Below are 101,353 nucleotides of genomic sequence, written 5' to 3' on the forward strand. Positions count from 1 at the left end.
AAAACTAAATTCTCTGCCTCATAAAGGAGTGCTTGGGGTTCACTTGTAGCTCAAGGATTTCTGAGAGCAGGAGGCTGTGTGGGACGGGTGGAAGGCTGGTCACAGGAGAAGGCCATGCTCCAATAGTGATGGTGCCCTGGGGCCCACCGTGTATGCGTGAAGCCCTTGCTACTTTCCTCTGCACTCAGGAACTGGACTGCAGGCCCTGTTGGTCACCTCATCTGTGCAGCCCAGCAAGGGGAGGGCTAGAGGACAGTATAGTGGGTCTCATGCACCCAAGGGAGCAAACTCTCATGATACACGTTACACCCTCTTATTTTGAAAACTGCACCCGCAGAATTTCCTGAGGGCCAGACTTGAACTTAGACGTTTCAGAATCCTGGGTTCCACCTGACCTGGGGTGCAGAGATAGGCCCCCAACCCCTCCCTGGCACAGATGTCATACAGCAGCACTTGGAAATGGGTTACATGCAGGAAAATGATGGCGGGGTTTATGCTCAGATCACTGGGAGCGTGGTGGAGTGAAGAGTGGAGGTTAGGGTCTACAGGGAGAGGGGTTTCTGAGGAGTATGGCAGGGCTGGAGTTTGAGGGAGGAGCACAGGGACAGAGGGGAGCTGCCAGCTGGGAACATGAGGTCCACACCAGGAGGTACACAGAGATGCTGGTGAGAACAGGCAGGGTCCATGCGAGCATGGCACACAGGAACCCTGGGCAGAGTGTGGGCCCAGTCAAGGTGGCACAGTGCAAAGCATACCCTTGCTACTGAGGCAGAATCGTTTTCGTTAAGTCTAATCAGTTCATTTCCATGCTTCAGAATCTGCCCACAGAAGGTGAGATCCACATTCCCAGGTCTGACCACAAGACACTCTTGCAGCAGGCTCCCTGGAGGCCCAGCTCCCTCCCAGGGCCCTCCCTTTCCTGTGAGATCCTGGGACCCCTCACTACATCCACTGTTAGGTTTGTTATTCCTAAACTGCATACATTCTGCACTGAATACACGCAGTCGGCTTTTAAAGATGTTTTCTGCAACACCTCTAGGATTTTTTTTAAAGAGAGAGAGAGAGAGAGAGAGAGAGAGAGAGAGAATTTTTTTAGTTTTCGGTGGACACAGCATCTTTGTTTGTATGTGGTGCTGAGGATCGAACCCGGGCCGCACGCATGCCAGGAGAGCGCGCTACCACTTGAGCCACATCCCTAGCCCCCTTCCCGAGGTCTTGGCTTTGCAAGTACCATCAACTAGAAAACAACAAAACCTAAAGAAAAAACACTAAAATGCGTCCTCCAAAGTACTAAAAAGACTACTAACTCTTTTTAGGAAATTGTAGTGCATTTATTTGTATATACCAACATTAGAAATGATTTCTGATTCAGAATATAAATTAGGAGATTTTTTTACATTCCTGACTCAGTTAACTTTTTTTTTCCCCCTAGTGCTGGGGCTCAAACCCAGGACCTCTTGTTTGCTAGGCAAGCACTCTACCCCTGAGCCACATTCCCAGACCCTTGTTACTTAAATTTTTAAAATAACCATCTAAAAATAATAACTATCAAAAATTTGGAAAATAGAGTAAACACAATATACAACTATGTGAACATTCTATTTTTTACACTCTGGTCTTTCTCCACATATATCAGTAAGTGTGTGTCCTGTGCTGCTCCTTGCCCATGCGTTGGAAAGACCCTGAGAGATGGAGGAAGTCTGTTGTACCTAAGCACTCTTTGTGCAGAATGCTGTCTCTTCTCTGCTTTGTAATGTGCTTCACAGGTTCCAGGTCACAAGGCGGAGCAGGATGCGTACTCTGCCTCCCACATTGGACATGAAGGACAGAGTATTTGTCAGCAGGAGCCAAAGAACAAAAAGGAATCGGCAGATTTCCCTGAGACCACATCTCAGTTTTGCATTTCTGCTTCCAGGAGGGAGACAAAGCCAGGCAAAACCAGAACTGTGAAGTTGTGTTAGCCAATGTCCAACTCAGCATGTTTAGAGGAGGGCAGGGGCACTGTGTGGCTCCACTGGCTGCTCCTGCTCCTGCCACGGGGAAGCTGAAAGGCTTCCCTCAGTGCTAGCACCTTCGTGGTCACAATGAATGCATGGGTTTTGATTTTTCCGAATCTCATCAATTAGCTTATTAGAGAATGTTGAGAGTCTCTAACTGCCTCACTGTACAACAAATCAAAATGTGAACATTGGTGAAAATACTGCCTTTACCTTGTTTTGCTTGACAGTGGACATGGGGTAGGCCTGGCGTTCCTCTGAACCCTGCAGCACATCCTGTCCCCTTCCTTGCCTGACTATGGAACCTGTAGGCCCTCTGCCCAGGAACAAAAGTTGAGCTGGTGGTCTAGCGTTGCAAGAGTGCTCCCACCCTATCCTCTGGCCCTAGCACCAGGGCTGATGGCGGCCAGGGTGGGGGTTTCACCCCCACTGCTGGGAAGGCATCCCAATGTGATCCTCCCCCCGTCAGTGATGGACATCTCAACTTTAGATCGCATTGTAAATAATACACAGGGTACCTGCTCACAAGCCAAGGCTAGCAGCTGGAGGATCACACCCCTGGTCCAACGTGCATCCACTGAGGTCTTTCCCAGTTTCTTCCCCTTCCGTCCCACCTAGATTTCTTTAGTTTGTTTTTTATTAGTGAATTGTGGTTATACATAATTATGAGGTTCATTTAAACATTTATACATCTATATAACATAATTTGCTCACCCAGTTCTCCTGGGCTAACTTAGGCCTCATTTGTGGGGTGCCCATTAGCCCCATGAGCTCTTCCGGGGTGGGTTTCTGCCCTGCTCAACTCTGTCTCCAATGCCTAGCACATAACTTGGCTTCTAGTGGGTGCTGGGCGGGAGGAGGTGCCGTGGGGGCTGATGGAGTCCCTGGACTTTCACACACACTAGATCCAAGGCCACTCAGGGGCACAACGGTGAGTTCATCAGGTGGGTAAACGGAAACAAGGAGAAAGCCAGTTGCTCACCAAGTTACCGCAGGTCACTTTTTCCGCAAGGTTAAAGCAATGGGACCCCTTGTCAGGCAGACTCGGGTGGACTGGAGCCTCCTGTTCTAGGGGGAAGCCACTGTTTGGGGTCAATCGCTTCCTTACAGTCTGGGTTTGATGAGGTGGCACTTGAAGCAGCAGCTCTCCTGGCCTGATCTGGCTGTGGGGCCAGGGCAGGAGCTTGGCCAAACAGGGCCTCCCATTGTGTCTGAATGGAGATTAGGGTGGGAGTCCCTGTAAGCAATGCCTCACGGAGACATTCTTTTTTTTTTTTTTTTTTATGTGTGTGGGGGTGGTGGTGCCAGGGATTGAACTCAGGGACACTGGACCACGGAGCCGCATCCCCAGCCCTATTCTGTATTTAAAACGGGGTCTGAGTTGCTCACTTTTTTCTGAGGTGGCTTTGAATTCAGGATCGCCTGCTTCACCCTCCAAGCTACCTGGATTACAGGCAGGCACCACTGGGCCCAGCAGGACATCCCTTGACACAGCAGTGTGGTGGGAACTGTCTTCAGCGCAAAGCGCCATTCAGTGCCTGCTGGACGTGTGGCTGCTGAGCCCTTTGCTACTGATAAGACTCAGGAACCCCACTGCACATCGTCTGATCTGGGTCAGTTTAAATGGCTTTGACAGAGCTGGACCTCTTCCCCTGACAGCGAGCTATGAGGTGAGGATGAGGAAGGGCTGGTGCAGAGGGTGTCACTATGATCCAGGGAAGGGAAGGGGAGTCACAGCGGCTCCCTGACAGACCCTTCAGCATGCTCATGAATCTGTCATGCCTTACTGTCCTGGGACATATGGGGATTCTGAGGGTGATCCTGCTCTCTTCTGGCCCATGTAAACCATGTTCCTGTCCTTCCCTATTACCAAAGATAATTATTAGGGTTGGAGGTTCATTTCCTGTCCCTCATATTCTTTTCTCCTGCTACTAGGAGTGAAACCAAGGGTGCTCTACCACTGAGCAGCATCCCCAGCCCTTTTTATTTTTAAGACATGGTCTTGCTAAGTTGTTTAGGGCTTCATTAAATTGCTGAGGCTAGCCTCAAACTTGTGATCCTCCTGCCTCAGCCTCTGGAGCCTGAGATTACAGGTGTGTAACAGCATGCCTGGTCCCTTATATACTTTCTACACCAAAATAATGCACTAAATTCCTAGTTTACTAATAAGTTTTGGTTCAGATTTTTTTTTTTTTAAGTTTGAACATTCTGGTTCACAGAAGCAACTTCACAAAAAGAACTGTAATGTAAGTAACATATACATTTGGTCTCTGCCCCCAGCTTCTGTACATAGCTCCTAAGCCCTTGGAATTTCTTGAGTGGTGGGGTGAGAGGGCCACCTTCTGCTGCCCACCTTCTGCTGCCCACACCCTGTTGAAGTCAAGGGGTGTGGCTCATGAGGGGCCTTGGGACACAGGGCTGAGTGCCTGAGGGTGGGCATGTGATCAGAGGTGGAACTTTCAGGCACTCCTGGACCTCCACAAAGGGAGAGTGGGGAGTCCCCCTCCCTCACCAAGACACAGTCCACACCTACCTGAACCTCCAGGGGCCCCAAGGCTGGTGAACACATGGGGTGCTAGGAGGGTGCCCTGCAGGGAGGATGGGAGCTCCATGCAGCTCCACCACACCAGGTCCCTTCTGCTGGGGGGTCACTTGTATCCTGTCTAATATGCTGGAACTAGTGAGATCTCTAGGAGCCATCCCGGCACAGGGAAGCGAACCCGACGTACAGCAGCTCAGGCACAGAGGCCCGACTGAGACTGGGGTCAGAAGCCGGGCAGTCTGGGCCGTGCCTTAACCCTGGGGTCTGACTCTGGAAGTTCATGCCAGAAGTCCCCGTCACACACAGTCGGCATCGGCACAGTGGAGGAGGGCCGACTGTGTGAAGACCTGGTTCAGCAAGCCAGTGCCTTGGTGACCTTCAGTTCTGGGACTCTGGGCTGGCCTGCCAACCTCCCTGCAGCCCACCTAGTGGGCTGTGGCTCAGGCTCCTGCATGGAGGCCTTGTTCCAACCTGGGGGGCTGCAGGTGGTGAGTTGAAGCCACAGTTTCACGGCAGCTCACCCTGAAATCAGGACTCCGCAAGGAACTTGGGTCCTAGGCACAGCACATCTCCGGGGCCCAGGCACAGGGCCCCCTCCCTCTGGTGGAACTTCACACTGTGGGGAGGCATAGAGCAGGGGCTAGGGGGAGTGGCAAGGGTGGCTGGGCACGGGAGATCCAGGCACTTCAGGGTGACTGGAGCTGTGGGGTCTGAACAGGGAGCAGCCGGAGGGAGCCAGGGCCTTCTTCGTGGCCTGGAGGAGATGGGTGGTGTGGACCCTGGGGCCGACCTTTCCAAGCCCTTTAACACTCCTCTCAAACCCCTCAGGGGGAAAAGGTCCTCCAGGGACATCCCAGGAGCCACCTGGGGGTTTCCTGTGATGAGACCACAACACAGGGCCAAAGCACAGGCTGCAGTCAACCCACCAGGGGTTAGAAATACTCAGGATTGTGCGGAATGCGTTCTTGTCATCAATCCCAGAGCAAGGCAGTGTGATGGCTACCTAGGTGGCGTGCATGCTATATCAGGTAGCAGAGGTCACAGGAGGGGCCCAGAGCTGGCCTGACATGCCCGAGGCCCAGGGCTCCATCCTCAGCACTGCAAAACATAAGGAAAAAAGGCACTTCCAGGATACAGGAGGCTCTGTGTAGGACTTCCACAGCCCCATGAGGGCCTCAAGTGCATTCTGGTCATGGAACCTGCGTCCCCATCATCAGGGAGCATGGGACCTGCGTCCCCACCATCAGGGAGCATGGCCGCTGCCCTCTCAGTCTTCACCACAGCTGGAGCGCTGAGGGGCTATGGAGCCACAGACACCTCCAAGTTCTGCCTCCCACTCCACAGACTCAGGAGGCAGAAAAAAGCATCAAGACACACTACAGGCACTTCCTAGAAGGAGAACCTGGACGCTGTTGCCACGCCTGGGCCTGTAATCCCAGGACTCCTGGGGCAGAAGGACTGCAAATTCAAGGTCAGCATCAGCAACTTAGTGAGGCCCTAAGCAAGTTAGCAAGACTCTGTCTCAAAAATAAAAAAATTAAAGGGCTGGAAGTGTAGTTCAGTGGCAGAGAACCCCTGGATTCCATCGCCATTGTTAAAAAAGAAAAAAAAAAAAGAGAGAGAGAGGAAAAAAAAGATCTCTATAAAAAGTACAACTAGGGTTGCAGCTGGGCTCAGTGGTAGAGTGCTTGCCCTGGCTTGCATGAGGCCCTGGGTTCGATCCCCAGTACCACACAAAAAAACAAATAAACAAATAAACAAAATAAAGGTATATTGTGTCCATCTACAACTAAAAATATTTAAAAAAAAAAAAAAAAAAAAAGGACCACTAGCCAGGAGAGGTGGTGCACGCCTATTATCCTAGTGGCTGGGGAGGCTGAGGCAGGAGGATGGTGAGTTCAAAGCCAGCCTCAGCAACAGTGAGGCACTAAGCAGCTCAGAGAGGCCCTGTCTCTAAATAAAATACAGAATAGAGCTGGGGTTGGGGCTCAGGGGTTCAGTGCCCCTGGGTTCAATCCCTGGTACCAAAAATAAAGAAATAAAAAGTATAACCAATGTGAACTTTTCAGAGAGCAATTCATGTAGCAGCCACTTGCAGCTGCAACTGTGGTTGACCTTCTCATTGTTGCAGGTGTGACAAAAGAACCTACAGTGTCACCACACACACGTACCCCCTTAGCCTCCCTGAGAAGAGGCGCTCAGAGAACCAGCACCACCTCGGCCGGCAACAGAGCTCCTTCACCTGGCCATGACGCAGGTCCCCAGAGCCTCAGCAGCCCCTGAGCCACATGTCCCCAGGATGCCACAAGCCAGAGCCACTTCTTGCCTGAGCAGAAATGGGTCATCAAAGTGGAAATGCAGGAATCTGGAGTTAGCTAAGTCATAAAAAGGATAAATTCTAATTCTGGGGTACTATAGACTGAATACTTGTGTCCCCCCCCCAAATATTCACTGGCCTGGACTGGGCGTGCTGACCGGGCTAGTGTGGCTCAGTGGTGTCTCCTGTGCCTGGCGCCATACCAGCAGGCCAAAGGCTTCAGGGCCTCCTAGTGAGGACTCCGTCCCGTGCAGCACCAGCGAGCCAGTTAGCTAAGGCCCTGGTTCCTAAAGCATGAAACAGCAGGGCACACCTGGGGCCTCAGTGAGTTGCTGACCTCCCCGACCTGCACAACTCAAGCAAGACTACCTCTCTGAGCATAGTTGCAGCCCCAGGAAGAAGATGATATGTGAGTGTGAAATCTGTTTACAAACTGAGGCACTTGAGAACCGACATGACTGCCGTCTCCAGGTTTGCCAGAGGAGGGCACAAGCCACCTGTGTGTGGCGGCCATCTGGGAGCCAGTTCCTGGGTAGCGTCTTTCCCAGGGGTAGGGGCAGAGGCAGGGACAGGGGCAGGCAAGGACCGTCCCGGAGGTGGTCTCACGCACATTCCAGGACATATACTGGGCAGCCCAGAGCAGGAAGGAGCTTGTTTGAACCCTAACAAAAGCAGAACACAGAGTCAAGGAGCTAGCGCCAGGGTGACTGGCAGTGCCAACAGTTTAATGACCTTCACTCCCTGCTACTTGCCCTGTCTGCACATGGACAAGCAGCTTTTTGAGTGTCCTTAGGCACAAAAGCCAACCTAGCTCACAAAACAGAACATTCGAAATCCAGGGCCAAATGGAGACCGACAGAGTCACTTCAGTCGTTTTTCTAATGGTTCCGTGATCCGGGGTCAGGACACTGGCACCGTTGGTGACGCGCTCCAGCTGCGGTGGTGGTGCACTCCTGGGCCCAGCTCCTCTGCCCACGCTGGGAGAGCACAGGCCCAGACCACACCTGGCACGAGGTTAGCAGGTCTGCACGCACCTGGCCCCGCAGCTATGAACACAGGCCGGTAGTTCTTGGCTTTGTTCTTGGGTCATTGATTTTTGGCTTCTGAAGTGAACTTTTTTTGCTTAAGGAAGGAGTCCCATGACTGTCAGTGGAGACCTACAGACACCAACCAACACTCTCCCCCTTCCTAGTCAAGCAGCTTTTCTCCAAAAACCTGTTTTCATGATTTCTTTTATGGTTTGGAAAAGTAAAGAAAATGATTTCAAGTATTCAATTCCTATCAAAAATTGGTATCAAAAGTAATAAAGGACCTAATTTCTTAATAATTCCATGTTTTAAAAAATAACTTAAGAAGCAAGAGGCCCGGCCGTCTGTGTGCAGAAAGCCCACGGTGCAGCTAGAGCTGCTTGAGACAGCGTGGAGAGGAGTCTGTGTTCAGCACCTCGATCATCGACCGCAACGTGGGGAACGTCTCTGACACGGACGGAAGAGCCTTGTAGGAAGGAGAGATGCTGGAAGAGAGACGAGGTCTGAGAGCCTGCACTGCCTCACACACAGGCCAGAGTTCAACTGGCCCTCGTCCCTCCCCTGAGAAAAGCAGGCAGGAGGTGCAGTGGTCACCCCTCCCTGCAGGGGCCCCAGGCACCCTGGCAGCTCAGAAGTCAAAGGGATCACATGGGCCTGCGCCTCTCCCATTGTGCTGAAGCTGGACCTGGAAGCTGAGGACACCGCACACCCCACCCCCACTCCCGCCAGGTCACACCCCCCCAACTTCCCCCTCAGCAAGGGCCAGCTTGCAAACACTGACCAACAGGGCTAGGTCCTGCTGTCACTGTCCCCTCAGGGGCTGCCAGAAGGCTTGCAAGGTGAACTCTCCCATCGGCCAGCCTTGTGACCATGTGTGAGTTGGCAAACCCCAAACAAGGACTCGGGGCAGGCAGAAGGATGATGGGCCACAATCTCAACCCCACACCTCTCCCTTTTAAAGAGCACGAATCACCCAGCAGCAGTCAGAGGGCTGCTGTGGGCATGAAGGCAAATCTGCAGCTGGTTAAGATGTGAAAGCAGGCCTCTCCTTGTGCTCGCCGTGGAAGCAGCAGAGTCTGACCCCAGGCTCCTCCCCAGGGCCCTGGAGGTGGGCAAGAGCCGGGCAGTGGGTCTGCGGACTCCTGGCACGCAGCACCACTGGCTTATTCCTGCCCATGTCACCACGATGTGTCACACAGCAACCAGGCTCTGTGCCAGTACCAGTAGTGAGACAGGCTCTGACCATGAGCAGGCCCCCGTCCAGGGCAAGTGGCCCCAGCAGTGGAGGCCTGGGAGTGGGACTCTGACCCGCCTGCTTTCCTCACCTACCACCTCCCTCACCTTCGTCTCTAGCCCACCTGAAGGGCCCACGCGGCAGGAGATCCCTCAACCCACACAAGCACCAGGGACCCACAGTATCCACGCAGGCTAGGCCTCCACGCCCCTCCACAGGGAGTTACCTTTTCAAGTTCATCCAGCTTTTGGCTATTCTACTAAAGGCCTCTGAACCGGGGGCTGTCATAGCTTCAAAGTCGACCAACTGAAAAAGGGAGAGACGTGGGGCGGCAGTGAGACGGGGTGGCATCCAGGCCCCACCCAGCAGGCCCCCAGTGGCACTCACGCACCTTCCCCTTGGGGATCTTCCCGGCCACCTCCTTCCCGCTCGCCATGAGTGCACCCACAATGACTGAGTAGGCGATGACGCTGTAAGGAGAACAGCCGTCAGGTGGCAGGACCTTCACCAGGCCTCGCACGCTTGCCACCACACAAGGCGGGACATACATCACTTAGTCACACAGCAAGGCTTTTACTTGTTTAAAAAAAATTGACTACTAAAAATTTACTACTAAAAATCGACTGATTTGCTATTTTAGGGTAAAGTCACTGAGTACGTTCTTTCTAAGAAAAATATTTTTATGGGTTTTCTTCCCATTTTCTACTGCTGTGAAATAGTAAGTTTAAAATGGCACTAAGATACACATACACAAGGTTTATAAAAACAAATGCAGTAATCATATTTTTTAAGCATTAAAAATGTTGGCCCCCAAAGAAGCAGAACAGACAACTAGCAAGCAGTGGTCTGGAACTTGGGGGTACGTGAGCTGCCGGGAACAAAGAGGCCACAGGAGACCTAGCGTGGCCCTGGGGCCCTTGCCTGCTTGCTCGGGTCCCATGAGCAGAGTCTGCTGCCTGGTCTCCCTGGACAGGTCCAGGGCAGCAGTGTTTGGAAGTGGCCCTGCTCCCACTCTTGGCAGGAGGAACGGGGTGGCTGCAGTGCTGGATGGAGGAGACTTGGCATTGAGACCATGGTCCTGTTTCAAAGCCTTGTAAATACCATCATAAAACTTACTATCATGTTTCCAAAACTTGAAAGAAATTCAAGCATATTTCAGCCAAAACACCTTAAGTTCAAATAGGGGTAACGTGCCACCTGATCATGCGGCACTGTGTCCTGGGAAAGGAGAAGGGAAGCAAGCGCTCCAGACACACCCCTTGTCTAACACCTGACAAGAATCTACCCCATGGAGGGCCAGTAAAGGAGGACTGGCAACCCAAAGTAGAGCGCTTCAAGGTTAAAGGGCCACTAATGGCCAAAGAGAGGAGGGAGGGCAGGGACAGGGGACAGACTGTGAACTCTGGAGCTAAAGCACAGGGCACAGCCCGGTCCTGGGCCTTCAGCAAGAGTGGCAGACCATACATGCCACACTAGACCCCTAATGTGCAGATCAAGGAAGCCATTTTTGTGGGTGTGAGTTCGGGGAAAACAAACAGGTGGCTGACTGTTCAGCATTTCTCAGATGCTTTTGCACCTGTGTCCAGGACAGGAGCCAGCCAGAATGCACTTTTAAATGTGAAAGCTGTAATCATCAGACATCACTTACCTAGATCCCCGGGAGAGAGGCATTAGATTGTAGAAGTAATAAACCAAGGATAAGATCAAGTTGCAGACAGCATCAGCCTCCTGGAAAAGGACACAGGCTCGTGAACTGAAGGCCACCAGACAAACACTCCACAGGCAGGCGTGAGGGCCACCATATCAAGAAAGATGGTCCACGGCCCTCCTCTAAGATCTGCCCTCGGTCCTCCAGCAAGAAGGTGCGTACACCCTCTGCCTGGAGCACCAAGTCCCCAGCTGTTCCTCCCACACAGCCTTATTTTTTTAAAAAATATTTTTTAGTTGTAGATGAACACAATACCTTTATTTATTTATTTTTAAGTGGTGCTAAGGATGGAACCCAGGGCCTCACACATGCTAGACAAGCGCTATACCGCTGAGCCACAACCCCAGCTCCCACAGCAGCCTGTGACAAACAGAAACCTCAGCTCCTTTAATGCTATTTGGAACATCAAGACACATACCACAGTTAGGATTTTAAAAGCACTTAGCAACACCTCATATGTTTTCTTGCTTACTCTGACCTGGGCCTTGTGCATGTGAGGCAAGCACTGAGCAATGCTCAGCCCTTAACATGCTTTCTCAAATAACATGTCTTTCTGCTCCAAAGTGTGCTGGCGAGCTGCCTCTTTCCTTTGCATTGAGACCCAAGTGATAAAAACCTTCATCCTGTGCTTGGACTTTGATGAAGAACTGGTTAAATGTCAGAGAAATGAGCAACCGCTCAAGCTTAGAGGTGCCCACTGCATGTGGGGAGCCCACCAAGCAGACAAGCGAGGCCCCACCTACACAGGGCCCCCTCTAGTCTGGGCAGGCAACCAAGGGAAGAGGCCCTGCCAGACAGGGCCACTAGGCTCGAAGTAAGCAAGTTCAGTGTGATTTCACTGCCTAATCCAGTGAGAACACAACGTGTGTTCAAATCCACAAGTTCACTGCGAGTAATGGGAGGGGAGGGAAAAGGAGGCCCAGATTCACATTGTGACCTGCCAATTCACCACCCAGTTACTGCAACTGCTAAATGTGGGACAGGTTCTGCCTTGAGGAATCTCTAAAAAGAGGTATACATGTCTGTAGATGTTTAAGCACAAGACGTACCACCTCAACAAAAGGTTTTTAAACATTTGTGAAAGAGCCGGAGAAAAGGTGGAAATGGCACAGAGACCTACCCCAAATTCTGAGGAGAGGATCAGCACTTTTCCTCTTGCTGTCAGGTCTTTATACAGGGCGTCTATCTCGGCATGATATAGCTGGGTCCTTTCTTCTGTGGTTTGAGTTTCCACAGAAAATAGGATATTTCCAACTCTGAAAACACAACCAGGAGTGTCAAAGGCATGTATCTACTACCCAGTCCACATAGCCAAACAAAGAAAGGAAGAAAGAAGGAAGGAAGGAAAGAAGGAAGGAAAGAGGAAGGAGGCCAGCCCACACGCTGAGCTGCTCCCACTCAGCCCAGTGGCTCCTCACAATGTTGGCCGTGGCCTGACACTGGCTTACACTGAAAGGAGCTGCGGCTCCTGGCTCCTATTAGTCCAACCACACGTCCCTGATCCAGTAGCTAAGCTGCTGAGGTCCCACCAGGACAGTGCTGAGGAACAGCAGCACAGTGCATGGGCTGATGGCAGTGACTTCCTCAGGAGCTCCACCAGGCGCTGGGCCCTGAATGCCAGAGACTAGTGGAGAACCTGCACCTGAGGGGCTGCCACACGAGGCCGGTACCAGACAGGCTCCTTCTCAAGCCCACACAGAGAAGCACAGATGCTGCTGCTATTGAAGGGACAGAGAGGAGGTCCCAGGAGACCAGGCTCATGGCCCAAACACAGCTGTCAGAGGGTAAAAAGCCAGGAAGGTCTCTTGAAGATGTGGCCTCAACATGGGCCCTGGACAGGAGGAAGGTGAGGACACAGGAGGTGGGGGCAAGTGTATGTGGTGGGGGCAGGGCAGGACGGCCAGGTTCTGGCAGGACGGGGTCCAAGCAGGGCCGAAAGTACTGAGACCACCAATGACCTGCTGGGAGCTGGAGCTGGTGCTGGTAGCGAAAGGCAAGGGCAGGGTGTTGTGGGGAAGGACTCTTAGCAGGGGACACCCAGGGAAAGGACTTCAGAAAGGCCGTGAAGCCCTGGTGAAACAGCAGCTGGATCTGGAGACCAGCCTCAAGTCAGCCCGAGGGCAAGGGAGGAAGTGGGTTGAAGGCAGCTGGGGAAGGGATGTCATGTGTCTTTGTCCAGTCATCCCACTTCCGCCTGGACTGGACCCCAGGACATAGACCCTGAGTGTGTACAAGGAAAAGGGAACAGTCTTTACATCAAACAGCACTCCCTGGAATTCCACTGGCGGAATCATCTTTCCTGGGAAAGTACTTGGCATAGAGATGAAGACCTCAACGACAAGGAGAGGCACGGAGTTTTAAGTTGCTAACCAGTGCTCACTCATGAAGGCCTTTTAGTTCCCACATGGAACGCCAGGAGGTGGCTTCGCCCATGTGAGAACAAATGCTCATGAGAAAGCCAAGCACAAGAGGCAGAGGGGCACTCAGGGCCATGTCACCAGTGGGCAGAAACCCCAGGAGGGCTTGGATCTCCCACAGGCCTCCCTGGAGGACCCTCAGAGGGAGGCTTGAGACCTGTCCCCCCGCCCAGTGCCAGGGGTTTGGAAGCTCCGAGATGAGGTTTGGATTTCAGATACAAGTAAGATCCAGCTCATGAAAATACTTATCAGGGCGATTATTCAACCATAAAGGGAAACACTTTAAACACTTATCTGTAGGGGAAACGCTACATCTAAATTCTAACACTATGGTTGCTACAGAAGCTTCTAAGAAAATGACTGGAAGGCCATGACAGCGGGATGGTGAGAGTGCAGAGGCATCGGCCCACCCAGCGAGGTGACTCCATCCCAAGGACATTGACCTCATTTTTATCTTGTTGTCTCTGCTTATCTGCATCTTCTGAATGTTCTACAATAAGACACTACCCCTGTAATGCACTAAAGCCTATGTATTTAAAGAAAGTCCCACGGCGACTTCAGCCTGCCATCCGCTCACCTGCATTCTCTCTCTGGTCAAAGCCTCCCCTTGCCACATGCTCGGCCTCACACTGGGTGGCCAGAGGCTGCTGGTCTCAGGTGACAGCCTCTGAAGCCTGCCACTGCAAGCCGGGCCCTACTGCTGTTCCTTTCTGAACTAGTCCCTCGTCACGCCCCGCACGTGTGCACCTGCCCCAGCCGACATACTTGTCTCCAGTGACTGTGATGGTGAACCCGTCGTGCTCCTTCCCTTGGTCCCGGAGGCTGGGAACTTTTGTGTTTACAGTGAACCCATCCTTTGTTTTGGTATTAAACTGCTTTCAGGGGGGAAAAGAAAATCACCGTTACTAGTGTCTACCCCACGGAGAACCCCAGCTGAAGTTCTGCAGTGCTGACCCAGACTGTCTGAGTATGTCCACGGGGTCTGGGAAGTCACTGGATGTAAGAGGCAGAGTGCTCTGTCCTGTCACACAGGGATGAGCATACCTCTCCAGTCCTCAGACCCAACACAAGCCCCGTGAGCCTAAGTCCACTCCCTGAGACCAGCCAGGGTGGGCCTCCTCCAGGAGCTGCCCCTGACTCCCCCATCCTATGTGGCAGGTAGCAACCGGATCCTACAGACAGCTGCTCCCACACTGGCACTCCCTGCTCAGAGCCGAGGGCCTCGCTGGCACGCTGGGGTCCCACCACAGGCATGCTCGCGCCACCTCTGCAGGGGCTAAGGGAACTCCTAGTGCTCAGTGGGATCCACTGTGTGCTGCTGCTCCAGATGCCAGCTGTTTAAAAAGCTGTGACAAACCCCAAATCTCGTAGAAATCACTATTCCAGAAAAATGCCTCCCAAATCTGGCTCCTTTATAGGATCCATGTTTTCTTTATATATATATATTTAGTTGTACTTTCATTTAAATAATTTGTTTATTTTATGTGGTGCTGAGGGTCGAACCCAGAGCCTCACACGTGCCAGGGAGTGCTCCGTCTCTGAACCCCAGCCCAGCCCATGGTCCTTGTTTTCTCAAGGCTGATGGAAGCAGGAGGAGTGAAGTATAACAGAGGTGGTCCTGATGACCCCGGTGGTGTCAATAGAAGCCGCTTTGTCCAGGAAGGCAGTTCTCAGAAGGCCACTCCAGCCTGGGGTGCCACGCTTCTCATTCAGGTGCATACCCATGGAGGGCCAGGTGGGAATCCACTGAGCGACTGAGCAGGAAGCAGTAAGTGGCATAAACCCAGGCCCCTGCACTCCTGCTAACCAGTCACCTGCGGCTTCCAGGCTGCTCTACGTGCCTTCTCATCATCGTGCCCTTTGGAGGCAGCAGGCTTGCTCCCATTTTGCCACCTAGGTAAAACGCAGACATCTTGCTGCAGATGTCCGCCAGTGCTTGTGAAACGCGACATGTTTTGTTCCTTGGCGTCATCATTCCCACCCATAGGACTGGGTGACTTCACACTGAGGCGGGTGTGCCGGCCTCTCTTGGGCTCCTGCTGAGGGATGGTCTCACGGTCCAGTCTGCTCTTTTGTCTAAGCCAACCTGCAAGCAGCTTTTGTGCTCTGATACCACAGTAAGCCTCAGTGCCTGACGCCCATGGGGCAGAGGCAAAGGCTGAGACCCTCCAGTTCATTCCTCTGGCTCGTCCCAGCACTGAAGCTGACCTGCCCCCTGGGGACACTGGGGGACTGATGGGACACTTAGGCTATTGCAGTGATTGCACCAGGACCATCCCATTGTTCAGGTCACACACAACTGTGCTGCTGGGCTTCCACATAGAGGGAAAACCTGTTCATGAGTCACTGAAAACTGCGCCTGGAACCAGACTCTGTTCCACACCCATGCAGTATTTCACATACACTGAATGTGCCAGCAGCACAAACACCACATAAATTGAGGAAAGAACATATTACATGCAGTTTAGAGCTTCACTAAGCATGGCTGACCATTCCAGAAAACCACGCTACCAATGACAGTGAGTCACCAAGTACCAGACACAGGGCTGCACCTGGGCCTGCCACATTCCTGCGAGTCCACGGAAGCATGTGAGCAGCTGGCTGCTTCCTGACTACATCTCACGCTCCGTAGATGAGACCCAGGAGCAAACACAGCACGGACCCCTGCAGTCCTGGCTGTGGATACGGGCCTGGGGCAGAGGCCGAGCTCTGGCTTCACCGCCAGCTCCAGGTCCTCCCCAGAGGTGGGTACTTGCTGCTCTTCACACGTGTCTCCTAAACATCACTGGACGTGGGTCCTCCCAGCCACAGTGGCTGTTGGGAGAAGCAGATGTACCTGTAGTTGGCAGGTTGGGGCAGTTTCACTTCCAGGTGAAAAGCTCACGTTTTGACGACCGAGCCAATGATATAGTCCATCAGTCCCTTGGGCTCCCGTGGGTTTGATTCTGACGGCCAGCCTGCTGCTCTCTCGAGTACGTGCACAGCACACCTCTGCCCTCACTGTTCCATGCTGTGCTGCTGCCCGCACTTCCTCTAAACACCCACCTGAGACCTGCCTGCCAACGTGTGGCCATGATGGCCACATTTTGTGTCCCTCCTCTTCTTGTGAGCTTGAGGTTGAGAAGTCAGACACCCCACTCTGCTCTTCTGGGGTCCGAGTCTATGCTGGGGGCAGCTGAGGCTTCAGCCCACGGCCCATGCATGCTGGGCAAGTGCTCTTCCCCGAGCGGCATGCCCAACCCTGAACCTGTGTATGTCACTCAGTGGTCATCTGCTTTTCCAGAGAAAACAAGGACTGCCGTAAATTTCCACTCCCACCCTCTACTTTTTAAACCTTTAACGCTGAGGTGACCAAGCATTTCGACTTCAGACAACTTTCTATTTTGCAACATGCATTCAACAGCCGACTTCAGGCTGTTCACCACCACATTTCTATCTTGTTTTCCTTGCATTTGTTTTTTGAGAATTCTTTGTTCTCGAGTTATTCTGACAGAGGATCATCTATGCTTACTGGGATTCCTGAATTCCTACATGCTTGAAACTGCCTCTGCCATACCATCACAGTCAGATACGGGACTGGGTATTCAGAGGGATCCCCTCCACTGTCTGTGAGAATCTGCCACTCTGGCAGGAAGTCAAGTACCGACTTAATATGGAGACAGGATTGAACCCCATACACACTGTTTGCCCTACAAAACATATCTAAGGTGGAATTAAATTTGTAAACTCTGTGCAACTATAAAAACAGAGTAGTTGCAACATACTGCAATAAAAGGGGGAACTCTGGTCATCTTCATGGTGCTGTGCAGTGTCACCCCGGCTTCTAGGACCCTTTCACTAACCCAGTCTACAACTCACCTCTGTAACCAGAGCCCTGCCCCACATGCTCCACCCTGTCCTGGTCCTGGTGAATCCACCATGGTGCCTCTGGCTGTCGGAGAGTGGAGCTGGCAGCTGCCCTCTGGGGGTTGGCCTGCTGTGCTTGGCGAGTCTTCTAGGCACGTCCCTGTTGTGTGTGCAGAGCACGCTGTGTCCATTCACTGCAAGCCATGGGTCACTCCGGCACAAGTGGCTGACTCGGGGGGCACCTATCTGCTCCAGGGCCCACCGCAGTTCCCAGAGTATAGCGCAGGGCTGTGCGACCCTGTCTCATTCCTGAGGAACTTCGCTTTGGGCCCCAGGGTGCTCTTGTGCATGGGGTGCCACTCTTGGACACAGTGAGCTCCGAGCACCCAGGCCCCAACTCACCTTGCCCTCATCGACCCATCCATCATCTGGCTGGCTATGCCCCGACCCCCATCTTTCTTCTCTCCTGGGCTTCTGCTAGCTAGGGCTGCTCTTCACCTGTTTCCTCCCACCTTGGGAGGACTCGGGGCAGGCGCCTCTTCCTTGGACACAGTCCTGCGAGGCCAGCTGAAGCGCTTGTGTCTGACGTTCAGCCATCTTCCATCTGGCGGCCGCTCAGACTTCCTCAGCTCGTAAAAACTCCGTTTCTTTCCCATCACACATCCATTCACCCCATGACACTGATTCATTCTCACGAAATGACCCACGTGTTCTCACTGAGGTCAGATCACACAGGCAGTGCCCTGGTACAGCTGACGTACTTGGCACACATGCGCCCATGCAAGTAGCCTTGCATTCTGGGCCTTTCCTGCTCTTCTAGGCAGGTCTCTCCTGCTCTGGCTCTCCCCCGGAGGCCAGCTAACCGGGGCTCCTTCTTGACACCGTTATCTCCTGCATCGAGCTTCCCTGGCCAAAGCAGTGTTTCTGAGATCCAGTCACAAATTTTCCCTTTGGTCTTGAATCTCTTCCACGTACTCACTGAGGAGCACTCACAGGTCCCTGGAAGCCCTCCTCTGGACCAGCAGAGATGTGGATGGGCAGCACACGCTGTGACCACATCTCACCATGCACATCTGAGGTGGGGTGTTTTAAGCAGCCATTTCTAGTCTTGCGGGGCTATGAGACCTAGATGCTATGTGACCTGCTGCCGTCCAGCTCCCCCCACAGAGCTGCCCCAAAGCTGCTGAGCTCCTGAGCTGATCACCAGTCTAGACTGGGGACTACTGACTTTTCAGTCCCTGGATTTTCTTTTGATTCCTCTGGTAGCTCCCATTTTCCTGCTGAGGTTCTCCATTAGTAAGTTCCTGTTTTGCTCTGGGCTCCTGAAGTGTTTACGAAGCAAACAAGACCTTCTGTTTACTTTTCTTGGTTATGGGTCCCCTTTCTTCACATTTCATGCTACTCTGAAAGAACACCTGACTCTGGGAAATTTATAAGAATAGAAATTCACTGTCACGACATGGAGGCTGGAAGCCCAAGAACGAGGCACCATCTTCACGATGGAGAGGAGGCGGGCAAGAGGCAGAGCTTGCTCCCCAGAGCCCTGCCCAACCATATCATCACTGGCTACCACAACAGAGGTGCCATCCCCACACTGTGCACCAGGGACTGTTCCTGCAGGAGAGCTCTGGGGGACATGCAGACCGCAGCACTGACTCCCCGTAATTACTGTTAGCAAGCATGCACTTAGAGATTATGAGGCTGTAAGTGCTGTTGCTTTTCCCCTGAAGCCACCTCTGCAATTCTGATGATCAAGTTACCTTCATAATTGGAAGAAGGTCTTCTACTTTGTGTACCTTTTCCAAAGCTTCTCTGACTTCCAACAACCCTTTAGGATTATTAGCCCTTTAAGAGAGAGGGGGAAGGAAGGAGAGGGCAACTGAGGTTATGCAGAAATATGATTAACCAATCATGCAATTAGCATTAACTTAAATAAGTTGCTCCTAATTACAAGCAGTCAGTACAGTTGGCCTCTGTATCCTCAGGTTCCACATATGCAAATTCAACCAAGGGATCAAAAATACACAGAAAAAGCTGGGAGAAGTGTGCACACCTGTAATCTCGGTACCTTGGAAAATTCAGGCAGGAGGATCAAAGGTTCAAGACAGCAGGGGCAACCTGGCAAGGCCCTGTCTCAAACTAAAATTAAAAAAAAAAAAAAAAAAGAGTGGCGATGTAGCTCCATGTTAGAGCACCTGGGGTTCAACTAGGGCGGAGGAAGTACAAAAGTACAGCCTCGGTACTGGACATGTGCGGGCGTCCTTCCTGTCATTACTCCTAAACAACACAGTAAGCCAACCATTAATAGCACTGTGCTTTGCTTGGCAACAGCGGTAACCTAGAGGTAGCCTGGGTGTGGGGCTGATGTGCTGGGGTCCTATACTTGTCATTTTTAGAAGCACTTCTTCATTGCTATAGCACCTGCAGGTGTTGGCATCTACTGTAGGTCCTGGGACTGTCCCCAGGGGAGACCAGGGGATGTCTGCACTTGTGTGGTAGGCCAAAACCTCAGTTCTAAATAGTACGGGGGCAGGGGCGTGCACAATTCTAAGGAGTTCAGGCTGCAGATGAGAATCACTGAAGTGGCGGAGCAGGGAAGGCAGCAGGGACAGCCAGCTAGCATCATGTCCCATGTGTGGTGTGGATTCTGGCAAGACCCTGTCAATTCCCCAATTTTGCAGCTGGCCATACAAGTGTTTTTCATCCTGAGGCTGCTCAGTGAGCGCAACCTGCCAGGGTTCACACCAATGCAGGCTGAGTTAGTGCTCTGTGGCCACTCAGTGCTGAGTTCCCTGGAGAAAGGAGGAGACCCCAAGGGCCCAAGTGCCAGGCTAGCACTCAGCCCTCCGAACTCTGGCTGTGGAGGAGGAGGAGTGCCGACTATAGGCCTCACAAGCTGAGGCCCCACACAACATCTGGTCCACCCATTCCCCCTCGTCAGTGGGTATGGTGTTACATCTCTACATTCAGTGAACATAACAAATGTAAAAGCTATCCAGTCGGTCCATCACCATGAAGGAAAAACTGGAGGCTTACCCATGATAAACAAGAATTCTATCTTTGATAAAATGAAGTATTTTCTCAAAGTATTCCAGATATCTCATGTTGATCACCTGACCCCTGAAAGGCAGAAGAAATAATGAAATTAACAATCTTCTCACAAAGGAACATGCTTGGAGTGATACCTGTGTCAATTCAGGGACATCAAGAGTCATAAGAACAATACAGCCAAGACAAGGTTGGGGATCCCTTTCTCGGTCTTGAAGGCAGAAGCAAGGCCTCAGCAGGCTTGGGGGCCCTTCCTGTCTGGAGAGCTGGCTCTGCCCGGGTGCAGCGCAGCCCTGAGGAGTGCAATGCAGGTGCAGACTTGGATGCAGCCGCACGGCCCGAGCAGCCACCAGCTCTCCTGATGTGCCACTGATGGGTCTCCTGCTCTCCAACTTTCTTTCCTACTTTCTACTCCAAATATTCTCCTTGCTTCGTGTCCCTTTTTCCTATTCCAGAAATTCACATCCAGCCGTACTGGAGTCCCAGGGCCCGCCTTACTGCCTCCCTGGCCCCCACCTCAAGGTCACCACTGTACAACATGAATGGCGCCCTGTGTAGCACTTCTTGGGCTCCACCAACTCCGTCCTGTGTTAGCTGGCTACCTAGATGATCACGCACCTGAGCCGGCAGCCTCGGGGCCGTCCCTGTGGCCAGGCTCCCCACCACTTCTGATACACCACCAGAGCTTCTGGTTGCCCCTCCTGAACATTTTCTCCTCTGTCAACTCACTTCCTGACAGCTCCAAGACCGCTGATGTGTTCACAGCTCTCCAAACTGGTCCCCGACAGCTGCCCTGCTGCCACTCCTGAATGGCTCACCACCACCTTCAGGGAAAATTCCTCAGGGGGAACTAAGAGCTATTTGTATCCTGGCTTCTGTCTTTCCAGCCTCTGTACCCCCTGCCCCTCAGCTGCACTGGGTCACCACCTCCAGGACCTTGCCCAGCACATTCCTGGACTTATGCCCCCTCATCCCCTGCCCTCTTCCTGGCAGCCTACCTTCCTTACAGCCTGGACCAAGCCCCTTCTCTGTTCCCTAGGCATCCTGCACCAGTGGCCACCCTGTCTCAGTACCGCACTGTATCCCTCAAACCAGGGCCTGCTGCACCTCCCACAGTCCACCACACTGCCCAGCACATGCCCAGCAGCAGTGGCCTTCAGTCACAGCCAGTTGACTGAGGCCAGCTACACATCTCAAACTGGTTCCATGTGAAATAGGAAGATACGAGTCAGAAGGGAAAAAGAAATTTATTTTCTAGAACTTAAAAAAATTGGCATTTCTACTAACACCCAACCTAAATGTCAATCATGTGGAATGATATCTTGTTGACTCAGGTTTCTGTAATCAAAAGCATTTTTGATGTGACATGGTATATTTGTAAGTTTTATCTAAACTTAATTTCATTAAAGAGGCTAATTGCATAGATCTCCTTGAAGCTGACTCTAACGTGTTCATCATTTACTTAGAGGGCGGATAAGATGGGGAGGGAGAGAGGGAGGTGGTACGCGCTGCCCAGAGCCCAACTTGCAGAGCTCTTGGACAAAGCACAGTACTCAGCCATCCACTGGCTCTCCCATGTCGGGGAGAGGCAAGCTTCCCCCTGCTACTGCAGACTGGTCAGCAGGTTCTCAGCATTCTTCATCTCGTGGGTATCTCAGGACCCCTTAGAGACTGATCTGGCAGCCTACCCTTCAGTTATGCTCAACATTGAGAAGAGCTGGGGAAAGAGTGTGGCAGGCAGCGGAAAGGGGTGTCACAGGACTGTGGGTGCAGAGCTGACCTTGGGCTGTCCACTCCCATGGAGGGAGAGGACGCAGAAGGCATGTACCTGATCAAGTTGATGTGGTTGTTGAAGCCTCTGCTGAGACTCCGTGCTGGCATCTGATCCAGCCACAGCACGGGCTGGTCGGGGTCGGCCACCCTGTGAAGCAGAGTGCATGACAGCTGAGACCTCAGGAACCCAGGCACTTGCAGACACGCACATAGAGCACAATAGCCTTGAACCACTAGGTTGTGGCATCCCAAAGTGCGACTCAAGCTGCAGAGTCCAACAGAGGTCCCAGGGGGCCAAGCAGGAAGCAACAAAGGTTTACCAGCAGAGCAAATGAGGACCAAAGACCCTCCACACCGGCTGGCTAGAGAGGGACCCGCCCTGCCACCCACTCAAAGCAGCCACAGGTAAGGAATGGCTCCTCAGAGACTGCCTCTTCCAGACTCTTCCAAAACTGAGGAAAGAATGCGGTGATAACAAAGGACTGCAGCCGTGCAGCACTCAGCTCCTGCTTCACAACTTGAGCTGGGTGTTTTTCCACAGAAAAAAGAGGACAGCAATTTCTGGAGGCCTTTCCAGAGAGCAACCTAACACACAGGCCAACTGTTACTAAGCCCAGCAGCATTCACACCTGCGGGTCAGAAGAGGCGCCACCTGCCCACAAGGAGACCAGGGCCTGCTCCCCCTGGCCGGTTACCTTCTCCACCGAACGGCAATGTCGAACATGTCCCTCCACTGCATCAGCCGTGTCCTCCCACCCATGCGCACCTTCCCGTTGGTCCAGGTGCGCTGCACAGCCTGCATGACCTCCAGTGCCGCCAAGCCCATGGCTGCGAGAAGAGAGAAAGACTGAGATGGCTCACCAGGGTGCTAGGGTGCTCACCTCTTCAATTAGGCACCAGACTCACAAGTCCTGGCCACACAGCGGGACGCACCATACGAGCCTGGCACCGTCCTCCTAAACCAAGACCAAAGGGTCTTCTCCCAGCTCCCCCAGGAAAGCAGGGGAAGCTCCCATCCTCTGAACTCCTCACTACACTATAACAAACCAAACCGGCGGCCCTGGACCACCCACCCGACCCAGAGAGAACCTGAGAGGACGTCTGTTCTGGGTCTGTGAGGGCGGGAAGTGGTGTTTCTTTCACAATTCCCCCTAAAACCGACTTGTCGTGTCTCAGTGGGGATTGCATGAAGGGTGAGCTCAACACATGCTATGGATAATTTTTAAAAAGCAGGAAATGGGCTGGGGTGGTGGCTCAGTGGTACAGTGCTTGCCTAGCATGCATGAGGCACCGGGTTCGATCCTCAGCATAAAAATAAGACATTGTGTCCATCTAAAAACTAAAAAATAAATATATATATATATTTTTAAAAAACAGGAAGCAGACTGACCCTCGGCTCTTATGCTAGAAACAGCGGCATTCCAAACCAGTTCCCAAAATACCTCTGTGTATCCGCTTGTTGGGCAGAAAGCCGGGTGTTTCATACTGCATCAGTGACCCCAAACGATCAGCCACACAGATCAGTTCCTGCACTCCAGGCTTATAACTCTCGAAACTCTGATGTAGCACGTCTCTGGAAGAAACATCACTACCTGGTGAGAATTTCCACAGCAGACAAGGGTGAGCCAACCCTTAAGAGCAGACAACGGCAGATCTGCTATTACCCTGTATGTTGGATTCCTATTTCAACAATCACATTTTCTATTCTTAAAACTTTTATTTAAGATCTACTTGTGACAGTCTCTTGTTCTCTCTTCACCATTTCCTTAAGCATTTCACTTGGCATAATTTTCAGTCTGCATCAACAACTGCAATACCCAGGCCTCAAGGTCTCAGGCTGTGGTCTATTGTTCTGACAATTTCCTTATATGGCACTAGTGACTTTGGCCCCTGACTCTCATACCAATGATGTGGGTGTGCACGGATCCTGGGGGCCAAGTGGCACTGTTTTCCCACCAGGAAGGAAGGATTTGCATGTGCTTCTGTTAAGACCTGGGCCACGCCTCCAACAAGGATGCTTCAGCCCCTTTGTGCTCAGCAACCAAGCCTTCCTGTGCCCAGGGGCCCTGTTACTCCACTGCACTCACCCCAGGACACTACTGTCCTCAAAAAGGTGCTTCTCACCCACCAATCTGGCTTGAGAAAATGAAAAGGTCTAACTTTAGTAATTCTCTCCCTTAAGGCATCGCTAGACTTCTAGGCATCCAGTTCTACTCCAGACCCAACTATTTTGCAAAGAGCCCTTTACCATTTCCATTTTTGCCACTTTATAGCAGTAGTTGTTACTATGTAACTTTAAACTTTTGAAATGTTAAATAATTACTTATGAAAGTAACATAGTAAAAGAATCAAGGAAATCAAACCGCCTAAGTGTAAACCGAAGGGAAAGTGAGGCTGGAGGGAAAGATGTCCATCAAAGTCTCAAATTACTTTGCATGAAAACAGCTGAAGCCCTATGAGCTCCAGAAAGAAATCAAATGTGAACATGGACAGGGAGCCACATGGTGATGGAGAAGGATGAGGACAGGGAGCCACGTGGTGATGGAGAAGTATGAGGATGCAGCGGACAGGGAGCCATGTGGGATGGAGAAGGGTGAGGATGCAGTGGACAGGGAGCCACGTGGTGATGGAGAAGGGAAAGATGCAGTAGACAGGGAGCCACATAGTGATGGACAATGGTGAGGATGCAGTGGACAGAGAGCCACGTGGTGATGGAGAAGGGAAAGATGCAGTGGACAGGGAGCCACGTGGTGATGGAGAAGGGAGAGGATACAGTGGACAGGGAGCCACGTGGTGAAGGAGAACAGTGAGGATGCAGTGGACAGGGAGCCACGTGTTGATGGAGAATAGTGAGGATGCACTGCTGCTCAGCTCTGAAAGGTAAAGAGCACCGTGCTCCCCAGCAGCACTCACTTTATATGGGGCTGCAGGCCCGGTTGCTCCTCGTAGTCTTCTATGAGGAAGGGCAGGCTCTTTGCCCAGTGGTCCTTGAAGCTGCCAGGCAAGTCCACATCTACGCTGTACTCTGTGAGGGGCGTGTCGAGGTGTGCATGAAGGTACCGGGAGTACTCTATGGAGGCAAAGGCAGGGCCATGCTCTCTAAGTTGCCAGCCACACAGATGCACCTAACACATTGCTATTTAGTTTCAGGACTCCACAGGAGACCCTAAGCTTTAATAGGCCCCATTATGACATGGTAACAGGGCCACCTGACCGTGACGTGAAGTGCCAGAGTCAAGGACAAGGCAGTTGACCTGGCCAACTCTGGTTACACTGTAGACACCTTCCCACAAACTACAATGAAGACCTCATCTTTCAATTCCAGAGCCTGAGAACCAAGCTCAGCGCCAGGCTGAGGCTGGGGCTCTGCCAACTGACAGGCAGATCCGTGAGGACAAGCCTTCTCCAGCACACCCTCTGCCCATCACTGCAGAAGCACTGCAGAAGGACTAGGTGCATGGGACTGCCCCCGGCCTGCAGTCCACAAGGCCATGCTCCCTGAGCCCGGAAAAGAGGGTGAAGAGCGGGGCTGCCAAGGGGGCAGCCTGTGCCACCTGCCAAGAACACTTAGGATGAGCCTGAGGGGACAGGAGTGTATTTTTATTTGATATGAATTTAAAACTGATGCTTGGGCTGGAGCTGGGATTCAGTGGTGGACAATAACCTAGCACATGCAAGGTCTTGGGTTGGATCCTCAGCACCACATAAAGATAAATAAAAATAAAGGTATTGTGTCCACCTACAACAACTGATACTTGATTCAATTATTAGAAAACCTGGGTAAATTTGAAATAATCTGCATATGTGAATCTAACTTTTCAGCTGTAAATTTTATGAGATCTAAATCTAGGTGAGGACTCTGCAGTGAAAGGTGGGCACAGCAGTGCATACCTGTCATCCCAGCTATTCAGAAGGAGACCCCAGCTTTCAGGCCAGCCTGGTCTGCTCATCAAGACCCTGTAGCAGCTGGGCAAGATGGCCACACTTGTAATCCCAGCAGCCTGGGAGGCTGAGGCAGGAGGATGGCGAGTTCAAAGCCAGCCTCAGCAATGGTGAGGTGCTAAGCAGCTCAGTGAGACCCTGCCTCTAAATGAAATACAAAACAGGGCTGGGGATGGGGCTCAGTGGTCGAGTGCCCCCGAGTTCAATCCTTGGTACTCTCCACCCCCCGCAAAAAAGACCTTATACCAAAATAACATTTTTAAAAAGGGCTAGAGTGCTTGCCTGGCATGAGTGAGGCCCTGGGTTCAATCTCTACTATCACAGGGTAAAAAAAAAAAAAAAGAGAGAATATCCAAAAAAAATTTACCACTCAAACTGAGATATAATAAAATTGTAAAATATACACCAGATTTCACTTAGTACAAAAATAATATAAATTGCTTAATTAATACTGTTTTATGTTAATTATATGCTAAACTGGGTATATTAAATTAAATAAAATATATTATTAAAATTAGTTCCACCTGCTTGTTTTACTTTTTAATATGGCTATAACAAATTTTAAATTACATATATAGGGAGCAATTTTTTTTTCTGTTGGGCAGTGATGGTGCAGAGGGCTAACAATAACAAAACAAAACTAGACAGGCCTCATCCAGGCAAGAAACACCTCTACGTGCTATGGAGAAGGCGACACTGAGTAACAGAAGGTAACTAAGATTCGTTTCCTCCCTCCCAGAGGAATTTCACTGTCATACTCAGGATCCCAGGAAGGAGGCAGGTGGAGGTGGCAACCCCTCACTCCCAGCAGGCGTATAGAGGCCTCTCTCCTTCCCTCTGTGTCCCAGATGAGCTGTGGCCAGGCGGGAACATCCCAAAGACCATCACATGTGTTGATGTGTTTTCCCACTCAGGTAAAATGTATTTGAACTTCAGGAATAAATATTGCAGGAAGGGTAGGAAAGCATAAGCTGGCCAGAGGGGCTGGGGGCAAGGGAGCCAGCCTCTCGGAGACTCCGATTCTGAAGGTCTGAACACTTCTTGACTTACCACGGAGGTACTTCACTTTGAGGTACTCCGGGCTAGCCTTTTGGCCCGGAAGAGGATCGTTCAGCATGACTTTGGTTTGTGCTTTTATCCCTTCATAAAACTGTCCCATGGCCACGTGGCTGAGCCCCTTCATGTACTGGCACACTTCATTATATGGCTCCAGCTGCAGACACCTCTGGGCGAGGAAACACAGAATGCCATGTCAGCACCCACACGGCTTAAGAAACTGCAGTTCCTCATTCTTCATTCTGGGGTCTCAGACACACCTCTACTCTGTAAACTATAGGAAAAGACAAGGAATGTCCTTTTTCCTTCCATGGACTGCACACTGTCCTTGGCCCCCTTCCCTAGTCTCATACTCAGCTCTCCAAAGAAAGACCCAGCACCCACTCCAGTGCCTCCTGCTGTGCGGGCCCACCTTGAAGTTCTTCAGGGCTTCCTGCAAGCTGCCGTGGTGGTAGAGCATCATGCCCCGCAGCTGGAGGGTCTGCACATGATTCTGGTTGAGCAGCAGAGCCTTCTGAAAGCTCTCAGTGGCCGCTTCAAAATTGCCCAGTTCTCTATAGATATTCAACAACAGGATGAACACAGTGTAGACAGCACAGAGATCATGTAGACTGCTGAGTGGGCATGGGTAAATACCACCTTGCCACTGAACCTGGGCAGAGCCTCTGACTCAGTGTGCTCCACCTGCCTGTGAGGCTAGCCAGGCACAGGAGGACAACCACACAGCTCCTGACCTCTGGGACGTTAATGCACTGATTTCCACAAGGACACGCTACTCAAAACCCTCTGCCCAATTGAAAATGAGCTCTCACCCCTAAAGTGAATTTTAGTAAATACTAAAACACACTTTTCCTTTTGGAAAAAAGTATGCAGATTATAATTATATACAGGTTTATTGTTCTGATTGTTTAATTCACAGACTTAAGACTTGTTTTATTCTCATCATTATTACTATTATCTTAGTCCACTGACATTACTCCACTTAATCTAGGAAATCATTATGTAATTTGAATTTTTTTTTTTTTTTGTGGTGCTAGGAATTGAACCCAGGGCCTTGTGCATTCGAGGCAAGCACTTTACCAACTGAGCTCTACCTTCAGCCCTAATTTGAAATTTTGAGACAAAAAAGCATACTTTAGAATTATAAGCATTCCAGAATGAAAAATTCTTACTAACCTAATAATTTTCATATTTTGAAACTTCTACAAAGAATAGAAATAATTTCCAGATACTCTATATATCAGTTTTCTATAAATAACAAGTATTTGTTATAAAATATCTGCTTACATTCATAGAGCACTTTACAAGATGATTTCCAGTCTGTTTTCAATTTCTACTCCCAACGATTCTGTGGGACAGGAGGGATACATATGATCCCTTAAACCCCAAACAAATCCAAATGCACTTTCTCCAAGTCAGTGTAAGACAGTGTCTCAAACTACTACATCCAGTAAATAAGCTCTTCAGTCTGGTCCACCTGAGTGGGGGACCTGACAGGGAGACCCTGGAGCTCAGGGTGGTCAAAAGTCCACACCTGTGGAGGGGGCCAGGATCTAGCCTCTCAAGGCCTAAGCCATGAGCCCCTCTGTCATGCCACCTGCCTCCTCTCGGGATCAGAGTGTAATCAGAGGCTCTACCAGGGAGCTCCAGGCTTGGAGCCAGGTGCCAGGTTCTAGTCACTAGTGCTCTCACCTGACAGAGGCACATTATAACCAAGATGTTCTCACCCCTTCACCTTCAAGCAGATCACGTGATGTGGAAATTGACCATATTACCATCTGAAAGTGACAGCAGCATCTACAACCCAGGAGCTTCAAAATACCAGATTCAAAATGATGACCTCAAAGGACTAAGGACCTCCTGGCCAGGAGACCACACCCAAGGTGCTCAAGATGCTGATGTGACATACAGTTGCCTCAGTCCCAGGGACCACCCACCAGCTGCCTAGGACCTGGGGACCACCCACCAGCACACAAATGCCCACCCAGGGCAGAATGACCCTCTCTTGGGTAAGAAACGTCATCTTCTATAACATCCTGCTCCAGGCTTCTTCCTCAGTCTCCCCGTGCCCCATGACCATGACTTACCTGTAGGCCTGCCCCAGGCTTTTATATGCATCAATAAAATCAACTTTCTGCTTCAGAGCTTCTTTGAAGGACTCAATGGCTTCCTGGAAAAAGTATGTGGAAATTATTTCATTTGCATAGCTCTTAAAATCAAGTTTCACATAATTCACTAAAGGATTTAAACAGATATTACACATGGTCCCTGACAAGAGTCTCTTTTAAATAGGTGGACTTGAGAGAGAGAGGAAATGCAACAGACTCTGAGTGAGGAGGGTTTGATTTCAGGAGTAACAAATGCACTAGAATGCACCTTCATCTGAATATCATTTCCTTCATTAATAAATGCCTAACAGACCAAAAGTAAACCTAGAAGCTGCGTGAGAGCATTTGAAATGATCACATTAGCAGCGTTTAAAATCTCATCGACAAGAGACAAAAATGTGTGTAAAGAAAGAGAAAAGGTTCCCAGGAGTGTCATCTGGGGATTCCCCTGGCCAAACAGGAAAGGAAGAACCCAGACGAGGGCCGGCATCCATGGGGCTCCCAGGGACCCTCCCCTTCCCTGAGAGCCTGCAGGATGGTACTCAGTTTTGCTTAAGGGTGACGCCCTAGGCTTGGCCCTGAACTTGTCACCACAACTTCATTATTACTGTTAACAAAAAGACACGTCACACTGCCCCCGGGAAGAGCATCTTACTACAGTTAACTGCCACAAAGTTGCTCTGTGGTAGCTTTAAGGAAAAGGGCTTCCCTGTAGACACTCAGGCCACTGGCGGGAGAGTGCTCCTGAAGACGCCTTACACATGGTAGGCACTCTGCAAACATCTGCAAACCACTTAGCAAAAGCAGCCCAGTCTCAACTCTTCTCAGAGAGCTATCTGCCCTGCATCTGACTGTATCTGGTGGGATGGAGAGCAAGAGGCTACTCTTAATTTGGCTTCCTGCCATGGCAGAACCTTGATTTTTAAGATCTTTACAACTGTACTTTCACCAACAAGCATGTATTAAGCGCCTACTATGTGCTAGAAAGAGCTGAGGTGGGGAGGGGGGGCACAAAGATGAGCAAGTCATTATCTCTGTCCTTTAAAGAATGCAGTCTAGTTAGACAGCCAGCTGCTAGCTGGGTTATTAGGCGTAAAAATCAGCAGCCACAAGGAGACGGGTAAGTTTCTGGGAAGTTTCCCTTCTGAGAAGAGAATGGCCAACTGTACCTGGGGACACCAGGAGAAGCTTGGGAGGAAGTGGGAGTGCAGTGGGTCTTGGAGACAGGGCGTAGCTAGTGAAGAGGGCATTCTGTGGAGGAGTGTGTGGGGCGGGGCAGAGCATTGGGCATGTGGAGGGTGAGGGGGCAAAGGCCCACTGTGGCAGCAAGCGGGGCAACACTGCCTGCAAGAACCAGGCGCCTCGGCAGGTTCGGCCCCAGGAGACGCCACCCCAGGGAGAAGGCTGCCTGCCAGAACAGGAGGGCAGCGGGCAGAGCAGCCCAGCAAGGTCACCGTGGCAGTCCAGGCAAGAGATAATGAAAGCTTAAACAGTGCTCAAGGACAGGAGAGAAGGGTCAGGTCCAGGGGACATGTTTGAAGGCAGACTGGGACAGGGTCTGGAGGCTAGGGGGACGGGGCAAGGGAGAGGAGGGCAGGGAGCCTGAAGCTGAAGAGCTGGGCGGACACGAGGAGTGCAGGAGGAAGGACAGCCGGGCGTGTCCAGTCCGAGTGCGTGTGGACACCTGGTGCGGTGCCCAGGAGGCACCTGCCGCCCGCTCCACTTACAGCATGCGTGGACGCCACAGTTCTTCCAAGTCTGATTCTTTCCAGCTCCTAAGAGCCTTGGGTTTCGGGGCTCCTGTCTAATCACTGCACAGCTGGCTACCTCACTCTGCCAGAGAGGGGACACAGCAGAGTCAGGATGGTAAGCCACCAGGAACAGAGAACTGCGTTCAAACGAGTTGGTCTTTACATACATAAACTGGCCTTGAATTCATACTATTGTCCCACAGTAACCCACCTGATTAATTTCTAAATTGTCATTGGCCTACACAGACCATTTTTAGGATATAAAAACAGCTCAAACTCATTGGTAATGACTACTGAGAGTGAACACCAAAGGTTGACGGCCACCAACCCTCTGCAGCTGCTCACTGACACCAAGAATACATTCAGGCAGCTCAAAGCAAAGTCTGGTAAAAACGGTGGAGTGAATAGCATCGGACAGACTTCAACAGAAAGACTCTGCACTAGTTTCCCTAGGAACATCCAAAATGTCTGAGAGAGCGGCTAAGTTGGCAGTTGTGAAATCTGTAAAATGACATTGCCTAATAGCTACTGTCCCACAGTCACCCACCTGATTAATTTCTAAATTGTCATTGGCCTACACAGACCATTTTTAGGATATAAAAACAGCTCAAACTCACTGGTCCTTTCATCATTTTGGTTAATAAGAGAAACAGAAGCATCTGGACCCAATTCATGCATTAACTCTAGATTTCACCTGACTCAGGTCCCCCCTAGGTAATGGGGATGGCCCGGCTCCTTCCATGCCTCCTATACTGCTGGGACTCCTGTGAGGCCGACCTCCCAGTAGATCTACAAGAATGCAGAAAGTGTCCCACTATGACCCTTGGGGTCTTTGTGCTAGGAGCACCGACCAAAAACCTCGGCAGGACTGATTCACAGAGAGACTTCTGATACTCAGGACATGAAAGCCCCGTCTCTGGGTCCTCGTCATGCTGATCCAGAATAAGCTAATCACAGCCCTCATCCAATCTGTAGTAGTGTGTCTGTTACAGCACTTCTCTAAAAATGTCACTTCCCGATAGCCTGAAGCCAGCCGCGTAGTGCCAAGGTGAAGGGAAGTCAGCCGTCTGCCTCTTTAACAGGATGGGCTTCTCTATGTTTTAAGCTTTCTCCTCCTCCATGAGCCACTCGAGAGTTGAATTGAGCACAGCACTGTGGGTCTGGACCTGTTCATCTAAGGTGGCTGTGTGAGAATCGTAGGAGCACAGGGCAGATTCAGAACAAAGGTCAGAGTCTCCAGGCAGCTGCTTGAGTGCACCCCGACCAACAGCTCTCCAAGCCAGTCTGTTTGAAGGACGAGACTCTACTGGGACCACCCTCCACTCACCGGCCAGGGCATGTGAGTGCAAGACACAGAATGTGCAACATCGTTCTTGGTTTTGTTTTTGTGGGATGAAGGTTATTTTTCCAGAATCTATACAACCTCGACTTCCACAGGGAAAACATTCATAACGACACCCGATTCCCATTTAGAGTTCAGAGAGCACTTTTCACACACAGTACTGTACTTAGTCCTCAGTCACTTCAAGGGCGGACAACAGGAGAGGCTGGTAGAAGGGTTCAGGAGCGTGGCCTGCAGCACAGCTAAAAACGTCAGAGCAAGACCTTCCAAGGCCAGATTCAATGCTGTACTTGAAATCTATTCAACCGATCCTGTTTGAGAACCTGCCGCATGGCGGGCTCTGTCCACAACACCGACACCAACACATGGCTCTTCACAGGGGACTCCGCCCATCCCCACTGCATGCACAACTGTCCCTCGGTGTGGCAGGTACCGAGGCCTGCCGGGTACTGAGGACTGCCAAGGCCTGCAAGCACTTAGGTGCATGCAGCCCACGCCCTCTGTGCACTTCAGGTCTTCTCCAGAAGCTTCCACTCCTCCTGGATGCCTCCTCCACAGGCTGTGGGACAGGGCTATGCTGAGCTCTCCAGGAGATGAAGGCAGGAGGTCCATGTTGCTCAGTGCCACACAATGCTTCCTCCAAGTACAGATGTGGGACCCACAGATACAGAGGGCCATGTGTGTCGGACCCTCAAGTCCCCAGAACTGCTTTCAGTGACAAAAGGCATGTTCTATTTGCCACAGCACACACCTGCCCTGTGCTGCTGCCAGTCACAACACAGACCCCAGACCAAGAGCCTTCCTGCCACCCTCCATCACCTCCCCTCAGTGCCCTGTGGTCCTTGAGCCACACCAGCCCAGCAGCACTTTCCTCCTGCTCCCAGAGCACCTCAGCAGTTCCTCAAGGCCTCCTCAGGCACAGGGGACACCACCAACACCCAGTAGCCGGTCTGTGTCACTCCTCACTGTGGCCACTACAATCTCCAAATCTACTGCCTAAATCAGAGATTTTGGTTCCAATTATAGATTTTCCCCAAATCTTCAACTCATAGCTTCTCTGAGTTCACAAGCTTCAGTCAGGATGCTCAGCACACAGTCCAGGCTGAGACCTGGTCTTCACCAAAACCCACCCGCTGTGCCTGCTCTGGCTCCTCACGGCCCCCAGGGCCTTCTCCCTGCCTCCCCCCTGAGCTCTGCGACGCACTCCGAGAGTGCAAGTCCTACTTCTCCTTCGTCATCTTGCATCGTCTCCCTTTCTGCACCTCCAAGGACCTCGCTGCTATCATTTGGAACTAGAATGTGCCCCTGAGTCTCCGGTGCTAGAGGTGGGGCCTTTGAGGGGTGATTAGACCAGGAGGACTGGGCCCATCCATGAATCAATCCGCCAATGGCAGAAGGGATGACTGTGAGCAGGGCCTCGCTTGAGCAAGCAGGTCACGGGGGCACGCCCTGGAGGTTTATCTCCTCCAAGCCCTTCCCCTCTCTCTGCTTTCTGGCTGCTAGGAGCTCAGCTCTCCTCTACCACTATGTTTTGTGTCAGCTGGGGCCCCGGGCAATGGAGCTGGCTTACCAAGAACTGGAACTCTAAAACCCTAAGCCCAAATAAACTTCCTTCTCTCAGGTGTTTTGATTGGGTATTTGGGTCACAGCAATGCAAAGGTGACTGACACACTGGCATACAGTAGGAGCTCAAGAAATATCAGATGATTTTCTAGGAGAGACCAATCAGACACCCGAGATGCCTTCTTAACATGTGTCATGCTGAATTCCACTGAAGCCCCTGTCCCCGCAAAGCACAGTGCACCTGCGCTACAGAGCACCGTCACCTTGAGAAGCCCTCTGTGGAAGAAGGTCAGGCCTTTGTACAGCATGGCTGTAGGCTGGTTCCTGTTCAGCTCCAAGGACTGCTCGAAGTCCTCGTGGGCCGTCGCGTAGTCCTGCGGGAGGGAGGGGAAACCGCGAGGGGTGGTCAGATGGTGGGATGCCTCCAGCCTCTGACAAGCAGAGAAACCCCACTCGTCCTGTGTCCTCAAGGACTCCACAGGGAATAATTCCTGGCCACACTCAGATCATTTGTTCGTAGCTGATTTTCAAAGAGGTTTAATTCAAGTCTTTTATCTCAACTACAGAAAGAATATTCTGGGTACTTCTGAAATACCAGGCCATGGGTCCAACCTGGCTCCTGCTGAGGCCCTTTTCACGTATTGTCTTTTCAACCAGAAGCTCTTACTGAAAGTACTACAGACCCACAAGAGCAGCGGTGACACTCACAAGGCCATGGTGACCCACAAGAGCAGTGGTGGCACTCATGAGGTGCACAGAGGATGCTCCTGCCAGTCTGGGCTGCTCACGCAGAGCTGTACCGAGAAGCCATGCGAGCTCAGGCCAGGCTCCTCAGGACGCTCAGACAGACCCATACGGCCGCACGCCTTGCTTCCCTCTGCTAACATCTGCAAGAGGAATGGAGGCATCACCCTGAACCAGACTTCACCTCTTCTTACCTTTTTCTTTTTAGGTACTGGGATTGAACTCAGGGGCACTCGACCACTGAGCTCCATCCCCAGCCCTATTCTGTATGTTATTTAGAGACAGGGTGTCCCTGAGTTGCTTAACACCTCACTGCGTTGCTGAGGCTGGCTTTGAATTCATGATCCTCCTGCCTCAGCCTCCAAAGCTGCTGGGATTACAGGTGTGGACACTGTGCCCAGCCTCTTCTTACCTTTTCTATCAGCTAACACTTTGTTGCTAACAGCTTAGAAGAGAACATGTGATTTGGATATGTCCCTTTGTCTACCAGGCTTCTGGGGCTGTGCTGTGGCACTGGGGTCTTACAGCCCAGGCAGATGGGGGCAGGAGAGCTCTGCTCAGGAGCACGAGACACCAAGCACAGCCACTCACCTCAGAGATGAAGTACAGGGTCCCCCGGTGCCTGTACAGCCGGGCTGATGGCTGGAGCTGAATGGCTTTGGTGAGATCACTCACTGCTTCGTTAATTCGTCCCAGAGGGGACAGAATCTGGAAACCCAGAAAAAGTGATCAGCGCTGAGCTGACACTGGCTTCTGAGTCCCCCTGACCACACACACACCAGCTGCTCCCTCAGCCACGTCCTCTGAGGGTGCGAGGACAAAGAGCTGAGAGGCCTGAACCCTCTTCCAGTTGGGGGAAGAATGAGCAGCTGCAACCATAGTGACAGTCCTGACACTATCTCACCCTCAGGGGACCCAGAGGTGGCTTTTCTTGAAATCTGACCCTTTTTGCAGGGACTATATATACCTTTCAAAATTTGGCAAATACAAACAAGGTTGTGGAAACTCATCTGATGACAACTTCTATCATTAGCACAGGCAAGTCACTGGGCAGAAGTTAGAGTTCTCTGAGGTCTTCAGCTCTGTCCTCTGTGGGAATGGTAGCTGCTGATCGTCTCTCAGAGCCCAAGTGCTGCCCACCCCTCACCCACGGTCCACTCTTCTGCGACTCAGAGTCCAGTCGCTATTGGGCAAGCTGACAGCACAGACGGCCAGCATCCACAGGGCGAAGGTGACTAAAGAGGCTCAGGGCACCAAGGCAGCCACATAGCTGGACCCAGCCACGTGTCCAATTCGAGGTCTGCTAGTGGCAGGGGCCTTTAGCCCAGTGCTGCCAGCTGTTCCACGCTCTCCAAAGCAGCACGGGGGACAGGGGATGCGCCATCCCCAGCACTCAGTATGGCACCTGGCGCTCAAGGACAGCAGTGGGCAGGCTGCACTGGGGAGGGACGGGCCTCCTCACTGGCCCAGGCACCAGGAAGCACACCTTCCAGGCGACCGGAGCACAGGACAAGTGCTCCAGGGAAGTGCCCTACCCAGCGTGGTGCCCTACTTAGCGAGGCTGCTCAGAGAACTTGCGCGACACCAGCGGGGGCCGAGATCTGGCTGAGACCCACTCTGGGCCAATCCTGCCCAACCATGCTGTACGAGAACAGTACTGCGCGGCCTGGATTGCCAAGACTGTTTCTGGATAAGTAATTAGTTCTCTATCAGGAGCAGGAAGTTCTGAAGCTGTCAAGTCTCAGCACCTTAACCGACTTCGCGACTCATCAGACCAGCACAGGGTAACCCCAGCTGCCATGCAGGGCCCAGGCCGGCCCTGGCCCCTGCAAGGCAGTGCAGCGCTGGGGGACGACAGGTCACATAGATGGGTAAGGAAGACACCACCTGAAACCCAAATCCCTGGCTAAATGTAAAATCCACTTTAAGAGAAGGGACCATGAGACACTGAGCATGGACACCACGGAGGAAGCTTCCAAAGCCCCGAGTACACAGCGCTCCTGCGCTTTCTCTCCCCAAAGAGGAAGCAGAGGTCTTTCTTCTTAGTCCAGCTATGAGGTCCCACCAGGTCAGACGCCTAAGGTCAGGTGTCATTCAAGGCAAAGAGGATGATCAGGGGCCATGGCTACCTGAGGAACACAGTATACCATGCCCCACAGCACCCCCTTGTGCCTAGCACTCCCGTGACAAGTCGGACTCCACAGGTCTGGCCACAGTCCCCCTTACCTGCTCTGTGCGCCTGGATAGGCAGGTCCTTCTTGTAAGAGCCACAGGGCTTTACATTTCAGTTTGACCAAACTGTCACATTACGTTTTGTTGAAGAGTATCACGTACACCAGAAGTACGCAAGCAATGTGTCTGTAGTGACCACAGACAGAGGCAGCGCAGGTCGTAACTGCATCCTTGAACCCTAAGCGTCACTGCTGGACGCTCAGTTCTCACTGCTCCAGTAACACCAGCCACACTTACAGGCACTAGGGCCTCCATAGGAAAGCCACAGGCGTAGGGGTGTGACAGTCACCGTGATAAGACAGTAGGGGAAGATCCAAGTTCCATTAACCCGATAAAGACAGGGGAAAAGAAACCGCACTCACTTCTGCTCGCTGCTCAAACACCTCTGGGCGGTCTGGTTCCAAGGCAATTACTCGGCTCAGCTCGAACAGAGCAAGCTCAGCATTCTTAATGTCCTTGAAAAGGCATTAGCTGGGTATGAGAAAGACTGCAGCTGGAAAGCAGGTGGTGTTGTTCAGAAACAGACATGCACTTCATTTCTGTGTAGCGACAGTGCCTCAGCCCAGTCCTCTCCCTTCCTCCACTGATCTGGCCGCCTGTCTCAGGTCCCGCAGGCGACAGGCTCCGCTTAACTGTAACCTACCTACATCTGGAACCAACTGACCTCAAGGATGGGCATATGGGCACCTGTCTACGTGCTGCTGACCAGTGGCCACAGGGGACAGAATGGGGCCAAGTACCCATCAAAGCCACAAACCCAGAACCCGCACCCAACAAGGCCAGGGGAGCTCTCTTTAACCGCTACATATTACTTTCACATAAAAAGTATCATTAAAGATAAAGCAAGCTGCGTATCAAGATGCAAAATTTTAAAAGGTAAGAATCAAAAAAAAAAAAAAAAAAAAGCCTGTCTCTAAAGTTTCCTCCAGGGCAACTTCAACCCAAGGACTTGCTATCTGTGTTTGTAAGCATGATCCAGCCTGAACTCACTCTGGACTTCTGTTGTCTCGGAAGTGCACAGATGCTGCATAAAATTTCACTAGCAAGCCAGCACCCGTTTAATTTTTTAATTTTAATGTTTTAATAAATTTTAATTAAAATGTTCATGATTCAGCAAAGTGCAATGGCGCACACCTGTAACTTCAGCAGCTCATGAGGCTGAGGCAGGAGGATCATGAGTTCAAAGCCAGCCTCAGCAAAAGTGAGGCGCTAAGCAACTCAGTGAGATCCTGTCTAAATAAAATACAAAATAGGGCTGGGGATGTGGCTCAGTGGTCAAGTGCCCCTGAGTTTAATCCCTGATACCTGTCCCTAGAAAATGTTGATGATTCAGTATTTTTAATGCAAAAGTTACAAAAGTGGCATTTACCCCTCAAAACACATTTTCATATGAATATTTTTATTAATCAAAAGGAAAACAGGAAAGCTTTGTGCACAGTGCTCTGGAGTGAGAGTCCAAGAGTGGAGTCTCAGGCCAGTTCCCGATGAACTCCAACCTGCAGACAGCGATGGTCACCTGAGGCTGCTCATATGAAATATGCATGAGGTAGCTTTCCTCAGAGAAACGTGGACATCACTGATGGCAGCTAAAGATACCACACTGTGTGAAAAAGCATAGAAATATAGCATGTAGGGCTGGGCTGCGGCTCAGCCTAGAGCGCTGGCCTAGCATGTGTGAGCGCTGGGTTCCATCCTTAACACCACAAAAACAAGTTAATTAAATAAAGGTATCATGTCCGCCTACAATTACATTTTTTTTAAATATAGCAAGTAAAAGTAGAGTCTGCACAATCAACCCCCCATTCTTTTATTCAACCCCCTGAAATACCTGGAAAGCTACAGCTCTAAGTCCTGCTACCCCGCAAGGCCTCCTCAGCTCCCGCGGGTGCTTTGAGATGCACCTGGCCCCGGCTTTTCCTGGGCTTGGAAGGCCTCTGGCCATGGGCAGACCACCCACTGCCCTTTCACAAGTGTCCCATCAGCTCAGTGGACAGAAAGCAGCTGTGGCAGAGGCTGGTGGGGGTCGGGCGGGGGCTGGGCGAGCGTGACTACTCATACTCACATGTAGGCCCTTCTTTCCATAGGCTATCCCTCGGCCATAAATTGCACTAACCAGATCAGGCTCCTCCTAGTCAGACCAAAACAGAAACACGTCAAAAACTATAAATGAAACAAAAGAAAAAAATCAGTTTCTGCTTAAAGCACGTTATTGCCTCAAGTGGCCGCTCTCCTTCATGCTGTCCCACTCCTCAGTCTGCAGCCCGGACCCAAAAAGCCTGTCTTAGCCTCATTTGAATGAGATACGATACAAATTTTGCACTGAAAACCCACAGAGAGGGCAGGGACCCAAGGCCATATTTCTCACACAGGGATCTCACTCTTAGCCACTCTGACAGCTGCAGCTGCTTGTCCTGGGGGGGGGGGGAGCTGAAGGCTCGGCAGGAGGGCAACATGAGGGGGACAGGAGGACCTCTGCTAGCTCTTTCCCTGCCCAACGAGAAACCTCCTGAGGAGGCAGCAGCAGCAGGAGGGCAGGTGTGCTGCGCCCTGTGGGCTCCTCTGGCCTGAGCGCTCCCTGCTAGCTGGGCCGCCTGGCCCAGGAGCCCTTCTCACAGGCCTCCAGTCCACAGCCAGCCTCTGCAAGTCACACCTCTCTTCTGAAGCCTTTGCTACAAAGTCCTGGTCATACTCCTGAGGCTGAGAGTCTTAGCTACACAGGATGTTCAGTTTCAAACCTGAGGCGGGCGATGAGCTGGTACCAGAGGGAAAGAACACATCAACCTCAACGAGGAGCCAAAGGAGAAGGAGAAGGAGGGGCTGACATGCAGAGAAGCTCGCTAAAAGGCTACTCACACAGTACAAGGACCATCGGTACCAGGGACCAATGGCATGTGATGGCCATGACCTCATCAGCAGACTGGCCTATATGACTTATGCACCATCACAAAACCTCAACCAAGTGATTCCAGGTGCTGGCTTCTGGAACCTCAGCAGACCCAGCCAAGACAGGCCCGTGTCCAACAGCCCACCCAGAGCTAAGCACTGGCTGCCTCTTCAGACAGGGCTTCACAGTCGTCAGCTTCTGGTGCCACTGCCACTGCTCCACAGAGCCTCTTCCTACACATGGAGCTCTGACATGTGGCCACTGCCCCACAGAGCCTCCTCCCTACGCGCGGAGCTCTAACATGTGGCCACTGCCACTGCTCCACAGAGCCTCCTCCCTACATGGGAGCTCTGATGTGTGTCCTGTAATGTTCAGGGAAATGGTGCATAAGAAACCCTGCTGTTTGTGGAGGGGAAAGACGTCCAGGCCACAGGCCCACAGAGGCCCACAGGACTGCTAACTAATGCAGTGCAGAGGGAGGCTCCCCAAACACTTGCCACTCTCCAGCAAGCAGTCACTAGCATGCTGTGTTCCTTTCAGCTTTTTAAAGCACACATTCATTCATCCACAATCAGAAAAAAGACATGTTAAGCAATCTACGTATTTCAGTACAGGAAGCTTAGAGGATGAAGAAAAACACAGAAAGAGAGAGAAAGGCTCCCTGTGGCCCTGTGAGTGGGGGCATGGGATGGGGTACAGAGATGGCGGGCAGGGGATGGGGTACAGAGACAGGCAGGGCGGGCAGGACGCAGGCTGCCTCCTGAGGGCACGGAGGACACTGCCCTCCTGCTTCTCAGCAGCAATTCCTGCCATAAGAAGTACAGGGCCCAGAAGAGCACCTCGCCAGGGCGGGCAGGACTCGAGCCCACATGGCCCAACTGCGGGAGAACGTCTCTCTGGAGTGAAGCCTGGCTCTGCTGGTATTAACCTGAGCACAGGTTTATCCAGAGGAGCAAGAGACCAGTGAGAAGAAGGTCCATGTACACAGCACTCTGCTGCGGGGACTGCATCCCCAACACCTGCCACCAAGGAGCCTGGTTATAGCCCTCTCGCCAGGCAACCACAATGTCTTCCTGCCTCCTTAGACTACACGGCTCTCCTTCAGACAGGCTCCTGCGTTATCCCCACGGGTGGGACCTCAGCCTGCCCCGCCCACACTGACCACAGTGACCTTTCAAACACCCACTACAGGACATTCTGCACTACCAGTGAACACATGCATAATGTCACACACACAGCAGGACATGCTCCTTGGCCATCACAGTCTTGCTTTCTGTCCAGTACAGTCTGATGCTTTCCAGCCTGACGGCCCCCATTGTTTAAAAACACCAGAGCCCATGACTTGAGTGTCAGTGAGGCCATGCTGCGATGCCCTGTGATGCCGCTGGTGGCTGTCCACCCAGTCCTCCTCCCCTGCTCCACTTCACACTCCAGAACCTCGCCTCATTCGTGCACGGGACGTCTCACTCACAGCCTCTGCCCAATGCACCTCTCCAGACCCCTTCCAGATCCCTGGGAGGCAAACAGGCTTTCCTTTCACTTCCACTGTGTGCAGTATGGATGTCAGCACCTCACTCCATGCTCTCTCAGGCCGCTGCTGCAGAAGCAAGGTCCACGTGAGAGACTGCCCTGCAGAGTCCTGAGCAGGAACGTGAGCAAAGCCCCAGAGAAAGCGAGGGAGCCCTGCTTTCTGGGAGCACATCCAGACAGCCAAACCAAAGACAGTGACTCCCCAACAGGCGGTGAGTGGTGCTCCGGGAAAACCAAGACCTAGACAAGGTTAGGAAGGGCTTCCCATGGGAGAGACCACTGGGTTGGGATGGCGGGGGTGAGGGGATCCCGCAGCTGTGCAAAAATGCAGGAACTCGAGGAGCAAGGGCAGGAAGGGCTGGAGCAGGGTCTGCGCACTCCAAGCACACCTGGGGATAACCAGCATGTGCAGGCAGGGGGACAAGGCAAGCCCAGTGTGTGGTCATCTGGCAGTGGACAGTGGCCTGGGTGTGGTAGTGCAGGGAGGGCAGCGTGGACTGTGGAGACTCTCAGGAGGTTCAGAGCGTGTGGGGCTGAAAGAGGCAGGAGATGGGTGAGTGCAGCCACGGACCCACTACCAAGGGAGGGGGCAACAGGAAGTCCCACGTGGGCCTATGAGTCACAGGGGCACACTGACGTCATACCTGCCACTGTGACTGTAGCATCCTGACATGATCTCTTTGTTTTCTGTGATGCCTGGCACATGACAGACCTTGCCACGTGGAGTTACCATTTAGCAAGGACAATGAGAGTGCATCAGGCAGCTAGGAAACCCTGATGAGGGTTAAAGGAACATCAGATCAGAGTCCACCCCACTGAGCCAGCTCTTCCTAAAGGACAAGCTGCAGGAAGGTGGCTGAAAACGGTGGGGTAGTACAGTGAGGAAGGAAAAGGCAGGCGCAGGCAGCATGAGGCAGTGTGGCCAGTGAGCCCTAGAGATGGCCAACGCTGAGCCTCTACCTCATGCTGATCCTCCACCAACCATGCTGAACTTCCACCAATCATGTTGAGCCACCCCAAGCTGGGCCTCCACCCCAAGCTGGGCCTCCACCCGAAGCTGAGCCTCCATCAACCATGTTAAGCCACCCCAAGCTAGGCCTCCACCCCAAGCAGAGCCTCTACCTCCATCTCCATGCTGAGCCTCCACCATGATGGCCCTGATGGTTCTCCACTGAGCATATTTGGGTCTTTTGAAAGTCTACACTAGTTGCTTTGTGCATGCTGCCGACCCCTGAACTCAGCCTTGGCCTCCCTGCTCCACATGCAGCCCGTGGCTAAGCCCTCCTGAGCCACAAGGTCTGCTCCTCACACACTGAACAAGCTCCCACACGCGCTGTGAAGTGTTTAGGTTTCTCTACTCATTTAGCCTGTCTTTTTAGATTTTCCTAACAGCACAGAAGGATGTGTAAGAATTTTGGCTGTTATCCTATTCAGAGTCTAAATTGTTCCTAAATTTATATAATAGATTTTATACTTTCTAAAATTGATACAACTCTATCTAATACTTTATCTATCACTAGTTTCAGATGTTAAGAAGTGAAAACTTTTATTTGTGAAATGTAGTAGTGAATTATTGGTTTTTCAGCAAAAAAACAATATTCCTTAAAGTAAGTTGGGATGAGAGTATCAGTTTTTCAAAGTATTTTTAAGTATATGAGTCTAATACTTTGTACATTATGAAGTTTTCAGAATTCCAAAGTTAAACGAAAATTAGCATTTAGTCCTCTAATTTTACTTTACACAACTGCAAAATCAGAAGACAGCCCTTCAGTGGAGCATGACCCTTGGAGCCTGGGCCTGCCTGGCAGGGAACCTCCCACTGCTCCTCACAGTGACCTGGGGGCTCACCACATGAGCTGTGCGACGGGTGGCCTCTGATTCCAACAGGCAGTTGCTATGTCCAAGATGAGTGAACCAGTCCTGGAGCACCGGTGAGAGGCACGTGTCTATCCGAGGACTATTTTTAAATGCTACCCATGCAAGTAAAGCGGAATTCTGTTACAACCTCAGTTCCTCCAGAAATGAATCAGAACCAGCAAGCTCAAGGTCACCTGAGCAGCAGCCCTGCCCTGGGACAGCAAGTGGGAAGCGGTTCCCCTCCCAGAGACCATGCTGCTGGCCACCCACACAGTAGGAGAGCTTCAGAGTCATGGGCCCAAGGCCACCTGTCAGCTTCCATGGTGCCTGGGCCCAGGGAGAGGCCAGGATGCAGGAGGAGTGCATTCTTCATTACAGAAGCATCAAACCACAGGGCGGATTCCAGTGGGCTCCTGGGGATGCCCAGGATCACTGAACATCTCAGACTCATACCGATGGTGCAGCCCAGGCAACAGGAGGGCACGCGAGCTTCTTGCCACAGGTCACCCTGGAAAATGAGGAGCCTCGTCGCAGCTCTGAATTTCACTGCATCAATCTTATCCAAACAGACCCCTACGATTCAAGCTCCCGGGGCCCACGATCAGCACACTGTGATGGTCTCAGCCATACTTGCTGTCTTGTGCTGCAGCCAGGCCCGTCCAACAGAAAAGCTTTGCCTCATGTTCCTGAGCTCAAGATACCACAGCCCTGGGTGCAGTCACCACAGGGAAGATCTGTCGGGACCGTTCCCGGCGTAAGAACAGATTTTTTGCACACTTGGAAGCAGCTTAGGACTGAACTCAACTGCGGCCCTGTGACAAAAAGAGGCAGAGCAGTCACACCTGCTGAGTGCAGGACACGAGTCGCCAGGAGGAAATCAACTACACTAATACAAGAAGCTTCATCACTGAATTTTCCCATTAAAATGAAAAGAGCCAGGTGTGGAGGCCTACATCTTAATCCCAGCAGCCCAGGGGGCTAAGGTCAGAGGACTACGAGTTCAAAGCCAGGCTCAACAACTTAGTGTGGCCCTAAGCAACTCTGCAAGACCCTGTCTATAAATAAAGTATAAAAAAGGGCTGGGGATGTGGCTCAGTGGGCAAGTGCCCCTGTGCAATCCCCAGTATTAAAAAAAAAAAAAAAGAAAGAAAGAATCAGATTTGAAGAATGACCATGATTTAAAAACAGTTGAAGAGGCTGACTTATCCAGGTGGAGATCCAGAGTGAGAAGAGGAGTCCTGGTCAGCTGGAGAAGCAGACTGACTACTCTCTGGACACCTGCCACCACCTGGTTGAACAGCACTTTGGTGACAGTAGCTACAGAAAACCTCAAGAAACCCACAGGAACTTTGCATATCGATTCAAAGTTAAAACCCAATGTAGAAAAGTTCTGTCCGGAAAACAGGATCAAGTTCCTTATTAAAATTTTTGGAAAACAAAACAAAACACTGTAGCATTTAATATTGAATCTTTGTGTTTTCTAGGCTTTATCATAATCACATACAAGGAAGAAAACACAACGATTTCCACCACCCTGTCTGGATGCCTCTTCTCTCTCCTACTTACCCCATGTCCATGACCTGGGACAGGTGGGAGCACTGAGAGACCACCAGGACAGCACGGGGCGGCCGTTCTGCACCTGAGCTGCCCAATGTTGCCCATCACGCCCGACCTCAGAAAGGCAGTCTGACCTCGCCGTCCACACATCACACCTCTGGGGAGAGAGCCATCACCTTATCCCAGAGTGACAAAAGCTGTGTCTCATGTCAACATATTCCTGTCTTTCCTTTGCACAAAAGAAACTGTGATCATCTTTCTGAGCCTCCACCCCAAGCTGATGACCGGGAAGTATATTCTACACTGTGATGGCCATCAAAGGCACATCACAGAGCCATGGAAATCACAGATTACAGATGAACAGTAAAAAACATTTACACTCTGAAATTAAGTTCAAAGCACCCAAAGTGTATAGTATGTGCTCAGGCTACAAACACAAATGCACACTTCAAAAAAGGCAAAGAATAAAACATTTAAATAATGTTAATACTGTCAGAATTAGGAAATTTTTATTTTAAAAATTTTTCTTCAATATTGTCATCAATTACAAAGATAATAACATTTTCTAAGAGTTGAATGAAAGACAATGGGTCAGCAAGCAGCTGTGGTTACTATGTTACACATCTCTGGACAGATGTAGCAAAACTGCTTTCAGGCCAGGGTCCTGCAGCCCAGGATAAAGTGGGGCCCACCCTTTGCAAAAAAATGCTGCAGACTAGAGAGGGGATTCCAGCCTAGGTTACCTCTGCATTCCAATTCCACATGACCCCCAAACACAGAGCTGCTCCATCTAAGGAAGGGCCTCAAAGTCACAACCAAAAATATCTCATCAATTTGTTGAGAAAAGAGAATTACCAAATTAATCCTAGGTTCTGAAAAGGAAAACAAAAGTAGAGCTGACACCTCACAACCAGTAATTTGGAATCCCGTCCTAGACGGTCAAACCTTTGCTGGCTCCTGCTGTGGTCAACACTGACACATTTACTAGAACGCACTCCGAGTAGCTAAAGCTTATTGAGCACCTGACTATGTGTCAGCATTGAGTGCTCAGTGCTAACCCATCTCCTTCTCTGTAGCGCACCAGGCAGACAACTGGCACACTGTGGCAAGGACAGGCAAGCACCACGTGAGACCATGTAAGGCCCCCCTCAGCTCCCACAGGCCCCCCTCAGTCTCCCTCAGCTCCTGCAGGACCCCACACTCAGCTCCCGCAGGCCCCCCTCAGCTCCCGCAGGCCCCCACTCAGCTCCAGCAGGCCCCTACTCAGCTCCTGCAGGACCCCTCAGCTTCTGCAGGACCCCTCAGCTTTCGTAGGACCCCCTCAGCCCCCCTCAGCTCCTGCAGGACCCCCTCATCTCCTGCATGTCCACATACAGGCTTCCTCCTCTGTGGATGCCACAGAGCAACCAACACACAAAGGCTCCTTCCTTAGCTAAGGTGGCTTGGTCATGTTTAAAGTGAATGGAAATGAAGTCAGCCTGCAGACTTCATGTAGGAAGGGGCTGGAGCATCAAGAGTCCCTATCTTAGGGGAGGTGTGTGCCAAGGAAAGGAACCTGGAGCTGCTGTCTTTTCCATCTTGCATCTGAATGCCACTCTGCTACCAGACAGCTGGGAGACAGTGCAGACTGCCTGGCTCAATGGACTCTTCTCCTCTTTTAAAAAAAGTAACCCTGCAAAGCCTAGCATCAGGGCAGTGCATGGTCAGCACTGACATCTCTGCTGCTTGGAACCCTACAATAGAGCGTCCCGTGGCATTCGGCTACGCAGGAGCCCATGCTTTTATCATGATTGTAAACCTGAACTACATAAATAAGAAGAAAAATTACCTGAAGCATTGTTGAGAAATGCCTTATTGCTTCATCGTAGAGACCACTGCCAATCAACACATAAGCAATTGCTGTAAAGTAAGACACACAAATGTTAAGGACAGAACCAAGGGCTCTGACAGCATCAGGGCTGAATGCTCGGCTGACACGCAGGGGCAGCTGCAGGGCTGGGAGCAGCAGGGCCACTGGACTCTCCACTCTCACTCCGGCACTGGCTAGCCAGCCTCAGTGCCTCCAACTGTGGTGATGGAGGTCTCCAGGCTGCCTTCTGTTTCCCACATCTTTACTGGTGCATTATAGTTGCACACAATGCAGGGTCTGTTGTCACATATTCATACGTGCGATACTGTCACTCACTCTCAAACCCCAGAGACCTTTGTGATGTCTCCTGCCTATATGCCGGGGAGTGGGGAATGGCCCAAGCACTGTGGCATAGCGTGGGCCTGTGACTTCATCATGAGCATCCAGAGAAATGCTGACAGACTCAGGAATCTGTTCCTGGGGTGCTGAGCCCACTGCCTGCTCCCCAGCTAAGATGCCTGGCAGTGCTGAGCCGGGTGACTCGCCCAGCAGCCAGGCTCTCCCCCCGCAACCAAGACACAGCCATGGCCTGAGAAGGACTCACACAGAGGAAGGCAGTTCTGATCTAAGGGTCGGGAGACACAGTGACATTCTGACTCCACTCTCACCCAGCAAACTGCCAACAAGCCAGGGTGGTGGCATGTGCCCGTCACCTCAGCACTGGAGGACCATTTGAGTCCAGGAGGCAGAAACCAGCCTGGGCAGCACAGCAAGACTCCATCTCAAAAGCCAAAACAGAGACCAAAACATATGAATAAGTCACAACATTCAGGTTACATTCCACCTGTGATATTTGCTCTAATCCTCCCCCCACTTCCTAATTCCTGAAAGACATTTTGGTCCTCACTCAACGTAGTGACTATTTTGATGACATTTTTTGCATAAAAGCCATCTGTTTCTGGACCTAACAGGTGCAGACAGGCAACTCACTGCTGCTGTTGAGAGCACACACTTCCTGCCAAAAAGAAGCAACAAACACTTAACAGAGACACATTAAATGAATAAAGAAATTTAGAAAAATCTTTAAAAGTGCCCAAGAAAAATAATAGCTCAAAAAAACTGAGCATAATACACCAGAGCTTTGGAGCATTCTCCAAAACAAAAGAAAGGCTGAAATATCTCATCAATTTGTTGAGAAAAGAGAATTACCAACTTAATCCTAGGCGTAGAGAATGGAGTTGTTCTGAAAAGATAGATTAAGGCCAAACTCATGTTCAGAAGGAGAAGAATAGATAGCACCAGGGTATTTTCTCAATGGGGAGGTGGACATCAGGAGCTGGCTCAGTCCTGCCCCTTTGCCACATCAACTCCTCAATTCCCTAGCTGCAGGAGGGACAATCTGCAGACAAGGACATGAGTCTGTGGTAACTAGAAGAGCTGGGGTGACTGAAGCCAAACAGCCATGAGTTAGGCCAGTGAACCAGGCCCTGGTGCACAGCTTGCCTCCTTACCACTGGCTGTACAGAAGCAGCATAGGTCCATCCTGGGGACCCCACATGCAGGCTGCCTTGCAAACACAGAGGCACAGGGACAGAACTGCAGGGCCAGGCTTCTGCAGACAGGACAAGGAGAGCTGGACTCCAGTTCAGGTCCACATGGTCCTGGAGACCTCAGTCACTTCTCACCATGTCAAGACCCACCTACCTACCTACCTAAATCAGCAGTATCTCTTGAATGAACAAATGAATAGAGATTATAAAAAACAAGCAGAGGAGTTTAGGGGAAAATGTACTTTAGGACTATATTTAAATTTTTGTCCAAGGCTTAGCTATTAAATTCCACTCGAATAACATCAAATGCAATTCCCAAATCTTTCCATCTAAAGAAAAAACCCAAAGTTTAAAAAAAGAACCTAATCCAAAACACTCACAAACATAAATAACTAGTAGAATCTAAGTTTTGTTGTGGGAAAACAAAGTCATAACAGATAAATGAAGAGCTATAATTCTCAGCAATCTCCACCAGCTAGCACCTCCTAGCAACTCTATACCACAGAAGACATTCCTCCAGGAAGAATCACTGTCCCTCGAAAGACCCCAAACTCCTCAGGGCCCATGGGAAAAACTTCACCACTGTGTCTGCTGCGGGGACCCAGCGACGGGTGAGGTGTGGCAGTGGCCTGTCCGTGCCCCTCTCTCCCTCCCTTCAGGTGAGCTCACTAGGCCATGAGGAGGCACACCCAATACACACCTGACACTGTGCAAATCTGAATGAACTCCGTTCTCTACTCCCATATCCTCACACCCATAACCATGGATTGGCCTCAGAAGTAAAATATTCTTGAACCCTGAGACTGAAGCAGATGTCCCGACACTCCATCCTGCCTTCGCTTCTTGATGACAAGCACCCAGGTGACCGACCGTCTGCTATACAGCCAGAGCTAAGGACTGTTAAGTCCACGCAAACACAGGACTGCAGTGGCACCTACTGATGGCTGCACACAAACCTTCTCTTAAAAATGACATCCAACAAGCGGAACCTCCGCGGGGCCAGAGGCATCGTGCAAGATGCAGCCCTGCTCTGCTGCCCCACTACCCTGCCTGCATCTTGGCCTCAGTGGTAGAGGGAGGCCCAGAGCCAGCTTACCCAGCTCTTCATTGGTGCTGTCATTGTCGGTAGCAAATGGGAACCTCTTTTGTTCTGCAATAGACCTGGCCTGGCTCTGGAAAAAAACAAAACAGAAACACATACTTTAGTTAATCACAAATAAAGAAAAACCTCTGTTAAAAACTTGTATTGTAAAATATTAAAGCTATATTTTATTTAAGTGGAAGCAGGAAGCATTTGCATTTAGTACTAACAACCATGTCTTCGAGAACACCATCTGGTGGAGCTGGTACTTCCTGTCTCCCCATTGGTTTTCGAGAGAAAGTACTGCTTTCCTTCTGTGGCAACAAACCTTGCCAGCTGCTTCAAGGACACTCCCCATCTTCACAGGGAGCGTCAATGACTCACTCCCGTCACTCCAGTCCTCTAATGTGGCTTGAACACAGATACTGTGCTTTAAACTCTAGAAACACCAATCCAATCTAAAAGCAGGACTTCCACGGAGGGAAGCACAGCCAGCAGGGCGAAGCATCCCGCCCAGCGTGGACCCACCCAGCCTGGAGATAGGCCCCAGAGAAGCCAGCAGACAACACCTACGTGCAGAAGCCAGGGGACAGCAAGGTAAGGAAGTGGCCTGGTCACTGGGATGGATGCACATGCAGTCTCTGCCCACCACAAAAAGTGACGGCTGTCTTGCACTCTGGAAACAACTCGGATCTGATAAAACACACACCTGCCACCTCACCAGGAGATCTGCCACCAGGAGTGGTGACATGCCAGCCTACAGTGTGCACATGGAAACTTAACTCCACAGCAGAGTCGCCCAGAGGCAGTCACAACACACAATCCACAGGGAAGCTAAGACCAGAAGAGACCAAGGATCTGCGGCCTTGGCAAGTCTAGAGGCTCAGAGCCGGGGACAGTGCAGTTAGTCAGAGTCCTCCTGGCCCAGCGCGGACACTGTGGGCTGACAGCCATACCTGGGACACCCTGGCCAAGGCATAAGCTTCTCAGCCTCTGCCTGGGACTCCTTAGCCACAGCCCACTGGGCCTTACTGATTCAAGGAAGGGGGTTCCAAAGGTATTTCCCCGTATGCTCCTTATATGCTCCAAGTCCCAGTTAGTGGTCAGCTACAGAAAGCTCCTTGGTTTGCCCAGACAGGTGCAGAGCCAACGCATAAGCCACTGCTGAAGACACAGGCCGGAGGCACCCATCTCGGGGCTCACACCTCCCTCCCCTCTCATCCAGGAGCCCCATGGAATGAAGCATCTGGAGAGACCCCTGCTGTGGAAATGTCTGCACTCTCATGGTCGAGCCCTGGCAACTAGAGAAGCTCATCAGCCCCTCTGGTTCTGCCACAGGGCGGGAACTCCTCTGTGAGAATTCTTCCAGATACAGTATTACCAATGCAAGAACAGGGAGCCTTCTCCTGCGGGCTACTCCCAGCCCCAGCGAAGGCATTCCAGTGCCACCAGAGGAAGGGTAGGGATTTCCGTCAGAGGATGGACTCGACTCTAGGGACCTACCTACACAATTAAATACTTCCAGTGACGGCCAACTCACTACCTTACAAGAGCGCCCCAACTGGTTTTTGACAAGTCTCAAAGTTTCTGCCACATATCAAGTTGACAACTGTCAGCAATTTAGGAAAACCAGGGGCTCACTCTCCTGTCCCAATTTCTAACTGTCTTCAATGGGTCTGACAAAAAAGCCCAGCTGTTTGGAAAACAAAGAGTAGCGTAAGGGGAATTTTAAACAGATCCTCTAAGAACAGTAGAAATAGCTGAGCCTGGGCACTTAGCAGCTCAGCTCCAGAGCCCCTATGAACACAAAAAAGGCCTGTCCTCCTTGAGGCAGGGGCAGGCAGGGAAAAAAGCCAACACTGACAGGCAAGGGCACCCCTGTAGGTCCAGCTGGTACTGATGAGAAACACGCGCGAGACCATGAGGGCAAGGCAAGGGAATGCGGAGCACAGGGCCCTCCTGGAGAGAAGGCCAGACATGCTCCCTCCGCTCATGCGCATGTCCCAGGTCAAGAACAGCCAGCTGGCCGACCTGCCTCTAGCAGTGCAAGGTGACCAGATGCCAGGTGCCCTGCCTTTCCCCTCTGCATGCAGAGCCGGGGATGCCTGTGCTTCGGGACACAGAACAGCAAGCAGGACAGAGACGCATACCAGAATCTTCTCCGTGTTGAGAGGAAGCAGGGAGTCACAGGGTGGTGAGCCTTTGGGTTCGCAGTCGGATTCGTGGAAGTTCAGAAAGGATGACTCTGAAAAGCAAGCACCCTGTCATTCTTCTCGCCATGAATTCAGCAGCTTAGCATGAACTGGAATTTCAGGAACCCACAGAACAAATGAGGACGAGAGTGGAAACGCTGTGACAGGCGTCTTGTCTCCCTCTCCAGCGCCTGCAGGCCCAGGACCTTCCAGCACCCATGAGTCCATCCCCACGGCCACCCTCGAAGGGCACAAAGCCGGCTAATGGCACATGGAGGGCAGTGCAGTTGCGGCCTCTCTAACAGCAGCAGGCAGGGCAGCCTGCTGGAGGCATGCTCAGCACAGGACGAAGGGCTGGAGCTGGGCCTCTGCCTCCAGGTCCTCCCAGAGCTCTTGCGTCACGTCCAGAGCGCGTGCCAGGGAGTGATGCCAAGCCAGGGAGACAGCACTAGAGAGTGTGCAGAGTCCAGCATCCAGAGCACGTAAACCACCACTCAACAAGACATGGGCCAAGTGGAGAAGGCAGCAGAGGGCTCAAGGAGGAGCCTCTAGAGGGCCAAGTGGTCCCCTATACATGAAATGATTCTATCATTTATAAAAATGCAAAGTAGACCACAATGAGGACTTCCTCACACCCCTATGATAGCCAACTTAAAAAGAAGAAAACAAGTGTTGGCAAGGACGTAGGAGAACTGGGAACTTTGGGTTTTGCAGGTAAGAAGATAAAATGGAACAGTCACTATGGAGAGCAGTTTTGCATTTTCTCAAAAAGTTAAGCACGGAATCATCACATGACCCAGTGATTCCAGGCCCAAGTACAGAACTGAGAATAGGGACTCAAACATGTGCCGTGAACACTCGCTCACAGCAGCTCTGTTCACAACAGTCCACATGTGCACCAAGGATGAAGAGACACCCAGAGCTGTGTCTGCAGTGGACTGTCACTCAGCCACACACTGAGGTGCTGAAGCACCTGACCCGTGGAAGAACCTCCAAAACATGAGGCCGAGATAAAAGGTCACAGGTCACAAAGCACCACTGGCAAGAAATGCCCAGAACAGGTCTGTCTGCAGAGACAGCGCGGACTGCTGGTGGCCAGGGGAGGGGAATGGGAGAAATGTTTCATGAGCAGGGCAGACCTGCTCTGAGGAGCCCTGCCACATCTGCATGTCCTGTGAGCACCTGGAACCGCTCACTTTAAAACAGTCATACCTATTATCCCAGCAACTCGAGAATTTGAGGCAGGAGAACTGCAAGTTAAAGGCCAGCCTCAGTAACTTAGCCAGACCTTGTTTCAAAATAAAAAAGACTGGCTGGGAGTTGTGGGAGACCAACCTTGCACGTGACTAAGTCATACTCCCCAGCTGGGTGCTGAGGTGCTCAGTCAAAGAAATGTGGCAGAGCTTTCCCCACTCTTCTTGGGTTCAAGGGTCAATGTCTCGTGCATGGGTGTGTCTTGCTATAGCCCCATAGGTAAAGCTATGCTCACCTGTTCCTTTGTAATATAACTCCTTGCCCTGTTTAGGGTAGAATTTTCCATGGAAGTGCCTCGTGTGTCCCTTCTCTTACTGTGCCCTTGAGTGTGGCCTACCCAGGTATCAGTCAACCTGCTGACAGTGGACATCATGAAAATAGACTCAGCCCCCTGAAACCTGGCCCCTTTCCTCATTTGAATAGCTTCTCCTTAATAAAAAGGGTCAGCGTGTGCTCTCTCTCTCTTCCTGCAGACCCTTAGGGTCAGAGGAGCTGTCACAGCGACCCCAAAGAAAAAGGTATTTGTGTCTCTTGTGTGGTTATTTTGCACAGCCCAGTTAGCCCAGTTCAACTGGAGTGACCCCTGAGCCTTTTAGTCCCGAGAACAGAAACCAGGCAGGGAGTGAAGGCAGACGCCTGTAATCTTGGTGGCTCAGGAGGCTGAAGCAGAAGGACTGCTGGTTCAAAGCCAGCCTCAGCAGCTTAGTGAGACCCTGAGCAACTCGGCAAGACCCTGTCTCTAAATAAAATATTCTTTAAAATATTTTATTTAGGGGCTGTGGCTCAGTGGTAGAGCGCTCGCCTAGCAAGTGCGAGGCCTTGGGTTCGATCCTCAGTGCCACATAAAAATAAAGGTATTGTGTCTGTCTACAACTAAAAATAAATATTAAAAAATAAAAAGGACTGGGATGTGGCTCCACTGAGTACCCCCATTCAATTGAGTACCCCCATTCAATCCCTGGTATAAAAAGAAAAATTAAAAGACCAGGGACGTGGCTCAATGATTAAGCATCCCTGGGTTCAGTCCCTTGGACAAACATAATAATAGAATAAAGTGGTCAATATCATTATGAGACCCTCACCTCAACTATTTTAAAAAGCTATGTCCTAATTGAGCAGCCATTAAGGAGCACCAAGAGGAGTCCAAGGAGCCATTTGGGGGACAGAACTGACCAAAAGTAAAACTGACAAATAGCCTCAGCCCCCAGGGGTTTCCGCACAGGGCAGGCTGAGGAGCCGAGTGGGCTGGGCACTGGGCGTGCAGTGCACCGGAGGCCGCTGTGCGGGCGCAGAGGCAGGGATGCGAAGGGGCAGGAGGGAGGGGCCTGCTGGAGGGGGTGCCACGGCTTGTGGGGGTGCCACAGCTTGTGGGGGCGACTCAGGGAGGCCCATGGGGGTGGTCCAGGAGGCTCATGGGGACGGCTAGGGAGGCCCGTGGGGACGGGCTATGGGGAAAGCCCGGGAGCTCCCTGCTTTTCCACGCCACACCAGTGCTCCAGTGGGTGTCTGTGGTCTCTATTCTACATATTTACCAATAGGGACGCATGTGCACACACTCGAGTGACAGTTGTGGGCTCCCTGGGTATCAGCCTGCTCATCCTCCCCAGTCCAAACAACACTAGCAAGTCACATGAGGGGCTCCTTGGCCACCTGTGGGGCTGCTTTGGGGCCTTGTCAAGGCCTTTGCTCATTTTCTACCCCACCCTTTACCAATCCTCTTTGTTTTATTATTTTTTAAGATTTATTTATTGATGTTCATTTTCAAGTTGAGTGACTTTCCCTGACTTCGGCCATGAAGAATCCCCAGTCACCTGATTTCGCAGCTGTCCCAGCAGCACTGACCATCAATTTCTTCATCAGCCTTAGAACACATCACAGCCACTAGAGGGGCATTCTAGACTTTTCCTTCAAAGAAATCTTTAAGATTATTCAAGAGACTGGAGACAGCAGGGTGGTATAGCCCCTGCCCAGCACAATGCCTGTGTCACCTCTGACAGATCACAGTCCACTTTCGATGTGGACATCTGTTAAAGAGTACAGCAGTAGCCAGCTGCGCTAGGAGAACTCCGCATTCAAGTCAGCCTCAGCGGCTAAGCAAGACTCTGTCTCATGAAATATAAAAGGGGCTGTGCTGTGGATGTGGCTTAGTGGTTAAGCACCCCTGGGTTCAATCCCTTATAACCCCCCCAAAAAAAAAAACCTCAGCAATAATTCATGTTCTTTGAAGAAAATAGAGAAAAATCACAAAACACAGAAGCACAATTCCTGAGAACCACGGGGAAAATGTGTTAGACATAACTGAGGGTGGACTTCTGAGATCAGATGGCCAGGCTGACCTCCCAGCCTCTGCTAGCACTCACCAGCTCTTGGCCATGAAAACCTCAGTGTCACTGGTAAAAGGGGTCAACAGTACCACCCACTTCTCAGTTGTGAGGCTAATAAGGATTATGTGAAGAGCACACAGGGCCACCCCTGGGCCCCAGGAGGAGACCACGACATACTGGCTGTAACCACCATGGGGCTGTATGAACTGAATGAGGCCCTTCTGCAACCAGCCCTTTCAACAATACAACATGTTTTCCCACGATTAATTTATTTTTGCATTTAAATTCAAAGCTTGGGAATGACATGCCATTTTTAACATTTTTAAAATAAAGATTTCCATTTTCTTCATTGAACCTGCTTTGTTGGCTCTAGACTGACTCCTCAATCCCTTGGAAGGAACTATTTGGCTTCAGTGTCACTGTTTCGATTGCTGTAGCTTCACAATCATGAGGCAAAGCCATTAAGCTCTTTCTAAGAATTCTTCACTATTTGTACAAACATTCTTTTTCCTAGTAACCTTTAAATATTTTCTTTAGGTCCAAAACAAAAATTCTTTCTATGATTTTTTATTAGAATTACATAAATTTTAATTAATGGGGAAAGGAATACCTGATTTCTTCACAAGATCTAACCAACGTATGTGGTTGGTTAAAGTCTTCCTCGGACCTGTATGAAGCCTTACATCTTCAACTGCTGGTGCAACTGCTGACTCAGCACATCTGTGGCAGCCCTGCCCCAGCTACGCCCAGCGGACAGCAACCCAGGGGCAACCAGCAGCAGTCAGATAGCAGCAGCAGCCAGCACAGGGCTACACCAAGGGAACAGTGAAGCAGTGTCTGCCCAGGACACAGATGAGGGGAGCAACTAAAATACCATCACCCTCCCCCCACTCCCACAGGCGCTCCCTGAGCCTACTCATCAGAGACCAAAAGAAAACAAACCCAGCTGAAGCCCCATGTTCCAGCAATGACGGAGGGCGGGACCTGAGCCCAGGGGCTGGCTCTGGAGTAGGTTTTGTTGCTGTTGGGCATAGTGGTGGCTGCTTATTTGGTGGGTTTTTCTTTTTTTTTTTTTGGCACTGGCTGAATCCAGGGGTGCTATACCACTGAACTTCGTTCCCAGCCTCTTTAGTTTGAGACAGGGCCTTACTGAGTTGTCCAGGCTGGCCTCAACAGCGGTAACATCAGCTTCCCAAATAGCTAGGATGACAGTATGGTCACTGCATCCAGCAGGTCTGGGTGAGCCATAGACAATGAAGGTAGAGCTAAGGGGAGTCAAGAGGTGACAAAGGCCAGAGGGCAGTGGCACAGGGAAGTCCAGGCAGAAGTGCTGCACATTCTGAAGATATGTCTAACTGGCTGGAACTGGGTATTTCATCTGTCCACATTTCTGATCTCCTTACAAGTCTACTAATGTCCTCATTTATTCAGCTAGGTCTCTGTCTCCATGTAATGTCACCAAGGCTTGTGACATATACTCATGCAGCACCTTATCATGTTGAGAGAAATGTCCATAAAAGTACCTGTAACACCAGTGGCAACAGGCGCCCTTCTCATCCCTGACACGAAACCGAGCCTAGGAGTCCAGAATACCCGTGACTTGTTTTAGACCCGCGTCTGCATCTATTTCATGCCGAGTTCACTCCTGAGCCATAAGCCTGCTTCTTCGCTCTATGGGGACGTCGTAGTCTTCCATGCAGACTCTTCTGGGTTAGAAACAACCCATTCCTTCTCAGTGGGGACCGTCCACATGGCAAGGGATGCCCTGTGGGTCATTCTGACTGTGAGCTCTGTAGGTGCAGTGGTACGTCTGGTTCACCTGGAGAATCTACATCCAGACCCTCAAGCTCTTGCTGGGCCACCACCTGTGTCTAGCCCCACTGTCTACACCTTTGCCACTAACCCGCAGGGATGGCACATCGCTTCTTTAAAGTGGCACCTTTCAGGTGGGTTTGGTAAGAGGCTGGTCCTGGAAGATGTGAACCTCCTCATCTGCATGACCTTGTGGGGCTTTCTCGGTCAAGAGGGTACAGACCACGTTCACAGATGGCTTCAGGCCAGGGGCAGAAGAGCGGCTAACTTTAAGGTCACGACCCTGCAGCACTGGTCCATGTGCAGGGGAAGGCCAGGGCCTGGCTCTGGGCTGAGACTGTGCATTCACCACGTAAAGGAAGTGTTCTTCTACCCTGTCTCCCCAGAAGTGTTGAGTCAGGTGATAGTGCCTGCCTATCACCAAGTGCCTTTGAAGATTTCTTTAGGATGAGTACGCGATTTTTCTCCTTTGACCTATTGAAGACCATTTTTGTACTTCTGGAATAAACTAACCCCAAAAGACTGCTCTTTTCATTGCTTGCTGGGCTCAGTTTATTATATTTAATTTAGGATTTAATTTATAGATGTGTATGTAACTTTCTCCCAAAAGCATTAGATTTTGGTATCAGTGCTTTTTACTGGTTTGGTAAAGTCAATGAGAGAAAAAACAAGCCTATTAAAACCACAGCTGTTTGGAACAGGAAGCTAAAATTTGTTCTTTGATCTTCAAGTAATTAAACATCCTATAGTCTTAGTTGTTTTATCATATGTAATCATGCTATGGTATATTAATATACTATGTAGAATAAAGCATATATTTAGAAGTAGCAACTACATTATGAAATAATTATTTAATATCACAGACAATTCAGCACAACCAGTTATATATTGTCTGCTTTTTGAGATAGGTCTTGCTACCTTGCCCAGGCTGTCTCAAACTCCTGCCTCCATTTCCTGAACACTGGGCCCAAAGATGTGTCCCCTACACACTATACATATGTGACAGCCCATATACACTACCCATTTCTTAGAGAGGAAAAGCATTCGTTCTCCTCCCCTCTTTGGCTGTATAGGTTAATAGTGGTTACTACAAAAATTGTCTCAAAACACATCACAGAATTTTACTGTTCTCTGGACATTTCTTTACTGCTACAGAATGTGACGGCAGGAGCAAGGTTATAAACCACCTCACGTCCTGATGGTCTCCGCACGCTGCTCGCCTGGTTCACGCTGTACCAGTTCCCACTGTTCACTTGCTCTCCTGCTCCCTGTGGCTCATCTACTTTACCCTCCCTTTTTGGAATGGCCTAAGAATTTGTTACTCTGGGGTGTTTCTTATGCTTAAAAAAATACATAAAGCCACTGACCACCATAACCATTTTAAGCCTGCAGCCTAGTACTGCTGGGTACATTCACACAGATGCAAAACAGCTCTCCAGAACTTATTTTAAATATATGCTTTATTCTACTTTATTCTATTAAAAAAACAACTCTTGGGCCAATTTGTCAGTCTTACTACTGCTGTTTTAATCCATTTACTAGAGCTTTCTTCCATTGAGTCCTTACAACTTCCCTCATTTCGTCTTTTCACTTTTCAAGTTAGCCACCTCAGCTCCTTTACTCTCTATGATGCTAAGTCAGGATGTGACGGCAAGAAGAGAGACCACTGAAAGAACAGGGCTGGGAGGCAGGGCCAGCAGAGCACAGGAACATCTGGCCAGAGGCTGGATCTGGGTTGAAATGCAGGGTGGTCTCAGTGTAGAGAGAGGTCAGCTTGGAGACAAGCCAGGGCATGCTGAGAGGAAAGGCACAGGTCTCTGGGTGTGCAAGGAGGGAAGACGTGGTGTGGGCCAGGGATGGGGCCGAAGGGCGGGCGAGTAGTCCAGGGGCAGGAGGAGGAGGGGCCGCAGAGGGGGAGGGGCCGCAGAGGGCGAGTGGTCCAGGGGCAGGGTCTAAGCCAGTGCTTGTGAAGTGCCACCCAGAAGCCATTTGCAGGCCTGGAGGAAATAAATGCTACAGACAGGGCCTGTGGCTGTGGCTCAGTGGTACAGCACTCGACTAGCACATGAGATTTGTCAGTCTTACTACATGAGAGGTGCTAGGTTGATCCTCAGCACCATGTAAACATAAATAAATAAAATAAAGGTATGATGTCTAATTACAACTAAAAATATTAAAAAAAAAAAAAAAAAGCTACAGGCAGGGCCGGGACAACCACTAGCCCATGTGGATGGCCTCTGAACGGGCTCAGGAAATCCACCCTTAAGAAAAGAGCTGGTTCTGGGGGAAGGATACAGGGACAGGGAGGATGGGGGATGACACCTGGGGGCACTGACTTGGCAATTCACTTTCTTAAAAAAAAAAAAAAAAAAACACTAGCTATTCTCTGAAATGTCCTAGCTCTTGGCTATAACACTGTCCAAAAACTCATTATGGTCTTCATATCTCATTGTACTTTGTTATTCCTAAAGATGATGTTTATTTTTTTGTCATTTTTCTATATCAGGCTTGCTCGGTAATTGTCTAAATTTTACTGGTATTTTCAAAGAACTAGTTCTTATATTTAATTCTATTCTTTCCCTGACTTCCAGTTTAATTAGTTCAGAGGAGACACGACAGGAATGCCAGAGGCTGTGCGAGCACAGATGCAGTTGGTGCCTGGCTGGCTGTCTGACTGGGCACGTCCTCCAGTGTCTCAGCCTCGCGCTCTCACCTTCAGGGTAGGGAAAGCCACACACCTCCACACAGGACCACTGTGGGGACTCAGGACATGGATCACAATGCCCGATGCCAGCACAGGCTGAGAGCCCCTTATCTGAACCACTGGAGACTGGAAGTGTTTCAGATTTTGAATGTTTTCCAATTTTGGAATACTTACATATACATAATAAGATATCTTGGGGAGGAAAACCAGGTCTAAATATGAAGTTTATTTATGTTTCACAGATATCTTATACACACAGTCTGAAGGCAGTTTAATAAAGCATTTTAAATAATTTTGTACATGAAACAGTTTCATGGTATGAAAACTGTGATTTTTTCTCTGTTGATTTCTTCTTTCTGCTTTCCTTATTTTCAGACCAAAATAGCACTTTCCAGTTTTCATATGCTTCACAAACTCTTTTTTTCCTTAATTTTCTGAATATACGTTATACCCATCATACACACAGGAGAACAGCTCAGCAATAAGGAATGTGTTTGAGATCAGGAGACTAGCAAAGCTACTGTAAAACAACTCAAAGATGAAGACTTTCTACTGTGGACTATAAAGTAAGTACATAATTAATTCCTCAGAACAAGAATCCACAAATTTTAATATAATCCAATCAAAGCTACATCAGCCTACATACAAGTACCAACCCATGCAAAGAACCTGTAGAACAGGAGGAAGGGTTCCAGCCAGCTGCAAGAGTGGAACAATGCACCAGGCAGACTGTGTAGTGCAGTCCAGGACAGGAAGGGAGGCTGAAGACACATTTAGTGCACACACTTTCAAGAGCAAGATCTTCCCAGAAACTCAATCCTGTGGTCAGACACCTGGGAGCCTGTGACTGCTTTAGGCAGTGACAGAGGTGACAAGTGACAGGGAAGGAAGCCCCTAAGAGCACTCCAAGGAGACTGGGAAAGTGGCAGAATAGCCCGCTGGCCTTGTGTGCAGGTCAGCAGATGGGGGCCTCCCAAGTATAGGGGAGAGAGCCGCAACCCTAAGTTAGATCTTGATTCAGAGAGGACAGTAGAGAAAGCATCCAAATGAGACTTCACCAAAAGCTTTAAAATGCATAGCTATTGTTTGTGTTATTTCAAGTTACACAAGTTGTTCACTTCATGAAAATTCCCTGAGCTACACAGACTTGTGATGTGTATTTTTTTGCATATGTCATGTTTTAAGAAAAAAGTAAAAAATAAAAGACAATAGAAGGAAGACGTTGGAAAGTCAAAAGTACTCAAATTGGCTGGAAACAGTAGCTCACACCCGCAGTCAGCAGTGGCTCACACCTTCTGGCATAATGCTATACACCTGCTGGCCCAGTGGCTCACACCTGCAGTCCCAGTGGCTCACACCTGCTGGCACAGCGGCTCGGGAGGCTGAGGCGTGAGGGTCGCAAGTTCAAGGCCAACCTTATCTACTTAGCAAGACCCTAGCTCAAAATAAAACATAAAAAGGGCTGGAATGTGGCTTAGTGGTTAAGTGCACCCAGGTTCAAACCCTGGTATAAAAAATAAATAAATAAATATAAAGAACAGCCAATCTCTGTAACTCTAATAAGTCTGTTTAACTTATTTAAGTTGAGCCCAAGTCAGCAACCTCTAAGAGAGCACACCATAAAGGAACACACTTGCCAGCCAGCCTCGTGTCCTGCGGGTGGAGCCAGACACCTGCCCTCTGCTGGAGAGGCTCCCTGAGGTATGCATTCCCCAGCCATGCCAGCGTGTGCAGATGTGAGCCCAGGACAGGACTGGGTGCAGCTCAGAGTTAGAGCTCTTGTCTAGCATGCATTAGACCCTGGTCAACCCCCAGCAACACAAAATCAATCATCAACCAACCAATCCCAGGCTGCATGACCCTCTGGCCTCCCACAGAGGTTTAAAAAAAAAAAAATCGGCCCTCACCACATGTGTTTGGTAGTGAGCAGACCTTCTAAACCAACCCTCACCACATGTGTTTGGTGGTGTGCAGACCTTCTAAACAGTGACACAACTCATTTGTGTTTTAGGCACCAGAGAGGGAACCCAGGCCTTGCACATGTTGGGAAAGTGATCTGTTATGGGAGACCAACCTTACATGTGACTGGGTTATATTTCCCGGCTGGGTGTTGAGGCACTCAGTCGAAGAAATGTGGCAGAGCTTTCCCTACCCTTCTTGGGTGCGAGGGTTGGTGTCTTGTGCATGGGTGTGTCTTGCTACAGCCCCATGGGTGAAGCTATGCTCACCTGTTCCTTTGTGATATAACCCCTTGCTCTGTTTAGGATAGAATCTTCCATGGAAGTGCCTTGTGTGTATCCCCTTCTCTTACTGTGCCCTTGGGTGTGGCCTACCCAGGTGTCAGTCAACCTGCTGACAGTGGACATCATGAAGATAGACTCAGCCCCCTGAAACCTGACCCCTTGCCTCATTTAAATAACTTCTCCTCAATAAAAGAGGTCAGCACATGCTCTCTCTCTTTCTGCGGACCCTTAAGGTCAGAGGAGCCGTCACAGCGACCCCAAAGAAAAAGGTATTTGTGTCTCTTGTGTGGTTATTTCATGCAGCCCAGTTAGCCAGGTTTAACTGGAGTGACCCCTGAGCCTTTTAGTCACAAGAACAGAAACCCGGCACTCTGTCACTGATGGCACCTCAGCCCTGGTGAAGTCATCCTTAAGGACAACACAAGTGAGTGAAAAGCAAACCAGTCTGCAGACTTGACAGGCGCCTGCCTCAGGGCTCCCAGGGCATATCTGACTAAACCAGGGGCCTTCGGAAGATGCTGTCTAGTCAGCAAGACTACACCCAAGGGTGATGCCAGTGCCAGGCCTCTCCATACAGGGACCAAGCCCTAGGCTTGCAGTGAGCAGTGACTGACCTGCAAATGGACGCGGGTTGGCCCTGAGAAAGAGACCTGAGACCTGCCACAGAACCAGGTGCGACCACACCCAGGAAATCAGAGCAGGGAGGCTGGGCACAGAGCAGCAGCAAGGGTCCCCGGGGCTGCCACTCAACACTACACATGGGTCTCAAATTCTTCTGGACCCAGAAAGCAAACAGCCCTGGTGACACAGCTTTCCTTCTAAGGACTCTCTACCATCCCCAGGAACAGCAACATCTGAGTGCTGTGAACAAGAAAATCAATTTCCTGTCTTCAAACAAACACCTCCACAATTAAGAAAGGAGCTGCACACTGGCAAACTGTGCGTCTTCTTGTCCAAAGGCAGAGCTGGGCACAGGCCATTTGTTTTCCTGGCAGTGAACCTCAGAGTAGATAATCACCACATGCTTTCTCCACAAAGAAACAGAAAGATCAAATAATCTCAATTCTGGGTCATTCATTTCAAATAACTAAAGAAAACTACTATTGGGCATGGTGGCACATACCTGCCACCATGAAAAGAAAAGAAAAAAAACTACTAAAGAATGTAAATTAATCATTCATATTGAGTGAAATATTAAAAATGGACTGTGCTACGATCACCAATGGATGGAGGTGGCTATTAGAAAACTACCATGAAAACATCAAATATGGATTAGGGCTGAGGCTCAGCAGCAGAGAGCTTGCCTAGCACATGTGAGACACTGGGTTGGATTCTCAGCACCACATAAAAATAAAGGTATCCTGTCTATCTACAACTGCAATAAAAAAAAAAAATCAATATGACTGTCACCTATGAGCAGCCAAAGTCTGCCAAGAGCTAAAAACGCACATGACTCCCTGTTCTCATTACTACCATATTTCCAAATGGAGAGGAAGCAAAAGTCTCTCTGCAACAGCTAGAAGAGCACCTGCGTGAGCCACTCAAACGCATCCCGGCCTGCCTGAAAAGCCAGTCATTTAACCAGGCCGCTCAGCTTGGGAAGAAAAAAAGGAGAACCTGCATCCTTAAATCAATGACAAGTCACACTTGGTCTAGGCCTGAGTTTACCAGACCCACAGAATTAGGAGTCTCTGTCTGGTTGTGCCCAGAGTTCCCAGGCCACCTGTCACAGCAGCACTCCCTTACTCCCAGTCACAAGGAGCCTGGAGACATGTCAGGCTCAGGCCTAGACAACGGCACCATGTCCACTGGACAGCAGCCTGAGGCCAGCTGCCCAGGATGCCCCTTCAGGGTGGTGTATCCAGCTGGGCTGGCCACTGCCAGGATACCTCCAGATGGTGGATCCTATCAGTAGTCACCCTGCACCTGAGATCACTGGGGTGAACAGTCCACCCATCAGATGAGCAGGTACAGACTGGGCAGCTTCCACTCAGCTGAGAAGCAGTGTGCTGCCAGGTTGGCTCTTCATACAGGTGCTGGCTTCATATGGACAGGCTTGTGGCTGGAGAGACAGATAGCCACAAGCCTGTCCACTGATGAGATCTAGCCTGTGAATCTGAAGAGCTGATCAGTGTTGGATTCTAATACTCTTCCAGAACACTGTGTTGATCATAAGGGGCTCCAGAGACAGACATCAGCTGCCCCTCCGGCCAGTATGTGCTTAGTTATAGACCCTGAATAATGTGTCCTTGCCTCCTAGGACCGAGGACTGGAGCAGGCTTCACAGGCTCCAGCTTCCACAGAACAGTCCAGGGTTAGGAGGGAGAAGCAAGAGGCATTTCAAGGAGTCTCCACAACAGAGTTTTTATCACAGACTGCAAAAGTAAAGACTAGAGCCCCAAGCAGCGTGCTGTTGACACTGGGAAGGTCAGGGGCAACTACAAAGCCACTGTGCCTCTTCTGCACCTGCTGGCAGCTCCTGCACATTCAGGGCAGCCAGGGAAGCTGTCTGAAGTCCCACCAAGAAAACTGAAGTATCTAAACCCATCAAGTTCAGAGGCTCACAGTATGCCTCCCCAGAAGCAGAGAACATGAGACAATGTACTCCGTATTGAGGGAATGGGAAAGGGACAGAAGGGCTCCTCCAATTGCCCAGTAGAAACTACATTTGTGGTTAAACGGGGGGGGGGGGGGCCCTAACACAAGTCTGAGTTGGTTTAAACAAGGATTCTTAAATAGGCACAACCTGATGCTGCTGGACAAAGTGAACCATCTAAGCCAGTGCCACCAACCGACTCTCTTCAGCCAGTGTGTATCACAGGCCTCAAGGAGGGAGGGGAAAAGCAAACTGATGACTGACAGGCTGGAGAACACTACTGGTGTGCCTTCCCACGAACAACCAACCAGCAGCCAAGACAAAAACAGGCATCAGGCCTAGTGGACAGCTCCTCCTACCAGCTAGACCTCAGGGAACTCACACTTCCACTGTGCCTTGGATTCTCCACCTGAGCCAAGAAGCTACCATTCAATGAGGCAGCCACAGCTTTTCTGATAGACTAACACAGGAGGCCTGCAGACTGAGAGCTAAGAACAGCACCTGCACACTGCTACCTTCCTTAGCTGTTCCCGGTTGGAAAACAAAACCCAGCGTCCAGGCAATCTCCAGTGAGGGTGCACATCATGGTGTGCACAAGGGCACTCAGATCACAGTGACACCGGTAATGGCCATTCCTTTTCTATATAACACTGGTCCTGTGAGTTACCAGTATACACTACAAAGAAGTCACACGCCCTCAGTGAGAATTCCTCCAGGAAGTCAGATTATGCCAAAAGGAAATCAGACATCTGATCTTGACATCTCAATAAAACAAATATTGTCTTTGCAGGTACAAGTTGTTAAACACCTTGTGGAGCCTTAAAAGCAACCAGTCAGGTCCTAATGAGCCTAGGAGACCTAGGCCCTTCCCAAGGCAAGCCACAAGGGAGCCCACACACAGCAGAGGGGAAAGAAGGGCTCAAAGGGGAAAGACACTACAGAATTCGGAACAACAACAAAAAAATGCTCATGTGCATGTTACGCCCAGAGGCTGTGGCCTGGGATACCAACAGCCCGACTTCAATGAATGAACCGTCCAGCGGCAACGCGCGGCCTGCAGAGGCCCCAGGTCATTTACCGGCGGGAGCCACCGGGCAGGCACAGAACTGGGTGTCCGCGCAGATGCAAGGGGCCTGCCCTTCCTTCTCCCAGGTGGAACTCGTAGGGAGAAGACCTGGACACCAGACGTGCAGCCAGTGGGCTCCCGCAGGAGGTGTCCGCGTCCACGTCCACGAGTCGCCCTCGTCCCTCGCCGCCTCCTCCCTCCACATCGCCCGCCTTCTCCAGGCCCTCCTCTACCCGCCTCCTCCCTCCCCGCCGCCCGCCTTCTCCTCCCGCAGGCCGCCTTCTTCCCTTCCCCCCTCTTTCTCCCTCCCCTCGCCGTCGCCCGCCTTCTCCCTTTCCCCCACCGCCCACCTTCTCTCTTCCCTCACCCCCGCAGCCCGAGGGCGTCACCACAGCGGGCCCACTCACCGCACTCAGCCGGGTACTGGTCCGTCCAGTCCCCCGACTGCGGGCAGCCGCCGCCCGCCGCAGCGTCCTGCTGCTGCCGGTGCTGCAGCTCCTGCTTGAGCAGGGACAGCGGCGAGTAGTGCTCTGTAGCCCGCGCGCAGCCCAGCCCCGCCAGCAACAGCAGCAGCAGCGGCAACAGCAGCGGCGGCGGCGGCACCCGGGCCCCCGCGCCGACCCGGCAGCCGCAGCCGCGGCCGGCAGGTGCCATCTTCGCGCACGGCGCAGGCGCGGCGCGCCGGGCGGGTGGGCGCGGCGCCGCGGCCTCACCCGCCGCGAGGGGTACTCGCGGCCGCGCGCCCCGGCCCGCGCATGCGCATAGATTCTGCGGACTTCCGGAGCGGCGTCGTGACTTCCGCCCGGGACCGGAAGGGCACCCGTGGCCATGGGAACGGGCGGGCGCAGCGGTCCGCGGCCGTCCAAGGGCTCGGGGGGCGCCGTCTTGGGCCCCTGCCGGTACCGCTGCATCGAGTGCAACGAGGAGGCGCGGGAGCTGTACCGGGACTACCGCCACGGCGTTCTGAAGATCACCATCTGCGTGAGCGCGGCCGGGCGGCGGCGGGGCCTCGGGTCGGGGACGCAGACTCCGTCAGGCCAGCGCGCGCCTTCGGCAGTGCCTGGAGGACCCGGAGGACGTTCCACTTGAGTGGCGGGTGGGGTGGCAGCACTTGGGGAAAGGCCAGTGCTGGAGGGCGAGCGAGGGCAAGTGAGCTCTGACGCTGAGGGCCCGTTGGTCGGCGGCTGCGAGGGGGAGGTGGACGGCCACGCAAGTAGGGTGGCGCTGGGCGCTGCCCTTTCTGGGCCCCCTGTCATGGGGGTTATGCTTATCTTCCCCTGGCAAACTCTAAGGTCCTGGGGGCTAGAGACAGTGGCCCCAGGTCGTCCGGCGTCTTGGATGTGGCTGGTCTCAGAGTGACTGAGAAGGAACTCTTGCTAGGAACGCACAGCCGCTCTCAGAGTGACTGTCGCTTGAAGGAGTGGGTGCACTAGGAACAGGAGCTTGTGCCGCCTGCTGCTGGTGTCTGCTGGCCTACTTCTAAAGATGGGGTTTAGAGAACTTCTGAAGGACAGGCAGGGACCCATTTAGAAATGCAGGAGCATTCCACCATGAAGGGAGGACATGTGCTCTGCAGGAATAGCATGGGAGGGGTCTATGAGAGAGCCTTGCCTGTGAATATGGGGTTGTTTCTGTTTAAAGCTGACACTCTTTGCTTAGGTAGAGAGCCGCAGAAATATGAACTCCTGCCAGGCACAGTGGCTGGTGCCTGTAACCCCAGGTCCTTGAGGATGGCAGAGGCAGAAGCAATGCAAATTCCTGGCCACCCTGGACAACTTAGCAAAACTGTCTCTAAGTAAAATGTTTAAAAGGGTTAGGATTGTAGCTCAGTGGTATGGCACCCCTCCAGCATGTGCTAGGTCCTGGGTTCAGTCTCCAGCCCCATAAAATCATTCATTCATTCGTTCACTATGACTTCCCGGCCTCTGTTTCATTGGTTGGATTTGAGTTTGGGGAGTGGCACATCTTCCTTGCTGATTTACTTGGGGATTGGACAAACAAGCCTATTTCCTGTAATGACATGAATGAAGTAGAGAAGCTCTTCAAATTGGAATTGAATCCAAGTTCTTATTGAAGCACAGGATTAATAATCTTCTAGTGTTTTGGTGTAACTAAAAGGCCATCCCAGTGTGTTTGTATACTAGTTGCTTCTCCTTCCATTTCTGTTTTATCTAGTCAGAGTTTCAAAATGTCTCATTTGAATTGTAGCCACCAGTCTTTTTGCAGTGAATTGTAGCACTGACATAGCTTTGTAATTAGCACTGTATCACAAGTCCATGTTCTGCTGGTACTGGATGTGACTACATTGTAGTCAGGTGTCCAGAGAACCCAACTCTATTGAACCTGGTGATCTTTGTGAAAAGCCATTTAGCAGCACATGCTATGGACCCAAGAAAGCAGTGATTGGTGACCTAGGCCCAGGCCACACACCCCTCTTCTCAGAAGCTGAGTAAAGAGCAGGACACCATGCCAAGAATCCTGAGCCAACGGGCCCGGGGAAGCTTGGGTATTCCTTGTCAACACTGAGAACAGGAAGGAACATGGGCTCTCTGCTACAGTAGAGATGGCGAAGGGTGTTGCGCAGCCTGGAGTGAGACCATGGCTGAACACCCTTCTCCAAATCATGTTTCAGGACCACAACATTGGGGCCATCAAGCCAATGGCAACAGTCAATCAGCGAAGGACACTATAGGGTTGTCTTTTAACAATTCCTATAGATCAAAGGTAGAATTAAAAGTAGAATCCTCTGGGAATTAGCCTTTAAGTTGACTATCTTTTAGCTTCCCAAATATGATGTTAAAATTCATATTTCTAGACTAGAAACTTATATTTAGTCCCTTGTAAAGCCACATCTTACATATAGGAACATTTTTATCTGAATGGAAGTATACCTAAATGTGGATGTGGCCTTATTGCTCTACAAGTTTAAAAGTCCACTAAGATTTCTGAATGTATAAATTTGCTTGTTCTAACATTATATTATCTTGTGTTATTTCAGAAATCCTGCCAAAAACCTGTAGACAAATACATTGAGTATGATCCTGTTATCATCTTGATCAATGCTATTTTGTGCAAAGCCCAGGCCTACAGACATATACTTTTCAATACCAAAATAAATGTGAGTTGTGGAAGTTTTTTAATGTTACTTGGTGATGCTTTTGAATTTTGAAAGACTAAAGTGTAAGAAATTCTGACTGGAGTATGAATCTTTTCTCACAATGGCTGGAAATTTCTAGAATTAACAGATGTGGATGCACTGCATGGTGTGAGCTTGGGCTACTGGCAGGATTCAAACAATTAGTTGTGATGGCTCTTCAGTGGGCTACCTATTGAATGGGTTCTCAACAGAATGAAATCAAACAGCTGGGTAGGGAAAGAATCATACCTAAGAGAAATAAACAAACATTAAAAGAAAACTATGAAAAACATAATTTGTTCCATTTCACACTAAGGAAATGTATGAGGTGAATAACAACACTGAGTTGTTAGGAAAGTCCTAACTTTTAAAGTAGTTTTCAAAACATAATCTAGTGTATTACATGGTAAACGCATGAGTAGTTTGAGTAGGATTGATGGGTAAAATACAGGACACTCAGTACCTTTGAAAATCAGAAAAACAAAAGTATGTACCAAATGTTGCATGGAACACACTTGTACAAATTATTTGTTGTGTATATGAAACCTAAATTTAACTGGGTGTCCTATATTTTCCTTTACTTGATTTAGCAACCCTAAATTTGCCCTAAGATAGATATTAACAATTGATTTATCCCTGCCCCATCTCATAGCTGAGTCACCAGAGCATTGATTCTGAGCCTCGGCTGCACATCTAGGACCATCTGGTTGGCCAGTGGAAAGGGAAACATTCCAAGGCCTCCTGGCATCTGCGTGGTCACAGCTCCCCAGGGGTTCCAGGCATCCCTGTGCCCATTGAGAGCCTCCAAACATGCTGGACTCGAGCATGGGTCACACTGGTTGGCATAGGGGCAGAGGCTCGATTCCTAGGAGGAGCTGGGAGAGGGCAGTTCTTACTGCTCAGTAGTCCCTGTTGACCATCAGACATTCAGCTTAGTTTTCCTTTTAACCGTTTTCTTTCAGTATTGATTTGTATTCATCCATCCAGAGGCTTTTTTTTTAGTTCATGTTTAGACCAACAGTTCCTTATGTGCTGCTTGGAACCTTCAGATTAAATGTATTCTCTGACTGTTGTCTGCACCTATATGTGGGTCACATAAATTTTGTGTCAAAAATGTAACAAATGGTGAGCTATTTAAATCAATGATTCTTATGTATATGTTAGAGTTCCCCTAAGAATTGCTATAAAATATATACGTCTAGGTTTTAATATCAAAGATTCTGACTTAGGACTGTGGCCCTGATATTCTTAAATTGAAAAAAATCTCCCTATGTGATTCCAGTGGCCATTGCTGATTAAGAACCTCTGATTTGGATCCCAGCACAGTGGCGCATACCTATAATCCTAGCTGCTTGGGAGGCTGAGGCAGGAGGATTGTGAGTTCAAAGGCCGCTTCAGCAGATTAACGAGGCACTTAGCAACTTGGCAAGACTCTGTCTCTAAATAAAATATAAAAAAGGGCTGGGGATGTGGCTCAGTGGTTAAGTGCTCCTGGGTTCAATCCCCAGTATCCCCCACCAAAAAAAAAATAGGGCTGGAGGTGTGGTTCAGTGGTTGAGTGCCCCTGAGTTCAATCCCTGGCACCCCCACCCCCAAAAAAGGACCTGTGATTTAGGTTAGGGCTGTAGTTAATGGCAGAGCGCTTGCTTCCCTGGCACATGTGAGGCACTGGGTTTGACCCTTAACACCACATAAAATAAAGGCATGTTATTCTTCTATAACTACAAATAAATAAATAAACCAAACCTCTGATTTGCTGAGCACAGTAACACACACCTATAATCCTAGTGACTTGGGAGTCTGAGGCAGGAGGTTTGCAAGTTTGAGGCCAGCCTCAACAAATTAGCAAGACCCTATTAAAAAAAAAAAAATAGGCCAGCGGTAGGTAGCTCAATGGTAAAGCACCCCTGGGTTCAATTCTCAATATCACAAAAGAGCCACTGATTTTCAGAATAGCTACAACTGGCCACTTTATTGGGCAATTCTGAATTTGAAAATGGTCGACAGGGGACAGTCTTCAAACCTACAGCTGTGCCTATAGATACTCGGTATAACTGAGTGCTTCTTTACCTGATTGAGTGGCATTGTCTTTGACCTTTAGATCCATGGAAAACTCTGCATGTTTTGCTTGCTTTGCGAAGCATACCTGAGGTGGTGGCAGCTTCAAGATTCAACACAGAACACTGCTCCTGATGACTTGATCAGATACGCCAAAGAATGGGACTTCTATCGGATGTTTGCCATTGCTTCTTTAGGTAAGGAGACGCCTACCTTTCCATTCTTATAAACCTAGTACTTAACTATTTTGGCACTGTGGTGCATTCCTGTTATCTCAGCGGCTCAGGAGGTGAGACAAGAGTTCAAAGCCAGCCTCAGCAACTTAACAAGTCCCTAAGCAACTTAGTGAGACCTTGTCTCAAAATAAAAAGGGCTGGGGATGTTGCTCAGTGGTTAAGCCCCCCTAGGTTCAATACCTGGTACCAAAAAACAAAACTAAGACAAATGGTTTTAATCCTTGGCAAGAGAGATAGTTGATATAGCACTTGAGACTAAATTTTCAGCTCTACCACTACCCTGCTAGGTGAATTCATCTAAATCACCTACTTTCTTATATGTTAACAAACGTGCATAGGAATAGTCATATTTAATATTAGAAAGTTTCATAAAATGTTTTGAAACGTTGATAAAAGTTGTAATTTTAAATTTCTGATTATCCAATCTGAAGATTATTAAACCCCATCTTTATTAAAAAACAGACTGACATTACCCAATGCATTAGCCAGCTGCTTAGTACTAATGCAATATATTGAACAGGGAAAGCTTGCAACTTAACTGCCTTGTTCCTTGGGGAAATTGGCTAACCTGCCCGCCCCCAACACATTTATGTTTGGAAAGTTCTTTCTTCAGCATCAGATTTGTGACTTGTCCTTCTAGGGTCAGAATTATGTGAAATTGATTTCTGTGGCTATTTTCATACTAATTTCTATGATTCTCTGCTGCTCAATCCTTCAATTAAAGCTGGGCACAGGCACCAACTAGAGTCCCAGCTTCTCAGACAACTGAGGCCAGAAGATCACTTGAGCCCAGGAGATCAAGGCAGCCTGGGCCACACAGTGAGACCCCCTATTTTAAAAAAGAGTTTTGGCTGGGCACGGTGGCACAAGCCTGTAATCGCATGCCTGTAATCCCAGCAGTTTGAGAGGCTGAGACAGGAGAATCGTAGGTTCAAAGCCAGCCTCAGCAACAACGAGGTGCTAAGCAACTCAGTGAGATCCTGTTTGTAAATAAAATACTGCTGGAGATGTGACTCAGTGGTTGAGTGCCCCTGAGTTCAATCCCTGGTCCCCCCTCCAAAAAAAAAAAAAAGAACTTTAAAAGTGATAATAATAGATAAATCCTTTGGCTCTAACGAACATCATTTTAGTGGTATGAAGTCTCCAGTCCATTCCGATGTTGCATTTCTGGCCTGTGTGTCCTCATCATCACTCCCTTGGTCTTCTCATCTGCCTACTCAGAATTCCCAAGTGTCTGTCTCTAATCTAGACCTTCCTGAGCCTACCCTGTCCCTCTGCCTTCTCAGCACCCTGAAGCCTTCCACCACACTTCTCAGTACCAACTTATATATATATTTTTTTTACACTTTTTTTTGTTTTGTTTTGTTTTAGGTGGACACAATATCTTTATTTTACATTTATGTGGTCCTGGGGATCGAACCCAGTGCCTCATGCATGCTAGGCAGGCGCTCTACCACTGAGCCACAACCCCAGCCCCCCAACTTATATTTTGGTCAGCTATTTCACTACTGTAACCCAAAGACCTGACAAGAACAGTTAGAGGAGGAAAAGTTTATTTGGGGGCTTACAACTTCAGAGGCCTCCATCCACAGCCAGCCATCTCCATTCCTCAGAGCTTGAGGTGAGCCAGAAAGAACATCATGGCAGATGTGTGTGGCCGAGGAAAGTAGCTGAGAACATAGCTCCAGGAAGCAGAGAGCTTGGCTCAACAAGGACAAAACGTATACCCTGGAGGCATGCCCCAGTGACACAGCCTGCTGGCTCTCAGTCACCACCAAGTGAATCCCTGTCAGGGGATTGATTTGCTGATTGGGTTAAGGCTATCAAAACCCAATCATTTCACCTCTCGATTTCTTACCCTTGAACTTTTGGGCAACACCACACATCTAAACCTGCTTTAATATGACACATGTTCCAGAGGAGCCTGATTCTGTAGGTATAACACAGCTCATGGGGGAAAAGAGACCTAAGGACAGACCACTCAGAATGCATGTGGGTAGGTAAGCAGAAGATTAACAGTCCTACCCACAGCAGTCACACAAGTGAGGCCCTATTGGGCAAGGACTGATAGATGGTGCAGTCCCATGGCCCTGGGATGCCAGGGCAGCTGCTGCCTCCTCTAATCTGGACTCCATATTTTAAGAATATTTTCTAGAGTATAAGGAATTGCATTCAGACATATTATTAAAATTAATAAAGGAAGTCTTTTAATTTAGGTAACAAAACATTCCAAGTCTTGTCAATGCCTAGTGGGAGAACAGACCAAAACAGTGCTTGCAGGGGCCTCAGAGCAGCTCCAGGCCTTGGACCTGGCAGCATTCCTTGGTCATTTGACTCCCCCTGCCCAGAAGCCTTCACAGAGTGGGTTACCACCGTCTCTCAAGGCTGCTTTTTTTTCAGGGGACATTGACAGGCTTGGTTAGAGTCCGTTGACATGTATTTGTTGGCTCCTGCTGGCCAGGTGAGAGACAAAGGTCAGGGCTACAGGGAGAAAGAGGGTCTGGTATTGTGGAAACATTCCTGTGGAGTCAGGGAATCTGTTGTAGTTTGGAATTGAGGGTTGCTTGCTCTGAGGGTGTAGTTTGGATGGAGATATTCAGGGGATTAGTCATAGTCTGGAATTGAGGGTTGCTTGTTCTGAGGTGTACTTTGGATGGATATACATGTTTTCATTTCTCGTTTCCTCCCAGAACAGACTGCCTTTTTCATTGGCATTTTTACTTTCCTGTGGGCAGAACGACCCAGGACATCAAAGAGAAAGCCCCACTTTATTTTGTTGCTTAAAGCGCTGCTGTTGTCAAGCTACGGGAAGCTCCTGCTGATCCCGGCTGTCATCTGGGAGCATGACTACACTCCTCTGTGCCTCAAGCTCATCAAAGTGTTTGTGCTGACATCAAACTTCCAGGCGGTCAGAGGTAAGCTTCTGCTCTGCTCCTTCGCCTCCCACCCACAGGGAAGGTGAAGCCTCGCTTCTGGGCCTTCAGAATCCTGTGGTTGCTTCTGGGGCCACAGCAGGCCAGCGCGCCTATAGTCCCTTGCGCAGGTGGGTGCTCAGGATTCATTCACTGTGACCAGGTGCCCTCCTCTGCCCTCCCCCTGTCCTGTGAAATTCGTGGGTGGCCTTTGTTGCATTACTTTTATGAATGAGTTCACGGGACTGCAAGGGCTGAGTGGCATGGCCAGAGTTAACAAGGCCAGGCAGTTGCCACCCCAGGATGCATGCCAGGCATGGGCATCCACAGCAGGCAGCACCTGTCACGCCAGGAAACATGTCTCCACTTCTTCCTGTCACCGATTTAATGACTGTTCTGTGATGCTGTTACCATCATGCTTACCCTCTTGCAAATGTGACCTTGAGACTATGGTTCTCTGTTGCTCTCTTTAGAACCCGGGAGTCTGCTTTTTGTTTTTCCAAATATTGATGAGACTCTGACTCTCGATTCTCTCAAAGGCTTACTGATGGAAGTGCTAGAGAAGGAAGCAAGCAGAGAAATATAAACAGTGTACATGAAAGAACATCTTTGCCAAACAGCTCACACCCACAGAATTCACATTCCAGTGTCATTGAGACTCCTAAGACTGTGTTGGCTGCCTCTTCTTTCGCAGTGGCCCTGAGCATCAACCGGAAGCTGTCCCTGCTGGCCATCCTGAGTGGCTTACTGCTGGAGAGCTCCACAGTGTGCCTCTTCCAGAGGCTGGAGTGGGACGTCAGCAGCGACTGCGCCATCTATAAGTCCCAGGACTTCTGAAGGTACGGGCGGCCTCAGGCCTTCCCAGCCTAGGCAGCCTGCGCCACCTGGGCACCTCAAGTCTACAGCCCGTGGCTCTGGACCCTTCACTCGAGTCCATATGCCCTCTTCCTAACAGCAGCGTCCCTGCTTGCATTACCTTGAGTCCTGCCCTCACAGAGCAGGGCCTGCCCTGGAGTTCAGCCTCTGCAACTGCCTGCAGCCCTCTCCTGCCCTGCACAGCAAGTCCCCTGCCTCCCCACCTGCTCTTTGCTGCCTTTCTTGCCTTGTCCCTTCACTTCCACCTTTCCTCTGCTTTTGGCCTACTCTGCCCCTGTTCGCTCATACCTAGAGCCTGTAGGCAGTGACCAAGCAGTGCTGTTGGCCCTGAGCACTTCCTGCCTTTGCCCTCTGTTGTGTGGCCTCCTGGAGGCTGTCTGTGTGAGCCTCGCCATCTGCTTCTACACAGGGTGCTCCCCTTCAGCACAAGAGTTCTGCGGACAGACCTCTGGCTGCTCCTCTGTTCTCGTGGCATCTCCAGGGCCTCTCACTAGAGGGCCTGACCCCTGCCATGCACCCCTCACCCATACCGGCCTCCTCTGGCTAAGGACTGAGGTGGTGGGAGCCTGGGCTCTGCATCCAGAGCACCGCCAGCCCTTGTGCTCTGCCCAGGTGCTCGCCTGTCTCCCTAGGGCTATCTGTGGCTGGTGCTGGGAGGTGCATCCTGGGGAGCAGCCATGTCCATGCCACACTTCTGGGGAGTCCAGGTAGTACATTGCCCCTTCCTTGTCCTATCATGTCCACCTGGCGGGTGACCGCCATCTGCTGCCGCAGCCCTCCTGACACCCCACTTCATCTGGTGGCCTGCGTCTCCGCCTGTTCTGCTCTTTTCACCCTCTCCTGCAGGCAGCTGTGGCTTCAGATGCCCTTCTCCCCCATGGGGCGTCTTTCCTCTGCCCACTACCTGTGCCCAGCAGTCGGCCTCAGCCTGCCCCTTCCCCATGCTCACGACTCCTGTATAAAATGTGCTTTCTCAGGCACAGTACACACACCTGTAACCCCAACCACTCCAGAGCCTAATATGGGCTGTTGTAAGTTTGAGGATGGCCTCCAAGATTTAAAGAGACCCTGTCTCAAAAGTTAAAGAGCTCGGGATGTGGCTAAGTGGTAAAGAGCCTCTGGATTCAATTCCTAGGACCAAAAATAAATGAATAAAAGAAAGAAAGTTTTTTCTCCCAGAGTCTCGGGAACTCTGTGTGGCCTTAAAGTTCCCAGGGCAGCTGGCTGCTGGTTGCTGGCTGCTCTTCAGGGTCTTGCTCCTTCTGAAGCAAACCTCCCTTTCCCCTTCTGCCAGGTCTCCTGCCCTGAGTGCCTGCTCTGCCCTTGGTCCTCTTCCTGTCTCTTATGTGCACCTCTGTGCATGTTCCTTCCAGGGCACCCTGCCAGCTCTTCCTCTTGCCAGGTCATTGGGCACTGTCCACTGCTCCTATGTAATGACCAGATGGGCCTTTCTTCCATTTCCTAAGGTCAGCTAGCCTGACACTGAACTCCCTGGGATCTGTGTCCCCCAAAATCATGCTTGCCTGACAGCTTTCCTCAGGCAGTGCCCCTCCTGTCTCACTCTGTTTCCTGTCTAAGGCCTTCACCTGCTGGTGCCACCTCAGTCCTCCCAGAACACAAGGCAGGGGTCCCCCCCCCCGCCCCCGGTCTCCCATCACCTCTTCCTGCTGACCTAGGTGTACCACATCTTTGGTTTCTTCTGGGACAGGGCAAGGCCCTGGCACTGCCCACTGAGGTTCCTCTCCGCTCTCTACCCCCTACAGGTCTGCTCTCCAGCACCGCTGCGGCCCCAGGAGCCACACCGGGCGACTGCACTCCTGCTTACTGGTGCCTGCCCATCCGCGGCAGCTGTGTTCCCAGGATCTGCCTGGACCAACTCAATGCTGGCATTTTGTCCCATTTCACAAGTGTTTCTACTTGTCACTGTCAGTATGATTCACAGTTGGGAAAGCCCTGTCCTGTGGTATGTCATTTCCCATCTGCACCCATGCTCCTGCTGCCCTGCCCTCTCTCGGGATGCTCTGGGAGGCCCTGTGGCAGCCCCTCCCGGACTGTCAGCCGCACGTGCCTTTCCAGGACCCCTCCTCTGCCATCTGTGGAAGGCAGGACCGAAGCCAAGCTCTGTCCTGATGAGCAAGTGAAGCAAAGATAAAAGGCGGAGATGTGGAGTAGAAGCCCTCGTACCCCAGCCCACCGGCCAAAAGGTCTACTCCTGAGCCCCACACAGGGCAAGGTTTCATCCCTTGGAGTGGTCATGTCTTTTCAATTGAAAGTTAAGTTACTGGCTTAAAATGATGATATTTTGTGTTTTTGAAACAACAGAAACACTTTCCTCTTAATAAAGTCTTTCAACTGAATTTTTAAAATTTTTCAATGTAGTAACTAAATTACTTTTTTAAATTGGCAGATGCAGGGCTGGGGATGCAGCTTAGGGCAGGGTAGAGGGCTTGCCTTAGTATGTATGAGGTCCTGGGTTCAATCCCCAACCCTGCAAAAAACAAAAGAAGTTTGGGGTTCTAGCTCAGTAAAGCACATACATGTCCACGTCCTGAGTTCAGTCCCCAGCCGCCCAAAACAAGCAAGCACTGTGACACACTGATGGTAGGTTACAGACTGCTGGTTGACACTATCCACTTCCAAATCCATGCTCCATACCCCCCATCTTTCTTGATCACCACAAAGGTATTTGCTTATCTTTAAAAGAATAGATAACTACTAAATTATTAGGACCACCTCCTTGGTGTCAGTGAGCAGCAATTGGCCAAAGGCTGTGGAACTTCAGGTAGAGCTGGCCTGGACCCATCTCTGACTGAACTCCAGGTGCCAATAACACCATGTGAGGAAAGAAAGGCAAGACTAAGAAATCAGGCTGCTTAGCTAGGGAAGTGGGTCACTGTCCCCACACCTAAGCCCCAGGGCTCATACTGCCTCTGCGTTGGTGGCAGCCTTGGTTTTCCAGCATTTTTTTATGAAAAATTTTAGGACAGATGAATAAATAGTACAGTGAGGACACCCATGTCCAGCCCTGCACATCACAGCCATTCATTTTGCCCCAATTTCTTTGGCGATATTTGGTGCCTTAGTTTGATGTCTATTTTCCGTGCCTCTGCCACCACCACCCCAAAATTGAGATATGATCTAACAGTAGCAAAAATATACTTACATGAAAATCCACTTTAAAGATACAAAATTAAGGGACTGGGGCTGTAGCTCAGTGATAGAGCACTAAGCTTGGCACTCGTGAAGCACTGGGTTCTACTTTCAGCACCACATAAAAATAAAAGGTATTTGACCATCTACAACTAAAAAAAATTTTTTTTAAGTATTTAAAGAAAGAAAAAGATACAAAATTAAGTCACTTTTAGATATTCTTCCTTTATTAAAAACCATGAGCACTCCAGCCACCTGGAAGTCCTGCCTAGTCCGCAGCCATTGACGAGCTGTCCTGAAAATGGATGGAGTCCACTGCTTGCTCTTGAGTTTCAGGAGAGCTGAGAACCAGCGGAGGAAATGCATGGGAGGTGCACATGGCAGGCAGGCTGACACAGCCGTGGAGATGGACAGGGGCCTTTTGTTAAAGGCTTCCTCCAGCAGTGTTTGGAGCCTCTGAACCATATTGGGGAGAAAACAACATGGTGTATGTTTGAGCCAAAGAAAGAATATTGCAGCTATTACAAGACAGAGGCATGAATCAGGAAACCCGAAGACAGTTTTTATAACCAGTCTTAGAATGGCTAAGGGACCTGCTCAAGGTCTCAAGTGACCAGATTGGGTCCTTTCTAGTCTGTGCCTAGGCTAATACAGGGCCCCTAATGTTGGCCTGTTGGTAGTCTAATGGTGGCTCTCTGAGGGTTGGTATGAAGAAGGAATGCTTACCTGTGGGAGGCCATCCTCGCATGTGATTTGAGTTACCTCCCTGGCTAGGTGAGAGGTGCTTAGACACAGCTGTGTCAGAGCTTTCCCCATCCTTTTCCAGGTCCGAGGGCTTTTCCATGCAGAGGCGTGTCTGGCTACTTTCTCGAAGACCCAATAGTCGCCCCTGACTTTGGGATGCTGCCCCCCTTAACCTTCATTGGATGGGACTTTCCCCGGAATTTTTTGTTGCCCAATAAAAGTCGACTCCCTGGCATGTTTCTCTCTCTCTCTCTCTCTCTCTCTCTCTCTCTCTCTCTCTCTCTCTCTCTCTCTCTCTCTCTCTCTCTCTCTCGCCTCTTCAGTAAACCTCGCTACCGCATCGGGTGGCTGGAGCTAGGAGAAGCCGTCCTGGAGCTGGTTTTAAAGGTAATTAGAGTCTTGTCTCTTTAATTTAAAATTCCCTAACGTTTTACTCATGATTCGAACCTTCTTTAATGAAGCCAGCGCTGGTCACTTGGCAGACTTACCAGTCTTCAAATATAGTACAGGAAATAAAGGATAAAAGACCTCTTTCCTCCTGTTTTTGTGCTGGGGACTGAACCCAGGGGTGCTATACATTGAGCTGCACTCGAGCCCTTTTACTTTTTTGAGACATGGTCTCGCAAATTTGCTGAGACTGGCCTACGACTTATGATCTTCCTGACTCAGCTTCCTGAGTCCCTGGGATTACAGGGGTATGCCACTGGGTACAGCTAAAAGGGTTTTTAAAAAATGGGGAACTCCAATAACTGGAACCACATCTAAATACACCTTAGGGTTAGGCTCTGACAGCCCCTTTTCTGCAGGAACACCTGAAACCCTTGAAGGTTACAATATGCCTTTCTGATATCTAATCATAACGTGTCATTCTAAAATTGGGAACAGATTCTTAAGGGGAAAGTTTTTAACTTAATACTAAGTCTCAAATATTCTCTGGCTCCTGAAGGCCAACAGAGGGAAAATAGAACCAAAGCAAAAGACCTGGCTGCCTCAAACAGGATTCTATTTCCTTACTTCTACCTAATGACTGGTATACTGCTTTGTGCCAGGCACCACTCAGAAGCCACAGCAATGACCACACTGCGTTTCTTAAAGCCACCCGTGATGCTCCCATCCTGGAGGCAGAAGTCCAGAGTTGGTTTCACTGGGCCCAGTCAAGGTGTCGGCAGAGCCAAGCTTCCTCTGGAGGCTCAGGGAGAACCTCGGCTTCCTTGCTGCTGTCGCCCCTCACCCTCAGCTAGCTGCTGCAGCACTCCACCTCTCCCACCCCCACAGGGCACCCCAGCGTGTGTCAGTTATCCCTCTACTTCACATAAGGCACCTGTGATGGCACTGAGGACCCACATGAGAACAATCTTCCCATATCGAGACTGCTGAAGACCCTGCAAAGGCCCTTCCACCAGATAAGTTCCTGTCTACAAGTTTCTGAGACTCCTTGGACTAAGCATCTTTGGGGGACCAGTTTTCATCCTGCCACAAAGCCATCTGGCTAATAGGGACTCCCCTACAGTGATATCCCCATTCAGGTTTGGGCAGGACTCCTATGGAGAGAGCCTTTATCTGTGACCTCATCAAAGGATAGGAAGGCAGACATCGGGCAATACAAGGAGCCCTTTGTCAGGCAGCCTGCAATGAAGCACACCGCCCTCCTGGAGCTGCCAGGCCTCTGGGCTGCCCTGGACCATATCTCTGCACCAGCCAAGAGGCAAGACTGGGCGCAGCTTTGAAGATTCCCTTGCAACATCCAAAGAATGCTGTTGAACCCCTCCCAGTTTCCCAGAAGACGCCTGGCACAGACAAACCCAGCAGGGACACCAAGCAAGCACCTGCCCAGAGGTGAGCCTCTACCTTCTGTCCCTGGGCTATGCCTTGAACTCAAGGTCAGAACCCTCACTGCATGCTCCCAGTCGTGCTGAATCCCCCAACTTCCCTCTCCTGCCCTGCCCTCTCTCCTGCCCCTGTGGTCCTGACTTCCAAGCCAGGACTTCTGACTTTTAAAAACATTTTATTGTGTTGTGTGACTTTTTATAAAGCAGAATTAAATAACTTTGGAAACAAAGGTGGCATGTTGGTGATCCCAGTCCACTTAAGATAAATGAGTGTCCATGGGTTGCCCCTCTGCACTGGAGCACTGCCCTCCAGAGGACAGGCTCCGGCTCCCTCCAGAGATGGCAGAGGAGCTCTGTCCCCAGAGACACACAATCCACAGGCACCACCTGCCAAGGAACCATGGGTGCCAAGGGGTGCTGCCAAAGCCCGCACAGTCTTGTTGAAGCTTCCCAGTTGACCCTCAACATGGTCAGACTGACCTAAGTGCTATCTCATGGTAAAGAAGGGCCAGCCTCAGATAAATAGGATCCCACAGGTGACTGGACCTGCTGCTTTTGACTTCCTGTCCCTGAAGAATCATCTTGTCAAAGGGTGAAGGCAGCTTACTGGCACCCTTCACAGTAACTACTGTCAGCAGAGGAACTGAGCAGGGTGCCCTCTGCCAGTGTGGCCCAGTTCCTGAGGCCTGGCATGCTCTGCTCCTAAGTCAGGCTGTACTTCCCAGTATCATCCTGAAGGAGGCACCGGTGAGCACTCATCACACTGGAAGGAAGAAGGCAGGGGACTGGACAAAGTCCAGACCTTGCTGCAGATGGCGGCCTGTTACTAATAAGAGGGCTGCTGAAGCTTGACAGAGGATGGAAGCTGTTTCGAGATGCAGCATTTAACAGCAAGAAACACTGCTTTTCTTTCCACATGTTTGTTTGTACTAGCATTCTGGTCATGAAAGGGGATTTTGCTTTGGATTCTGCATTGAGAACAAAGTAACACACAACACAGTTTGAGCATTTTATCCTCGTGTTTAACAGTGTAGTTCTCATAAAGTATTTTAATAAATATATGAAGGCTCAAGATAACCACTGTTTGGAGGGGAAAGTGGTTTGCTTTCCCACATACTAGTTTATGTTCAGGGTCATTTAAAATGAACACAGTCACCATCCAGGGACTATGCAAACACTGGCCTGCCCAGGTTTGTTTTTTTTCCCACTCAATGTATCTTGGTATTATCTTCCTTCCTCCTACACCAGAGGGACAAAATGGTCAAGTTCTAGCAGGCTGCGAGAACGCCATGATGGCTGAGGCGAAAATGTTTGCCTTCTTGACAAAAGGCTTCCGTGGAGTTACCTGGACCATCAGTGATGCAGCATGAAAATAAAGCTGAACAAAGAGGCTCCACCACTTGTTAAACAGTAAGAAGTGCCGCTGACTAGGCTGGGGAAGGGCAGAGGAATGGCTTCATCCATCCCCAACTGGAAGCATGACCCTCATGGAGGAGATGCCAGTGACCTGTCTGTAAGGAGTGACTCAGGCCTCCTGCAGGGCCTCTTGTCCCAAGAACCTCCAGCAGGGGTGTCTGCACCCAACACAAGCTGCCAAAGCATTCTTAGCACCTCAGGGTCACTCAAGCAGATCACCACTGCGCAGCAATGGACTCCCCTTGAAGTCCCACGTGGCCAAGGACTGTCCACAGTGGACAGGCTAAACACATTTTTGCAAGAAGAGCAGCAGATGCTGACAATGGGTCCAGTTTGAAGCCACCACCACCCGAGGCCCTAGATGGACTCTAAAATCCAGTCACTGCCAGAGAGGTGGGGCACAGGCAGGGGCAAGCTCCCAGGAGGGCCTCCATCCTGGCCTTCACGGAGGGAGCTCTGGTCCTGGAAACCCTCTTCTTCCTCGTCAGAGAAGCCGTTCTCCAGTGCACACGTGCAGTCAGGGCTGGAGGACGCCTGGCACGCACCCTTGTACTCCTGAATTGACTCGTAGAGGCTGTATAGCTGGCAGAGCAAAGACACGTCCAGCTGCCGGAGGCCAACCTAAGGGAAGGCAGGAGGCAAAACAAGTCAGCACGCCTGGTCAGCTATCTGCCGAGGCCAGCTCAGTCCTCCCACACAGAAACAGAGCCATATCTCGCGGAGACTGGGGTCTCCAGTTTGGAGAACACCTTCCTGTGTCAGGCCCACCCACAGCCTGGGGAGGAGCACCACTGTGAAGTGGTGAGCCCAGCCTGCGAAGTTTGCTGTGGCACTCCAGCTGGCTGCACCAGGCACACCAAGCCACAGGTCATTTCCTCCCAGCCACCAGACTCAGAAGATCCTCGTCTGCTTTCCCTGTCAGTATGTTAGGATCTGAGCACCGCAGTCACAGCTCCCGGGGTTGGAATGCAGCCACCCTGCAGCACCCACCTCCAAACCAGCTCAGCCCCAGGTTTACCAGAGGACCCTTGGAGGCCAGACACCCTCTGCTCCAGAGTTGTGGGATCCCTCCCCAAACAACCGGCTGACCATGAAGAAACCCAGTAACAATGGAATATGACTCATCCATAAAAAAGAATGACTTTGAGCTGGGCGCAGTGGAACACAGCCTGTATCCCAACAGCTCTGGAGGCTGAGGCAGGAGGATTGCAAGTCCAAAGCCAGCCTCAGCAGAAAGCAAGGCGCTAAGCAACTCAGTGAGACCCTATCTCTAAATAAACTACAAAATTGGTCTGGGGATGTGGCTCGGTTTTCCTGTGCCCTGGTTCAATCCTGGTACCCCCCCTTCCACACACACACAGGCAAAAAGAATGACTTTATGACTTTTTATGGTAAATGAATGATCTAGAGACGATCATGCTTAGTGAAATAAGCCAATTCCTCCCAAAAACTAAAGGCTGAATTTTTCTCTGGTATGTGAATAAGGTAGGGAGTAAAGAACAGAAGTTCATTGGATTAGACAAAAGAGTAATAAAGGGAAGAGAGGGGACAGGAATAGGAAAGACAGTGGAATTAATTAGATATAACTTGGACTGGAGTCATAGCTCAGAGGTAGAGCCCTCCCCTACCATGTGTGAAGCCCTGGGTTTGATCCTCAGCACCACATATAAATAAGTAAAAATAAAGATATTAAAAATATATTTTATAGGGACTGGGGTTATGGCTCAGTGGTACAGTGTTTGCCTCTCATGTATGAGGCACTGGGTTCGATCCTCAGCACCACATAAATATAAAATAAAAATATAAAATATAAATATATTATAAAAAAAATTAGACATAACTTTCCTATGTTTATACATGAATACACAACCAGGGTAACTCCACATCATGTACATCACAAGAATGTGATCTTAATTAGAGTAAAATATACTCCATGTATGTATAGTATGTCAAAATACCATCACATATATCTAAAAAGAAAATGAAAAATTTTTTTAAAAAGCAGCAGCCCGGTAAGATGCAGCTGACAGCTTCCCCTGGAAACACGTTCCACAAAAACAAGTGGTGACTGGGGACATACATACCAGGAATCCCAGCAGCTCGGGAGGCTAAGGCAGGAGGATCATGAGTTCAAAGCCAGCCTCAGCAACTCAGCTAAAAAAATATATATGTTTTTTAAAAAAGGGCTGGGGGGCTGGGGCCATAGCTCAGTTGGTAGAGCACTTGCCTTGCATGCTTGAGGCCCTGGGTTCAATCTCCAGCACCAAAAAATCAAAATGGCTGGGAATGTGGCTCAGTGGTTAAGCACCCCTGGGTTCAATTCAATCCTCAGTACCAAAAAAAAAAAAAAAAAAAAGTGGTAACCGAATAAGGGACACATCTTCAAGTTCCTCCCTTCCCACTGCCTACCCAGGGAAGGCAGCTAGGGTAGGAAAGGAACTATTTCTATCAATCCAAGACAGAAGCTCTTCATGTGCTTGAAAATGCAGGGGAGCCCAGTACACCTGAATCCTCAGTGTGCTCAGGAACCATACAGGAACCCTGCCCAACACATAGCTCCATTCAGCAGCTGGGGCTGCTGGAAGCCACGGGCGACGCTGACCACACCTAGGGGACAGCCCTAAAGATGCATAAAGCAGGGGAGCCCTGCATCCTCTCTCACTCCCAGTCCAGCTACTTGGACTCTGCTGGGAGGTCTATATGAAGCCCAGTCCCCATTAACAGACACTGCCTGCATGCTAAGGCCCCTTACACATGGACATAGCCCACAAAGAGGCAGATGGCATGCAAAAATGGCTTCCTTACCCAGCACGAGATTCTCCAGGTAAGAGTCTGACTTTCATAAAGGAAGCTGGAGCCCAGTTAAAAATCGATATTCTTGAGATGAGATTGGGTGTTAAACTGAAGGTCATTCTTTACACCCTTCAATCACTCCCAGCCACCAGGCAAATTCTGGCTGGCTTCTGAATAGACCAGACATAGCACTGTAGCTGTGGGGACGCACACCTATCCCAGCTCTGAGGAGACTACGGAAGGAAGACTGCAAGTTGGAGGCCAGCCTGGGTCTTTATTCAAGACCCTATCTTGAATAAAATAAAAAGGGCAGAGGACGTAGTTCAGTTGGAGCACTTGTCTATTCTCATGTGCCTAAGGCCCTGGGTCCAACCTCGTACAGAAAAAGAAATAAGAAAGGAGCTGTGTCTGACCAGCCCCAAGGGCAACCTTCTAGACTTTCAGACAGGCCGTCCTGCTGTCACTCTGGCACCTCATGGGCCTAGAACTCCTGGAGAAGCCTCCCCCAGGCCCAGTCCTGTCTTTCTCTGCTTAAGTCCACACCCTCAGTGGGTCTGTAAATATGAGACCCAGTGCCTGGGTAAACTGTCCTAAGAAGCGACTCCGCCCAGTGGCAGCCTGCCCTCAGGCAGCCTCCCAGGTGAGCCAATGGCAAGCCTGGGGGCACCAAGCCCCCAAATCTGGGTCAGACACGGTAGGTTGCCCTCCTTACTGAAGCCTGGGTGTGCATACCCGTCAGGAAGAGCGGTGCTGGCCTGGAGCTTCACCGGTGACTGATACCCATCCCTGCCAAGAACCAGCATCTCCACACAGAGGCCTCTGTCTTTCCTGAGCCACTGACATTTACACTGCTCCCAGGATGGCATTTGAGGCTACAAAGAGCAGAAGAGCAGACTGAACACTGCCCGCTGGCACTCTGCCAACAGTGGACAGAGTGCCCGGCCCTGCCCTCCTACTGTGATGAGGCAGGCGTGTATGTGCAGCTCTACCAGCAGAGCAGAGCAGCAGCACTGGGTGGGAAAGGAGCCCGGGCACCCAGAAGTGCCCAGGGTCACCCTGGGCAGGAGACAGTCAGCGTAGCAAACAGGATAAAAATCACCAGCAACATGGTACCTGGAGACCCCGGTCTGAAAGGACCTGGATGTTCTGCCTCTGACTCCACACGCTGACCCTCCGAGCGAGTCGAGGCCTCCAAAAGCCCTGCTGTGCTGGGTCCTGTCTCCAGCACCCTGGTGTTAGGTACCACCTTGTTGCTCTCTCCTATCCACCCTTTAAATACCTGGAGGCGGGGTTCAGTCCACACCCTTACACCTAACAGACCAGCTAACTCATCTCTCCAAACTAGGTACCTCGGGTCCTGCCACTACTTTCACAGGATGCTCTGGTCTGCTGACCACCAAGTCCTTCCTCCAAACTGGCTCCTGCTTCCGGAGATTCCTTTCAAGATACAAGCCCTGCACACAGATCCTGACTCGGCAAGCCTCAGAGCACTGACCTCTTCTAGGGCTAGTATGAGGGAACAATGGAACTTCAGCAACACCACACCCACCCAGAGTCACACTAGCAAGACTAGGGACAAGGCTTGCTTCCACTGAGTGATTCTGACACCATCAGGGTAAGGGTGCGAGACTCTACTCCCACCTCAGGGCAGACCAGAGTCACCCAGGATCACCAGTAGCGTGCTGACCTCCACCCTCCCAGGGTACCTGGTGTGCTTGGGAGAGGCAGGTGCCTGGGCTCCAAGGCGAGACGGCCCCTTGGTGAGTGAAGGCTCTGCCTTTCCCCTCCTGTGACACAGGTGTGGTTCTAGGTGGTTCTAGGCTTTCCAAGGTCTGCCCGGAGCCCCAAGTGGGCCGGCAGCAGTGAGCTGGAAGCAGAGGACGGTGCCGGGACTTCTCAGTGCCATAGTACCAGATGACTCAAAGCTGCCCTGTCATGGGTGGGACACTGGCCTAGAAAGGAAGGTGTTACCCGCCTAGGAATGCAGGTCTGTCCTGTCCATACCTGCAACACAGGTGACCACGCGCCAAGCACTGGGCCGCCAGCAAGGACACACACACCCTGCAACATCTCCAGGCACCCAGACTTCCCTGACTTAGCAGAAATCCTTAGAAATAGCTATGGGGGCAGCCCTGATTTCCTGTCAGAACACCTCCTGCTGGCTGCTGAACAAGGTCACTCCATCTTCTCAGGGAGCGGGAACTCGCTGGGCAGCGTTCCATCATGGTCAGATGACTCTTCGGCTGTGTCCCTACTCGCCACTGCACCCACATGCACCAGTCAGGTTGAGGCCCCTTCACTCAGACTAGCCCCAGGTGTCCGCTCCACACAAGCCAGATCCTCTGGGACCTCCTGGCCCAGCAACGGCACCCCGCTGCTAGTGACTGGCTCAGCCAGTATTCAGCCCTTTCCTCCTGGGATGTCTTGGAGCATTCCTGGTTCTCCACCTTATGCTCCAGGTGTGCAGATGGGTCTCCTTCCTCCTGCCACAGGTCAAGCTGCTTTAAGGAAGTGACTCACATCCTTCTGGGAGTCCTCAGCCACCAGCCTGGAGCTCGAAGCATGGACATGCAGATACCAGGTGCCTCAGTGTACACCCGGCTACAGAGAGCTCAGGTTGTATGGCTGCAGAAGTAGCCTGGCCAGTCCTACCATGGGCTGTGCAGAGATCCTGGCCACACCCCAAGGCAGTCATAGAAGCATCAGCTGAAGAGGAAGCCCTCTGTGCCCAGTGCACCCTGAGGTGCTCCTATAGAGAGCATCCGGCTTCTGAGTGCCCGCACAGTTCGCATGGCATCAAAGAACACCTCTTGCCTGAGCAGCAGATGCCAAGATTCCTCCAGCAGAGGTCTGGGGCACAAGAGGGGAGAGAGGGCCATCCCAGGAGCAAACTACAGGAAACGAACAGCCCAGAGCAAGAACTTGCCCAAAATCTAGCCCATGGACACAGTGCAGTCCTAGCTACTGGGGGGGGGGGGGGGGAAGCACTGCCCTCATCCACAGCTGGATTCGGAAAATACAGCTCTTTTCCGAAAGCATGAGCTTTGAAATTCAGAAAGGCTCATTAAAAGAAAAATACAGAATTGTCAGACTCTGCAATATACATCCTTAATTCCAGACTCCAAGATGGGACAACCAATTAGCATCCACTGCTGTAAGCTGCTGGCGTCCTTCCTCTTTCCTGTCCAGGCTTCCTGCTTCCTTCCTGGCCATTCTCTCCACTTCCACGTGGGGCTCCCTTCACCCTGCTACCTTGGCCACAGGAGGCTCCTCAGCCACAGAATTCCCACGATCAGGCCCCACCGTTCTGAGCCAGACTCCTGCCTCCTCACCGTGGCACAGGCTCAAGCAGGAGTGTGCTTCAGGCAGGGAAGTGGCTCCCAGCTAGGGTCCCCATAGGTCTCTGAACACTTCCTGGGCTGCGGGGGGCAGGGGTTCTTCCCAGCTTGTGAAAGACACAGTAGAGACACTGCCACTAGGCGACAAAAGGAAGATTTTTATTTTCTCTTTTTCCAGGACCAGGATTGAACCCAGACAGGGGACACTCTATCATTTAGCCACAACAACATGGGCTGGGGTTGTGGCTCAGCAGTAGAGCGCCTTCCTTGCACACGTGAGGCACTGGGTTCGATCCTCAGCACCACATAAAAATAAATAACGATATTGTGTCCATCTACAACTAAAAAAAAAAAAATTAAAAAAAAACTCATGAAAAACTTTAAGGTGTCTTTTAGAAAAGAAACTAAAAATAAAAGTTGGGGCAATTCATATTTGTATTTAAGAGATACAAACAAGAGACTTCTTCCCCATCACAGTGGAGTTGAATTGAGGCCAGCACACCAGGAGACGGCAGCAACTGGTGAGGTGACAGCTGGTCTCAGCGGGTCACACCGGGAACCCACCCTCTCCATGACTCCTCCACCCACGCTGCAATCGCCAGGTCCAGAGGCTGGCACAACCATACAACCACATTAAGGCACCATGCCAGAGGGGGGAGTTCCGTCTGTGGGGTGCAGCTGAGGAGCACGTCCAGCCCCACAGGCCACTAAGAGGGGCACGTGCAAGGCTCACACGTACGTACACACATGTGTAAGCTGTGTCAGGACTTCTGAGATGTGGCACTGGATGAAGAAGCCTCACTTGTCCCTGTTACAGCCTCTGCACTGCTTAGCCTTTTCCCCAACAAGCACATTTCTCTTGAGTTTAAAACTCCTAGTAATAAGAAGAAAACACACAGTGGACGCACACAGCTAGCAGGACCAAGTACTACAAGCCCTTTCTGGAGAACTGACTGGCCGTATCTATCCAAAGCCTTGAAAATATGCCATATCTTTGAATTAGCTAAGGTTTTGTTGGAGAGAAAAAAAAAAGTCTCTATTGTACAGAAATATATCTTCCTCGTCCTTGTCCTATGAGGCAGTACTGATTCTAGTAAGATGGACCCTGGCCTGTGGCCATTCAGCAGCAGAGCAGGAGCTACCCCAGATCTGCAGGACCCTGGTCCACTTGTAGAAAGACCCGAAGCAAGAAGCCCCAAGGTTAGCAGGACTTCTGCAAACTGCTGGGATCACTGCAATTTTTACTTTTGGTTTTTCTGAATTTTCTAGATTTTCTACAGGTATTAACTTACGAGAGACCCTTTACTATTACCTTTTAGAAATGCGATGAATAAGAAAGCATACACAGATGGTTTAGAAAAGATGTAGCAAATGCTCAAAATCTAATCCAGGTGCCCAGTGTATGTCCACAGGACTGGACTGTGACTGAAGGAGGCGGAGCCCTACCTGGTGGTAATCTGATTCCTGGTAAACTAGGGTTGACAGAAGGGTGTTGACCTATGTACTGTTTAGAAAAGGAGAGCAAAGAGGAGGACTTGACTGGTGTTGATGTAGCAGGGAAGGACTACTGATCCAGCCACCAACACTGGTTAGAAACAAACGCCTGGTTGCCCTGCATTCCCCTGGGCCTCCACGACTGCAGCCTGCTCCCACAGGTGGAAGCACACGGACGTCCCCTGGTCAGCTTCACTTCCTGTGGACATGTCATCCACCAGGGTGGGACTAGCCTGAGAAGAACATGGTGATTCTGACGAGAGAAGCCAGGGTGACTGAGCCCCCAAATTAGGACAAACTCAGAGTTTGTCACACCCCTACCCCATCTGTGGGCCTTTCTGCTTGCTGACTTAGGTTGATGACGTCCAGAGACACAGGACAGGATCCTCGTAAGCCCCTCTTGTTATCTCCAATGGCAGCACAAATAAGCCTGCTTCCTTTCCTTCTGTCCTAGACAGAGAGAAAAGCAACTGCCATTTTTTTTACTATACCTTTTTTTATGTTTATTTTTTATTCTATCTGTTGCTAATCTTTAAGAGATTGCAATTAAATTCATATTAAAAGAAAAAATACACAGATAACCTAGAACTTACGAAAATATAATGCAGAATCAAGTATATTGAACAATATACAAAAGATTCAAAGGAAAACATTAATTCCAAAAATGATCTATTATATGGATCTGAAAAACATTTAGGAAATAATATAAAAGTAATTTTATAGAAATATAAAGTAAATTATTGATGAGATAATATGGAGAACAATTTGAAAGACTTTCCCCAAATTTACAGGATAAAGATGAAAATTAACAGAGAAAAAATGCAAGTATATCTATGAAGACCATAAACTGGCAATTTAAAACGCAGATTATTGGTGATTACTTAAAGAACAGAACAAATAGTACAAAAGTAGTAGCCACAATTACAGGGCAGATTACTTTGGGATCAAAAAAAATTATACTGCATATATAATGAAAAAAATCACTGGGTTACATACAACATAATTCTTTTTTTAGAAAAATATTTGAATTTTTTAAATTAACTTTTTATTTATATATGACAGTGGAATGCATTACAATTCTTATTACACATAAAGAGAACAATTTTTCGTATCTCTGGTTGTATATAAAGTATATTCACACCAATTTGTGTCTTCATATAAAATACTTATTAATCCATTAAAAATAATAAACCCATCACATGCTACCAAACCCAGCACAATCTTTATAAACAGTAACATTTTTGTAAATACTTTTTAATGTCCAGCTCATCTGCTTCTTCATTTGGTCCTCTGGGACACGTGTTCTGGTCGAAATAAATGAAGAAAATCTGGCCCAGTGTGCACACGCGTGTGCGTGTGCGTGAGTGTGAGAAGAAAAAAGCATCCATGTAACAGCCTCCTCTAACTGCCTGTTCTGTGTTTCTCTATGCCAGCGGGGGACTGTGAACTCCAACCAACTTCCATCCTGCTACACTGAAACCACCAGTCTTGCGCTCTGAGTGGACATTGGAGTATCTAGCACAAGTCATATGAAAAATGTGGAAATGGGTTAGCCAAATTACACTCATCTTCCAAGTGCTAGTGCATGTCCTCAGATGAGAACAAAAAAGCCACATTTGTCACCATGACCACAACTGACTCATGGACCCCTGCAAGGACCTCAGAAACCCCCAGGAGTCCCCAGACCACATACTAAGAACCCCTGTTCTAAAGATACCCACCTGTAGCACCGCAGGCCTGTCCCTTAAGGTACCCTGCATGTCTACTTTGGATTCTGGCTGCTGTACCACAGGTACAAACTCGTGGGACCTGTCCCATAGCTTACACTTCCACTGTGAGCACTGTTTCTAGGTCCTTACGTGAGAATGTCTCCATGGTGTTTTCAGCAACTGTTCAGCACTGTCACTACTTGACTATTATTAAAAGAAACCACCAATATGCACCAACCTACAAGTACTGCTCCTCACTCATGTGACCACCTCTGTGAGACACATTTGGAAATGTGAGATATCTGTGCGGAGGCAAGGAGGGAGAAGGATGTCGTCATCTTCTTGATCCCTCCCAGGCCCGGCCTCTAATCTGTAGAAGCTTTAAAATGTGTGTGATGATGGCAAGAATGAAGCCCACTGATCAGGCCAATGGACCTAGACCACTCTTAATCCCAGGGCAAGCGTATGTCCCTGCTGGTGGAAGAGTCCATAGGTAGCAGGAAGACAAGGTAATTGTGCTACAGACCCCAGTTACCCATATTTAAAGCCCCCTTGCAACTCTGACTTGCTATTCAGTAGAAGCCACTTTAGGGCTTTAAAAGGAAATGAAATTAAAGGGCATACACTCAGTTTCCTAAGTTTTACAAAACTGCCCTTCACAATAGAATGTGAGGCCCATCTCTCCAACCCTCAGGTCACTGTGATCATTCTCTTAAGTCCCTTCTTCAGGTACATGATGTGCTATAGTAACAAACTTCAGATGTACAGATAGCAAGGGATTTAAATGCCCCTCTTGTTTAACTTGGGTATTTTACCTCCAATTCTAACTACAACTGAGGGTCCCAAAGACCCTCCTGTGGTTATAAAGGTCATACTTGTCAGTGTTGACCTTATTGGAAATAAAAACAGGACTTTTGTTCACCCGTCTCATCAATCTAGTCAACCACTCAGGAACATGCCAGATACCCCTCTCTGCATTTCTAATCTCTAGTCATCCGGTCCCCATCCTCCCCCTCCCTCATCACCTTCTCCATGGGCATATGGGCTACTGGCAGGGACAGGCCAGGCATTCTGCAGTCCCAGAGCTCACCCTCCTCAACTGGGGAGCTCTGGTCAGAGGACAAATACTCTCCCTGCTCCCCAGGCCCTTCCCTGCAACACACACAAATGGAGATTCAGAATGCCCACAACTGCAAGACAGGCCATTTGTGGCTCTTAGGGCCAATCAAGGAAGTGAACACAGTATTTCCCAAAATGGAACAGGCCACATGTCTTAGTGAATGCTGTAGCCAGTAAGGCAGGCTTAGGGACTTCCTGCCTCCAGCATCTGAGGCAGAGCACCACCTCAAGGACAATCCCAGTGTTGAGCATCTGCAGGTAGGAGCACGGAAGGAACTCACAATCTTCACGGGAAAATGCAGATGGAGGTGGGACTCTTGCTAAAGGGTGGCACTGGAAAGGGGCAGACCTCTGCCGCCAGCCTCAGGGCTGGCTGCCTACTCACGAGGTCTGCAGTGTACATGTGCAGTTTCCCCCATGGGAATGTGAAAATGGCTTCTCGGAGGGAGTCGGTGTCTTGTGAGGTTCATGTTGGTCCTGCTGCTGCATGGTGGGCGTAACCCGGGAAGGCCAGGGTTCCCTCCTCCAGCCTGCTCTAAATATCCTTGCCCACCTGACCCCAGAGAGCTACAGCAACACCCATTAGAACCAGCGCAGGCTGGGCTGTGGCTGTTGGGAGCACTGTGACCCTGACATGTGGCAGAAAGGGGGAAGGCTGTGAATCCAGGAGCGGACTGTCCAGTACCCTACAGGTGGGGAGGAAGCAGACACAAGTGTACAGAGGCACAGAGAAGCTTTTCAATCCTTTGGAGCCTCAAATCTTCAGAGTATATTCCTATGACCTCATCTGAGGGCCTATCTTTGGGGAATGCCCAGTCCTCAGACCTGTCATACAGTCCTTCTACATAGCCCTGTCCACATAGCCCAGTACCCAGTCCTGTCCACACAGTCCTGTCCACACAGTCCTGTCCACACAGTCCTGTCCACACGGCTTCCATTAAGAACATCCCCTCCTGGCCTCATTCCTCGCAGCTGGCCCAGGCTGTCCAGGCTGCCTCACATCCTTCTGCAGCTTGTACAAACTGGTCCTGTGCAGTAACCTGTCCTGTCCACATGGTCCTGTCCTAAACTGTGGCCAAAACTGACCATGGACATTGTCAGGGGTCAGGTTCCAGAGGAAGAACTACAGTAGCAGAGGGAGGCGAAGAGAACACCTCAGTGGATAGCGGGTCCAGTCTTTCTCTGAACACGTCCAGACCTTTCATAAGACTCTCCTTTTTCAAAAGCTAGTGCAGGTTGCAGTTCTATTATTATTAGAGTCTTCACCACATTGCCATAAAGATGCCACACCACCAGGTGTCAGAGGCTCTTTAACGTGTCCTCAAATCTTCCAGAATACCTTATAGACATTCACCCATTTAGGTTGAAAGTGATCTAAAATATTCTCTAGTGTAAAAATAACAGCAAATATTTTCCAGAGTGTCTTTTCAGTTATTGCTATTATAGGGCAGCAACCATTTGGCCCTTAAAGCTTTCCAAATGGGTCCTTCTGGACAGCTCAGTGTCTCAGTGATAGAGAAGTCACAGATGTAAGAGAGCTGGAACAGGGAGTGGTGGAACTTGGAGCAGAAACCACCACCCTGGGCCGCTCAAGGTGTCACCCAGCATGGGTCAGAGCCCTCTGCCACTTGAGGCGAGCCCTACCTTCTCAGCCCAGGAACCAGCTCCCCAGGCTCCACCCACCGCATCCCTGTCTCTCCTCTGAGATTTCATTTGCTCCCTCAGCCGCCACCAGTTCTTCAGCAATACCCAGGCCTAGGTCTTCTGTTGCACCTCCAGCTCCACACTCAGAAACTCTCAAACACCTAACACACTGGCACAATGGCCTGCCACCTTTCCCCAGAAAAAGAAGCAGCCACTCCTCCAAACTATCCCTGGGAGCCATGCCTTCCAAGGTTCAAGTGGCTCCTACTGCTGCCATACAAAGGCAGATGTGGCCTGGTGAATGTTTGCAAAAGGTACCTCCCAAAACACGCTGGCGAGCACAAGGTGATCCTAGTGTGTGGACAGTACAATACCACAATTAAACAGGGCCTTGGAGCCCTGCAGACCTAAAGGGACCTGTGAGCTTATGGGAAATAGGGTTAGCACCTCATTTCTTCTTTTTAAAATAAGAAATATAATAATATATAAGTCCCAATTCTATGGAAAATTATATGGATCGAGTAGGAAAACAATGTACAGAAAGCACTAATATTTTACCTATACTGGAGATATCCCAAAATATTAGCAACAATCATCAGTCAGTGCTATGACTGCAATTTTTCATTGTTTTGCTTAACTATACTTTCCATTAAAAAGCTTGTCATCTTTGGTTCCTTTTTATCACTTTTCCAGACCCTAACACTTTATCTGCAATTCCTGCAGCTTCTGCTTCCAAATAGTGGTTCCCACAGAATTGTTTTCTGGTAGAAGTCAACCCTCCTATGCACACCTGAGCCATCTCCCCAGGAGCCTCCCAGGTTTAGCTCAGCCTCCTGTACCCTCCAAGTGCAGCCAGGAGGGTGCCCTCCTGCTTCTGAGCACTCTCCTCCAACTGCAGCTCACAAGTGCCAGCTTACTGCCACCTTCCTTGGGCTCCTCTCCCCTGTGGCCAGGCCCCCCACACCTCCAGGACTGCAATCCTCCTGAAAAGAAGCCCTCTCCATTCCCCAACTTCCGCCTCCTTTCTGTGTTTGCAAGGGGCTTTTTCCTCAAGCATTTGGTCACATTCTCCCAAGACATCCAATTATGTCCTTTGTCACAGCTTTGACCTCAGGCCTTCAAATTAAATGGATCAACACAGACATTCTGCAGATGATTCAGGAGTGAACTCCCTTTCTTGTTTGGCAAGAACTCCCCAGTGGAGCCTTAGCATGAGTCGGCCATTGGGACCCCACTGCCCCAGGTCAGTAAACCTCTTTAAAAGCTCCCAAGACAGTACTTTTAAAGACCTTCTGACATTTCTTGAAATACCTAACCTAATCATAGCTAAATATCAGACAGACTAGAGAGAGCTGTTCATTAGGAGAGGAGCTCTGGTACAAGGCATAATCATGAGGTTGAGCTGTACTTGAGTCACACCAGGAGGGACCTGGAAAGTACTTTCTAGAATGGCCAGTGGGCTCCCAAGCCACCACAGCATGACTCCCCTGGGAGCATGTTTACAAACCAGAGCTTTAAAGAGGAGTGGCCCTGAGCCTTTCCTGCCTCCCATTCAAGAAAGGAACTTCAACACCAGGGTGGGTCTTCCTTTATCCCAAGGGCTTCGCTAAGTGACAGTTCAGGTTGTAAACACAGAGGGGCCCCTGTGTCTCATTAAAATGCAGTCATACCAGTGACACTTAATGTCTGTAAATAAATGAAAGTGGTTGGTGTGGAACACAAGTGTTCAGTAAAAAGCTTAGGGAATCTTTTTAGAATCAGAAATCACTTCAGTGCCAGCTGCAGAGTGGGACAATATCTAGTTGATTACAATGTGCTAAGGTTGCTTTCTGAATTCAGTTAAGCCTTTTCAGAACAGATATGCTCCTGGGAAACTATGCATAAATTCAATTCTCCTGAGCAAAATGTTAAATACATCAGATGCTTACTTAAAGATTCCTCTAACAACTTTTTGGCAAATTCAGTCTTTGGAAACCTGGCTCAGGAGAGGGAACACTGGACTGAGGTAAGAACAGACCAGAGGGGCTCCGAGGGCAGACAGAGGATTAGAAAGGAGGGAGTTTTCTGTCCCAGTTCCTCCGGCTAAGCCTGGGACAGAGAGCTTAGGGTGAGATTCCCTGCCCCAAATCTCTACTCTGCTTTCGTGGTCACCCTGTACCACTAACACCTACTACACTTTCCAGGTCTGAGAAAAACTAAATCCGGTTGTTGCGGGGCCCGACACCACCCGAGGAAGCACCGGGCTCCGCCCCGACGGTAGGACCACCACAACCTCGGGTCTGCAGACTCCTAGCCGCTTCTCCAACTGCGGCCCCCCGCTGCCCCCGGCTAATCGGATTAGGGACCGGCGCAGGGGAGGGCCAGGGCCGCACCACCCCGGCCTTCCGGAACTGTCCCCCACTGCGCAGCCCCAGACCCTAGGCCACCACGCCTCCAGGGCGAGCCTCGCGCCACACGACGGGGGCCAGCGGGCGCCGCGTCGAAGGCTACCCTCCAAAAGCCGCCCAGCCGGCGCGCGTCTTCCGTGGGCAGAGGGGACACGCGAGAGGGGCGCGGATTTCCGGGCGGCGGGGACGTCTCCCTCGACGGCCGGGCCGACGGCGCCCGCGCCCCGCAGACCCTTACCATCTCCCTACGTAGCAGCGCCAGCGCGGCGTCCAGGTTGGGGGGCTTGGCGCGCGGTCCCGCCGCCCGCGCCCCGCGGCCGCCCGCGCCCCCGCGGCTCAGCTCGTCCTGGATGCGCGACTTCTGCGCGTACAGCCGCTCCAGGTGCCGCCAGCTGCCTGCCGCGCCGCCCGCCGCCGAGCGAAGCAGCCCGCTCAGGCTCTTGGGCAGCGGAGGGAGCCCGTCCACCCGCAGCCCCCGCACCGCGCTTGCCGCGCCCGCCGCCCCGGCCCCGCTCATCCCGCCGTGGCCGGCCACGCGCTGCCGCCTGGCCGAGGCCCGGGCACCCGAGGTCCCCGCCCCGTCCCGCCCCGCCTGGCCCCGCCCCCGTGCCCGCCCCGCAACCCGGCTGGTCTCGGCAGCGGCCCCACCCTCCGCCCACCCCTGGTCCAGCCCAGCGCCGCCTCGGCGCACCCCGCCCAGTGTCCAGCTCGCCTGCAGCCCGGACCCCGCCCCGCTCCTCCAGGATCAGCCCGCAAGCTGCTGGTGACTGCTTGGGCCCCAGCTCCAGGTCTGACCCAGGAGGCCGCTGGTGCGGGAGTGCGGGCTGGACGTCAGGGGAGCAAGCAGGGATACGTCGGACGGGCTCGCTGGACCTCTGACAGATGGCAGTGTCCCCGCACCGCAGCAGCCAGGACTCTGGGAATTCCAGGACACCAGCAAACATTCTTTCAGTCCTGCCATGAACAGGAGAATAATTGTAATTGAAATGTGAGGAAATGCGGGAAGAAATTAACTCTCAGAAACTGTCAACTCCGGCAAAAATAAACAGCACGTCACAGCAAAGGAGAGGAGAGAGGCTCTGCCCCTTCCAGGAAGAGTAAAAGTGACAGGCAGTTATAATCAGGTGAGAGGCAGGGAAGGCGAGGACGGGGGGCTGCCGCCCAGCTGCTGGTGGAAAACCGCGGCAGCATACAGTCTGCCTTGAGTGCCCATGATTGTGGGGCCTAATTATAAAGGGACTTGATTGTCCTAAATGCATTCAGTAGGAGCATAATTACAAAGTGTGCTGAGAGCTTCGGACACCCAACATAAAAGCACTGTCTAGTCCTGAAGGACTTTCTTCCCTTTAATCTACCACCCATGGAGCCCAGCCAGAACCAAGGTCTGAAAATGACCCTAAGTCCTGCAGAATGGACCCTAGGGATGGAGAAGACTGGGTGAGCATTTCCATCCCAGACAGAGAGATTTGAGGGCACTCAGGATTCCCACCCCACCCTTTGCCAGAATTTCCGACCTACTCTCTGGGCCTCACCTTCCAGTAATTACCTAGTTGCCTTTCTAAACATCTGGTATTCATCCATTCACCTGTTTAGCTGGCCCGTGTGGGAGTGAAGGAGGGGAAGGACAGGAAGCATTCTGACCTGCCATCCACACCCTAGTGGGAATCCCTTCCATTGTCACCTTGCAGCACCTAGCAGAATCACTCCAGCTGGCTGGTAGGAGGTGTGGATCTGCGAAGCTACTTCAAAACACCTGGAAGCCTATCCTCCAGAGAATGGGGAAGCAGGGGTAGGGCTAGCTGGGTAACAGCATAAGATCCCAGTGTCCGGACAGAAGGAACAAGGACAGTGTAGATGACAGCCTCACAATTCTGGAGTGTACTCAGTGGGGTAGATATATATTGATATCAACACATCACACCCAAAATGAATAGAAATTTCTACTGAATTTTTGTGGCACTGGTTAAAACTATTGGTATAAACCTGAACAATTACGCAACAGCACACTAAATACTTTGACATCCATGAGGACTGGCAGTCAACACCCCTTTTATTTATTTATTTATATTTAGTGTGCTGTTGCATAATTGTTCAGGTTTAAACCAATAGTTTTAACCAGTGTCACAAAAATTCTGTAGAAATTTCTATTCATTTTTGGGTGTGCTGTGGATCAAACCCAAGGCCTTGCACCTGCTAGGCAAGCACCCTGCCACTGTTACTTAGGTGGCAGTTAGAGCACAAGAACCTGGAAAACAGAGGAAGTCCCTGTGAACATACTCTTTGGAGCTGAGGACATTGAATGGTACCCGCCACAGAGATGCTCACTTTCTGGTCTGCGTTGGTCATTTTCCACTTGGTGCAGGACCTAGGATGAGAACACATGAAACACACCTTTAGCCTGCAGAAGAAGTAGGAACAGGGGGATTGATGGGACAGTGGGATAGAGGACTCTCGAGAAGTAGAATGTCAAAGCGGGGAGAGCCTGTGAAATAGAAGGGAAGGCAACCTGCAGAGGAAGGCCACTCACTCCTGCCCACCCTCCTGGCTCCCTCCTACCTCCCTCCCTCCTCCACAGTCTCTGTGCCAAGCAGTACTACCAGGCTCAAAGATACAGACAGTAGCTCTGGGATAAGGAACGAGGGCCTTTTAGAAGCAGAGCAATGGTTTCTGTCCTGCGTACACCAGCTGTTCCTTAAACATTGAACATGATTGGAGGGGCAGACTCAGAGAAGCCCATTAAAATGTCCAACTTTTCTAATTTTAGAAATAATATTGCCCCTGGAGGAGGCTTCCAATTTAGCATTTATTACCTCTCCTCACCTCCACAGAAGTTTTTACTTAGTCAAATGTGCTGCTCAAGTAACAGAACCCTGGTTACAGAGGTCGCCCCAATGACTGTGCCTGCCCCCTTGGCAACCAGTCCCTCACCTGCCACGTCCATTCTTCAGGTTGCACATCCTTATATCCTGCTCCTGTGGTCCTGCAGCCACCTCTGTCCTCTGCCTCCCTGACCACTCCCCCAGGCAGGACCAGTGTGAGCAGCTGTCCTGAGAGGCAGTGCCCACAGGAGAGATCTCAGATCTGTCCGCCCTCCTGGTGGCACCGAAGGACTCCGGTGCCACCCTGTTCACCTACTGCTTTTGAAGTCTAAAATCAAAGTTCGGAGTTAACACATCCACTTCTGAATAATAGTGAACTTTAATCCAACTTCACCCCTTCCCAAGTAGGCTGTACAGGGGAGTAGCTGTCCCTGTCCACATGCATTAAGGCTGAGAAGGGATGAGTGACATCTTCTTGTTTGGGCACAGGATTCTGAAGGACACAGAAGAGTGAGTCTGCAGTGGCTCAGCAGTTCCAAGAGAGGCTCCAACCGTCCTTTACATCCTCCTGTGCCCTTTGCATGTCTATATGAAGATTGTAACAAAATAAAAAGGTGTTTAAATAATTTTGTTCCTAGTTATATTTAGGCAAATTCATAAATATCTCTGTTCCAATAGGCTACAGTTAGTCTGAAACTTATTCTTGTGTGGCTGGATGTTTAGACCCTGTATGTAATACTTTGATTTGTGAATATTGCATCTCATCCTGTTGGAAAAGGTCTTCTGAACCTTGGTTCTTCAATCTAGTTTAATACTTGTCTTTCCCAGAATGAGCTCATCCAAACCAATGAATGGACTCGCCTCTGTGGTGGTAGTGACAGTGGTGTAGGTGTGATTTCCAAGGAAGCACCTCATTTTCTCCTCCAGTGCTCTTGAGGCCTGTGTGGCCACCCCACTTACAGAAGATGAAACCAAAGTCCAGAGAAGGAGCCCGAGCTGGACTTTCACATTCATACTGTGTTCGGTGGGAGAGTGGACAGCTGAATGTGAGGCTTCTTAGACTCCACAGATGTTCCATTCATTGTGGTTTAAAAGCTATGGGATGGGCAGTGTGTAGGTGCACAGCATCCTACTGACCGCACAGCCCTGGAGTAGACACTTGACCACTGCCCAGCAAAGTCCCCAAGAGCACGATGAGCAGGAAGGACAGAGTGGAGGGCAGAAGCTTGTGCCAGACCCTGCTCGGTGGCAGCATTCTTCATGTGCATCGCACAGTCACCCAGTGCTGACACTCGGCTGTGCACAGGACAGCCACTGGCCACAGAGGGTGACTGGGCCTCCAACTGTGGCCTGGTCCCCAGGAAGATGTGCCAAACTGTGATACACAGTGGATGCAGAAAGCTTGCTCATTGACACCTATTCATGTTGTTCAAACAATGTGTTGGAGATGCTAATTTAAATAAAATATAGACGTGTGTGTGTGTGTGTGTGTGTGTATGTGTTTTGTTTTGCATTGATGGGAATTGAACCCAGGGCCTCTCTATTAGTGAGCTACAACTCCAGTCCTTTTTATTTTTATTTATTTATTTTTAAGATTTTTCTTTTAAGTTGTTGATAGACCTTTATTTTATTTATTTATATGTGGTGCTGAGAATCAAACCTAGTGCCTCATACATGCCAAGCAAGTATGCTACCATTGAGCCACAACCCCAGCCCTATTTTTATTTTTTTGAGACAGACCTTGCTAAGTTGCTGAGATTGGCCTCAAACTTGCAATCCTCCTGCCTCAACTTCCCAAGTCACGAGGATTACAGGCACTACAGAGTCTGGCAATAATATATTTTAATTTTACCTATTTTTATTTTTTAAAACATTTTTTAGTTGTCAATGGACTTTATTTTATTTATTTTTATGTGGTGCTAAGAATCTAACCCAGTGCCTCGCACATGCTAGACAGGTGCTCTACCACTGAGCCACAGCCACAGCCCTAATTTTACCTATGTTTAAATGTGGCTACCAAAAAATGCAATTACATATGGGACTTGCATCCACAGCTCACATTATGTTTCTGTTGGGCAGCACTGTCCTAAAATAAGTCCTAGATCCCCAGGGTTAAAACTCAGATGTGCGAACACACAAGGATCTTTAAAACAGTGGAAAGCCTAGCGGACAATGTAAACACTGTGGACCGCAGGAGTTCACAAATGGGACCAGCTTTGGAGAAAGGCCTTGCAGAGGAGTTGGACTCTTCTGGGTCTTGCAGGAGCTAGAGACAGAACAGGGGTGACCTATCCTGTGACACTGTGGAGATGGCTAGTGGGTGTGTGCCCGAGATGAAGATCTGATAACCTGCATCTAGAGACTGCGAGCCCTTGCCAGTCTTGAGGTCCAGGTTGAGGTGCCCAGCCTGGTCTCAGGCAGTGGGGAGACAGAGGCAGAGGACCTGTCAGCGCAGGGATGACGACCTGTGCTTAGAGAGTGGACTGGGCAGGGGGAGGGGGATGCAGGAGTCTCAGCTCTGGGGCAGAGGAGGAAGGACAGCAACA

General features: G+C 50.4%; 3 protein-coding genes, 1 long non-coding RNA gene and 1 other non-coding gene across 14 annotated transcripts; 2 read left to right on the forward strand and 3 right to left on the reverse strand.

Moving 5' to 3' along the window:
- Nucleotides 1-7,549: 7,549 nt before the first annotated feature.
- Ttc13 (tetratricopeptide repeat domain 13) lies at nt 7,550-65,833 on the reverse strand. 8 transcript variants are annotated; one of them, XM_078023031.1, is made up of 23 exons: nt 65,555-65,833; nt 51,107-51,201; nt 48,972-49,047; nt 46,305-46,375; nt 38,711-38,776; nt 37,011-37,103; nt 35,008-35,124; nt 33,936-34,046; nt 28,996-29,078; nt 27,321-27,462; nt 26,903-27,077; nt 24,824-24,980; nt 23,353-23,483; nt 22,606-22,738; nt 21,966-22,058; nt 20,126-20,209; nt 18,850-18,934; nt 14,009-14,115; nt 11,947-12,082; nt 10,767-10,846; nt 9,510-9,588; nt 9,345-9,424; nt 7,550-8,369 (listed from the first exon to the last, which is right to left on the reverse strand). In XM_078023031.1, exons 1-23 carry the CDS (start codon nt 65,799-65,801, stop codon nt 8,255-8,257), a joined length of 2,556 nt encoding a protein of 851 aa, XP_077879157.1. In that variant the 5' UTR covers nt 65,802-65,833; the 3' UTR covers nt 7,550-8,254. The 8 variants fall into 8 exon arrangements, with proteins under 8 accessions (XP_077879157.1, XP_077879156.1, XP_077879159.1 ...); XM_078023030.1 differs by having other exon boundaries at nt 14,009-14,118; XM_078023033.1 differs by lacking the exon at nt 37,011-37,103.
- A 92-nt stretch (nt 65,834-65,925) lies between these two features.
- On the forward strand, nt 65,926-76,722 carry Arv1 (ARV1 fatty acid homeostasis modulator). 3 transcript variants are annotated; one of them, XR_013426607.1, is made up of 7 exons: nt 65,927-66,128; nt 68,146-68,265; nt 70,385-70,538; nt 73,268-73,492; nt 74,184-74,328; nt 76,129-76,328; nt 76,442-76,722. XR_013426607.1 is itself a non-coding variant. In XM_005320420.4 (6 exons), exons 1-5 carry the CDS (start codon nt 65,976-65,978, stop codon nt 74,324-74,326), a joined length of 795 nt encoding a protein of 264 aa, XP_005320477.4. In that variant the 5' UTR covers nt 65,927-65,975; the 3' UTR covers nt 74,327-74,328; nt 76,129-76,722. The 3 variants fall into 3 exon arrangements, 2 of the variants coding, with proteins under 2 accessions (XP_077879164.1, XP_005320477.4); XM_005320420.4 differs by having other exon boundaries at nt 76,129-76,722; XM_078023038.1 differs by lacking the exon at nt 68,146-68,265 and having other exon boundaries at nt 65,926-66,128; nt 76,129-76,722.
- Nucleotides 71,977-72,049, reverse strand: Trnaa-agc (transfer RNA alanine (anticodon AGC)). The gene has a single exon. It is a non-coding gene; the product is annotated as a tRNA-Ala (tRNA).
- Nucleotides 76,723-81,088: 4,366 nt separating the features above from the next.
- Fam89a (family with sequence similarity 89 member A) lies at nt 81,089-96,561 on the reverse strand. Its single transcript, XM_078023039.1, has 2 exons — nt 96,227-96,561; nt 81,089-82,125 (listed from the first exon to the last, which is right to left on the reverse strand). Exons 1-2 carry the CDS (start codon nt 96,503-96,505, stop codon nt 81,862-81,864), a joined length of 543 nt encoding a protein of 180 aa, XP_077879165.1. The 5' UTR covers nt 96,506-96,561; the 3' UTR covers nt 81,089-81,861.
- An 82-nt stretch (nt 96,562-96,643) lies between these two features.
- LOC144367287 (uncharacterized) lies at nt 96,644-100,290 on the forward strand. Its single transcript, XR_013426608.1, has 2 exons — nt 96,644-97,112; nt 99,297-100,290. It is a non-coding gene; the product is annotated as an uncharacterized LOC144367287 (long non-coding RNA).
- The last annotated feature ends 1,063 nt before the right edge of the window (nt 100,291-101,353 follow it).

Source organism: Ictidomys tridecemlineatus, chromosome 10 (genome assembly GCF_052094955.1).
Source record: "Ictidomys tridecemlineatus isolate mIctTri1 chromosome 10, mIctTri1.hap1, whole genome shotgun sequence".
Classification (NCBI taxonomy): Eukaryota; Metazoa; Chordata; class Mammalia; order Rodentia; family Sciuridae; genus Ictidomys; species Ictidomys tridecemlineatus.

Excerpts from the sequence above, each read along its gene's own strand:
- Fam89a (XM_078023039.1), bottom strand. The coding sequence starts at position 96,505 with ATGAGCGGGGCCGGGGCGGCGGGCGCGGCAAGCGCGGTGCGGGGGCTG. Across the intron at positions 82,126-96,226 it reads CGCTGCTACGTAGGGAGATG|GTTGGCCTCCGGCAGCTGGA; the intron begins GTAAGGGTCTGC and ends GCCTTCCCTTAG.
- Ttc13 (XM_078023030.1), bottom strand. The coding sequence starts at position 65,801 with ATGGCACCTGCCGGCCGCGGCTGCGGCTGCCGGGTCGGCGCGGGGGCC. Across the intron at positions 46,376-48,971 it reads CAGCACCAATGAAGAGCTGG|CAATTGCTTATGTGTTGATT; the intron begins GTAAGCTGGCTC and ends CTTACTTTACAG. Across the intron at positions 18,935-20,125 it reads AGAATTCTTGTTTATCATGG|GGCTAATAATCCTAAAGGGT; the intron begins GTAAGCCTCCAG and ends TCTCTCTTAAAG.
- Arv1 (XM_005320420.4), top strand. The coding sequence starts at position 65,976 with ATGGGAACGGGCGGGCGCAGCGGTCCGCGGCCGTCCAAGGGCTCGGGG. Across the intron at positions 66,129-68,145 it reads TTCTGAAGATCACCATCTGC|AAATCCTGCCAAAAACCTGT; the intron begins GTGAGCGCGGCC and ends GTGTTATTTCAG. Across the intron at positions 73,493-74,183 it reads AAACTTCCAGGCGGTCAGAG|TGGCCCTGAGCATCAACCGG; the intron begins GTAAGCTTCTGC and ends CTTCTTTCGCAG.